At 32.6% G+C, this 135,202-nt stretch overlaps 15 protein-coding genes, 1 long non-coding RNA gene and 1 pseudogene across 26 annotated transcripts; 12 read left to right on the forward strand and 5 right to left on the reverse strand.

Moving 5' to 3' along the window:
* Positions 1-10,676: 10,676 nt before the first annotated feature.
* On the forward strand, positions 10,677-13,924 carry LOC106425980 (phospho-2-dehydro-3-deoxyheptonate aldolase 1, chloroplastic-like). The gene is made up of 4 exons (XM_048766518.1): positions 10,677-11,789; positions 12,560-12,836; positions 12,945-13,190; positions 13,501-13,924. Exons 1-4 carry the CDS (start codon positions 11,017-11,019, stop codon positions 13,756-13,758), a joined length of 1,554 nt encoding a protein of 517 aa, XP_048622475.1. The 5' UTR covers positions 10,677-11,016; the 3' UTR covers positions 13,759-13,924.
* A 13,922-nt stretch (positions 13,925-27,846) lies between these two features.
* On the forward strand, positions 27,847-29,231 carry BNAC08G05940D. Of its 2 annotated transcripts, none has more exons than XM_022710976.2 (2): positions 27,847-28,355; positions 28,828-29,044. In XM_022710976.2, the coding sequence occupies exons 1-2, from the start codon at positions 27,997-27,999 to the stop codon at positions 28,928-28,930; spliced, it is 462 nt and encodes a 153-aa protein (XP_022566697.1). In that variant the 5' UTR covers positions 27,847-27,996; the 3' UTR covers positions 28,931-29,044. The 2 variants fall into 2 exon arrangements, with proteins under 2 accessions (XP_022566697.1, XP_013722091.1); XM_013866637.3 differs by having other exon boundaries at positions 27,889-28,355; positions 28,838-29,231.
* An 11,568-nt stretch (positions 29,232-40,799) lies between these two features.
* On the forward strand, positions 40,800-42,204 carry LOC106425974 (14-3-3-like protein GF14 omega). Its single transcript, XM_013866687.3, has 4 exons — positions 40,800-41,430; positions 41,559-41,678; positions 41,769-41,885; positions 41,966-42,204. The coding sequence occupies exons 1-4, from the start codon at positions 40,951-40,953 to the stop codon at positions 42,026-42,028; spliced, it is 780 nt and encodes a 259-aa protein (XP_013722141.1). The 5' UTR covers positions 40,800-40,950; the 3' UTR covers positions 42,029-42,204.
* Positions 42,205-42,421: 217 nt separating this feature from the next.
* LOC106425950 lies at positions 42,422-44,484 on the reverse strand. Its single transcript, XM_013866660.3, has 2 exons — positions 42,678-44,484; positions 42,422-42,599 (listed from the first exon to the last, which is right to left on the reverse strand). Exons 1-2 carry the CDS (start codon positions 43,375-43,377, stop codon positions 42,487-42,489), a joined length of 813 nt encoding a protein of 270 aa, XP_013722114.2. The 5' UTR covers positions 43,378-44,484; the 3' UTR covers positions 42,422-42,486.
* A 1,131-nt stretch (positions 44,485-45,615) lies between these two features.
* On the forward strand, positions 45,616-47,873 carry LOC106425882 (alcohol dehydrogenase-like 2). The gene is made up of 9 exons (XM_013866603.3): positions 45,616-45,904; positions 45,987-46,033; positions 46,141-46,469; positions 46,640-46,722; positions 46,907-46,982; positions 47,073-47,137; positions 47,222-47,317; positions 47,389-47,550; positions 47,667-47,873. Exons 1-9 carry the CDS (start codon positions 45,710-45,712, stop codon positions 47,781-47,783), a joined length of 1,170 nt encoding a protein of 389 aa, XP_013722057.1. The 5' UTR covers positions 45,616-45,709; the 3' UTR covers positions 47,784-47,873.
* A 727-nt stretch (positions 47,874-48,600) lies between these two features.
* Positions 48,601-49,955, forward strand: LOC106425889 (cytochrome c oxidase subunit 6b-3). The gene is made up of 5 exons (XM_013866611.3): positions 48,601-48,903; positions 49,089-49,172; positions 49,259-49,341; positions 49,436-49,517; positions 49,608-49,955. Exons 1-5 carry the CDS (start codon positions 48,862-48,864, stop codon positions 49,659-49,661), a joined length of 345 nt encoding a protein of 114 aa, XP_013722065.1. The 5' UTR covers positions 48,601-48,861; the 3' UTR covers positions 49,662-49,955.
* A 1,736-nt stretch (positions 49,956-51,691) lies between these two features.
* Positions 51,692-54,065, reverse strand: LOC106425890 (transcription factor bHLH94-like). Its single transcript, XM_013866612.3, has 3 exons — positions 53,304-54,065; positions 52,333-52,716; positions 51,692-51,964 (listed from the first exon to the last, which is right to left on the reverse strand). Exons 1-3 carry the CDS (start codon positions 53,739-53,741, stop codon positions 51,878-51,880), a joined length of 909 nt encoding a protein of 302 aa, XP_013722066.1. The 5' UTR covers positions 53,742-54,065; the 3' UTR covers positions 51,692-51,877.
* Positions 54,066-54,467: 402 nt separating this feature from the next.
* Positions 54,468-60,734, forward strand: LOC106425951 (putative nuclease HARBI1). 2 transcript variants are annotated; one of them, XM_048766527.1, is made up of 4 exons: positions 54,468-54,961; positions 55,047-55,184; positions 55,284-55,373; positions 56,750-60,734. In XM_048766527.1, exon 4 carries the CDS (start codon positions 58,014-58,016, stop codon positions 59,016-59,018), a length of 1,005 nt encoding a protein of 334 aa, XP_048622484.1. In that variant the 5' UTR covers positions 54,468-54,961; positions 55,047-55,184; positions 55,284-55,373; positions 56,750-58,013; the 3' UTR covers positions 59,019-60,734. Both variants share the same exon structure in this region, with proteins under 2 accessions (XP_048622484.1, XP_022566694.2).
* Positions 60,735-62,102: 1,368 nt separating this feature from the next.
* Positions 62,103-67,319, forward strand: LOC106379999 (translocase of chloroplast 132, chloroplastic-like). 8 transcript variants are annotated; one of them, XM_048766520.1, is made up of 8 exons: positions 62,103-63,256; positions 63,332-63,733; positions 63,951-64,430; positions 64,567-64,699; positions 64,785-65,004; positions 65,185-65,373; positions 65,701-65,823; positions 65,901-67,319. In XM_048766520.1, the coding sequence occupies exons 1-3, from the start codon at positions 62,997-62,999 to the stop codon at positions 64,300-64,302; spliced, it is 1,014 nt and encodes a 337-aa protein (XP_048622477.1). In that variant the 5' UTR covers positions 62,103-62,996; the 3' UTR covers positions 64,303-64,430; positions 64,567-64,699; positions 64,785-65,004; positions 65,185-65,373; positions 65,701-65,823; positions 65,901-67,319. The 8 variants fall into 8 exon arrangements, with proteins under 8 accessions (XP_048622477.1, XP_048622483.1, XP_048622478.1 ...); XM_048766526.1 differs by having other exon boundaries at positions 64,785-64,808; positions 64,940-65,004; positions 65,107-65,373; positions 65,701-67,319; XM_048766521.1 differs by having other exon boundaries at positions 64,785-64,808; positions 64,940-65,004; positions 65,701-67,319.
* A 15,233-nt stretch (positions 67,320-82,552) lies between these two features.
* On the reverse strand, positions 82,553-83,580 carry LOC106425912. The gene is made up of 3 exons (XM_013866628.3): positions 83,405-83,580; positions 83,140-83,306; positions 82,553-82,808 (listed from the first exon to the last, which is right to left on the reverse strand). The coding sequence occupies exons 1-3, from the start codon at positions 83,526-83,528 to the stop codon at positions 82,794-82,796; spliced, it is 306 nt and encodes a 101-aa protein (XP_013722082.1). The 5' UTR covers positions 83,529-83,580; the 3' UTR covers positions 82,553-82,793.
* Positions 83,581-88,083: 4,503 nt separating this feature from the next.
* On the reverse strand, positions 88,084-90,944 carry LOC106425969 (protein NRT1/ PTR FAMILY 5.15). Its single transcript, XM_013866681.3, has 4 exons — positions 90,636-90,944; positions 90,337-90,554; positions 89,704-90,251; positions 88,084-88,987 (listed from the first exon to the last, which is right to left on the reverse strand). Exons 1-4 carry the CDS (start codon positions 90,757-90,759, stop codon positions 88,180-88,182), a joined length of 1,698 nt encoding a protein of 565 aa, XP_013722135.1. The 5' UTR covers positions 90,760-90,944; the 3' UTR covers positions 88,084-88,179.
* A 4,126-nt stretch (positions 90,945-95,070) lies between these two features.
* LOC106425968 (phosphatidylinositol-3-phosphatase SAC1) lies at positions 95,071-99,964 on the reverse strand. The gene is made up of 16 exons (XM_048766528.1): positions 99,726-99,964; positions 99,421-99,625; positions 99,183-99,348; positions 98,894-99,116; positions 98,737-98,813; positions 98,347-98,534; positions 98,144-98,241; positions 97,937-98,070; positions 97,729-97,863; positions 97,229-97,613; positions 97,011-97,132; positions 96,643-96,753; positions 96,299-96,502; positions 95,876-96,061; positions 95,578-95,689; positions 95,071-95,477 (listed from the first exon to the last, which is right to left on the reverse strand). The coding sequence occupies exons 1-16, from the start codon at positions 99,837-99,839 to the stop codon at positions 95,226-95,228; spliced, it is 2,712 nt and encodes a 903-aa protein (XP_048622485.1). The 5' UTR covers positions 99,840-99,964; the 3' UTR covers positions 95,071-95,225.
* Positions 99,965-106,997: 7,033 nt separating this feature from the next.
* Positions 106,998-107,900, forward strand: LOC106425914. Of its 2 annotated transcripts, none has more exons than XM_013866630.3 (4): positions 106,998-107,260; positions 107,392-107,451; positions 107,538-107,584; positions 107,671-107,900. In XM_013866630.3, the coding sequence occupies exons 1-4, from the start codon at positions 107,093-107,095 to the stop codon at positions 107,756-107,758; spliced, it is 363 nt and encodes a 120-aa protein (XP_013722084.2). In that variant the 5' UTR covers positions 106,998-107,092; the 3' UTR covers positions 107,759-107,900. The 2 variants fall into 2 exon arrangements, with proteins under 2 accessions (XP_013722084.2, XP_022566698.2); XM_022710977.2 differs by having other exon boundaries at positions 107,000-107,260; positions 107,654-107,900.
* Positions 107,901-110,877: 2,977 nt separating this feature from the next.
* LOC106425926 lies at positions 110,878-112,592 on the forward strand (annotated as a pseudogene).
* A 7,811-nt stretch (positions 112,593-120,403) lies between these two features.
* Positions 120,404-121,115, forward strand: LOC125591967 (uncharacterized mitochondrial protein AtMg00810-like). Its single transcript, XM_048766913.1, has 2 exons — positions 120,404-120,658; positions 120,966-121,115. Exons 1-2 carry the CDS (start codon positions 120,404-120,406, stop codon positions 121,113-121,115), a joined length of 405 nt encoding a protein of 134 aa, XP_048622870.1.
* Positions 121,116-122,913: 1,798 nt separating this feature from the next.
* Positions 122,914-124,517, forward strand: LOC106425879 (ras-related protein RABG3b). Its single transcript, XM_013866601.3, has 7 exons — positions 122,914-123,166; positions 123,247-123,273; positions 123,394-123,493; positions 123,575-123,721; positions 123,807-123,887; positions 124,039-124,184; positions 124,292-124,517. Exons 1-7 carry the CDS (start codon positions 122,949-122,951, stop codon positions 124,353-124,355), a joined length of 783 nt encoding a protein of 260 aa, XP_013722055.2. The 5' UTR covers positions 122,914-122,948; the 3' UTR covers positions 124,356-124,517.
* A 5,384-nt stretch (positions 124,518-129,901) lies between these two features.
* On the forward strand, positions 129,902-133,838 carry LOC106425948. Its single transcript, XR_001285224.3, has 3 exons — positions 129,902-133,115; positions 133,201-133,540; positions 133,615-133,838. It is a non-coding gene; the product is annotated as an uncharacterized LOC106425948 (long non-coding RNA).
* The last annotated feature ends 1,364 nt before the right edge of the window (positions 133,839-135,202 follow it).

The following is a 135,202-nucleotide window of genomic DNA, read 5'->3' on the forward strand; positions in this document are numbered from 1 at the left end:
ATGGAATCTTACAAGAGATCATCGAAGTGGAGTTCCCCGGCCTGGTGAAGCTGAAATACGTTCTCTTCAAATATGACTGGTTTGAACCCACCGTCAATAGAGGTGTTCGGTATAGCAAGTTTGGAGTTGTTGATATAAATGCTACACGGAGGTACAACAAATTTGAACCATACATATTGCATACCCGAGGATCAGACAATCTGGAATATCTTGGTTAGCCGCTATAAAAGTTACACCTCGGGGCCGAGTCTTGACTGACGAACAACCGCCTTTACAAGAAGATGCCGTAAACGAAGTAGAACTACCTGAGCAAGCTACAAATGATATCTTAATTTGAACCCTACATATTGCATATCCGAGGATCAGACAATCTAGAATATCTTGGTTAGCCGCTATAAAAGTTACACCTCGGGGCCGAGTCTTGACTGATGAACAACCGCCTTTACAAGAAGATGCCGTAAACGAAGTAGAAGTACCTGAGAAAGCTACAAATGATATCTTAATTGTTGATCCACACAACCAGGGATATGAAGAACTTCCAGACGATGCAACAGACGAAGCCAACGAAGATGAATTTGAAGAAAATGATGAAGTGGATGATGTTTCTGATGACGAGTTTGATTATGTTACAGTGTTTGTGTTTTATTATATTATTAAACTCCTTGTATTGCATTACAAATAATATATAACTTATTATCATGTTTGCTCAATTATATATGAACTTGGTTTAAAAAAAAATCTTTGTAATTTGGGGTTTAGAAGTGTATAAAACTTATGATGTTTGGGGTTTGGGGTTTCGGCTTTAGGGTATAAACACAAAACGAAGCTAATTAGTCGTAAAGTACGACTCAGTTACGACTAATCTAAAATGAGAATAAACATATTCGAAGCTAATTAGTCGTTAATTTACATCTAACGTATGACTAAACTGGTAGAATAGTCCCTTATTGGTCCCGAATGGAATAAAGTAGTCGAAGCTAATTGGTCGTCTTTTTGGTCCCTACTTAGTCGTAACATACGACTCAGTTACGACTAAACTGCTTGAATGGTCCCTAATTGGTCGTAATATCTTTCGAAATTTCCTATAAATACTCACCAGTTTGCTTCTCAAATCAGAGAATTTTTTTTAGAAATATTTGAAAAAAAAGAGAAGAAAGATACTGGGATCACAAGTGGGAGGAGAATTACAACGGTAGTCCCTAATTGGTCGTAAACTACTTTGTCCCACATTGGTCGTAATTTTAATTATTCTTTACCACTATTAGTCCTTAACTGGTCGTAAATAAAAAAATTAGTCCCTAATTGGTCGTAATATTATTTGGTCTCCCATTGGTCGTAAATTTACGTCTTCTTTACGACCGCTAGTCTCTCATTGGTCGTTATATTACAACCCATTTACGACTAACACCAAAAATCTATATATACTCGGACCTCGCGAAGCCATTTGGTTGCTTATTCTAATAACGACTTCCCTTCTCTCTCTAGGTAAGTTTTTTTTTTTTTTAGTTTTAGGTGGTTAGTTAGGTGATTAGATTATGTTTTGGAATTAGTTTAGGATGGAAGTAGATTAGGATGAAGTTAGATTATGATGGAATTAGAATAGGTTTAGATTATTTTTATATAAAATTTTTGAATTGTTTATAACCATCTATTTTTTTTTCTTTTTCAGATTGACGATATTGTTATTGCTGGCGGTAGACGAAATAAACCTTAATGCTTAGTTTTTTCGGTTTTAATTAATTTTTATTTTGAATGTTTTATATTATGGATATTAATATGTTACGGATGTTAGATATTTTCTTTTAATTTTATCAAATTTTAAAAAATTAAATCAAACTAAATTTAAATATTTGATTTTAAATAATATATAAAATTCGTAAATAAATACAAAATTCGAAAATAAATAAATAAAGTTGGTCAAATTTACGACCAATGAACATCTAAAGTCGATGTAAAGTGGTCGTTACCTTACGACTAATAAACATCGACATAGAGGTAAATTGGTCGTAAGGTTACGACCAGTGTACGACTAATATATGAGACGTAAATGTATGTCACCTTTACGACTAATGTATTTACGATTAACTTACGACTAACAGTTTGAGTCGTAAAGTTACGTTTGATTTACGACTAATATGTCTAGTCGTAATATTACGACCAATGTGCCTCTAATAATTAACTACGATCACCTTCTAACGACCAATCGATTTTCGAAGTTAATTGGTCGTAATGCCCATATTACGACCAACTAGCTACTAATATTGTAGTCGTTAAGGTCATGTTTTCTTGTAGTGGGATAACATGCGAAAGCATTAACAAGACTAGGATATTTGAGATTCATAATACAGTAACTTTAGATATGAAAATAAAAATATGAGAAAGGGAAGGACGTAAGAAAAATGAACTAAACAAAAAATATATGTTTGGACCTCTACGGATCGGAAGTATTTACTTCGAGTGCTATAGTTCAGTTGCATGATTGATGATTTACAATAAACCAAAGAAAGGTATAAAAATGTGATATATTTGCAAGAATGTTATTGCAAAAGAGATTCTGCATGTGATCTATCAATACTTTGGTTGATGAATATCTCACCACTTCATTCTTTCAACGTTATTGCGAATGATCGTTTGTTTAAATAATGTTAGGAAGTTTTGTTTTGAGAAAGTTGTTCTTCTTGATTTTTTTAATTTGTTAGATGTCACTATATATCACATTACATAGACATCATTTTTACGTAGGAAACATAAACTCCACTTTTACTCGTCCCGGAGATCTTTTCGATGGTCATATTATCCACAATTTAGCTTACGTGACAGCTTCAAAATCAATTGAAAATACATTATCTTAAAGGGTATACTATCTTTAAAATTTGTAACCTTAAATTTGAAAACAATTTTTAAATGATCCAAACCGAACCAAACCCTCAAGTTTCATTAAGTGGCAACAGACTTTTATACCCTTGTATATATTATCGACAATTGTTTTTATATATTTGATCATTTTTTTATATATATATACAATGGCTTTTGTTATTATTATATAATTTCTTTCCGATGGACCGGATCAATTTTTATTAGAAATTGTAAAACTAAACTATAGTTAATATATCATGGGTTGATCGGATTGAACATTAAACAAATTATGACACAAAAACCTTAGTTTTTTTCCACCGAACACATTCTTGAAAAAAGTGAACAGTGTTGTTTCCACAGTTGAATTATTTTGACTTTTATCTTTCATATGATTTTGAAAGGCTTCAGATCAATCATCGAATTGATACATGTCATTTAATGCTTTTAGTCGTATTCTTAATCAAAACTTACATTTTTGTAATTTAAAGTCGTTTTAAAATTTTCAAAATATATCATATAAGAAAAAATCTAACATATAAGAAAAAATATAACATAAAAAAATGTAAGTTTTCCTTATGCATAGCACTAAAACCATTAAAATGACATGTATCAATTCGATGGTTGATCTGAAACCTTTCAAAACCATATGGAAGATAAAAATCAAAATAATTCAACTGTGAAAACAGTACTGTTCACTTTTTCAAGAATGTGTTTTGTGGAAAAAAAATTAAGGTTTTTGTGTCATAATTTGTTTAATGTTCAATCCGGTCAACCCATGATATATTAATTATAGTTTAATTTTACAATTTTTTTATAAAAATTGATCCGGTCCATCGGAAAAAAATTATATAATAACAACAAAATACAATTATATATATATAAATAAAATGATCAAACATATAAAAAAAATTGTCGATAATATATACAAGGGTATAAAAGTTTTTTGCCACTTATGAAACTTGAGGGCCTGGTTCGGTTTGGATCATTTAAAAATTGTTTTTAAAAAGGGTTTGGTTCTGTTTGGGTCATTGAAAGTACTAATTGCAAGGTAGCTATCAATAAATGCACATAGCTGCCTTACAATTACATTACAATTGTTTTTCTTTTAAAAAAGCTCAATAAAAAAAGGTTACGTTTCATGAAGTGTTCGAAGTTCCTCTTCTACTGTGTTTTATGTTGATTCCAGGCTACCGGTTTGGTTTTTCGAACCAGTAGGATTTTTATCATAGTTCCGTTTTTTTTGTGAAAAAAAAAGGTTACGCTGAGACGCATAAACATATACTAATATCCATAATGCAAAAGGTATATACAGTACCGTGGTCCATAGAACTTCATTTGGATTCAGCTAAACATTTAAGCGTTTCGTAGTCATCCAATAAATATGTAAACTTGTTCGAATTGTTTACTGAATATTAGATGACCTTAATTCAGTATATATAAATATAATTTATATATTTTAATTTATATGTAAACATGCAGAGTGATTATTAATTTTCAAAAATATGGTACATTCCCTTTAACCTCTTGTCTTGTTAAATAATATCCTAACTAGAGTGCACAGACGTTTGTTTTAATAGAATAGATATATGAAAATTTTCATAACAAAAAAATATAATGGTTGCACAAACATGTATTTGTATATGAAATTGTTCAATTTGCAATATATACCATTCATGATAGCTTTGATGGTTTTTAATTTTTTGTAATTTGTTGATTACTCGTATTATGGTTTGATATTAAGCCAATCAAAATGATATATTATATAACATACATCAATTAATAATTTTAACCACATGAACTATTTTGATATATACTCCACTTGTTTCATATTATAAGTAGTTTTAGACAAATTTGTTTGCTTTAAAATATAAGTAGTTTTCATATTTTTAGGTAACTTCTATTTTTATTGGATTAAGTATGGCCAATCAACCTATATAGACTTATTTATTATTGGTTCAAAAATATCTAATTATATATAAAATTATTTTTTTAATTATAATTTTATTTATGCGTTTATGTAAAACTACTTATATTATGAAATTGACAGAGTATATATATAAATTAAAACACCATTATTTTTTGTATATATTAGTAAATCTATCTTTCCAAAATAAAGTATTTTATGTCAACAACTAAGATAGTGAGTACCATATAATCCTTCAAAGAATACAAAAATAATTATGATATATATATTTTTAATGAAAATTTTAGTTTTGTACATAGTTTACAAACTTTAAACATTTGTACATAAGTTATGTTTAAATTTTAATCCATGGTTTGTTTTGGTTATTTTTCCTAATGAACAAAAATTGGATCTTAAGGAAAATATTAACCTGTATTATGCAAAATTTGTTTAATTCAAATAATTCTGAAGTAGATGAGAAACAATTTATATAAAAGAAATTGAAGACTATTTTGGAATTAGATATGTTAATCGTGTTTCCAATAAAAATAATAATTTTCAATATAAATCTAAAAAATCAATTTACAATTATTTTAGGTTTTAATCCCTATTATAAAACATTTATTTATTTTTATAATTCTTTTTGTTAAGTATAATGTAAACTTGGACACAAAAAAGTAGATTGTAAACGTCAAGATATTGAAGTTTTGTCCTTTAATAATCATAACTATTTTTATTCTTTAATAATCATTAAAAAGGAAGTTAGTGTATATTATTATTCATTTGCTAAAATTTACTACTTAAGATCTTTCAATATTTTGACACTTACAAATTATGCATATTTAGAAGATCCTAAATATATGGATTTTTAGTTTTAATACATTAATTAAATTTAAAATTTGTTGTACATTCGATTTAGGAAATATTTTATCAAATTAGAAAAATACAAAAATGCTTAAAATTAGGTTTATTAATTACTTCATTGACTTGTAAATAAATGATAGTTTTAACGGTGAATTCATATTTGTAATTCTATTTTAATAAAATAGATTCATATTTGTACTTTTCTTTTAATAAAATAAATGGTTTCTTCGATTTCGTTATATATCTCACAATCTCCGTAGACACACTAGGGACAATAAAAAAGATCAAAACAAGGGCTGGGCAAAAAATCCGGATCCGAAAAATCGAACCGAACCCGATCCGAAAAAGTAATACCGAACCCGAACCGAAATTGATTAAATATCCGAATGGGTCTAAAATTTTGGTATTTAAAGAACGTCCAAAACCGAACCCGATCCAAACCGAAATATTTCGGGTACCCGAATGTATCCGAAATAGATTTATAAACCTATACTAGACCCTGATCCGCGCGCCAGCGCGAGTATGAATTTTCGATTTTTGTTTATTTATTTAACTAAATGATGTATTTGTAATATTTGATGTATTATATTCACCAAGTAAATAATTTTTTTGGCATCTTAAACCATCTATTTATGACGAATATTCGATATCATATAAAAAAATTGAACAAATAGACGTAATTAGAGAATTGTAGACGATATATAAAAACAATGGTTATTAATGTAAAATATGAAGAAATATTATATTATGACTTAGTATGGCATAAAAGATTATAAATTAGTTATACATGTTTAAATAAAATAAAATAATTTTTAAACTTCTATGAAAAATTTAACATATAAAAAATGGCGATGAATTAGTCATCAAATTGTAAATAATTTCATAATTTTATTAATAATAAATTATTTATAGTATTTGTTTTTCGTCAAGATAATTATTATATGTCCATAACATTAATATGTTAAAAGGCCATATTATGAAAGCACATGTTGTAACCGTTTTTTCCGGGAAGTGTAACAAAAAAAATTACCTTTAACTCTTCGTTTTGTTTAAGTTCTGTGTCGGTAAAAGATTAAAAAAAATCTCTCTATGTTTTTCAATGTTCACTTTGAAGCTTATTATGCGAAAATCATACGCAAATATAGGCAATTGGTTGGAATCTCTATATCTTTATATTCTTATAAATTTTAAATTTATTGTTTCATCTTCTGCAAGCAAATCAATTACTGAAGTAATAGATCAATTGGTTGGAATCAAATTTATTCTTATAATTAGTGTAATTATGGTCATAGTTTCTATATTTAATAGGTACATTAAAGATACGACATTGAAGATATTTTGTTTTGATTAATAGAATATATTGGATTTTGAGTTTGTATTTATTGAATTGTTTTTTTATAAAGCTTAGAAAATCAATGAGATGATTGGTTTGTTGATACATCCTATAAAGAAACGAAAGCTATAGGTGGTTTGAATATTGTACATCGATCGATGCATGATGTAAGTTGACTATATAAAACTTGAGCATGATCATTTCAAACTAAAACATAGATAGGTTATATGCATTTGTTATATTGTAGTTAAAATATTTTAAATATTACATAAGTCAAGTGATTCACGTTTTCGTAAAAATAAAATTTAAGTTCATTATTGGGTCGTACTCGTCGGTAATAAGCTACGTTAAATATGATGTATTTTTAGGTTCATTTAATGACATTAAGTTTAAATTTGATTAAGAAAAACTCATTAATTTAACTGAAAAAGACAAGCATTAAAATAGGTAGGTTCATTTAATGATATTAAGTTTAAATTTGATTAAGAAAAACTCATTAATTTAACTGGAAAAGACAGACATTAAAATAGGTAGTTTAATTTAATTCTCAGTGGCATGGAAGTGTAAATAAGTTAGAAAACTTAGGGATATTTTTTAATGGGTACTTCTCTTTTAATAATATAGATATTAATTATTTTTTAGTTTAATGTATATTAAAAAATATCCAAAATATATTTGATACTTTTAACTTAGAGAAAAAGACAAAAATAGCATTAAATCAAGTTTTTGTTCTCAAACTAACACTCAAGGTCAAAAGTCACAAAAATAGCACTTAGTGTTTTATCAAAAGTCACAAGCTTAGGGTTTAGAGTTAAAGGGTAGGGTTTAGGATTTAGGGTTTAGAGTTTAGGGTTTAGATTTTAGGGTTTAGGGTTTAGGGTTTAGAGTTTAGGGTTTAGGGTTTAGAGTTTAGGGTTTAGGGTTTAGAGTTTAGGGTTTAGGGTTTAGAGTTTAGGGTTTAGGGTTTAGAGTTGAGAAATGAGGTTTTGGGGATAAGATTTCAAATTTTGAAAAATAAAAAAATTAAAATTTTCAAAGGATAAATTTAGAAAGGTGCTATTTTGGTAATTTTAGTTTTTGAGTGCTATTTTGTGATATAAACTTAGAAAGGTGCTATTTTGGAGATTTGCCCTTTAACTTATCCAAAATACTTGAAAATATATACAAATAATCAAAAATAAATGTCTTAAATAGTTAAAGTATACTCAAAATACCAAAAATACTTAAAATATTTATTTATTCTCTATCCAAATATTCAAATCAAACCAATTTATATGTTAAGTTTATGTATTTCGACATGTGTTATTCAAATTTATATGTAATATATTATTTTGTTTATAGATTTTGAGTATTTTAAAATATATAATGAATTTTAAAATTTTAAAAATAATTTAAATGGTTTATCCGAATCCGAACCGAACCCGCAAAGATCCGAACCGAACCCGAACCAAAATTTAGAAATATCTGAATGGGACTGAAATCTTTGACCCCGAAAACCCGAAACCCGAATAGATCCGAACCGAACCCGAATGGGTACCCGAACGCCCACCCCTAATCAAAACAATAGAAAGAAATAATTACAATAAGAAAATTAAAGACGTCGCTAATGACTTTATTTGTAACTAGGTTCGGCCCGCCCTACGGGCGGGATATTAGTTAATTTGATATTCACTAAATGCTCGAGTTGAAATTTTTTTTAAGATTCAAGAATTTGGTTATTTGTTATGTCTTACTTATTAGTATGCGGTGGTATAGTTGTTTTTCGATTATTCTTGCTTTGGTATTGTATCAAATTAACTAATTGTCCAACTCATAATTACAGATGTACAAATGTGGATTTGTGATAAAGTTTGATGACAATACTGTTTTTTTTTAATTCTTATTCATAGTGGAGTGTACATGTGTCAGAAAGAGGCATATAACAACTTTTATGTTTTTGTGTATGGATTTTAAATATATATTATTTTGTATAATGCATACTTGCTATACAACATTTGCTTGTAGACTAAAAAAATTGTTTTCTATATTTTTAAAAGAGAAAATATTTAGTCTAGAATATAACATGGACATATGTATTGACTATATATAGAAGTTGAGTGTTATTTTAAAATGACATATATATAGAGATTTTTCAACCATTACTTCACTGGCACAAAACATTTATAACTGTAAATACCTTCTTTTAAAAGCAAAACTAATAAAAGCGTGCACAATAAATGTATTTTGATATATATTATATGCATCAAATTATAAAGGTTGAAAACATTACAAAACTGTTTGGAGCAAAGTTTTTAACTTCACGATCTTCATCTTGACGTCAGTTCAGTGTCGGCCCTGGCCACAAGCAGAAAAATCATGGGCTTCCAGCTGACACGATAATAAGTATTTTAGCGGCCACATATTTATAAAAAGTGACTTTAGCCTAGTGGTTCTAAGAGAAATTACCAGTGCTAGAGGTGCTGGGTTCAATTACCCTTAACTGCATTCATTTATTTTGGCTCTAAAAATAAAATGGGACATGTGTCACTCCCAGAACGCACGAATTGATGACGTGGCTTCACGGGAGAGAGGCGAACATTTCTTTATATATATAGATATGCATCAAATTATAAAAGGTTGGAAACATTGCAAAACTGTTTGGAGCAAAGTTTTTAACTTCACGATCTTCATCTTGACGTCAGTTCAGTGTCGGCCCTGTCCACAAGCAGAAGAAGCATGGACTTCCAGCTGACACGATAATAAGTATTTTCGCGGCCACATATTTATAAAAAGTGACTTTAGCCTAGTGGTTCTAAGAGAAATTACCAGTGCTAGAGGTGCTGAGTTCAATTATCCTTAACTGCATTCATTTATTTTGGCTCTAAATATAAAATGGGATACGTGTCACTTTCAGAACGCACGAATTGATGACGTGGCTTCACGGGAGAAGCGCGAACATTTTTTTATATATATAGATAATAGATAATCCCAAAGTCAACACACCTAACATCCACCAATATATTTAAGAATAAGACTCCGTTTTGTCGACCTTACTTGATTATAGTCACATCCTGTCCCCACCTTTGATCTATTGTAGGAATGTAAAAGAATACGCTTGTTTTCATCCATTTTCAAGTATGCATCACACATTTTATATACGTATAAAAGACAAAGGACAGTGTCGAAAAGAAAAGAAAAAAAAACATGTACATCTTCATTTTTTGTGGTCCTTGATCTTATGAGATATGAGGAGGCGGGCGCATATGTTTTTTATAAATAGAAAGTTTTCAGTTTCCTGTCTATAAATATTGAACTAGTCGTTAATAACACATCAATGCATTAGAACACGAACTGGGTGAGATAACAGCTCTTATAAATCAATATGTATTAAATAACATTTAGGAGTCTAAACTCTAAATCGAGTAAGTTTGAAACGATAAACAATTACAAATACAAATTATTAGTCAAAGAATATTAGTAGATAAAAACAATAAATAAAAATTACATCAGAAGTGGGAGTAGGCGAAATAGAATGGTGGGGTTCCGTTCTCCACGACGGATATCAGGCGAAGCGAGAGATTAGCTTTAATCAGCCCTCGTTTGATCTCTAATCATATTTTTTTATAAATCAATCTATATTCTAAAATATTGCTTGACTTCCTGTTTCAGTTTTCAGGTCAACTTGTGTAGAAATACACACAGTTTTATTATAAAACATAAAATGAGACCACTTTAATAAAAAAGAAAATAAATCTTGACCATAATAAAAGTAATGGTTACATACATTACCATTTTCTCACCAAACACTACCGTCAAACACATGCGACGAATCCATTATTCAAAGTAAACCTGACCCGAAAATAAATTTCCGGTTAGATTGCTCGTATGTGATGAATTGACGAATCCACCCTCACCTACCGCAAAGACAAAAAAGCTTCACCAAACACAACTACCGGGTTATAAAACCCCTAACTTCTACTTCAAACACTTCTCAGGTTTCGTGTTGTTCACAAACTTGTCGGAATCTCAACACCAAATAAAAAAACATTTTCTTTATTAAAATAAAAAAAATCGAGGAAAGATGGCGCTCATGAATGGAAGCATGAACCTATCATCAATCAAAACGTCGATATACCACCACCGTCAAGCAAGCTTCTCCTCCACCGTACCAAGAACCACATCCCTCCGTATCTCCGCCGTGCAAACCGACCCAAAACCACCAACTTCATCTACGGTGACGAAGTCCGTCGAAGTTAACGTGAGCAAATCCAAATGGACACCGGAGAGCTGGAAGAAGCAGAAAGCTCTTCAGCAGCCGGAGTATCCTGACTTAGCTGAGCTAGAAGCCGTGCTCGACAAGATCGAATCTTTCCCTCCGATCGTTTTCGCCGGCGAAGCTAGACTTCTCGAAGAGCGGTTAGGTCAAGCAGCGATGGGTGAAGCGTTTTTGCTACAAGGAGGAGACTGTGCAGAGAGCTTCAAAGAGTTCAACGCTAACAACATTCGTGACACCTTTAGGATTCTTCTCCAGATGGGTGCTGTTTTGATGTTCGGCGGCCAAGTCCCCGTCGTTAAGGTTGGAAGAATGGCGGGTCAGTTTGCGAAGCCAAGATCGGATTCGTTTGAGGAGAGGAACGGAGTGAAGCTGCCGAGTTATAGAGGAGATAACATCAATGGAGATGCGTTTGATTCCAAGTCTAGAATTCCTGATCCACAGAGGATGGTCAGAGCTTATTGTCAATCCGCAGCTACTTTGAATCTTTTGAGAGCTTTTGCTACTGGTGGTTATGCTTCTATGCAGAGAGTTACTCAGTGGAATCTTGATTTCACAGAAAGTAGTGAGCAAGGAGACAGGTAAACAAAAACAACAGTAAATAATACTATTTTAATTTTTCTTTTCGTAATTATTTTGTTTTTAAAAGTTGAGCCATCAGAGCAACATTATCGGGCAAATTTGAGGTTTCTCAAGGGGGGAGGGGGGACCCACAAAAAACACCCAAAACCGAAGGGAGAAGTAGCTAAATTAAGAGGCATTTTGATTTTGTGTTTGTACGGTTTGCGTGGCGATCCGCAGTTGGTTCATTTTTAATTTTTTTTTTAATCAGAAAAAAAAAAAATTAAATTTTAAGAACCCAAAAACATTTTTACCGAAAATGTTACTCTTAGTTGAGAAATACTATTTTAATTATTTTTTTACTTTATAATTATTTATTTTAAATTCAACGAAGAGATTCATTTAGAGCATGTTTATTACAGACTTTTAAGTATGGCTCTTAATGTAAATTGCAATTAAATTAAATGAAAAATAGGGATTTACTTAAGAGGCGAGTCTTAATTAAGAGTTGGAAGATCGACTCTTGTGAGACGCGTGTTGTGTTAGGATATGTGTTTAATAAATTTTAGCTTCAATAAAACAATGTTTAATATTTTTTTTAAGAACCTTTAACTTAAGAAACTACCGTTGGACTAAAACAAAGTCTTTTTTTTAACATAAACTCTTAACTTATTTTTAATACTAAAAAATTGCCTAAGAACCCACTTAGGAGTTATTGCAATAAAAGAGCATGCTGATGTGAGTTCCCTAAGGTATTGAATGTATTTGTATGTGTGTATTGGTTTGGCAGGTACCGTGAACTAGCTCACCGTGTTGATGAAGCGCTTGGTTTCATGCACGCGGCTGGACTCACGCTTGATCATCCCATCATGCAAACAACCGAGTTCTGGACTTCTCATGAGTGCTTGCTCTTGCCTTATGAACAATCTCTAACAAGGCTGGACTCAACTTCTGGTCTCTACTATGATTGTTCTGCTCATATGATTTGGGTCGGTGAGCGAACCAGACAGCTTGATGGAGCTCACGTCGAGTTTTTAAGAGGTGTTGCTAATCCTCTTGGAATCAAGGTTTGTCCTCCCCCCCCCCCCCCCCCCCCCCCCCCCCAACTCGTTTCTAATTATATTATCAGGTCTTAGTAGTTGCGATAGTGAAACTGATTGGAATCTTTGTTATAGGTGAGTGATAAGATGGATCCCAATGAGCTAGTAAAGCTGATTGAGATCTTGAATGCTGATAATAAACATGGTAGGATCACAATTATCACAAGAATGGGAGCAGAGAATATGAGAGTGAAGCTTCCTCATTTGATCAGAGCTGTGCGACGTGCTGGACAGATTGTAACTTGGGTCAGTGATCCAATGCATGGAAACACCATTAAGGCTCCTTGTGGCCTCAAGACCCGTCCGTTTGACTCCATAATGGTAAGTTTTACATAAAACTTTCTCTATTGGTTAGAAAAAGTATTAGTATATGTTTGTTGTAGTAGGTGAGATAGCGAAAGGAGACATTAATCAACTTCAGTTGGGCTAAAGTTGACGACAACTGCTTTTTTCTATAGTTTGGTGGTCTTTAAAAAATAGTGAAAACATTATCAAAAGCACGTGTCCTGAATCTATCTGCTACGTCTACTTTTAGTAGACTTTGAAGTTTTCTTTGTAGAACTATATGAATTTTTGAAAAGTTATTACAAAATAAATATAATATTTTTTTCTGTTAATTGAAAATATATAGGCTGAAGTGAAAGCATTCTTCGACGTGCATGAGCAAGAAGGGAGCCACCCGGGAGGTGTTCACTTAGAAATGACTGGTCAGAATGTGACCGAGTGCATCGGTGGTTCACGCACAGTCACGTTCGATGACTTGAGCTCGCGATACCACACCCACTGCGACCCGCGCCTCAATGCTTCACAGTCTCTTGAGCTCTCCTTCATCATCGCTGAACGCCTTAGAAAGAGACGCATCAAGTCCCAACAGGCTTTTTCCGTCTAATTTAAACAAACATGTGTTGTAATATATACGTGTGTGTGAACTCAATACGGTCGCGTTTATCTTGGATTCGAATCTTGGGTCAATAGTACGCGTAAGGTTTTTTTTTTTTTTTTAAATGACTATCATTTTCATTTTGGATTAAATAAAAAGTTGACGTTTTTCTTTATGTTCTGAACAGTTTTGTGTACGTTGAACAAAAACTTAGGTTTTGACTCAAGTCTCTAACTAATTAAACTGAAAAGGGCTGAGACATTTGTTACATTTCTAAATGACTGAACTATCCTAACTCTAGTTCATAAATTTAGAAGTTTGGTGTCTCTTTTTAGACATTTGTTACCTGTAAAGCATTCATCAATCATTATGTATATGCAACTACAGAGTACTAAAGAAAGAGTGAATAGTAAAACTTGACAACGTCGAGGAAGTAGTCCATCGTTTGGATTCCCTGATATGCTCACAACACACATGTTCCGTCTGTGCTCTCCTATTAAAATTAGAGTTTCGGTTGTTTAGTGCTTATTACGGCAAGAACTTCAAATTTTTTATTACAAAAAAACTTCAGTTATTTTTTTTTCCAGAATATCAAAATTATTAGTGGGACAATTTCTTAGTGGAGTACATCATGAGTTTAGTATTAATATTGTTTTATTGTGTAACTAAAATTAGAAGAAAAAAATCCCATTTTACATTCTCTCACTTGCTTTATTAATCCCCTATATATTATTCGAGAAGCATTACAACTTCTTTTTATAGCCACATGTCATCACTAGAATGATTTCTATAATCATTAGAGAAATATGTTGGTCCATCTAATTATATAATAAATTTTTTATTAAACTAACAATAAATTCATCATTAATGTATTTTATTATTTCCTTAAATAAAATTTACGGAATTACCTAATGTGGCTAAAATATATATGACAATTAATGATTTTGAATAATAAAGATTTGATAAAAAATAGTGTATCTTCTATCATATTTGTTTAATTTTAAGCTATTAAATAAATTAAACAACCACAATAACTATATAATAAAAATTTAGATTTTTATGTATATGTTATATTTTGAATTTTTACAAACGGCTATAAATTACTAAAACTGTTAAAAGTCTCACATTCAAATTTTATGATACATGGTTTAAAATTTTTGTTATGACAAAATACAAATGATTAGAAAAATTATATAAGTAAAAAGTATAATTTAATTAATTAATAAGATTAATATATATATCATTTTAAATTAAACTATAAACCATATAAAATACAATATTTTAGTTTCAAAATTTACTTTGAACAATTTTTTTGATAAAAGTTTTGAACGATTATTGACAACTTATTTTTTTTAAATTATAAATTACTAAAACTATTAATCCCACAATGAAAATTTTGTTATCAGTAATTTAAATTTTTTTCTATAAAAGATACAAATGATCAAAAAACTATATGAGTAGAAATCATCATTTAATAGACATTAAAATTAAAAATATACTAAAATATATTATCTATGTTAGTATCATTTAAATTTAATAACATATCCTATCAAATAAAAAAAAATTGGATTAATACAATTGATTTATATATTCGCACCAATTTAATTATATTTTTAATAGTTACTGACTTTTAATTATTTAATATATATTTATTATTTTATAATATGTAAAAATATTTAATACATTAAATAATTTATATATATATAATGTTGATCTTGCGCAAGGCGTAGATCTTAACCTAGTTTTTATTATTATAAATGTGAGAGATTTCACGAGGCAACCTTCTAACGTGGGTGTTCTTAGGTTCTGAATGTTATAATCCGCACTGCATCGTATCGCAGTTAACAGTAACAAAAATATTTATATATACTATATATCTATATGTTTTTATTACTGCTAGAACCACACCGCAGTTGTACCGTTTGTTCCGCACCGCTCAATCGTCAGTTAACATTGGGAGTCTTAGAACATCTTTAGTTCCAAATCTCTTACCTAAATATTAATTTATTAATATTTGTAAAAGCAATCTCTTACCTAAAATTAATGTTTTTTTAAATGTACCAGTATCAGTATCGACAAAAAAAATGTACCAGTAAAAACTGACACTTGTAGAAAAGTATAGCAGAGTGAGCTCGGAAGTTTCTTTATAAGGCCAGGATTATCCCGGGTTATAGAGGGGTTTTTAGGTGGGGGGGCCCACAAAAATGGGTAAAATCGATTGTAGGGAAGCCAAAATAAAGACCGACTTTTGGTGAGTTTTTCAACTGTTTGCGGGCCCCACTGACACGTGGCAGCCCGCAATTGGTTGGTATTTAAATTTTTTTTTTTTTTTTTTACTCAGACAAAAAACAAAAAAAAAATTAAAAAAAAAAAAATGAAAAACCCCACGTGAGGTTTCAGCGTTAATCGTGCTCTAAGTTGCCCAAAAAAAATTTCTCTATAAATACTCATTACCTTCTCTTTCTAACTTTTACCTTTTTATTAATATTTTTTGAGCTACGTATCTCCAAAATCAACCAATGCTCGCCTTTATTTTCCTGGAGATCATCAGACAAATCAAGATTTCATTTTATCGTATTTACTTCTACAACACCCTTATTCCTAGTGATTGTTAACCGTTATTACCAATCAAAAACCTTTGGTGTATTCACATTTTCTTTGCTATCTATCTCATCTGTTAATACAATGATTTGAGTAGTTTATCTAATGCAATTTTTATAGTTTAGAAAAAAGAAAGAAGAAAAATAAATTATGCACAGAAACTACAGTGGTTGTGTTGGATGTAAATTGCATCTGCTTAAATCTACTCAAATCATTTTATCAACACAACAGTTGCTTGCTGCTGTTGCAGCGACTCACTCACCAACACGGCTTAACTACGGGGTATCCGTTAATGGGCAATGGGACAAATGATAATGTACTATTAGTTCATGAATGAAATGCCGTGTAAAACATCGTCATAAACGTAGGCTCTAAAATTTTGCATCAACAACAAAAAAGCTATACTATACATAAAATGGGTCCTTTAAAACTTAAGTCACTAGGAACCCATATTGTGAAACTTAATTTTTATAGCTTTTGAAAAAGTCAGAGCTAAAGTATAATAAGGATTGAAAAGTTTGGAATTAGTTTCGCTGATATACTACGATAATACACAGCATAACATGTAAGTTAAAAAAAAACTATGGTGTCAACGTCTCAGAGATGTAAAGGCACCAGATTAGTTTTAAAATGGAAACGTGCTAGAAAGAACGTTCATATATCGATCGATATTCATATAGAATTATCGATCGACACTTTTTCAAGATCAACCAGCGACAACTGATATCTTAGATCTAAACATTAGATAATCTAAAAAAACGGAAGTTGATAGATTATACTTTTTTTTTGTCACGAACTTAATAGATTATACTTAAGTTTGAGTTCGAAAACATATAATTTATAATTTCTAATTAACTAAACTAAATTTGCATACTTGTCACACCTGAGAATTATCCCAAATCTAGCTCTTTCCCAAACAGTTTACAAACTAAAAACCTTTCAATCGAACAATTATCTTGTTTAACCAATTTACTGCTTTAATCATAATCATCTAGCTTTACTTCAAGACTATACAAATCTATTGTGTAATCTTAGAATCTCTATGGATTCAATCCCTAAGTATTACAACTAAACCTCTTATTTGAGAGAGTACAAATCATTCTTTAGGGTAATTTGAATGATATCAAATTTGACGCCGTTGCCGAGAACTCTTTCTTATTACCATTAGATTAAGTTTAAAATATATAGTCTAGATTTTGTTACTTTGTTTGCTTAATTTTTTCTTCTTTTCTTGCTGACACAGGTACTTTAGAAGAAAAGCATGTATTTCAGACATACATCGATCGACGACACGACGGACGTGTCGAGCAACGAGTCGATAGAAGAATCGATCGACACCTCGCTACTGGAATCGATCGACACCACTGGGCCGGAAGCAGGTAAGTGTTTACTTACCAATCTGCGTGATAAGGAAGTAGTCTTAGGAGAACCGAAAGGTTAACCATGCAACGCAATTAACCAAAGCATTTATAAGCAGGGAGCTGCAATCCCTGATAAAATTAATTTAAAAATAATTAATAAAAATTGAGAAAATTGCTTTTGCAAGACTGGAAGGACCTATTCCAATAGATCCGTTATTCGACTACCAGAAAATAATTTAGGAGGATCTAAGTTTAATCTTGAATTCCTAATTCTGGTACGTCAAAATCCCTTTCTGGAAATTTTATACTAGGGGAGATTTATCCATATTTCTGAATATGGAAGAGTTTAACCTACCTAAACACACAAGGGATAAAACAGTACTTCAGCACCCTGTAGAACCATGGCTCGAGCTGCCTCGGGAAACCATTGATCCCAACATACTTCAGTTATGACGCCACCACTTTAAAATTACATCAATATTGTAGCAATCACATACTAGCATTGTTTTAAGTTGTGTTTTTGTCTCTAATCCAAAAGGATATATGTAGGCAGTAGCGGACCCAAAGATTTATTTTATGGGTCAGATATATGTAATTAAAAAAAAATTATGGTATCAATGGAGGGTTTTTGAACCAGGGTTAATGGGGTGTCAAAGTGTACAAAGTAACCATTTCTGATACAAAATCTATTGGATATCCTGTGCAATTTTATTTATTTGACTATTTCAGGGGTGTCAAGTGACCCCTCTTGGGCCTTAGTGGGTCCGCCCCTGTTGTAGGAGCAAAGTTACAAATTTAAAATTTTAGTCGAAGGATTACCATTAACGAAACCTAGCTACCTGTTAAAAAACCAAACAGATAGATAAAACGAAGACGCTTCGTCCCTAATGTTTATATCGTTTACTTTTGATAAAACCAGAAATTTCCAGCTCCCTTCCTGAAAACACAATTCTCATTTTCTTCTTTTATAAACTCTGCGAAAATTGATGATTACTTTAAAGAGAAGGCTCCCATCCGTATGGTAAGGTTTAAGGTTGATTGTATGGGTTTGTCTTCTTTAATGGTGACCACTAATAGAAAAGTCTCCCATGTTCAGTATGGTAAGCTGTAAGGTTAATTGGACGGGTTTGTCTTGCGATTAGTCTAGTAGCGGTCTACGTAAAAGCATAAATCATTTTCTTCAATTGTTCTCTAAATTAGTAATACAGAAATAGTTAAAAATATAAGGAAAAAAAAACAAAAAGAAAAAGAAAAGTCCTGGTCGACATAAAAAACAAATGTATGAAAAGGAAAACAACAAAGTATTCGACATTTATACAAACTAGTCTTTTAACCGCGCTATACACGGTTTACACACTCTTAATTTATATGTTTTACACATGTGAAAAATATTTTATTTTGATAATAAACGTATAACTTTTCCGGTTTCCAATAATTTAGACAATAATATTTTAATAAAAAAATATTCTTAAAATTTGTAATTTATACTATTAAAACTAAAAACAAATATAACTATCTTTCTTTTCATCAAACAATTACATTAATTATCTTTTTATTTTCACTCAGTTTAATAATTTCATTAATTATAGAAAAAATTTCATGTTTACCACTTTTTTGGTATCATTATTCATGTTACCACCACTAAAGAGACATTTTCAAAAATATCTTCTTCATTAAGTGGCAAAGATTTTTATACCTTTGTTTTATATATATATATATATATATATATATATAATAAATAATTATTTAAATAAATAATAATAAAAAATAATTTTTTAATGTTTTCGAGTTAGACTTTTTCAATTCGAATTTTGTATATAAAAAAATGATATTTTTTAAAAAATTTCTTTTTGAAAATCAAAAATTATTTTTGAAACTATTTTGTAAATTTTTTTATATATTTTTAAGTATTTATTTATATATTTATTAGAATCTTAAATTTCACATTCCAAAAACTCTACCCCACCCTTCAACTTTAAAACTTAAGTCTAAATTAGTTAACCCTAGGGTTATAATCTTTTTATTAGTTTACATAATCCAAACACATGTTTATGTGAATAAAATAATAACTTAAATAAAAATAATAAAAATGTAATACATTTATGGTCACTTAATTTTTCACTCTAATTAACTATTTTACTAAATAAAAAATTCTTTATATTTCACTTAATTTAGTCAAACATATAAAAAATCTTTTTATTAGTTTACAAATCAGTAAGGCATGAACATTAGGTACCCATTCAGATACGGGTTGTTCCTTCTCGGTATGTTTATTTTTATTTGGAATTAGGCCCTGCTTGAATATTTTAAATTTATGTGTGGTATCGAGTTGGGTCCTTCTGGGTCTGGATGAGTTCGGTTCTAATGTATAGAAGAAACCTAAAAATATTTAAATAACCAATGTATCTAAAACGGGTTTAGATATTTGTACCAAAAATAACCATATTACTTAATTTAGTTCGGATCTTTTGAATACAATTAGTTGTATGCCGATACATCTAAAATATATAACACAAGTTATGAATAAAAAATATCAATGTATAAAAATGTAAGAACCAATATCAGACACGGATCAAGCTCTAGTATATTATTATTAGGTAATTAAAATGCCTAGAAAACTTGAAATATGTATCTTTTGACACAAACTTTTCTAAAAACACATATCTTTCTGAAACAAAAGAATTAACTCAAAACATATATCTTACGATTACAACTGGTTTTCAAAACAAACTTATATCGATTTAAAGTTAACACATATTAAAAATTCAAGTATATATTTTATACAAATATATTATATTTTTATGTCCTCTTAGATGAAGATCCTGTGATTGTGATGCTCTTATGCTTTTTTAACAGCTTTAGAATTGCTGATGAAGCACGTTTGTTGATGTTTCATTGCTTCCTTCCCTTTTTCAACTATCTCTATCTCTTGATTGATTTGTAACTCCATTAGCTCATCCAATAAATTTGTTTGCCAGACTCTATTACTGAAACTGTATGGGACAAAGCTCAGAAGAATAAAGAGAAATGCAGCACCTGCAAGCATTTCCCGAAGATTTTTAGATTAGACGCATTGACGATTTTGATTTTGTGATATTTTTTTTCATCACGTTAACATCAAGAATTTTTTTTTGAAAAAAAAAGAGAACAATAACCCAGACTTGCCTAGTACTAAAGCTTGGATTTGCCGTTTGAATAGAGTAGTGGCTTTTCGAAAGTAAAACACCGTGTAGCACCCTTCCATCAATGATGGTTTCTATAGTGCAACCTAAAGCGACGTTCTCACTGACCATGGCTTGAAAAATCGATTTCATTGATCAATCTAGCCTATGCTCAAAGGGAAGATCTCTCTTTCCTGCAATAAAACTATATACAACAACTGAGTGATTCCAATTCAGTCTTAAGAGTTCCGTGTTAACACACTTTGATCAAGGCTAGCTCTGGCAACACTGATGTGACCAGATCGAGGTGCTTCCCTGAAGTTTCCAATTTCTTCCATACAAACTTATCCGGAAAACATGACCAGAAACTATATGAAGACATAGACATGTACACGTTAAACAAGATGTGACTCAAGAATGCTTTTCAGACCTGTATCAAGGATGTGAACACATGAAAGGTAATAGTTATCCAATATGAACACTGCAGGAGAGATAATAGTTATCAATATGAACACCAGAGGTTTTATGTAAAGCAGTTTATTGAAACAACCTGTCAACAATAAAGACATAGACTTTTAATAATTTGAGTTCTATATTCAAGCAGATCCAATACCATAAAAGCTTAAGGAAAAAAACACCAAATAAATGCAATAAGAGGCGCCCTCGTAACCATACCTGAGTGCAAAGAAATTGGAAACCATTGGAATCTACCATCTCCCTCCCACTTACATCTCTTTCATCAAATGCTTGAACTATCTTTACTTCCACTTTAATGATCAGTTTGTTCATCTCAAAAAAGCCATTTTCATGAACCTTTTTGAGAGGCTCAGCCGTTTGCCTTCCCCATGATAAGGCATGAACGAAGACTAATTGGGCACGATTCTGTAAAACCTAGGTAAGAAAAATTAATTTAAACAATCAGATATATAAGATATTTACCATATGTTCTTAGGATTTTTTTGGCTGATTGGTTTAACCAAACGAAGACAAGAACAGCGCATCAAGACATGTTTTCTAAGATTACATACCTTTGCATACGTTTAGAAGGTTTGATATCGTGCTTTTTAGTATTGTTAGATTACAAAATAAAAAGGCTTTACAAACATGTCAAAATTAATTGCAATCTAATCATCTGAAAATATACCCATAGAAGTTACTAAACTTCGTTTTTTTTTGTTTTAAAAATTAGATTTGTAAAAAACATACAAGTATGTTTATTGAACCTTTTTTTGCGTGGGTTTAAGTTGTGTTTTTGTGTCTCTTGGGTATAATCCAAAATGATAGGAGCAACGTTACAATATCAGTGGAAGAATTATTATCAACGAAACCTTATTAACAAAACGAAGATTAATAGAAAATATTTTAGCAAAAAAAAAAAAAAAAAACAAAACGAAGATGCTTCGTGTTGCTATCGTCGACTTGACCAAACCAGAAATTTCCATCTCCCTTCCTGAAAAAAAACAATTCTCATTTTCGTCTTTTATAAATTCTGTGAAAATTATGAATATCACGAAAAGAAAAGTCTCCCATGTTCCGTATGGTAATGTTCAAGGTTGATTGTATGGTGCTTGTAGAAAGGAGATATGGTTGGAATCCTCTGACAGAAAGGGATCTTTACCTCGATAGATTCAACCAAAGTTTTAGTTAACATTTACCAAAAAAGGTTGATTGTAGAGATAACTGGCGTCCCTATACCTATACCAAAAGACAACCATAATTTGTAATCTACCATGATGGTGACCAAAATAATTTTGTTTACAATTTTATCTATCTACCCTATAACTCGATTCATGTGCACTGTCTGGTAAGTGTCAGTGTAGAGGTCAGAAAATCATGTTTTTATTCAGCAAATAAACGAATTGATTTAACTCTTCTACTTTTTCTGAAAAACGTAAACATTATGCAAATAAATCATGTTAGTAATTCCAAAATATGTTTGTTTATTAGTCTCGATTCTAGTATACATTTTTCATACGTGGTTTGTTACTTAATAAATTGGTAGATACATGATTTGCGAGTTGATACATTTTTTGATAAATTGTTTGTTATCTGATAAATTATTTTGTTACGGGGTACATAGACTTGTTGTTATCTGATAAAATATTTGTTGCATGGTATATGTTAAGATACCTGCTATATAAACTTCTTGTTATCTGATATATGTTATGTTACTTGATATATAATTTGGTATAAAAAAATTGATAGATTGTTTATTACTTGGTACATGTTATATGGTAGCTGATATATAATTTGTTATCTGATGCATGTTATGTTAGATCATATATAACAATATATCTTGGAGGTTACAGATTACATTAGTTGAAACATTTACGTGTTGTCGTTGTTATTAGACAGTTTGGAAGATCCTCCAAATATATTATTTTTTTCTTATGCTCGTAATTTTTCTAAATTGAGATTAATAAAGTGAATGTGAAATATAAGAGGAAAGTGAATGTGAAAGTATAGGAGGAAAAAGAATATAAGAAGAAAAAGAGTGTAAGAATATGTAAAAGGAAAGATAGAGTAAGAATGTTCAAATCAAAACCCGCCATTAGTGAATCTAGAATGAACTCGGGTAATGATTTGTCTGTGAGTGTGAATTGTGATGAGGAGATGTCTTTCACGACATATATATTGAGCAAAGAGTATACAAGGTTTTGATGTGAAAACAAAATTAATCTGAAGATATTACCCTGATATAAACTTCAGTTTAAAAAATAAAAAATAATATGCCTAAATTAGTGGAAGTATGTATACATACATTCCTTACAACTAAAACATATTCAAATCTCCTATATATTATTTACGAAACATTATAACTTCTTTTTGTAGCCACATGTCATCACTGTGATGATTCTTAGAATTATTAGAGAAATAAGCTGGTCCATCTAATTATATAATAAGTTTTTATTAAACTAACCATAAATTCATTATTAATGTCATTTATTATTTCCTTAAATAAATTGTCTAATGTGGGTAAAGTATATATGACAATTAATGATTTTGAATAATAAAGATCTGATAAAAAAATGTATCTTCTATCAAATTTGTTTAATTTAAAACTATTAAAATAATTTTTTTAAAAACACAATAACCATATTATAAAAATTTAGATTTTTCTGTATATTTATCTTTTGAATTTAAAAAAATGACTATTAATTACTAAAACTGTTAAAAGTTTCACATTCAAATTTTGTGATCCTTGGTTTAAAATTTTTGTTATGACTAAATACAAATGATTACAAAATCATATAAGTAAAAGTCTAATTTAATTAATCATTAAGATTTAAAATATATATGTATATATATCATTCAAAATTAAACTATAAGCCATATTGAATAAATAAATATTTTAGTTTCAAAATTTACTTTGAATAATTTTTTTTGATAAAAGTTTTGAACTAACATTGATAATTTTTTTTAAATTATCAATTACTAAAATTATTAATCCCACAATAAAAATTTTGTTATCAGTAATTTAAAGTTTTTGATATTAAAAATACACATGATAAAAAATATATGAGTAGAAAGCATCATTTTTTTAAAAAAAATAAAAAAATAAAATAGACATTAATATTAAAAATATACTATGTATGTTAATATCATTTAAATTTAATTACATATCCTAATTTTTTTAAAAAAAATGTTTGGATTAATAAAATTGATTTATACATTCGCACCAATTTAATTATATATGTAATAGTTACTGACTTTTAATTATTCAATATATATTTATTATTTTATAATATGTAAGAACATATAATACATAAAATAATTTATATATATAATGTTTATTCCGCGCAATGCGCGGATATTAATCTAGTATATACGTAAAGTTAGGAATCATTTTAATATTTACTTACCTTTTATTCAGAAATTGCTTTATTAAAAGAGAATTTGGCCAAGTAATCAGTAATTAATAATATACTAGATTTTGATCCGCGCTTTCTAAGCGCGGGTTTAATTTTGGAATTGAATTATTATTATTTTAAATGAATTTTTATAAGATAATGTGGATTCACATAAACATTGGCATAGAACCGCGATTAGGACCGGACGTTTTCAAAACGCGGTTTATTGTTTGATTCAATAGACATAAAATTATTATATATATATATATATATGGTTTAAATAAACACTATTGATTTATACGGATTCGAGGAATGTGTTCAAATTTTAAAATGAAATTTGTATATTTAGTAGTATAGAAATTATAAACTGAGGTAAATATATATAGAAACAATTCTGGTCACATTTATTTATCTGTATATTAACTATCAAAATACACAAAAATAAAACAAAGTATATAAAATATTGTTACATGTTTAAATTCTGTAAAAAGTTGATAACAATGAATTTATTAAATTACAAAAGTTGTGACATACATCACAACTTATATCTTTCTATACTATTAAAAGGAAACCATCTCACCAATCTACTTGCAAAATGTTGCACCCCTTCATTAACTATAAGTTATTCTTCAGTCATATAATAATTTAGTCTAACATAATCGTTTTAATAATTATCCTTACTATATAATGACATATTATTTTTGTGCCATCATATTTTCAGAAATTTTTTTACCTTTAACAATTTTTAATACTTCAGCCTTATACAGTAGAACCTCTATAAATTAATATTTGATAAATTAATAATCCTTATAAATTAATAAATTTTACCGGTTCCAACTTGGACCGGTTCAAAATTTGACACAAATCGATAAAATAATAAGTTAATAATTTTTTAGAAAATTATATGTAAATATATAGTCCCATGAAAATTATAAATTAATAATTTATATGTATACATTTTATATAATTAATAACCTATTATTATATAATTTGTTTTATATTCACAATGTAAGTATCTTTATATTCTCTTAACACTTCATATATTTTTGATAAAATTTAGTAATATTATATCTAAAACCACATTTAAGCTATATGCAATATATAGTATATACACCAAATAATATAATAAAATTAATATAAATTTCAAATTTCAAAAATAACAATTAATGTCTATACACTAAAATCAAATATTTTTCTTATCTTAAAATAAGAAATCTAAATAATTTTTTTTTTTGTAATTACTATCTCTATAATTTAATAAAATTTAAAAATTCCAACATTGTTAATTTATAGAGATTCTACTCTAGTTAACACACACCCACCTATATATTAACAACTCGACTACCACCTAAGCATACTAATATTTAACGGCTTATTTTATTAAATTAATACATCTACCTATTAATATATGTAACACACACGACCTAAGTAATAGTAGTTTGATTAATCACACAAAGGTAAGGTTATTTAATAATAGTGTTTTTCAAATAATATAAAAGGGATATGCCATGATACTGAAAAAGAAAAAGGGAAATGATTAAGTTTTCAAGCTTGTCGGCGGAGGAGAAGGTCGTCCTCAAATCTGTCATCGCTCCAGTTTGCCGGCGGTGGAGATAGAGCCGGGCTTGACCCCATGCTTGTGAAACATTTGTTTAACTAAATATATATTAAATGTTTAATGTAAAATAGAAAAAAATATTAAAAAAAGATTTTAAAAATTATAATTATATAAAAAAATTTATAATAGACTAAAAGGTTATTATAAATCTGTAAGTAAACAAAAAATATTTTATCTTAAAAAAATAATTTTAAATTATTTTTTTTTCAAAAAATCTTTAATAAATAATTTTTTTTTTTTGTTTTGGATAGGGCCCCCAGAATTCAAGGTCCGGCTCTGTTGGGTGGAGGGTTCAGCGGTTTGTAATTTATGGCAGTTTTGTAATTTACGGCGGCGAGTAGGTTAGCTTTAGTTTGTATTTTTTTTTTTCAATTTAACTTATTTGTAAACCTGTTTAAATTACAAACCGGTTTCAAATGTCTTGTAAACCGGTTTCAATATATATGTTTTATATATTTATTTGAATTTCTCACTTTCATATTTTCAAAATATCTTTTTGATAAGAAACTTTCTTTTTGCAAATCTCATAAACATTTGCTATGGAAATTAGTTCTCGCAATTTGCAAGGAAAATATTCCTTCACAAATCATCCCGTTTCTTGTGATGAGACTAAAATATCGAATAGTAGATAAAAGAATATTTAGATAAATCAAAATTTTGAGTAATTTATAGTACTAAATATAATAAAAATATACAACTCACTACATCGCTCTTGTTAATGATCTTTTACTCCCGTCACCAAAAAAATGATCCTTTGCTCCCACAACATGTAAGAATAACATAAGTTTATAAACTATATTATAGAAATTTATATACATATTTGTTTCTCGGTTTAATTTTGATTTTTTCCCTAAGGATATAAGATCCACTTGAATAATTCATAGTGCCCCAACCAGAATATACATTTGTTTTCAGTTTGGTTCGATTTTCAGGATACATGTGTCTAGGCTTAATCTGAATCATAGAGAGAAAGAAATTTAAAAAACTTACCAGCATATGTGATAAATTGCAGAAACATGTGAAAACAATGTAAATATCTGAAAAAATTACCCGGAGAAGTTACTAAATTAGGTTTTGAATGGTAACGATCCGAATTGCACCGCACAACAGTTAATAATAACAAATATATATATATATATATATATATTTCTTTTTGTTAATATTAGGACTGCACCGCAGTTGTTCCGCATGTTATTCGGATCCTTAGTCTTGTTGTGTGCAAGATTATATGTGTAAAATATCAAAATTGGGTTTACAGTTATGTTTAGACGCATTTTAGCATGGGTGTAAGTTGTGTTTTGTTTGTGTCTCGTGGGTGTAATCCAAAATGAATGGAGCAAAATTACAATTTCAGTGGAACTACGTAAATAAATGAAAATAAAATTTCATCTTTTAGAGAAAAAGAGTATGAGTGTAATCTCCCTGAATGCCACCTATGTCCTCCAAGGTTGGAACCTGAAAGAGAAAAGCAATAATAGATATACCCCAGCAATAGGTTTATAAACAAACAAAAATAAACAAAACGAAGAAACTTCTTCACTATCTACATCGTCGACTTGTCAAACCAGAAAATTTTCCAATCACCCTTCCTAAAAAAAACTTATATATATAACTAAGAAAGAATATCATCTTTGTTATATCCATAGTTTAAAATCATGGAGATTAACAGTGAAGCAAATCAACCCGAAGAATCGTCCATAGGATTCACAAAATATCTAAATCGTCAAGGTGATTGGTTAGAGAAAACAAGAGGCAATCTGATGGTTGCAGCGACGGTCATAGCCGGTATGAGTTTTCAAGTTATGGTTAATCCTCCAGGAGGCGTTTGGCAAAGTGACATCTGTACTTCTGCACCTCCTGACAATTTGTCTTGTAAGGACAAAGCTGGAACTTCGGTACTGGGGGACAATAGTTCAAAGCGTGTGTTGTATCTTGGAATGGTTATTAGTAGTACGATATCGTTTTCTGCCTCTATGAGCCTAATTCTTCTCTTCTTCAGCGGGTTTCTACTGAGGTAAGAGATTAGTTGTATCAACTTTGTACAATACGTTTAGATTATTAATTTGAAAATTTTATGCCAATATGAGATTTGACAAGATATTATCGAACATGAAGTGAACTATATTAAGAATATTTTGAGATCAACTTTCTCCTTTTAACCTTTAAGGTTTTCATGCTTTTTACGGACTTACAATTTTGGTCAAATCTTGCTATCCAATTCATCTTCAGTATGAATTTTATATACACATATTGTTCAATATTCATGTAATTGAGATTAAGGTGTTCACTTTGGTGTGTGTACCAACTATGTCAGCCAGTGGTTGACTTAGACTTACTCATGAAAACTCGTTTGATTGTTTTCTTAAAAAAGTCTTCATCTGATTGGACTTTCATGAATCATAGTTTTTTAATGGTTTACTCGTAGTGATAACTTTTTGGGGTTAAGACAAATTAAAACAGAAAACTTTAGTTATCTGATGTTACAGTTGTTTACAGGAACCGCGTGATAATGACAATTCTGGTAATGTTCATGGTAGCGGCAGTTCTTTGTATATCGGCAGCATTCTTCTTTGCAGTAGCTTTGGTTAAACCCGACGATCCAATCATCGATTATATGCTTGTAATTTATTTTGGATTTTGGGTTGTGCTTTTAGTTTCAATACTCTTAATCCAACTTATTCGATTATTGCGTCGGCTTATTTGTTTGATATGTTGTTGTCGTCCACGTCGACGACGATCTCCTCGACAGTCAACTCCAACTCCGGCCCATTAAACAAGAGAAGAAAAATCTCACGTGTTTAGTATGGTGTTTAAGTTTGATTGTGTGGGTTTGTATTGTTTAATTACTACATCGTTTGGTTAATAATATTAAGTGTGAATCATGACAACATTTAGTATGGCAAGGCTTAAGGTTGATTGTATGGGTTTGTATTGTTTAATAACATCGTTTGGTTAAAAATATTCAATGTGAACCATGACAAAAATATATTGTGATTGGTCTAGTAGCGCTCTAGTTAAAACTTAAAAGAATGAATCATTTTCACTAATCGTTTAAATAAACTGATAGTAGTATAGTAATAGTCAAAAAACAGGATAGAGGCGCTACAAATATGCTTCCAAGACTTCAATATCATTCACGTGGACTTCCACGAGCGCGCAATCAGATTTCAGACTTTTTAGCTAAAACTGCTAGATACTTCCATACGGAGTTACATTTTTATTGGTTGTTCTATTCCGGTTTGGTAACCTAGACCACCTCAAGTTTTATTAATAGAATGACCTTTTGACGTAAAAAAAAAAAAACAAACGCGGATGAAAAGGAAAACAACAAAGTAATCGACATTTTATCACCAATAAAAAGGTTTTACAAAAATATGATAAGCATTTCGTAATAAGAGAGATCAAAATTCCGAACAAAGAAGTATTTATTTTAACATATAATATGTATCCATGTTTATATTCATAAATCGTTGATAGTTGTATGACTGAATTGACCAAAAGTACATTATTTTCCTTCTATTCAAAATAAATATTTCGTAAGACCTAAGAGCACCATTAACCCTAAAACCTTATTTGGATTCTTATTTTTTTTATTTTTTATTATTTTTTTAAAAAAAAAAATTAAAAACGAACCAATTGCGGATCGTCACGTGTCAGTGGGGCCTGCGAACAGTACAAAAACCCTATCAAACTTGCCTCTTGCAGAAGAGAAGGAATAGGTGATTTTAAAAAAAAATGAGGGATCTACCTCTTAAGAACCAGTTAAGAATTGGGGTTAATTATGCTCTAAGGAGAAAGTTATTATATGTCAAAGTGTGTTTGATAGATTGACTATAAAGTCTATAATATAAATTATCAAATTACTCAACTGTTAACTTGGTCGCTGCCATCTGATGTGATAACGACATGGTATTGTTGTCTTCTTCTTTTTTTTAAGTCTTTTTATGTAACAATGAATCATTGATTCTACTAAAAGGAGTTCATAACCAAACTGCTCGTACATAGACTAGACATTCAATTACGGCCGAAACCCGCTTCCAGAATCCGTCCGATCCTAAATTATCGGGTTTGTACTTAATTTTATAATCTCTAAGAAAATTAAACTTTTTGAACTAAACCTATTTGGGCTTTGGATATTTTGGGATTAAACCTGTTTGGGCTAGGACCGGCTCGAAAACCCGAAACTTTATATTTTAGTTAAAATATTATCATTCTTACGATCAAAGTCATTATTAATATTGATATATTAATTTAATATTTTTGATACAAACTCTAATAAAGCAAATATGAAAGTTGTTAATGCACTTTATTGTTTGATCATTAAAAGTGTCACATTTTAAAATTTGCAAATGTACTTTGTCTTTTTATGTACAACATGTTTTCTTTAAAAAAATACAAAGTATGAAACGTTTCACGTTTGACAAGGTTTATCATAAATTTTGTTCTATTATATATTTAGTTTAAATTTATATCTGATTATTTAAATCTTACTAAATGTGGTTTGTTTATGATATGTTTTTAAAGCATACGAAAAAGTAAAACATTTTTGATAAAGAAAAAAGTTTAAATTCATTTTATGTTTTAAAACAAAAAGTTAAAACCGATTTTTTATGAAAATTCACATATATTAAACGATAGAAGTGACAATAACAAATTATTTTTCGAAAAACCTATAAAGATTGGACCGGGCTTTCAATTCTGAGCCCAATATATTTCCAGACCGGCGGACTTAAATATTTACGGGCATAACGGATTTGGACCGGGCCGATTCTAGTTGACAATCAGACGCATGAAAATACATACTGCGGAATTACACTTGAGGAAATAAACTATTAATAAATTTTAAAAAACTTCATAAATTAAAATTTTCGTACATAAGAGAACCGAACTCAACGCGTAAGATACTCGTTTAAGAGTTATTCTTGGGTTCACCCCCTAGGATGAACCTTTAGGTTCACCAACCAATAGAAAATTGTCATTTTAAATCTAGTATTTTTTAATTAAGGAAACCAAATAACTTGGCAAATTATATTATTTTTTCAAAATAAAATTTAAAAATAAATAAAAATAATATATAAAAAACGAATTCAAAAAAAAAAATGTTGTCAACAAAACACTAAACCCTAAACTCTAATACTAAACCCTAAACTCAAATCATAAACCCTAAATCCTTGGGTAAACCCTAAATATTTGGGTAAACCCCTAAACCCTTGGAAAAACACTAAACATGTTGTCAACAAAACACTAAACCCTAAACTCTAATCCTAAACCCTAAACCCTTGGGAAAACCTTAAACCCTTGGGTAAACTCTAAACCCTTGGGTAAACCCTAAACCCTTAGGTAAACCCTAAACCCTTGGAAAAACACTAAACATTTGGATAAATTCTAAATTATAAATCTTAAACACTAAACTCTAAATCTTAAAAAATAAATATTTTTTTAAATAATCTTTTTTTAGAACTATTGTTATTTTTATTTATTTAATTTTTTATTTTTTATTTTAAAAGCATAATACAATTTGGCAAGTTATTTTGTTTCATTAATTAAAAAATACTAGATGTAAAATGACAATTTTCTATTAGTTGGTGGATCTGAGGTGAACCCAAGAAAAAGTCCTCCAAGGTACACTTAAACCACTCGGCCAAAATAACCCTCCGTTCTTTTGAACGTACAAATCCAACGGTCCAGATTCGATCCCCTTTTCTTCTCGCTCTTCTTTTTTTTTCGACTAAAAAGGATTTTATTAATTAAACTGTAAAAGGGAAATACAAATACTTAACTTAACTAACGGTTCAGGAGGTACATTAAATCTAGAATAATCATGATAATCATAAGACTTCTTGGCCAAGGCATCTGCGGCTTGATTCTTCTCACGATGAATGAAATCAATAGAGCACAGTGGAAGTTTGCTCATCCAATGCCTAATTTCCGTTAGTAAATTCCCCAGTTCCACACTGTCAAGTCCCTGATTAATTATATCGACCAAACCTTTACAATCATTCTCAAACCAAACCTGTCTCCAACCACTACTCCATACAAACTGAAGGGAAAGAAGGAAAGCCGCTGCTTCTGCTTGGAAAGCAGAATGAACATTATAAACCTGCGGTGCACCTGCTGCAAAATATTTACCTTCATAGTCCCGAAGGATCCAGCCTATACCAACACAATGAGAAGATACCCGGAAACTGCTATCAAAATTGAGTTTGTACCAACTTTGAGGAGGAGGTTCCCAATGATTTGAAAAGTTCCTTATAATTCTAACTTGATTATGTTGAGCCTGACCCCCTTCGTAGCCTTGCGCTTGAATCCATTCCTGTAAACCAAGTAAGCTCTTTGAGAAAAGGTCTTACGCACTACAAGAAAACGTGAGAGTAACGACTACCATTTACGACTACAAATGTGTAGTCGTAAATTAACTTCGACATTATGTCTAACTTACGACTATGTTAAAGTCCGTCGTAACTTAGACATAATTTTGCTACTAAAAGTTTTAGTCGTAAACTAACTTCGCATTTACGACCACACTTTCAGGTAGTCGTAATGTGGTCGTAAATGTACGACTAAATTACATCGACAAGCTACCATATGATTAACGACCAATTTACAAGAAACATAGTTGCACATTCGTGGTTAAGTTATTATCAAACATAAATATGTTATTTATTATATAATTAATGAAGTTATATATTTATAAATATATGTTGATGATCCAGGTTGATTATAATGATCCATTCTATCTTCAGTGGTTTCACGAATTGATACAAGGTCCGGTCGTTAAGGTCACCACAACATCTATGTATTTCACACGAGGCTACACTTTTCACACTTACAAATATGGAAGTCGGCGAGCAACAATGAACTATGGAGTATGTGTGAAAGGTGAAACTGATATCTATGGAATCTTACAAGAGATCATCGAAGTGGAGTTTCCCGGCCTTGTGAAGCTGAAATGCGTTCTCTTCAAATGTGACTGGTTTGACCCCACCATCAATAGAGGTGTTCGATATAGCAAGTTTGGAGTTGTTGATATAAATGCTACACGGAGGTACAACATATTTGAACCCTACATATTGGCATCTCAAGCAGACCAAGTTTGTTTTATTCCATACCCGAGGATCAGACAATTTGGAATATCTTGGTTAGCCGCTATAAAAGTTACACCTCGGGCCCGAGTCTTGTGACTGATGAACAACCGCCTTTACAAGAAGATGTCGTAAATGAAGTAGAAGTACCTGAGCAAGCTACAAATGATATCTTACTTATTGATCCACACAACCAGGGATATGAAGAACTTCCATACGATGCAACAGACGAAGCCAACGAAGATGAATTTGAAGAAAATGATGAAGTGGATGATGTTTCTGATGACGAGTGATCGAATTTGATTATGTTACAGTGTTTGTGTTTTATTATATGATTAACCTCTTTGTATTGCATTACAAATAATATATAACTTATTATCATGTTTGCTCAATTATATATGAACTTAGTTTAAAAAAAAAAATCTTTGTACTTTGGGGTTGAAGTGTATAAAACTTATGATGTTTGGGTTTGGGGTTTCGGTTTTAGGGTATAAACACAAAACGAAGCTAAGTAGTCGTAAAGAACGACTAATCTTAATTCTTCCCACATTGGTCCCTAATTGGTCGTAAAGGACTTCGTCCCACATTGGTCGTAATTTTAATTCTTCTTTACGACTATTAGTCCTTAATTGGTCGTAAATAAAAAAATTATTTAGTCCCTAATTGGTCGTAATATTATTTGGTCCCCCATTGGTCGTAAATTTACGTCTCCTTTACGACCGCTAGTCTCTCATTGGTCGTAATATTACAACCCATTTACGACTAACACCAAAACTCTATATATACTCAGACCTCGCGAAGCCATTTGGTTGCTCATTCTCTTCTCCCTAACAACGAATTCCCTTCTCTCTCTAGGTAAGTTTTTTTTTTGTTTAGTTTTAGGTGGTTAGTTAGGTGATTAGATTAGGTATGGAATTAGTTTAGGATAGAAGTAGATTAGGATAGAGTTAGATTATGATGGAATTAGAATAGGTTTAGATTATTTTTATATAAAAATTTTGAATTGTTTATAACCATCTATTTTTTTGGTTTTTTTTCTTCAGATTGACGATATTGCTATGGCTGGCGGTAGAAAGAGACTTAGAAAGCTTGCGCCTAGAAACTCTTATGGGAGTACCTTTCTCGGACAGCCGGATCCATCAGCTTCTACCTCCGGCACATCATCCGACTTCTTCGACGAAATAAACCTTAATGCTTAGTTTTTTTGGTTTTAATTAATTTGTATTTTGAATGTTTTATACTATGGATATTATTATGTTTACGAATGTTAGATATTTTCTTTTAATTTTATCAAAATTTTAAAAATTAAATCAAACTAAATTTAAATATTTGATTTTAATTAATATATAAAATTCGTAAATAAATACAAAATTTGAAAATAAGTAAGTAAAGTTGGTCAAATTTACAGCCGATGAACATCTAAAGTCGATGTAAAGTAGTCATTAACATTAGAGGTAAATTGGTCGTAAGGTTACGACCAGTGTACGACTAATATGTCTAGTCGTAATATTACGACCAATGTGCCTCTAATAATTAATTACGACCAGCTTCTAACGACCAATCGATTTTCGAAGTTAATTGGTCGTAATGCCCATATTACGACCAACTAGCTACTAATACTGTAGTCGTTAAAGTATTGTTTTCTTGTAGTGGTGGTTGTACATTCCTTTTATTAAAATGAAAGTCATTTCGCGATTTCCATAATGCCCATAAGATCTGAAGCGGTCGTAATCGAATGTCATCTTGAACGTCTCTAGTGCCTGCAAGATCCAAACATATCCTTATATTTGTCTAAAGCACATTTGAGGGATTAAACAAGTCTCGAATATCACTAGCCCTCCAGACAGCCCTAGCATATTGACATTCAAAGAAGAGGGATTGATACTTTCTTCCGCAACACAACATTTTTGGCAAATAGGATTTACCTGTATACCACGCATCTGAAGTCTTGTTGCCACCGGGAGTGCTCTAAAAATTGTTCTCATATCAAATTCTGTATTTTAGGATACATCTTTATGTTCCGTAATTTCTTTTTAGAGTTATATCCCCTGGACATAGTAGATTTTCAGTATCATCTTCATCCTCTTCAGCTTCATGAGAAGCTACCCAATATCCTGATTTTACAGAATAGCGAGTCCTTAGCGTAAGGCCATACAAATTTATCTTTAGGAGCAAAACGTGAAAGCCAAATTGTTTGAGCTAGAGTGAACATCGCTTTCAATTTATTTTTGTTCCATGTCATTGTTTCCTCTGTCCAAAGCTCACAGACTTTCATTGTTTCCAGAGTGAACATCTCTTCCAATTTATTTATGTTCCATGTCATTGTTTCCTCTGTCCAGAGCTCACAGACTTTCATATCATCATTAGAGCCGAAGTAAGTCGGATTACGAGTAATTCGACGAGGAGGAACAACAGGTAACCATTTGTCTGTCCAGACATTAGTATCATGTCCATTACCAATCTGCACATGAAGACCTTTAAGAAGCAAATCCTTTCCAGCTTGAATTGATCGCCATCCATAGTGTTGGGATTTGGGACTATGTCAGAGAATCCATCAGGGACTTCGTCAGGATTTGGTGATGGAAATCAAACAAGATTGAGTAACTTAAACCAAGACAAGGACGTCATGTTAGGAAAAGAAAATGTCACTTTTATCGAGATATGGAAGTCGGCAGGATCATGAAAATATTACTTTCATGGAGTTATGGAAGTTGCAAGTATTTTGGAATATTTCCTAATAGGTTTATGGAAAGGGGTGAATGCCCTAATCCGACTAGGTTAACCTAATAGACTCCTACTATATAAGAGGAGCTCGTGTGTTCTATTATGTCTTGCCCTTTATGAGTCTTTGAGAAGGTCCTTTGTGGCCGGTCCTTTGAGACCAAGCAAGCCGGCTTGTGGCTTGTGTGTGAGAGAGAGAGGTGTTATGTCTTTGTACTTGAGATTATAGTGAATTGCCTCATAGCCAGGCCTCAGGGACGTAGCCACATCTAAGTGAACCCTGGGTAATCAATATTGGTGTATATCTTCTATGTTTATTCTGCATTCTTCTTCCTATCTCCATTATTCTACAAACTCAACTTTCTTACTGACGTCGTCGAGTTCGTCAGAGAGTGTATCAGAGTTTGTGTGTTTGATTCTGGATCTTGAGTCAAACAGTTTTCGCCGTTGTGGTTCAACAAAGTGGTATCAGAGCCTTGGTTGGTGTCGTTGTCAATGGAGAAGTCAAGAATTGAGGTGGAGCATTTTGATGGGAAGGGTGACTTCTCATTGTGGAAGAAGAGGATGCTTGCACATCTGTCTGTCCTTGGTTTAAAGGATGTGTTAGAAGAGTCTATGTCACCTTCTGTATCGGCGATTCAGAAGGAGGAAGACGAAGATGTTTACAGGGAGAGATTGGCGAAAGAGGAAGCTGAAAGGCTTGGAAGATCAGAGACGGCGATGAATCTGATCAGCCTCAGTATGGGAGATCATGTGTTAAGGAAGAACAAGTTGTGTACTTCAACGGCTTCTTCATGATCTGCACTGGAGATGTTATATCTTTCTAATACTCCACTGGATATAATTCACTTGCATCACATACTATATACCTTCAAGATGGCTGTACTCTGAGTATGAGAATATTGATGGCCTCTTGAAGATTGTGTCTTACCAGTCAAGCGTGATTGTAACTGTGTTAGAGGAGGTGCAAGGCGGTTCTGTTGTTGAATTCGCTACCTTCACAGTTTGGCTCTCTCAAGAAAACGCTTAAGTACGACAAGGATGTTTTGTCGTTGGAAGAGGTGACGGGTGCTGCAAGGTCTAAAGATCAAGATCTTAAAACCTCTAGGGTTTCACATGATGTTGGTGAATGATATTATGCTAGAGGCGAGTCTGAGAAAAAAGATCTTGTGAGGAATGTTTGGGGTCAGTTCTAGATCAAGCTCAGGGTCTAGAATTACCTGCTGGTTCTGCGAGAAGCAGTGGTACCAGGAATTACTGTTATGTACAAAGAAGAAGTATGGTAAAGAAGATGAAGCAGCGGTTGTGATGGGTCCTGATTCAAAGGGTGATGCACTATCGGTAATAGATATGAAGCGTCATGATTCAAAGGGTGATGCACTATCGGTAATAGATACAAAGCATCATAATTCCAGAGGGTGATGGACTATCGGTGACAGATAAGCAGCGTCATGATACATGGGTGATTGGTTATGGATGTTCTTACTACATGACATGTAGGAGGGATTGTTTTTCACATGTTTTCAAGAGTTGACTTCAGGGAAAGTACTTCTTGGTAATAATTGCATGGTAGGAGTGCAATGGATTGGTACAATCAACAAAGCTTATGAAGGCTTTGAGACATGGGAAGGCTATGTTTTACAAGCATGGTAAACTAGCTCTTCGGAGAACCTTGTCTGGGTCATTATACCTAGTAGATGGAGAAACTGCGTCAGGTGAAAATCACAGTGGCGGGAAGAAACCATCAATGAATGAAATAGTCTTGTGTCATAGACGTCTTGGGCACATGCATATGAGGAATCTACAAATTCTGTCCCCAGAAGGGGGTGATCGATAAAGAGGACGATTGAATTTGTGGAGTTCTGTGAGAGTTTTGGGAAACATGATACATGTAAAGCTCTCAGGTATGTACATACAGTTTTGTGTGTGGATCTCCAAATGTTACTTCAAGTCTGGTGTGGATGTTACCCTCAAGGTGACCTTGAATGTTGCCATGTGGTCTTGTTGTCGAAAGTCTTATTAACCAGGGGAGTTAAGCGGCGTGTTCCGTTGGTACAAACGGCGGTGCAAGATGGGTGTCGGGTTTCGCTGGAAGGTTAAAGAATCACTGGTTTATGTGGTCCTTGGTTTAGGAGGGTGGTTATAATAATTTAATCCACGGTTTTATATTATCGATGAGGACACTGCGTCAGACCAGAAGTTGAGACTTCAGGTGGAGCTGTTGATGAAACAGCTGATATAGTTGTTGACGTAGATGGTGAACAAGGTGATACTGCATCAGACCAGAAGTTGAGACTTCAGGTGGAGCTGTTGACGAAACAGCTGACATAGCTATTGATGCAGATGTTGAACAAGGTGAAATTCTTGAAGGATGTCGGCTAGGTGTGGACAGAGTATGGAGAATAATAGTGCCACCTGCACGGTACTCTGAATCCGAGGATATAGCAGGTTTTATGCTATATGTAGCTGATGAGGTATGTGCTAAAGAAACTCAAGACTATCATGGAGCGATGAGCAGCGGAGAAAAATGGTCAATGGGGTGAATCATGTGGTGAAGAGGTGACTTCACTGGATAAGAGCAAAACCTGGAAACTTGTGAGAGCCTGAGAAGCGTGAAGCGATTAGCTGCAAGTGGATGTGTTAAACTGGAGTCTGGTATAACTGGTGTTGTAGAAGCCTAGGATCGAGGCTTGGTTAGTAGCTAAGGGATACTCTCAAAGAGAGGGTATTGATTATCAAGGTGTGTTCTCACCCATCGTGAGACATGTATCTGTGAGGTTTTTTGCTACAGAGAACCTTGACTTTGAGCTATTGGTGTAAACCGGTGCTTCTTCAAGGATTAAGTGAAGAAGAGTTTTACATGAAGCAACTAGAAGGATTTCAGCTTAGTGGAAAAGAGAATCACGTTTGTCTACTTCAGAAAAAATTGTCTGCCTTAGACGATGCTGAAGCAGAGACAGGTATGGAGGATATTCCATATGCTAATGCTATCGGAAGCAAAATGTATGCTATAATAGGCACGAGGTGTGATCTGGGATATGCATTGGGGTTGGTTAGCAGGTTGATTAGTAAGCCTGAGATGATTCATTGGACTGAGCGGGTATGGAGATACCTCACTGGAATACAAGATCAGATTATGCTTAAGAATGAAGCGTTTATGGTTGAAATATTTTGTGATTCGAATCTTTTGCTTCTGTTTTTGGACAAAAGATTGTTGATCTCGAAGTATTTTTTACATGGCTGGTGGTGATACAATCAGCTGGAGATCAAGACTACAAACTGTAGTGACTCTGTCAACGACTGAAGCAGAGTGTATGGCGCTAGTTGGAGGTGTCATAGAAGTGGCGCTGGTTGGAGGTGTCATAGAAGGAATGTGGTTAAGGGGCTTAGTTGAAAAGCTTGGATTTAAGCAAGACACGGTGGTGGTATCATTTGACTCTCAATTTCACTGTTTTTTAGCAAAAGATGTGGATCATGAGAAGACTAAGCACGTCGGCAGAAAGGTGCACTTCATCGGGATATCGCTCAAGGTGATGCAAGTATGTAGAAGTTTTGTACTTCAAGGGATCCTGTTGATTTTGTAACCAAGGTGGTTCCTGAGTTTTAGGAAGCTGTTAATTTCCTTGGGATGGCCGAGAGCATCGGTGTCGCCTGGAAAAGCATGAGTTTGATTAACCTAAGTAGTGGATCATGTTTGATGTCATCAAGGTGGAGTTTGTTGGGATTCAGGACTACGTCAGAGAATCCATCAGGGACTTCGTCAGGATTTGGTGATGGATATCAAACAAGATTGAGTAACTTAAACCAAGACAAGGACGTCATGTTAGGAAAAGGAAATGTCACTTTTATGGAGATATGGATGTCGGCATGATCCTGGGAATATTACTTTCATGGAGTTATGGAAGTTGCAAGTATTTTGGAATATTTTCTAATAGGTTTATGGAAAGGGGTGAATGCCCTAATCCGACTAGGTTAACCTAATAGACTCCTACTATATAAGAGGAGCTCATGTGTTCTATTATCTCTTGACCTTTATGAGTCCTTGAGAAGGTCCTTTGTGGCCGGTCCTTTGAGACCAAGCAAGCCGGCTTGTGGCTTATGTGTGAGAGAGAGATGATATGTCTTTGTACTTGAGATTATAGTGAATTGTCTCATAGCCAAGCTCCCACATGTAGGTGAACCCTGGGTAATCAATATTGGTGTATATCTTCTATGTTTATTCCGCATTCTTTTTCTATCTCCATTATTCTACAAACTCAACTTTCTTACTTACGTCGTCGAGTTCGTCAGAGAGTGTATCAGAATTTATGTGTTTAATTATGGATCTTGAGTCAAACAGTTTTCGCCGTTGTGGTTCAACACATAGGATGGATTACTGGTACAAGTTGACCGTAAAAATGTCAACTTGTTATGATATCTAATTATCTACCTTTGTAGATACGAGCAAGAAGAAATGTCTTAGGCCAGTTTTGAAAAAAAACTTCTAAAAATGTCTTTACATTTGTGCTTTGATTTCGGAAATAGCATTAGATTTTCGCAAGAAGTAAAAAGAAACACCAACAAAGAATAGAATCTTCGTCCAACTTTTTTCCGTATAAAACGCACGACCTTCCCGCTTTTGAACCGTACAAATCCAACGGTCCAGATTCCATCTTTTATCTCTCTCGCTTTTCATCATCAAAACGCAGTTTGTCGCTCCCCACTCCTTTCGCCTCCTCCTTCTCTCTTTTAACCTACACAGAGAGAGAGAGAGAGAGGGAGATAAACTGAATCAAACAAACAAACTCTCCGATCTGAGATATCACAATGGCAGTTTCATCGCGCGAGGACTACGTATACATGGCGAAGCTCTCCGAGCAAGCCGAGAGGTACGAAGAGATGGTCGAATTCATGGAGAAGCTGTCCGCCGCCGCAGACGGCGCCGAGCTCACCGTCGAGGAGCGCAACCTCCTCTCCGTCGCGTACAAAAACGTGATCGGCGCCCGCCGCGCTTCGTGGCGGATCATCTCCTCGATCGAGCAGAAGGAAGAGAGCCGCGGCAACGACGACCGCGTCAAGACGATCGGCGACTACAAGGCGAAGATCGAGTCGGAGCTAGCGGGAATCTGCGAGGGGATCCTGAAGCTGCTCGAGTCTGCGCTCGTCCCTTCCGCCGCTTCCGAGGATTCCAAGGTTTTCTACCTCAAGATGAAAGGCGATTACTATAGGTACTTGGCTGAGTTCAAGATCGGTAAGGAGAGAGATGATGCCGCTGATAACACTCTCTCCGCTTACGAATCTGCTCAGGTTCGTCTTCAGATCTGGTTGACTCTTGATTAGGTTGTTGGATTAGACCTAGATTAGTTTCTGATTCTGGATTAGGTTTAGATTCTGCGTTAAAGGAAGGTTATGGCTATGGATTTTGATATTTGCAGGAGAATGCGAAGGGGCTAGCTCCAACTCACCCGATCCGTCTTGGTTTGGCATTGAACTTCTCTGTGTTCTATTACGAGATCCTCAATTCTCCGGATCGTGCTTGTAACCTCGCTAAAACGGTAAAACTAATTTTTGACCACCATTTCGTAGGATAATCAAGAAAAGTAAGTGTTGTTCTTGTTTCTCTGTTTGGGGGTGTATGGGTTTAGGCTTTTGATGCTGCCATTGCTGAGTTAGACACGCTAGGGGAAGAGTCGTACAAGGATAGCACTTTGATCATGCAGCTTCTACGTGACAACCTCACTCTCTGGACATCCGACATGCAGGTTTGCTTATCCTCTCCCTCTCTCTCTCTTTTACACATTGTAACGGTTGTAGTAATATTTATTTTGTTGGTGTGGATCAGGATGAAGCTGCAGATGAGATCAAGGAAGCAACGCCTCCAAAGCCAGCAGAGGAGCAGAAATGATATGAATCTTTTGTTAGGGATTGAATGAAACCATCTGTACACTCTCCTTTTTTGTTTTTTTACCCTGTTTTGATCAATTTCCATTATCAGAATGGAATCTTGCTCCGTTTGTTTTCAGATCATGAAAGTTTTTTTTCATGTGATTTAGGAAATAAATAACAATTTTTCAAGCAGAATTAACGATGTTTATCAAATCTTCTGTTTATAAAAAGAAAAGTAGTCTTTTGTTGAAGCAAATGAGATGACTATGTCAATTAGAAAAATGGAGATGACAAACACAAAAAGAAGCAAAAGTTACAAAAACGGGAAAAACAAGAAACGCAAAACGCTCCGATAGCTGAGAAGGCTTTATGACGGTATAGTCCCGAAACCATGATAATATGGCCAACCTACACTACCGGCTACCGCAAGGTAAAGCCGCAGGAACAAGGGGTGGAATGTTGTGAGAATTAGACCAGCTAAATAGACTCTCGGAGGGCAAATACCCCGGAACTGGTGGTATCAGATCCTTGACCATTCGGATAACTGGGCCAGTATGGATTCCAAGATGGTAATGTCGCCGGAACAGGTCCTGGAATGTTCTCAGATCAGTGGAATATTCTCAAAATCGAAAAGCATTCTGATAGTTAAAGCGAATTTAGTAAATTACCATATGCATTCGGATAAAGACTTCGCGTTGCTGGGATGTTTCCTGATCGTAAACCATGTGCAGAACCGGTCCTAATCAGACTTTCCGAAGGTGAAGTCGTCGGCTGTGGCAGTGGAGTTTGCTCCGATCGTAAACAATGCGAAAAGTTGGGCCAGTTTAGATTATCCGAAAGTAAAGTTCTCGGAAATTGTGCCGAATCGTTCAGAGCATTAGGGCAGTCTAGAATATCGTACGATGAACTCACCGGAACTTGTGGTGGAACGTTCTCCGGTTGTTGCTCCTCGTCAATAGTTATGAACGGTTCATCGAAGGGAGACCATGCCGAGAAATCTTCCATGTTCGAATCGTCTTGGGTCATACGGTTCTCAAAGGCAGCCACCGGAGCTTTCATCGACTCTTCTTCTAGCGACGGTGGCGAAGGTGGTGATGTTTCAAATGTTGAGGTGCTCAGGGCGTTGTTCCTAGTCAAAGCCGCAGGGTAACCATAAAGTAAAGGGGTAATACCATCGCCATTTCGGCTGATGGGCTGAGTTTTGCTAACCTGAGCCAGTGGCTGATGACGGAGGCTATTCAGACCCCGAGAGAATGGAGTAGTGCCACAGAGTATCAGAGCCTTGGCCTTGAATCCAGCTCCGTTGGCCCTGTCCATGTACGCGGCACGGCTCTCGTAAATCGGCTTCTTGTTTTTCCCCATTGCCATCTTTCTCTCTTTGTATTTTATTTTATTTTTCTTGCGTTTAATCTCATGAAATTACCAGACATAAATAACAAATGTTTTCATGTTTAGTCAGGGTCCAATTAATTAGATTCCTAAAACACACTTGTTTTTTTTTATGTGTTCTTTAGGTTTGGCAACCAAATTATGTTTTATGTTTATTCCTTTTACTTAAAAGGTAAAAGTGTAGTATTTTTACAAAGTGTAGTATTTTATGGTCAAAGTATTTTTAACATTAAATGTATATTACATCTTGTGAGTTTTAATTCTACATTTAATGTTCCAACTCATTAGTTAGATTTCCAAAAAAGACTCTCGGTGTGTATATGTGATATAGGAGGTTTAGCAAACAAATTATGGTTCTCTAGTTTTTATCTTTTAACTGAATTTGAATTAAGAATTTAACCGCCCACAATTTAATTTATCATTTAATAGTCATGTTACATTTTTGTGATTAAACATATATATACTAAATCTTATAAATTCGTTTTTAATTCTGATGTTCAAATTATTAATTAGATTACTAAAAGCAGATGTTAGAAAAAAAGATTACTGAAAACACTTTTGACCAAAATAAAATATTTTCAAAACATTTGGATTGTAAAAGGCAATATAGGTTTTACTAAACAAATCACTCCCACCGTTTTTAGTAATCACATTTGACAATCGAATATTATCTAACATTCATGTTGCTTTTAGGCTTAGCAACCACGTTATTTTTCCCTTCCTTTTCTTTTATTTCCTTTTTGGGTTCTAACCGGTGACTAGGGCTGGACAAAAAATCTGAATCCGAAGAACCAAACCGAACCCGATCCGAAATAATAGTACAAAACCCGAACCAAAATTGATTAAATATCCGAACGGGTTCAAAATTTTGGTATTTAAAGAACTGGAACCAAACCCGACGAAATGCTGACATGAATAGAAAAGGAACAATGTCTATAATGATAAGCGTGAAGCTCTCTTAAAGAGACCCGAACCAAAATATTTCGGGTACCCGAATATATCCGAAATAGATTTCTATACTTCCCTATATAAATATATTTTAGATTTTTTTTTGTAACACATATATTTTAGATATTTAATGTCTATTAAAAACATCCAAGATACATAAGATATTTTTAAATTTTCCAAAATACTTGAAAATATATATAAATAGTCAAAAGTAAATGTCTAAAATAGCTAAAGTATACTTAAAACACCAAAAATACTTGAAAAATCTATTGATTATCTATCCAAATATTCAAACCAAATCAAATTATATGTTAAGTTTAGGTATTTTGACATATGTTATTCAAATTTGTATGTAATATATTATTTTGTTTATAGATTTTGAGAAATGTAAAGTATATAATGAATTTTAAAATTTTAAAAATAATTTTAATGGGTTATCCGAACCCGTACCGAACCCGCAAAGATCATAACCGAATCCGAACCAAAACTTAGAAATATCCGAATGGGGCTGAAATCTTTGACTCCGAAAACCCTAAACCCGAATAAACCTGATCCGAACCCGAATGGATACCCGAACGTCCACCTCTACCGGTAACCATTAAAATAAGACGAATATCAAACCATCCAACTCATCCATAAAGATCTTGAAATCCACAAGGACTTTAGACAGAAGGCTAGAACCATGTCCATTTGATTGTTGGCATATATAGACATAGTTAGGACATCATAATAATAAGATTAGGATTTATCCTACTTGTAGTTATCTATAGTGTTATCAATAATACTCAGACTTTACATTCAGAAATTCTTTGAGCATCTCTAATAATTAAAAATTAGAAAAGATTCTAAAAATATATATTTTAATTGAATAACTAAATTTTTTATTTTTTTTTAATCTTAATATACTAGTTACATAATACGTGGAAGATAAAAGTTTAGAAATTGTTTTAGAACCTTTTTCACTCTTTCTCCTATTTTCTTTTCCTATTTCTTTATTTTTAATAGTGAGATTATGATCAAAGAAACTCTATTGGAAGTGGTCTTAGATGTCCAACGATGGATACAATACTGTTAATTGACTCTGGAAGGGAATCAATACTCATAAAATATGTGCTCCTTTTAACTCTTCTTACTCGACCCTCCACCAGCTCAATATATTTTTTCCATTGAATTAATCTGTCTATATTTTCATTTTCTTACGAATAAAGTTAGGCCGTCACGTCCTTCTCATAACACTACTCTATTAGAAATCGATAAAACTTAAGGGAATCGTTTTACATGGACAAGTGAGTCTCTCTCTCTCTCTTTCTCTCATTTCAACTCAATCATTGTTCATTATCACGATCATAATCCATCATTCACCATGGACAAGACATCTTCAGTTTCCATCCACGAAGGAAAACCGATTAGATGCAAAGCAGCACTATGTAGAAAAGCAGGAGAAGCTTTGGTCATAGAGGAGATCCAAGTTGATCCACCTCAAGCTTACGAAGTTCGAATTAAGATCTTATGCACTTCTCTTTGTCACACTGATGTTGCTTTCTGGAAACTAGAGTGGGTAAGTTTACTCTATATAACCCATATGTTTGCATAGGAAAGTAAACGCAGACTATAATTCCCCGTTGACTTTTTTTTTCCAGGGACCTCTTGCAAGGTTTCCTAGGATTCTAGGACACGAAGCAGTCGGGTGTGATTAATTCTCACATACTTAGAAAATGAATTAATATCAAGAACTAGCATTTTAGTATAGCCTAATTACTTAATTTTTTTTTTTTAATTGGGATTTTAACCTAGTGTTGTGGAGAGCATTGGAGAGCTTGTGGATGGATTCAAACAAGGAGATGTTGTTTTACCAGTGTTTCACCCTCACTGTGAGGAATGTAGAGACTGCAAATCCCCAAAGAGCAACTGGTGCTCGAGGTTTTGCGACGATTTTGTATCAAACACGAGACGATATGGAATGGCTTCCAGGTTTAAAGATTTCTCGGGAGAAGATATTTACCATTTTTTCTTCGTCTCGAGTTTTTCTGAATACACCGTCGTTGACATCGCACATCTCGTCAATATCTCCCCTGAAATCCCCGTTGATAAAGCGGCCTTGCTCAGCTGTTGCGTCTCCACAGGTAAAAACTACCATCTTCATTTCATATTCATATTCGTGTTTGGGTTTGATTGTGATATTATAATTTTATCCGAGGTTAAAACGTTAACTGAAGTAGAAATTAAGGGTTAGATAAATATAAATTAAATTAGAAGTTAGATAATGGATTGATGGTGCGTCACGTGGAAACAGGAGTTGGAGCTGCATGGAAGGTGGCTAACGTGGAGGAAGGTTCCACCGTCGCTATCTTTGGCCTTGGGGCTGTTGGACTTGCGGTACAGATTTTTTCTGTATAGAAACATAAGCTACAACATGAACGATTAGTAGTTTATTTGCGAATCATATATAGTGTTCTATGATTGCAAAGACTAAATAAAAAAGTGAACGATTAGTAGTTTATTTGCGAATAATAGTGTTCAATGATTGAAAAGACTAAATAAAAACTGATTTGGTAAAAAGGTTGCAGAAGGCGCCAGGCTACGTGGGGCTGCAAAGATCATCGGTGTAGATCTGAATCCCGACAAATTTGAAATAGGTTTGGTTGGTCTATCTATTTTTATGTGGTCATGGCTTTATATTATATTTTATCATATAAAACACATGTTCAACCATATTTGTTGAGTAGGTAAACGATTTGGTATCACGGACTTCGTCAACCCTGCTTTATCTGGAGAGAAAAAGATTAGCCAAGTTTGTTGATTTATACCTTTTCTATAAAGTTTTCAATTATTTCTTTAGAAGTTAATTTACGCATTTTGGTAATTATGGGAAAAGGTGATAAAAGAAATGACCGAAGGAGGAGTTGATTATAGTTTTGAATGCATTGGTTTAACGTCCTCGATGGAGGAGGCTTTCAATAGCACACGTACGGTACGTTTTTACCGGTTTGACGGTATCTATTGGGTTTACCATCAGTCCATGGCTAAACGGAATATTTTCAGGGATCGGGTAAAACGGTAATTTTGGGGATGGAAAAACAGATGTTACCAATAAGCTTGGGTAGTCATGATCTTCTCAGAGGCAGAACTATATGCGGAACTTTATTTGGTGGTCTGAAACCTAAACTTGATATTCCAATACTCGTGGATTCTTATCTAAAAAAGGTATCATAAAATGAATATTGAAACTTTAGTAATTTATTTATATAAAATTTAGAGTTATTTATTTTCAATGCTTGCTTACAAATGTTGCATGTGGTTTTATATTTCTTGAACTGCAGGAACTTAATCTGAACGGTTTTATTACACACGAGTTAAGCTTTGAGGAAATTAACAAGGCTTTCGATTTATTGGTGAAAGGAGAGACTATTCGTTGTGTCCTATGGATGGATAAATAATTGTTTCATATCCCAAAAACATGTCAAAAAGTTATATACAAATTTATCAAATGTAATTCCTTTTGTTGAGAATTTACTGTGTTGCATCTTCTTAAAAGGTTTATGGTACGGTATACATATATAGCGAAAAAAGGTTTATGGTATATAAACTATTTATCCAAAAAAGTAAGATGTATATGGTGTTGATAGGGGCGGATCTACTTTGTTGAACAACGTGGGGGCAGCTGCCACAATTACAAATATTTCTATCTGTACATATAAGATAGTGAAACTTAAGCAGCGAAGTTCGTATCATCCTTCACTATGCCCCCACTAAACCACTGATCAAATCCTCGTCAAAACGTTTTACCCTATTTTATTATTATTTTTAATTTTCTTTTTTGGCAACTTATTATCCATGACTTATTATATTCTCTTTTTTCCTTACCTTGTCTTTTTTTAGTTTTTTTTGTTCATCGATTCTTTTTACTGTTTTTAATTTATTTTTCTGATTTTTTGGGCCACATATCATATTCCTTTTTTTTACGTTGCATTGTTTTAGATTTTTTATTCATTGGTTCTTTTCATTTCAAAATCAATTAATTGTATTCAGTAATTTTTTTAGCAAATAGTTTTAGTAGCTTGATATATCATTTCTCTTCCTTTATTTATACAATTAATGTCTTTTTGTTTTGTATCATTTTATAAGTTTCTTTTCTTCTTTTGAAATATATAAAATATATATAACATTATCAAATATAAAATTTATATATCTATATATAATTTTTTATTAAAAATATATTAATTAATTATTTTCTACTTCGGCTCAAAATATTTTCAGCACTGTTGTTGGTGTTGAATCTTGATACTGTTGAGAAAAAAAAAAAGTATGGCAGCGTGGAAGATCCAAAAATCGAGGCCCAGTTCGTGCTAAACTAAAACACTGTCGTTTTGGTCTGTAAGTAGGAAATAACCAGACCAGATAGATCGGTCATGATGAGAGCTTAAAACCTAACGATTAGCTCTCGAGTGTTGTTGTGTGTTATCACCACCTGAAGATTCTCTGTCTCTCCCCCGATCCTCGTCGTTCTCTCGTCCAATGGCGGAAGCTGTGTCTGCTCAAACTCCGTCGCTCTCCGAGGTATTATTCTTCTCCAAGCTGTCTCTCTCTCTCTCTCTCTCTGTTAGATCTGATTCAATTCGAGAACCAGCGGAAATTTGATTCATTTATCTATTCATTACATAAAAAAAGGATTGATTTTTACCTTTAAAAAAAAAAGATTTTGATTTGGAAGAAGAATCTAACAATTGATTTTTATATGGAAGCAATATCATTTGGAGAATGAAGTGAAGCAAGTTAAAGAATCTCCTGAAGAAAGTAGTGAGGAGGAGACTACTGATGAGATCACGGTATTATTGTAGCTTTGATGCTTGAATCCTTAGTTAATTGAGTTCGCTCATGTTATGTTTTTTTTTTTTTTTTTTTTTTTATGCAGCTTGAGACAGCTCCTGCTGATTTCCGTTTCCCGACCACAAACCAAACAAGGCATTGTTTCACACGTTACATCGAGTATCACAGGTGAAAAATACCGATGTTCTTCTGTAATTGAACTTTAAATTTTGTTTTCTCTCACTATGTTCTAAGACTTATGCTTGGTTTTCAAAATCTCCAGATGTGTAGCTGCTAAGGGTGACGATGCTCCAGAATGCGATAAGTTTGCAAAGTTTTATCGATCTCTCTGCCCCAGCGAATGGGTATATATACTTATTAGCTTCCTTCACCTATCTTGAGATTTTTTTACAAGATGTCATGAAAACTATCTTCTTGCGTGTGTGTGTTTGTAGGTTGATAGGTGGAACGAGCAAAGAGAGAATGGAACTTTCCCTGGTCCTCTTTAAGACAACTCCTCCTGCCTCGAGAAGAATCATATATCTTCCTCTTTTGCTGTCTGCAGAGTTTCAATAAAATGTGAGAAGACTTCAACATTTTTTATAATCTCAATTTTTTTTTTTTTTTTTTTATATATAAGTTTTGGGGGGGGATCATCTAGTTCTGATATGTTGTTCTTCCTGATCATATACGTTTCCATGGCGAGCTTCTATTTTTAGTACCGTCTAATGGTTCATACGTACTTAGTCTTCCAATCTAAATAAACATTTGAATTGATATATAATAAGTTTCATCTCATATTATTTTGGGCAGCTGCATGTTATGAATGGTGAAAGATAGTATAACCGTTTTTGTAAGAAAATAATATATCAGGTATATGATGGAATATAAACATCTCTTTTGGTGGAAACAATGTAGTAGTCAGGTGCAGCCATTCGAGTTGAGTGGTTCGGTTCATAAAAGGCTTAAGCTCTTCTTTTCTTGCCATTTTTTTCCTTCATTATATTAAAAAGGGCTCTAGTCTTTATTTGAATAATTGAACCCATTAGTTAATAATAATCAACCAAAAGCTACAAACTTTGTAGTAGTACCTAAGGAGAACCTCTAGACTGGTTAACCGAGACTCACCACAGTAAATCTCACCAGCAGCTATATGTCTGTGTGTATGCTCCAATGCACCAGCCAGATTTTTAACATAATTTAGTTCCTAATAACTTAATAATTCGATATCCAATATATAGATAGAATAAACAAACAAAAGATAAAGAGAAAGCTGCAAGATACTGAATCTATGCTCAAAACACAAAAAGCTGCTGAAGAGAACAGTATCTTTCTGAAGTCTCACATACGAAGTTTGATTCATATCTATAGGCTTTACTTTTTACTTTTTCTAATAATACGTAGCTCTACCTTTTTGCCTTTTAACCCTAAAAGTGAATATTAGGCTTCTTGTTCTTTGATGGGTATTCATAATATGCCAATAATCATCATCTCCTTTCTTCCATGAATCCCACGTACCGCTGATTTTGTGTCCCAATATAACTATAACCCCCTCCCCCCTCCCCCCCTCCCCTCCCGTGGATTGCTATTATTATCACTCTAAATTCGTACAAAAATAATCTTTTCGTTTTGACATGCTATCTCTCGAGGCAAAAAAATTGGTCGAACTTTTTATCTTATGTTTGGTTTTGGAGAAAAGGCTTTTTTTTATCTTATGTTTGGTTTTGGAGAAAAGGCTTTTATTTACGTTAACTTAGACCATCTCCAACCCACCTCTATTTCTATCTCTATATTTTCCCCTAAAATAGAGAAATTCTATTATAGAGGTGAAAATGCTCCAATCTAAGCTTCTATAATAGAGTTACTCTATTTATAGAGGAAAATATAGAGATATTTTATTTTCACCTTTAAATATAGAGGCAAAAAGTAATTTTCCTCTATATTTTTCTCTAAAATAGAAAAACACTATTATAGAAGCATACATTGGAGCATTTTCACCTCTATTATAGAGATCTCTATTTTAGAATAAAATATAGAGAGAGACGTACATTGGAGAAGCTCTTACCTGAAATATATATTTCTCAGAATAATTACAAGAAGGTTTATTTATATAGCGGGTTCGTTTATAGAGTTGTCTATTCATATGGTTCATATCTCGAGGTGAATAGTTTATGCATGTTTGTCATGGTCGGCTACATGATTTTTTTATAAAGATGATCCTATATAAATTTAATCCATAGCTTTGCATTTATTATTTTGGGTTATTAGATAAAAAAGATATTCACATTTGTTGTTCAAAAAAAAAATATTCACATTCAAATCAAAAGTATGAATTACTATGACAGGGTGTTGTTAAAAAATTTAATAAGAATTCGGAGTTGTACTCGCACACTTTCAAAGTTCCAATAAGAGATTTAAAGATGCAAACCTTTTTGAAGAAAAGAGATAGATCCATAATCAATTATTACGTGTAATCAACGTTAACATGTCACATAAAAAACATTAGGCAACTGTATAGTATGACCATTAGCGGCCAATATCACCAACCTGTCGACTTATAAACCATTTATAAGAAACTTCAACCCTTTTTTACAAATACATATGACATAGAATACAGGCTAAAGACAACTGATTGATTACAGATTTACAGGAGACAAAAATGCAACTTCTAAATACATTTAATGAAAAAAGAAACATTGGAAACTAAATAATTTAAGCTAAATCATTACGACTCTTCTTGAATCCTTCGCATGATTTTATTCAAAGCTGTTGCAATGTCGTCCACGGTGGTCAGTTGGCTCCCTTCTTCGACCTGAACAACCCATTTTTAATAAAATAAAAGTATAAATAAAGATCCTTGGAAAAAGGTTAAGGCTGACAAAACAATGTAAATTTTATAATAAATTTTCTATTTTGTTAAGAAACGAGATATGAAAGTCTCCTGAAACAAGTGGTGGCCTCACTTGGTTGCCCGTACACATTGCATCTACAATTCTGTGACCAGTAAATGTCCACACTACAAAGACTAGTATACTCGTGCATATAGATCGACACATATTCATGTTTGTTTTCTAGGCTGGTCCCCTGATTGTTTCATATTCTTACGGACATGCACCATTATGATACTCAATTAATTTTTAAATAAATATATTAAAATAAATATGGAAAGTGTATACATACCTTGACGCTGATGGAGTAGAGAATCGAGTTGTCCAGAGTGGTGACATTGAGATGAAGAAGAGCGAGTCTTAGGCTCTGTATCGAAGCTACAAGCTTAAGAAGCTGCTTTGGCTTCTTCTTAGCCATTATCTTGATGTTCGCGTGGCCTTCTGCCACCGTCACTTCTATCTCCGCCGGTGAAGATGAGCCTTCCGTTATTGATGATGACTTTGTCGAGTATTGAGGGAAAGAGAAGAAATCCGAGAAGGGATCCACTAACGAGCTAGTGCTAGTGTTAGCTTCGTGAGGTATGGTCGTGGTCCTATTAGGCTCCATAGATTGTAAGATGTGCTCCAATTTCTTAACGTAGTTAATGGCTCCTCCTACTATCGATGCTTGATCTCCCTATACCACAAGAATTCATTCAGAAGAAATCAGATATATAGTTGCGTGGTTCATCAAAGATTGAAAAAAAAATCTTTGAATGTTTGATAATTACATTGGCGTTTTATCACGCTATAGTTGCATACAAGTTACGATTGTTGTTTTTGTTAAGAATTATAACATCATTAACCAACAAAAAAAACATCACAATATTTTCAATCATACTCTTGTCTACTTTTTGTAATATATTTTTTAATAAAAAAAGAGTAGAATAATCTACTGCAAAAGAAACTACCTTACAAGAATCACTTTTTGGTCAAAAACATACTGCAAAAAGGATATACACATATATATGTAGGTATACAAACGCATCCCCCTTGCCTAGAAAATGAGTTTTAACTTTCTTTTTTGTTAAATGTTAAAACTCATTCTCATACTTGACCATCAAAATGAGTTTTGTCTTTTTGGTCTGAAGAAACCTCAAAAGACGCAAGAACTAAGTACTATGCCAAGAAAGTAAAACAAGGACACACATTAGAAAAACCTATGAAGCATAGTGACCAAATGATATATGTCATAAGTGTGTGGGTAATTAAAGACTCAATTACCCTTTGAGCATAAGAGGAAGGCATTAGAGAACGGAGCACGGCTAGGTACTCGTTCATCTGTTTACGGCGATTTCTCTCGACAGCGATGTGAGTCATTCTCTGGTTCTCAATCTCTTCCACGTTCTTGTTGCTTCTAGTTCTCCTCCTCTTCCTCCTCTGCTGCAGAGGAGGAGGACTCTCCATATCGATGGCGGGAAGACCAAGTTCTTCTTCCAACGAAGGGAGTAAAGGGTATTGATGATAGTCTCGCCATTGACGATCTTCCTCCTTATCGTTTTCCACAAAGCTCTGTTCTTGCCCTAACTTATTCATGTTATTCTCCGTGTCTCGAGCTACTACTACCTCTTCTTGATAGTACAGATCGTGGAACATGAAATATTTGCAAGTGGAGGGGTAACCGAGTGAATCTTGCGGGTATACAACAGACTCTAAAGGCATTTTTAGCTAGAGAATGTTGAAAAGATAAAATAAGAATTATGAGAAAAACGGATTGAGAATCAAGAGAGGGAAAGAGAATGAGAGGATACACAATTTAGACGGAAAGTGTTTGTTGCTCTCTTTTTTATCTTGAGGGGGAAACAAAGGCAAAAGGGTTAAGACCCACTAAAGGAAACTAAGGTTGTAGTTAATTATATAAAGATTCCTTTTAAATTGATTTTAGAAAATATTAAACTCTCAAGAATAGTCACCGGCGCGGAGGAAGATAATAGAGTGAAAGAGAGTATGGAGATAAAACAAATTTGTATTTGTTTATTGTGGCTCTCCCGGTTCGGTCGATGAAGAGAAGCTTTGTGAAGAGTGTTTAGAGCATCTGCATTAGCGGTTTTAGACGAGTTCATGGGTTCAATATCTTAGGTCCATAGGGAATAAAAGAAAATGAAAATGAGTTAATTCTGATGAACCGGACCTTACGCGTGAACCCGTATGAAGCGGGTTCAAGCCATGCGTTGTGCTCTCACTGGTTTATCGATTCCGCGTTGAAGAGGAGGAAAGTAGGGCATCCTCGTTAATCGTTTCATTTTCCCTTCTCTCCAAAAATACTAGGGTTTCGCTCTGAGAGGCGATTTATCGTGCGACGACGACTCCCAGAGGTTTTCTGCATCTAATTGACGACGGACTCTCTTCTCCACGAGCTCAGGTCAGTATCGAGTAGAGTGACGGTTTTATTGGGTCGATTTTGGGTCGAAAGCCTTTTTTCGATTTTGAAATCAATTTGGGGGTTTCGAATAAGGGATCTAAATCGATATCTGGGTTTCGATAAAGGGTTGTAGCTCATGATGGTGGTTTGATTTAGGGTTCGTTTCTCTGAGATTTCAAATCGAGTTATGGGTTTCGAGTAATGGTTGTAAATCGATTTGTGGGTTTCGTTTTATGGTTTAATTCGTCAAGACGAAAAACTTTAAGGTTTCGTTTAATCATTATGTTTCGTTATTATGGTTTAATAATTTTGAATTATTTGACAGATGGATCCGGCAGAAGAGAGAAGACATTCAAAGAGGCAAAACAAGCACATCAACATGTTAAGGTTCGTGGCCGATTCAGAATACGGGATTCCTAGAAGGTGTCCGTGTGGTGGGAGACTCATTAATGAGGTTCGCGGGAAGGAGGACTACGACACTCTTCCTGGGAAGCGGTTCTTCACCTGCAAAAACTACGAGGTAAGTCTGCTTTTTAACCGTCTGATTATCGTTGATGTTTTCCATTATCGAAAAGACTCTGATTATTCTTTATGTTGTAACCAAGGCTGATGGGTTACATTATCGTCAGCCTTGGGTGATAGGTGTGCAGGAGGAGCTTGAAAGGCTGACAAAACGGGTGGAGGAGGCTGAGCAGGTGATGATGGGGGTGTCGAATCTCAGTAAACAGATTGAGACACTTGAGGTATGTGAACATTGTTTAGCTCTTTCATCGCTCTTACATGATAGTTATCTACTTTTATTACCGTGACTAACACATTTTCATTGATGTTTCCATGTTCAGGAAGAGGTTAAAATCCTCTCAAGGCAGGTAGACTACCTCACTGTGCAGGTCGATACCCTCGAGAAGGTCTGCTTCGACTGACAAGCAAAGGTTAGACTCAACAAAACTGTTTCTCTGCTCAGTGCTATGTCTCGGTTGAAGTAGAACTAGAACTAGAACTAAAGTACAACAAGAACTAGAACTTAGAAAAACTAACATTAATTCTCGGTTGAACTTGAACTTATAAAAACTACAACTACAACTATAGGTAAAGTAAACTAGAAGGAGAAGTAGAAGTTGAACTAGAACTTATAAAAACTATCATTAATTCTCTGTTGGTTGGTTGGTTGGTTGGTTGGTTGCTGTGATTAATGTTCGATTGTACTTAGCCGTAGTTAATTTTTTCCCCTGATTTGATGTCTATTGACTGCTCATTGATATCTAGTTGTTGTGTAATGGCTTCTGTAATGAATGTTTGGTAGGTAGAGTTAGTTTAATTGTTCTCTCATTTCAAAGGTAAAAACTAGTTAAAAAACATAGCAAATCAACCCTTAAAAATCACAGAAACATCTAAACACCAAACGAAACCAAAACACAAAATGGACCATTTTTCTCTTAACTCTCTCGGGTTTGTTAACCTTTTAGCTTCGCAGAGCAGTCCACCAATAGACGTAGACTCTGCTGAGGCAGCTGTTAGCTCTCCCGGGTTAGTTAAACCAGCGGAAAGGAGAAAGTGGTCAACCAAAGAAGACATTGTCCTGATCAGTGCTTGGTTGACCACCAGCAAGGATCTCATAGTGAGTAATGAGCAGAAGTTAGGAGCGTTTTGGAAGAGAATAGAGGAGTATTTTAATTCAAGTCCTCGGCTCATTGGCTCCCTTCCTAGAGAGTGGAGTCAATGTAAGCAGAGGTGAGGAAGGGTGAATGCGGAGGTGTGCAAGTTTGTGGGATGCCATGAAACCGCTTTGAAGGAGGAAGCGAGTGGCCAAAGTGAGAATGATGTCATGAAGGCTGCGCATGACATCTTCTTAAATGACTATCATGTCAAGTTCACCCTTGAACATTGCTGGAGGGAACTTAGGTTCGATCAGAAATGGAGATCACACTCTCAGTCCAAGGAGAAAAGGAAGGAAGCTTGTGCGGATGTGGTGCCTGACGAGGAGGAGGTTAGGCCTCCGAGTGTTAAGGCTAGCAAAGCAGCCAAACACAAGAAGCTGAACGAAGCAACTTTTGATCAAATACAGAGCATCCTAGTTCAGAAAAATACCATATCCAAACAAAAGATCCTTGATCGTCTCCTAGCCAAAAACATAGACACACTATCTGATCATGAAGTGGCTCTTAAAAATAAACTCATCACTGAAATGCTTTGATTTGGTAAGTGTATTACCTTGTTTTGCTTTATTGAATCTGTTCTCTTTTGCTTGAGTAGTTGAAGTGTATTACCTTGTTTTGCTTTATTGAATATGTTCTCTTTTCTTTTGCAGGTCACGGGTTGGAGGTCACTGTGTTGCAGGTCACGGGTTTGAAGGTCAGGGTGTTGCTGGTAGTTCTGTACGTTTGTTTGTTTGCGGTTAGTTTAAGCCACGGGTAGTAGGACTTGATGTCAGTTTTAATCACGGAAAAGTGTAGGCTTTTGTTTCTTTCTACACTTCATCACGGGTTGTACTATGTATTTTGCTTTTGTTGTAACTCTGAACTTGATTCACGGATGTACTGCCTCTCTATCTTTGAAGCAAAATGATGTGTCTCTCTTTATAAACGATGTCTCGCTCTTGCTTTATAAAATGTGTCTCTCTTTTCACTTCTCTTACTTTATAACATGTAAAACTTGATTCAAAGTGAAGCAAAATGTGTCTCTCTTTTCACTTCTCTTGCTTTTCACTTCTCTTCTCCAGTTCAATTCAACCTTCTCTCTGCTGTTCGTGACCAAACAATACACTTCAACAAGCACACAAAGTTCACAAACTTCAACAAGCACACAAAGTTTTCATAGTAGTTCTCACGGGTGAAGGGAGTTGGACCAAACAACAAACTTCAACAACTTCATTCACATCCTGGAAATAATATCAAACAGTTCACAAGGTAATTTATAGAATTGATAATAAGGATAATGAAAAATAGATAGAATTATGTTAACTTTTATAGAATGATGGTAAAAAAATAAGGATAATGAAAAAAATAATAGAATTATGGAAAAAAAAAATTAGGATTATGAAAACTTTTATAGAATGATGGTGAAAAAAATAAGGATGATGAAAAAAATAATAGAATTATGTTAAAACAAATTAGGATTATGAAAACTTTTATGGAATGATGGTGAAAAAGATAAGGATAATGAAAAAAATAATAGAATTTTGTTAAAAAAACATAATGGTGACAAAAAAATTAGGATTATGAAAGGATTAAATTTGTTTCATAGAATAATGGAAAAAAAAAATTTGAAAGATTATATATGAGTTCCAAACCCCCTTTTGTCATTTATAGGAACGAAAAGATAAAAAAAATTGTATGTCAGTTGCTTCTACAATGTCTTCCTCATCAAGTGATGAAGTAGATGAAGCTTTAGAAGAAATGGTCGACCAAGCCGTAGATAATTTCATCGACTCAATGGTTCATGCTCACACCAACAAGCCGACGAGACGAGCTTATATCGAAAGAGATCGGGAAGTAGGACACAATCAACCATGGAATGATTATTTCAAGGAAAATCCTACATACCCACCAGAAATGTTTAGACGGCGTTTTTGAATGAACAAGCCATTGTTCCTTCGCATTGTCGAACGCCTAAGTACTGAAGTTCCATACTTTCAGCAAAGAAAAAATGCTCACGGAAGGTACGGGCTATCTGCACTTCAAAAGCGTACGACAGCTATATGTATGCTGGCATATGGTCAATCGGAAGATACATATGACGAATATCTCCGACTTGGTGAAAGTACATCACGTTTATGTTTGGAAAATTTCACTAATGGGATAATACAATTGTTTGGAGATGAGTATCTAAGAAGACCTACACCAGATGATATTCAACGATTACTCGATGTTGGAGAGGTACGCGGGTTTCCAGGGATGATAGGCAGCATCGATTGTATGCATTGGCAGTGGAAAAACTACCCAACGGCTTGGAAATGCCAGTACACACGTGGTTCAGGAAAGCCAACAATTGTCTTGGAAGCTGTGGCATCACAGGATCTTTGGATATGGCATGCATTTTTCGTATTACCAGGTACCCTCAACGATATCAATGTTCTTGATCGGTCACCAGTTTTTGATGACATTTTACAAGGTCGAGCACCTAAAGTTAAGTTCAAGGTCAACAACCACACTTATCGTATGGCCTACTACCTTACTGACGGAATTTATCCAAATTGGTCAACATTTATCCAATCCATCCCACTTCCTCAAGGTCCTAAAGCAGAGCTATTTGCTGAACGTCAAGAATCCACCAGAAAAGATGTCGAACGGGCTTTTGGAGTATTGCAATCGAGGTTTACAATAGTTAAAAACCCTGCTCTATTATCGGACAAGGAAAAGATTGGCAGGATTATGAGAACTTGTGTCATATTTCACAATATGATAGAAGATAACGAACGAGGCGGATACACTCTAACTGATACATCTGAGTTCGAGTCAGGAGAGTCAAGCAGAAGTTCCAAGGTGAAAAGGAAAACAAGTTTTAATATCGGTAATATGCTAGGTATTCGCAATGAAGTTCGGGATTCAGAGAAACATGATCGTTTGAAGCTAATTTAGTTGAAAATGTTTGGCGAAAATTTGGTAACGCAGATGAATAATCTTTGTATGTTCATGAATTCTCAATGCATTGAAGAAATTTTTTTTTTTAAAATTTTGTTTATGTAATCTATTCTTTTTTTTTAATATTTTAAAAATTATTATATTTTATTCATGTATTGTCAATATATTGAAAACTTAAAATAAAATAAAAAAATATTATTTTATTCCTAAGAACCTCTTCTTCAGGTTCACCAATGCAGAAGCACAATAGATAGAGGTTCATCACTATTCATGATCCCATCAAAAAAATAATAAAAATTCTTCTGAACCCCAGGGGGAGGTTCACTAATGCGGATGCTCTTAATTTTGTCGTATTTTTTTTCTTTGTCAACAGTAATTTCGTCAATTAATTTTTTGTTTTTTCGCTTTCACGTTTTGTACCGATTTGTTGGTCGAAAATTATACAAGAAAAACTTTAATTTTGCAAAAAAAAAAAACTTTTTTGTATCCAAATTCGTGAACTAAATCAATTAATCAGCTTGAATCTATGCTTACTACTCTCTCTATTTCTAAAACATAAACATTTTCGTGTGTATACACATATTAAAATCATATTAAAATTTATAAACAAATAGTATATTATCATCTATGATAAATTATTTCCAATAGATTTTAATTAATAAATTATTTTTCTAAATTTACGTTGTGCTATTATTAACTTATAAAATGAATAGAAAACGCTAGAAACATTTTTTTGTGTGCACCCGCTAGAAAAATATTTGTTAGAAACAACCTTTTTACAAAATATTTATCTCTTAGAAAGGGAGGGATTAGTTGCTAATTAGATACATAAAATGATAAAGATACATGCATACATAAAGCATGCAACTTCGCACGTGTGATTGTAGACCACAAGACCAAATAAGAGATTCTGTTTGCAAGCTTTTGGTAGTCTAGTTATAACCATGTTCGATTTAACTTTAAATAAAAATATAATGTAGTTCATACATATAAAAATAAAATTAATGGCTTCGTATTTGTTTGAACTTACAAAAATCCAAAATTCTACTATCAGATGATATAAAAAAAACAACCAAAAGAAGATTTATTTTGGCGGGTGGATATCGCATAATGCCAGGTTTAGCAAATTTGTTTCTTAATAATATACACATTTGTTTAAAATCAAGATGTCCACTTGATATGTAAGAAATTGATAAAACAGGTTGTGTATTTAAAACCTTCGTTAACGGAAACAAAAAGTTGTCTATTTTAAATTAAGTGGCATCTTTCGATTATTCTTTCTTTCTTTTTTTTTCACTGGCATCTGATATTTATTAAAAGAATCAAGCTCAAAAAGACAAGGTCTACAAAACAGTACATAGAAAACCCTAAACAGAAGAGAATCTAAACACAAAGCCCAAAAAATAGGCAATCCAACAAAAGAAGCGACACCTAATGTCCAAAACGTGTTCAAACCCTAACAAAGAGTACCCACGTGTCGCACATGCCTCCATCGCTTTCACCGTCTCTCAGATCAACGCCGGTGAGCAGCGGACAACTCATCGGAAATCCCATCTCCCACCGGAGTCATCACGGAACCACGAAACTCTACTATCTTTTTCCACTTCAATCTTCTCCACCGAACCAAACAAAGTGTTTAAAACACCGGACTCCACCGGGAACTCAATCACAACCACCACCGAAAAAGCTACCTCCAATGACTGTATTGGAAGATAAAGGCTTCATCAGCTAAACACGTACCCTGGGCTTTGGAGAGTATCAATCGGTTAGAACCGAGATCTCATCCAAACCCATACTTTTCTTCATAAAAAACCAAACTTTAATCAAGATCAATCCTCCAATCGAACTTGGACTTTCTGTCCGAAGAGGAGATCAATCGATGGTAAAAAAAGACAGAGCGAAACTAGCGGAGCTTTAGGGAGCCGGGATAATCCCGAGAGAAAGCTATCAACACCGCCAAAAACCCAAGCTGGATGATTCCACATAGAAGATCGTGGAAACACCAGAGTCTAGGCCAGCTACACCGCGGAAGAGATCATTGTGTGTACCGGAATCAATATCACAAACCAGAAGAAAGGGAGAAGAAGGGAACCACCACGACTCGGTCTTTCTCTCTCAAGGAATCTTTAGAGAGAAGGGAAAGAGTCTACCATTCGCTTGCCATATCTTTCTTTGGATTATTCTTATCTAATCACTTTGGAAAATAATAGGTACTATAATCAAAATTAATTTTAAAATGAATAAAAAAGTTGGAGAATTAAAGAGATGTGACTAGGGCTGCGTTTTGTAGTCAAATTGGTCGGACACTTGGGATCTTAAAATCTGAACCATTTTGTCTCCAAACAAAAAATCACATGTGAACATAAAACTTGAGGACAAAACTTCATGATCATACAAAGAATCTTATTGCATGCAGTAATCTTGTCTCCTTTGAATCTGTGTACCTAATGTTATACATATATCATCAAAACAACTAATTATCAAAATGTTTTATTGGTTAACTATCATCTAAAAATATCTTTATCATCCTCTGTTTTAGAATGAATACGTATATTTTTAATCAATTTGTTCATCATTTTACCATTGTAGTAGATGAATGATGTTTGTTTTGTATTGATCATATAAAAGTATTGTTTTTGTTGTAGACGTTTAAAGTGAAGTTCAATTTAGGAAAAAAGGTAAGAAAAATAAGAGAAGAAGCCATGAACATACGTTCAGAAGAGTCCATGTGACTTCACAAGCTTCTCTTTTATTGTCTCTCAGGTACTTTCCCAAGAACACAGCTTCCAATTTTCCAATGGGCTCGTTTTCTTATGTCATCCTCCGAATCATTCCCCTTATCATTGTTACATTTTCCCCTTTTTCTTCTTAACTTATAAGCATAAGTTACTTAATATATGTTTCAGACTCCATTTTCAGTTTATTATGATGGAGATATTTATATATAGAATCACAAACAAACAAGTTTTTTTTTTTTTTGATAAAAACACAAACAAACAAACAAACAAACAAGTTAATGGAGATATTTATATATAGTCCTTCATTATCTTAAATATATGTTTCAAACTCCATTTTCAGTTTATTATGATGGATGTTTCCTAGTTTTTGTTTGCAAATCTCGTGACTAGTTACTACATATTGATTGTTTCTTTTAGTGTACATATATACTATATAGATTATTTAGGTAATTTTGTCATTGAAGATATAAACTCTCTCGCAAAATAAGTTAAACTTGTTGAAGTCTGGAAAACTAAATAAAAATATATTTATAGTTTTCTAATTACAGAAGAAAAACCCCAATAACAGTATCAAAAATAGAAAGAAACGAAGATTTTGGGAGAAACTATCTATACCTCTTCTCTTGCCATCTTGGTGAAATGATAGTTTTTTTCTGTCACATGTGAAGATAAGAAATCTCTGATATTATTTAACACAAAAAAAAAATCTAATGAGCATATATTTTGTGATATATTCGTCAATCAAAGAGATATACATTCTTGGAGGGACACTAACCCCCTCTTGAGGGAGGGAGAAATACTTCAAAACAAAGAGATATGGTCATTTCGTCTTTAAATTTACAGTGACGTTTCTAATACCATTTTTATTAGAAATAACATCTGCAGATCAGCTAATAAATTGTTTGACCACTCAGTTTTTAATCGATCTCAAATCTGACCATGTAATCTATACTATATTAAAAGGGTTATATGAGCATCAGAGAGGATGTCCACGTCAGACAATAAAATTGACCAATCAAAGATCGTTTTTCTGCCACGTCATCAAGCCCAGCTCCGTTTCTTTGGTTCTTCTTCACGCCTTTCGCGATCCGAGAGGCCATAGATTTGACGTTTCCCTTTTTCATTTTTCCAGATCCCATTTTGCTAGATCAAATCGTGAAACCCTTTGCTTTTTCTCTCTTAATCCACGTTATCCAGTGATCCTAAAAGAAGTGTTATTCTATCTCGAAGGATTCCGATGAGATCTAAACGCAGCGATGGAGGCTTGCCGCAGAAAACCTTGCCGTCGCCGGCTCAACCTCTGTCTGAGAACCAGAGAACCGCGGCGGAGGAACAAAGGAGAAATGAGAAGATCGTGAGATTCACAGAACTGAGCCGTGGTATCTGCACGGGTTCTAAGGGAATGAAGGATCGGCCGATACGATGCATGACGTCTTCAGGAACGTCAGAAGGAAGAGGAGATCAGAAGGAATCTGGTTCTCTGGTTCTCAGACGGAGGTTGTGATGAATCACTTGGAACTCTTGGTGGCGTTTGGTTCACTGAAGGATTTTCTTTTTGATGGTTGTGAACAGGTCAGATATGGAAGAGAAGAAGCTTGCAGATAGAGTCAGCGATGAGCAAGTAAAGAGAATTGAATTGATGGTTTCTGATGTTGATGCGAGGGATACCGAAGATGAGGTATTTGAGGAAGCTATCGACAGTTCGAAGCCTGAATCTTTCCAAGCCGATGATGGGTTACACGAGGATTTGCCTTCAGAGGAAGTGAAAGTGCCAGAGGTTAATGGAGAGAGCCATGGTGAGGCAAACCTGCAACATATAACTACGGGAGATGCTGTACCCGGTTTTGTGACTTCCCAAATGAATGGTGATGAAGGGGAAGCAGGTGCAGGGAATGTCAGCGAGACAGCTACACTTTCTTTTTCTGAATATGGAATCGTCTCCCCTGAGAAGAAAGCTGTTCTCCTCTCCTTCGAGTAAGCTTTTATGGTTTCATTTTCAATGAATTCTTCTTCTATGTATATCTTTGAAAATAGACGAGTACTCTATAGTTTGTTGTGATAATCCTGAGCTATTGTTTTGTTTCTACTCTATTTTATTGTTAGGGTTGTTGGAATTTATATCAAACCTTAAGTCTTTTTGTTTGATTGGTGCAATGATTGGTGATTTCGTTTTGGTTATGCTTCTGAGCAGGTCAGAGAAGGAAGAGAAGAAGCTTGGAGACGATAGAATCATCCATGACCAAGTAGAGAACAATATATTACTGGTTTCTGATGTTGTCTTTGTGGAAGCTATTGTCGGTTTCCAAGCCGATGATGGGTTGCACGAGGATTTACCTTCAAAGGCAACTCCTGAACATTCCATGGATGATCTGGAAGAAGAGAATAGCAATGACAAGGAAGTGAAAGATTCCAAGGTTAGTGGAGAGACCCATGGGGAGGCAAACCTGCAACATATAACTGAGGGAGAGGCTGCACCAGGTTTTGTGACTTCCAAAATGAATGGTGACGAGGGGGAATCAGGTGCAGAGCAGGATGCTTTATAAAAAAGCACAAGAATAGATTGAATCATCAAAAGCTTGAGAATTTTGAACCAGAAAGGAAAGCAGCCGACTTTAGGTAGGGTACTCGGCCTTTCCTCAGTCTTGTGGAGAAGAAATGGTTGGCGTTTCAGGTCTTCTTCTCTGTCTTGCATCACTTTATTTGAGGCTTTTTTATAAAGCATCCTGTTTACTGAACTTTGTTTTTTTTTCTGTAACAGAGAAGAACAAAAGTTAATAAAATTTACTCAAACTTTTGTTTTCTTTCAGAGTGGATCAGCACAAGAACAGATTGAATCATCAAAAGCTTGAGAATTGTGAACCAGAAAGGAAAGCAGCCGACTTTAGGTAGAGTACTCGGCCTTTCCTCAGTCTTGTGGAGAAGAAATGGTTGGCGTTTCAGGTCTGATCTCTGTCTTGCATCACTCTATTTGAGGCTTTTTTATAAAGCATCCTGTTTACTGAACTTTGGTTTTTTTCCGTAACAGGGTAGATGAGACATACAAATTTCCGTAAAATTTTCCTTTCGCAGTGTTGTACTTTGCATTTAGCTTGACATTTGTACATTAACAAATTAGATTTAAATTTACATAAGGTTCTTTGCATGATATTTCTCTCTTATCTGTCTTTATTTTCATTGCAGGCTTCACTTGAATCTGAGATGATAAAGCCACAACTGATCTGAAACTCTTTGGTGTCAATCTAAAGGTACATTCCCCTCTTTTTGCAGCTTGGATCGATCAATGTTCTAACTGCTTACGTTGCCATTTTGTCTGAGGTCATTCATTTTTCGTTTTCATTTTCCAAAAGCTATTGGAAGACAATCTCCCGCTTAATAGAGTATACAAATTAAAAGATGTGTCTGCTGCTCCAATTCGTTTCTTTCAGTGACATGAAGGGGTCGTTGGTCGGATTTCACTGAGTATCAAAACGAAGCTCCAAAAGCAGAAGTTACACGATGAAGAATCTGGAGCGAAAGACGAGGAGATAGAGAGGAAGATGGAGATTGGGCAAAGGGTTTAAGCTCAGCTTGGTTGTCTCGAGGAAGAGACTAAGCGCATTGCCTTGATCCGTGAGGTATATATGAAAACTAATCATCCCCATTTTAAAATCTTATTTAGTTTTTTTTTTTTAATGTGTACTTGAATTTTTATTTCACGACTTGGCAATTGTGTTGAAAAGAAAGAAATATACTTTTCTTTTGGGTTTTGTGTGATTTGTTCCGTAACTTTTGTGTTAGGTGAAGTGATCAATATCACGAAAAGCTGGATTTAGTCTGGTTCCTAGGGCTTAGATGAGTTTTGTGGATCAAATCTCTTTCTTTTTTACGAGAGGAACCATTTGATTCTTCTCAGTATTGTAATGTTTGATCTCTAAGAAGCTCTATGGTTGAATTGCATACAGAAGCTTAGCATGATAACGAGTAGAAAGAAGTTGCATTGGTCAGGAAGAAGATTGATTTTGTCAACAAAGAATTCTCAACAAGCCAATCTGTAAAGCTACCACCACCAGCAAAGAATCCTCAAGGTGATCTAGAAAAGGTGAAACGAGGCTTGAGAAAAATACATAATCCTGTTATTGAGAATTCTGTTCAACCTTGACAGGTTCCAAAAAGAGGAGATTGAGTAGCCAAATCCAGGTTGAAGAGAAAAATGATGAAATCAGACTGTGGTGGAACATCCTGAGGAATTAAAACAAATTGATAGTAATCAGAATAGTAGTTCGGGAGTAAGCTACAAGCAAGCTACTAAATCTGCGACAGCAAGCTGAGGCTACATGGCACTTCTTCCCCTCGGCAACAAGGGTCCGAGAAAACCACTAGACGTTACTCGCTACCATATTCAGGTAATAATGCAAGAGTTACTTCCGGTTTTCCTGAAACAACAGGAGTCTCAGACTCGGGCGGCAACACCATCTTTTATCCTATGCAAATATGTTTCTCCGGTTACCTGATCATATAAATTTGTTTCTGTGTTGTGCGAGCAGACAAATCTTTAAACATGAACATGTTTTTTTTAGAATTGAATATGAACATGTTACCAACGCCTTATTCCTTTTTTTTTAGTTCTTACAGCACGTGATGGTGGACAGAAATTATTTTGCAGTGTGGAATGATCAACAGATTTTAGTGATACATCAATTGGTGTTGCACATAAAGAAAGCATTTGTGATGCGGCAAGTATATTTGTGTTTATTTTTTAAGAAGACGTTTTAAAGTGGACTCTAATAAAATATGCCAAGAGAAAATAGAAAGTGATCTTCCAAGAGATTTAAGGTTGTAAGGTTCAGTTTTGTGAAGTGATTTATGAAATTGATTCCAGGGATCCTGTGGAAGCTTTACAAGAAGAGGAACCACGGCCTTCTCTCAACGCCCATATCCAAAATATTCAACTCATGCTCTTGAAGATAGGAGATCACAAGGTAGCCTTTCAAGCTAGAGAGGAGAATAGAGTGGCAGACAAAATTGCAAAGGAAGATCTCTTTTGAGAATAATGCCCCTATATTGTATTCTGTTGCCAAGTTGGTTAAATGTCTTAGTGAAGAGTGATAGTGTGTAAAACTATTTGGTTAATGAAAAGTATGAAGGTTGAGCCAAATAAAAGAAAGTGATTAATATATTAACATGTAAATATGGAATAGTGTTTTGATGATAGTTATGCCAAGTTGAAACAATATTTTTGTTTTGGCGTACTCTTCACATCTTTTTTTCAAGTAAGCAAGTCGCGCATATGACAAACTACCATCAGTTTAACAGTTTAGTAAGAAAATAATTTTGCAAATTAAATAATTTAATTATCTATCTCTCTAAGAGTTACAGTATTGTGATGTTACATCATTTTAAAAAGTGGTGATATATGAAAGAAATGAAACCAGTAGAAAATAAATATTTGTTACAGCATATTGTAAATCATTGCATTTCAAAATTTAAATTAACTTTAAAAGTGACTTAAATTACTGATTGTAGAGAAGACTTTACATACAAGAAAAGAGCAAAAATACAAAAGTTAGTTTTTCATGTTGATCAAAAAGAAAAATAATTTTATATAAGCTGACCAAGTCATCTAAAATTATATTAATTTCATCATAATTAAATATGAACAACATATATATTCCACACCAACAGCTATACTTTATAGCAAAAGGCAAAACCATGTCATGAAATTATCTCCAAACTTCTTCCCTCCCCTAAGACTTTTTCCTAAGCTAAGAAAACGAAAAACATTGACAACAGGTCAGGAACGAAAAGTATATGCAAGACAAAAAACATAAATTTTCTCCTTGGACGGGAAAATATGATTTCATGGATATGACGTAAAAAATAAAATTGTGGTTTTGGTGAGAAAATCTGATTTTGCAGTTTTAGCAGAACAATCCAATTTTTCGGTTTTAACGGAACAATCAGATTTTGCGGTTTTAGCAGAAAATCCATTTTTGTGGTTTTATCGGAAAAATCCAAGATATTACGGTTTTTGCACGACAACGTGATTCCATTTTTAGCGAGAAAATTTAATTTTACTATTTTAGCGAAAAATCCTGTTTTACGGTTTTGGCGAAAAAAATTTGTTTCAAGGTTTTCGGAGGAAAATTTGATTTCCGGTTTTGGCTGGAAGTTTGCTTTTTGTGGTGGAAAAATTGATTTCGTGGTTTTGACTGAAAATTTTGATTTTCTCGGCTTTGGCAAAAATATTCGATTTTGTGGTTCTGGCGGAAAAAAGAATTTGTTGTTTTAGCGGGCTAGAAATTTTATGTTAACGATTTTGGCGGGAAGATTCAAGTTCACAGCTTTGGCGAAAATTTTAATTTTGTAATTTTGGCGGAAAATTTTTCTCTTGCGGTTTTGACGGGAAAAACAATTTTTTTTTATTTTGGCAGTAAATTTCATTTTTTTTATTTTATCGAGAAATACAATTTGCGGTTTTAGAGGGAAAATCTAATTTGCTGTTTTAGATGAAAATCCGATTTGCGGTTTAGAGAAAAAAAAATAATTTTATGGGTTTGCCGAAAAAATCGAATCTGCGTTTTTTGAAAAAAAAATAATTAAAACCTCATTTTCCATAATCAATCTTTAAATATTTTTATAATATTTTTAAAAAGTGTTTTTTCTTTCAAATAGTCTTACAATAAAAATAAATATTAAAAACAGAAGATCATATATCATTTTAAATTGGTCAAAACAAGTTTAAATGAGTCAATGTAATATTTGAGGGTCTAAATGAAAAATTCTAATAGATCTATTTTAAAATTAATCTAACGGCATAGCTTTTGAATGGAGTGTGTCTTAATTTTTTTTTTTTTTTACAACATGGGATGTGTCTTAAATGGGGTGGGTTTCCCCATTTTAACATCCATATACTCCAATGTAAAGAACATTACCATTAGATTATTTTGGTTTGACATTAGAATTTCTGTAGCTCATATAAATCTAACACCATGTTATGTTATTAAAGGTTTCGGAAATTAGTAAATTAATAAAAATGTAGCAATCATTAATGTGAATTTAGTATAGTATATATTGTAATCAGTCTAAGTATAAAAATATATTTATATTCAGATACAAATTATAAAGTAATTTAAATTTAATTAAAATATATGGAAAATAACCCGGGCGTAGCCTAGAAAATCCTCTAGTAACTAATAATCATCAAAATTTGGGAAATTAAAGCCAAATAATTTTACCAACTGGATTATGGTAACTTAAATCTAAATATATCTTTAGCACCAATCTATACATGTGGATTTTGCAGCAACGGTTCTCGGAATAACGGTTCTCGGCATAAGAGTTTTTGCTTTTCGTCATCGGATTCTTATTACTTAAGTTTCCCAGTCAAGTTATTTTTGAATTTTAACGTTTAAGTTTCTAGAGAAATTGTCTAAAGGTAAAATAAATGTTAAATTTAACGTTTAAGTTTCGTCATCGGATTCTTATCTAAAATCACGTTTAAGTTCTATTCAATATATATTACATACACCAAATAATATAATAAAATTAATATAAATATTATATTTAAAAAAAAAAATTTAATGTCTATGCGCTAAAATCAAATATTTGTCTTATCTTAAAATAAATATATCTTAAAATAAAAAAATCTAAATAAAGAAAATTTTGTAAATTAATATCTCTATAAATTAATAAAATTTCAAAGTCCCATATTATTAATTTATAGAGGTTCTACTGTATCTATGTTATTTCTAGTGTGGAAAAAAATCATTAAGTTTTTCTTTGTAATTTAATATTTTGTAATAATTTCAAACCAATATAAAAGTGTTAAAGAAAATAAAATCAAGTAATTCAGATAAACTAATTATAAAATATTGTATTTTTTCAAAGATATGCATATCGAATAGCCATTGTATGTTTTGTTCTATACCATCTATGTTAATTGTTTTCTTACTGTATTGATCCTTTTTTTTGTCAAATTTGTTTATATTTTACAGGTTCCAATTTAGATAGGTTTAAAATTTAATACAAATAGATAAAATCATAAGATAATATTTTTTATAAAATTTTCTGTAAATATATGGTTCAATTAAAATTATAAATTAATAATTTATACATATACATATTTTATATAAGTAAAAACCTATTGTTATATTATTATTTTATATTCACAAAAGAATTTTCTTTATATTTTCTTAACATTTAATATATTTTTGATGAGATTTTAGTAATATTATATCTAAAACTACATTTAAGTTCTATGCAATATATATTACATACACCAAATAATATAATATAATTAATATAAATGTTAAATTTCAAAAAAATAAAAATTAATATCTATGCACTAAAATCAAATATTTGTCTTATCTTAAAATAAATATATCTTAAAATAAAAATCTAAATAATTTTTTTTTTGTAAATTAATATCTCTATAAATTAATAAAATTTTAAAGTTCCACATTATTAATTTATAGAAGTTCTAATGTATCTATATTATTTCTAGTGTGAAAAAATCATTACGTTTTTCTTTATAGTTTAATATTTTGTACAAATTTCAAACCAATATTAAAGTGTTAAAGAAAATAAAATCAAGTAATTCAGATAAACTAATTATAAAATATTGCATTTTTCCACAGATATGCATGTCAACTTTCTATTATTGAAGCCCAACAGGCCAAATATACAAGCATACAAACTTAAAATTATTACATTCGGTCCAATACAAAGCCCTAGTGTAAAAGATTAGGGTTACTGCATGTTCGACACGTTATGCTTGCGTGGCTTCGTCTCTTCAGAAGCAAGAAGAAAGATTGCGCCGCTCGAGCTCATCAACGGACGATAAGCCATCAAGCTCCCTTCTCACTTCGTTTGTATTGCTTGTACGCTGCTCTTTCTTCTAATCGCCATCGATTCACCATGAAACTCCTCATCACATACTAGAGGTTAATCCAAGAAAAGCTTCAGAGAGAAACGAATACATCTCAGATCGTCCGAGCTTAAACACATCTCAGATCTTGATCTTCTCGGAGATTCCGCCTGAGCTATAGCGAAGATTGATTCCTATCCAGAATCAAGAACCAAGCTTTCTACCAAAGTGAGAAAATTTCTTGGAAAATCTATGAGTCGTCTACGATTAAGACAATCGCCAAACGATAACAAAATCGCCTAAAACGAAAAAAGAAATCCGTAAACCGAAAAACATAATTGATCCAGAGATTGAAATTTATTTTACAAACAAAAGTAGAGGGATTCGAATCATCCTTCTGAAGGATAGAGATGAGCTAAGAAGGATAATTGGAGAGAAAATATTTCTCTGTACTGTATCTATCGCAAGAGCATCTCCAAAAAAAACCTTTATTTCGAAGTTTCCAAAACTAGGTTTTTTTCCGAAGTTTCCAAAACTTTATATTAGTCTGAAGGTGTTTTTCGGTAAAATCAAAACTTCAAACTCAACTTTAAAACTATTTACATTTTATAATATGATCTTTATATTTGTCATAACTAATTTGAATTCATATAACTTTTATAAAGAACTAGCACATATATAAACGTATTACAACAATATTAATTAATAAAATATTATATTAAAATATAAATTTTAAATAAAATACCTTAATTAATATTAAACTTCAAACAAAATATCATATTATTCCATAAAATAATTTTCGTAATGCATATATGATCTACTAGTCCATTTTGAAGTAAAAATAGTTTTTTTCATTTTTACTTTGTAGATTAAGAGTTAAAATTTATTGAAACCAAGTGGTATTAATACTTGTAAATACATTAGATAGAACAAGAAAGTAAAAGAGAAATATAAAATATTGCTAAAAGACTAATTTTATCGATGATATTAATACTCGTGAATATATTCGATATGAACAAGAAAGAATTGTATAAAAAATATCAAAAACAACAACAGCCATCTTTAGTTACAAAAAAAAATTGGACAATATTTAAAAATTTTGAAAGTTCCGGATCAAACTTACCTGACTATTAGTGTTATTGTAATATTTATATTTGTGCAATAGTTATGGCTTCATGTAATTTTTAAAAACTTTTTTGTTAAGTTTCTTTTGTATATTATTGTTGTCTAACTAAATCTAATTTAAAATATTTAAATCATATTTTAAAGTTTTATTTGACTTTATGTGTAAAACTTAAATTCTGTAAACAAAATTTAAAATATTTAAATATTTATGAGATATAATTTTTTTAAGGACTAAAACAATAAACGAGAAAATATTTATGAATCATAAATGTGATGTGTAGTATAGGGACCGAAATACAAATAAAATATGAAACTTCAAATTTGAAATTTTGAGTTGTGAAACTTCAAATATAAAGTTTCACTTTTCAAAATTTCAAATTTGAAGTTTTGAAGTTCCTTTTTGGAGAGCAAAAAAATTCATATTTGAAGTTATAGAGTATCTTTTGGAGATGCTCTAACGTGCTCAAATTTATATCTAATCTCACGCATTATTTTTCTTTTATCATTTGACTAGCTATCTTTTTTTTTTTTCTTTTGCTAACCATTTAGACTAGATTATCGTTGTTGATATCTACTCTATTAATTTAGAGTCCTATTTTTTATCTACCATAGAATGTTGTTTTTAAATTTTGGACTTTCTCATTTTTAGTACCACGCTTAATATATTACGAGATGCACAAGTTTGTTACACATTATATATTTACACGCTACTTACATAATGAGACCGGATCACTTAAAATAAACCAAAACCTTATTTACCATAACCATCGGAAATTAATCTAACAAAACCGATACGTTATTAACTATTAGAATAATAATACACTAACTCTGATTTGACTCCATGTCAGCACAAATGATCGATCGTCTTTGCTTATATTCCAATCTACATATACAAGACGATGTTATTACAGAAGAGTAATACAATAACACTGATTTACGATTAGAAAAAAAAACATGGTCTTTTCTGCTTATTCTCAGATCAATACCTGCACACATAAAAAAATCAAAGTGTTTCATATTTGGTTCAGCTTGACCCATACAAACACTAGCACCAATTTATAGTTCTTAATATGAAAATAAGTCGCATATAAGCTTCAGTCATATATATTTATAATTCAAAACATAATTGACACTACATATGTTTTCTTTTTCTTTTTATATCTATTTAATCCATGTATTATAAGGGGATACTGCAGTTTATATCGATATTGTAATACCAATTATTTTAATTTCTATTAATTATCAAAATCTAATCAAATATAATAGAATATTCTAACCTCGTTAACAATATATAAATCTAATCTTAACTAACGTACCGTGCAAACAAGATAAACTCTAACAACTTAATTCCTTTTTATCTTCAAGATTTTCTTTTTGATCAAAGTAGATTCTTTGTTTTAACTAATGGGCTAATTCCATAGACAATAAGTATAATTATTTTGCAAATATATGCTTCCCTATCTATTATTCTTATATGGGCCAAAAGTTTTCAAAGTTTGAATATATCAAAATTTAGATAAATGTCTATCTCTTCCAAATTGTGTTTCAAAAAACAAATTTTTTTTTGTCAACAAATAACAAACTAAAATACAAACGCTATATACACGTCCAAAACAAAAGTAAATTATTAAAAATAAAGAAGTTATATAAAAATAAAAAATAAAATTTCATCTCAATAATTATTACGAAAATTAGTACAAATATTATCATCGGCGCACAGCGCGGATGTGGATCTAGTGTGTTTTTAATTTATGATAGATGTCAACTTATTACCAGAGCCGTGCCTCCATTGTTAAAAATGAAGCTTTCGCTTAGGGCATCAGTTTTTTTTTAAAATTAATTGGGCATCTTTTCTTAGTTCATCAGGACAACTTTCATTAGTTATTATTTTGATTAAATCATCTTTTATTAATTTTATTGTTTTAATCCTACATAATAGAGAATATATATATGTCAGTAATTTGGGTAAGCTTAATACAGACTACAAGAAGGTTGCTAAAAAACAAAACTAAATGAAGAAAACCATAGATGTTGATTGTTATGGTTATAATGGTCCAATGACTACCTAATGATATTTTGGTAGTTTTAATAGTAAAATAACCAAAATAAATAAATAAAAAATTGTTAGTCTTATAAAACTTAAGATAAAGAAAAAGATTAAGTAATTTTGGTTAAGTAAAAATAAACAAAAAGATAAAAAAAAATTGTTAATCTTATAAAACTTAAGATTAAGAAAAATATTAAAATAACCAAAAACATTTGAATTTTTTTTATTAATTTTACAGCAAAGAAAATTTTATATTTAGAACTTTAAAATGAACATTTTAATTGTTGATGTATTAAAAAAATGGTTATGTAACAATAGTATTTTGTAACTGTAATTTAAAATCTTGGACATTTTGTTCTAACCACGCTTCTGTTAGTTCAATGTACGCACGGTTCTGCTTATTACGTACATAATACTGGCTTTTCTTGTTGTTCAATGTATTTCCGCGATCTTTGGTTTAACAATATTTTCTTGTCTACGTAATATTTTAAATAGAATAGGTTTCGTCAATGATGTCACGAATTATTACTGTAGCTATTAAACTAGTAATATTACTTAATTCAATCATTTTTGGTTTCTATGTGACACTATCTTATGTTAATAAATTAATATCGATGCAAGACTTGATATGAAAATATTTGATTCAAGCATTTAAAAAAAAAGAATGTAAAGTGGATCAAGGTTTATAAAGTGTATAATCAGACATTTTAACTCGCGTGATAAATCTTTATTACAACATTTATGTTGAATGAAAGTAGCGTGTCATTCATTATCGTTAAATTGTTTGGTGATTTTTGTTTTGGGTGATAAGTACTCCATCCGTTTCATATAAAGTGTCGTTGTAGAGAAAAAATTTTCTTGCAAAATAAGTATCATTTTAACATTTCAGTGCAAAATTTATTAACTTTATTTTTCAGTTTATTTTTCTGTTGGTTGAAATATAGTTAGATGTACGGATAATGATGTTTTTATATTGAAAATATGTAAAATTAAATATTTTCTTAATATGTGTGTATAAATCTAAAATGATACTTAATATAAAACAGAAATGATATATAGTAAGAATTAACTTGACAGTTGACAAAAACAAATATTTTTTGCCGAAGGACAGCTATGCCGTCTTCCATAGAGCTTTGACAAAATACATAAATTATAATTATGATAAACAAACTAAAACATTTTAGTTTATAATTCCAACTATGATTCTTATAAATTGGTTGTATTTTTAAAAAACATGTCAGAATATCAGATTTCCCAACAACCTGATTCTAATTACAGTTAGTATAAAACAATCCCTCAATGCATAATTTTTTTTTATTTATACATGAAAAAACATAAACAGCTGAAACTAAGAATTAAGTAATTTTGCTACTGTGTAACACGTTGCAGGTTTTTTTGTCGTATATTTAAGACGCTCATTTTCTCTAGTTCTCATCCCGGCTCAATTTATTTTAAACTCTAATCCCTTTGTTTCATAAAATTATATATACTATAGAAAATCTTTATTTTAAAAAAAAATTATTTTTAGTATTTTCAATGCATATTTTATTAACTAACTGCAAACTTTAAAAAAAATTAATTGTATTTATTAAATTTTTATTGAATTAAAATTATGGAAAAAAGATAATCACAAAAAATATGTAAATTTAATGTGTTTTATTAAAATGTGAAAATTTTAAAATATAAAACATTTTCAAACGGAGTGAGTAATATATTAGAACATAAAATCTGTAGTTGTGATTATATTTGTTTCAGTAATGATGCAATTGTTTAATACATGTTTGGTAAATAAAATGATTTATGAGTCATGATGCTCTGGCCACAATTTTGTCGGATTGTGGCAACTTTTTTTGGTAAAATGTTAAGATTTTTTTTTGTTAAATATTGCGGCAACTCTTTTCGTCTTAAACTTAAAGATTTGATTTTTATGACTGTTGTTGTCAGTAAACTCATATTTCTTCTCCATTAGTTATTGGTCCACACTTTGTTTAAAAATTCTTAAAGATTTGATCACTGGTTCTGGGTCACATACAATAGAATATATTTTAAACTCAAAGAAGCTTCAGTTAATAAGTTCAAGAAAACTCTTCAAAATGAAAACAAATCTACAGAAAACATTTTTTTTTTTTGTCGTCTATCCATCTACGATAGATCAAGTGAAGAACAGACGAGCCGATCCTCCGAAAAACATTTCCATCTGTCCGGGTATGATCTATATGGGAGAAAATATAACCTCTAGTCTTTGCATTTTTTGTTAACCCGTCTGCCCGGCCATTCTGACTCTGAGCAATATGACACAGTTTCAAATCCTCAAAATCATCTTATAACCTCTGGAACACCTTGATCTCTGTCGCAAATGCTGGCCAGCCCATCGGGTTTGTAGTAATATCCACTAAGACAGAAAACATATCTATTCGGGACCAAATCAATTATTTTCCCAAGATATTATATAATTTCGATTAAATATAAAAAATATTAACACGTTTTCAACGTCTAGTTCAAAATTGTTGTGTTGGTGTGGCGTTCTAAAAGAGGTCAAGGAAGAGTCGAATCCTGAACTACTTTTTTTTTTAACATAAAAACCGAAATGTTACATTCCAACTGCAGCTATTGCTCTCAGTAACTCTAAGCAATTAAAGTTGGAACTATTGCACAATTACTAATACAAAACTTGAAATGTTACATCAATAACAATAAAATTAATATTTGTGTAAAATAAAATTCCTTGTGGTAGATGGACATTGGTTTAAAAATAGAAAAAAAGTCGACTCGTATATGGTACAACCATAAATTCCGCTGCCTAAATTCATACTATTAAGAGCAAAAAATAACAAATTCAATAATTAGGATAAAAATGACATTCGTGCCGGTCCTACGTAAAAGACGCAAAGATACTGATTGCTTGTGTAAACGCAATTTATATAATTTCTGATTAATTATATCTTGAAATGAGAGTATACGACATCTAACCTATTTTTTCAAAAAAAAAACATCCAACCTATTTTCCGATACGATGGAGAATATAATCATTTTTTAATTTACATGTAATTAAGCTCCCGAGAAAACCGGCGATGTTGGTACCTAAAATTCTGGGAAATGTTGTAAGTATCCTGTTGGAGTGACTCGGTGTCTTCAAAATTCGCACCCCACCATTTAGGTTTCGAACTGTAAAACCAGTTCAACCACCACAGATGATGCGGATGAAGTGCAGATCACATGGAAGAAATACAGATCAAACTGTATAATAAGTATAGTTATAAAATTATTTCAATGCAATTTTATCATTGTTAGAATCTAAAACGATATCAAAATAAAATAAAATTTCAAAATGATACTATAAAATATGACAAAAAAACAATTTATTTAGACAGATATTAGAAAACATAAAATTTTTATGACTTTTAAGAAATTATAAATTTTTAATTGTAATTAAAAACCAGATTTTAATATCAACCCAGATCACGATTTTAGCGAGTTTGACTGATTTTTTTATTGGATTTACCGGTTTAACTCAAATCCGGTTTTAACACAACCAAGAACCGGCCAAAAATGAGTCACAATCCAACCTGTTTAATCCACCGTTCCACTGGTCTGGTCCGGTCTGGTTTTTAAAACATTAATTACGGTTTATAATGATAAAAGCAATTTAAAAATATATTATATATTTAAATAATAAAAATAAAAATAAAATACATAATATATAAATACAATACATAAATAAAAATAAATATTGCACTAAATTTATGTTACTATATATTTAAAATTACAATATGAAAATATTAGTAATGAACCAAATATGTCTACTTCCATTAACAAAAAAAAATTCTCATTTTCTACTTATCTCTCTTTTTTATTTTCGTTATATAAATTTTACATTTATCTAAATTATTTATATGATATGTGTATTTTTAATTATGTAAATGTATACTACAGTAGTTTAAATATAGAAGTTTATTAAATATATTAATAATCTGTTATAAAATCATTTATTGGTGATAAAAGAAAAAAATGGGAGAATATTACCAAATATCTAGGAGATCTGCTTTTTTTCAGAAAAGAAAAAAAAAATGGATTGCATGCAGTTCTCCTGCAAAATAAATTAAAAAAAAAAACAGAAAATGGTGCATGGGGATTAAAATGCAGTTCTCCGGCACAACAGATGATCTGTCTTTTTCCCGCCCCTCCGTTAGTGTGTGAATGGGAGCTGCGTTATTTTAAAAGCGGGACGGTATTTATAAACTTTATCTATATGTCACCAATCAACAACAAAACGTAAAGTGTTGTGCGTTTTTTTTTCTTAATAAAAAATGACAAAAACAAGTGCGGTTCACCTTTTGTGAAGGAAAAAGTGAATTCCGCACTGAACAGTAAATCCACTGTCATTTTGGTACGAGTGTTTATGTGCGGTTTTATGACATCTTATATTATGACATCTTATATTCTTAAAACATCAAAATTTGATAAAGAAATGAAATTAATGCTGGAAATTATCAAACTATTCTAAAATTAAATAAAAGAGAAATAATATTTGGAAAAAAATATAAAATTAATTATAACAAATAAAATTCTCTCAAATAGTTTTTTTAAAGTTTTTGTCTTAAAAATAACCTTCAAAAAATAAAATGATCAAAATAACTTTTTTATTTAGAATTTTTTTAAAAAAATTTTGACCAAATCTTTTTTTTGAAACTATATCTTCAAAACCCCACCCAACCCTTTAACGCTAAACCCTAAGTCCAAATTAGTTAAACCCCTAGGATATAAATATATTTTTACTTTTTGATAAAACTTTTTTTTGGTCATTTTCCTCATTAAATACTATTTTTGTGAAAATAAACTAAAAAGGATTATCCTAGGAAATTTCTCTTATAACAATAATTAAATATTTATTATTTACCAATCCAAATATAATCACTGTTTAAACCAATTTTTTGTATATAATAACTATTCAATTTTGTATTGTATGTTGATTGATCAAATATTTATATTGTTTTAAATAGTGACCTTAAATCGATAAAACTGAAATAAATATATATTTTTACCAAATTCTTATTTTGTAAATTAAATAATTAATTAATACCGCATATATATATATTTACCAATCACATATACATATATATATATATATATATATATTAGAATAATTATTTTGAATTATTTTTATTTAAAATAAAAAAAAATAAAAAATATTATGACACTATCATCAAGCAAACAACTTTAATTTTTAATTGTATGAATATATTTACTTTGCATTATTTTTCAATTAAAACCGCACTACTTTTCTATCAAAACCGCACTGTTTTGTTTTTCAAATCCGCACTTATCTCGCAAACCGCACAAACCGCAGTTGTACCGTACCGCACTTTAATTCTGCACCGCTTTTACCATTCGGACCGTTACTCTCTCCGTTTCATACATGTTTTTTTATTTTTATTTTTTAAAAATATTCATATTATACTTTTTCAATATATGTAATATGACAAATTTTAAATTTTAAACATATCTATACTATTATTTGAGAAGTGAATTTGCTAATTTGTCACATTCTCCATGATTTTAGGCTGAGTTATTATTTTTAGTAAATAATTTTAACTATCATTAAAATACAATCCATTATTTATATGATTAAAAATTAATATTATAAAAGTTATCTCAAAAAAAATGAAACAAGTTTTTGAAAAAAGAAAAGCTAATATCAGGTATTTATTTTGTGTTATCTACATCTTTCTTTTTTATTCACTAATTTTTATAATTAGTAGTATATATATAAATATAATAATTAGATTTATCCTTATACTAAAATATTAAAAATATGTAAATAAAAAAAATATTTATATTTTTTTAGACGTAATATGTCATGGAATATTTTTTGAATTATTAAATTTATTTTAATATTAAAATAATAATAGAAGGTATATAAGCAATAACAATAAAGTTGATTTAAATTTTTTTGTTATTTCTGATTTTTATAAATATTTTTTTATTGGGAATGGAATTATTTTAAAATATTTTTAAAACATCTGGCTCCAAAAGAGAATATTTTCAAAATATTAATTTTTAATTAACTCAATTTACTTTTATGTTCTTCAAGAATTTCATTGAATTATAACTTTTTTTAAATTACAATTTCTTTCAAAGACTATTATGTAAAGACAAATGTGATTTGTTTTTTAATAAAAAATGGATTTTCCAAAATTATTTGTTTCAGTTATAATTATTAAAGTTTGAAAGTTAAAAGACCATTTCGAAAATAAAAAATTATAATTTTATAATAAGAAAATACTATTTAATCTCTATATTTAGAAGCACATAGAGTCGCTATTATAAATGAAAAATAGAAATTGACTATAACATATTTTCCTCTATTATAGCATTTAGAAATGAGTATAACAATAGATATCGAATTTTCTGTACATTATATATTAATGTTTTATTTGTCAACATAGCTGGTTTATTTTAGTGTTTATTCAGTTATCTTTGTTTAAAAAAAAATATCATTTTATCTTTTTTTATTTTGATTCAAAAGAGTGTCATTCTACATTTACAATGTAAATTTTTACATTAAATCTCTTTCTTATCCTTTTAAATAACCAATAGATGTGTAGTTAAATCATTTTTATTTAAATAATTGTTTAATAAATAAGAATAGATTAGTATATTTTTTATTTTCTTAATATGTGTGAAATGTATCTAAGTGACACTTATTATGAAACGGATGGAGTATTATGGAAGATATTTCACAATATAATTATACAATATCAATCGTTTATTTACTTTAATTAATATAATATGTAAAGTTGGGTTAGGTCAAACATTGTTTTGCTTTTGATTTATTTTGAGATTTTTGGGTTTCAGTAATTTCAAAAATTTGATTGAATAACATTGCTTTATATTAGCTGTTGTATATTTGTTATTTAATTAGATAATTATTATAAATTAATATAATTAAAATTGTTTAAAGATAATAACATATTTTAAAATAATAAAATATTGACAATGTTGTCCAAAATAATGTTTTTAAATTAATAAAAATTAAGAAATTGAAAGATTCATAAAAATATTACAAATTTAATGTTTGACTTAAGAACTATTTCTTTAACTTTAATAGTACATTTATTAAGAAATATCTATAAAAGAATTATGCCCGCATGTGCGGGCAAAAAAGCTAGTTAATTATATTTACTGAACTTTAATTGATTAAAAATCATATGAAATAGCTAAATATGGAAAACAATGCATTTATTGTCAAAATTTTACGTATGTTTCTTAATAAATGTGAAAACTCTAGAATATACATTATTTTGAACGGATGGAGTATGTTACTTACTATTATTCACCTTTTTAACTTGGCATTCTGCACTCCCTAACTATTGTTTTTTCTTTGTAGTTATACAATCAGTATCAGTAATCCACAATGACACTACTCGCTGATTACCGAAAATTGTATTTGCCAAAGAGTTATTCTTGGGTTCACCAACCAATAAATTATTTTAAATTAGATATCTTTTAAAAAGGGAAACAAAATATTATCAAGTTATATTATGTTTAAAAAAAAATTAATAGTTACAGAAAAAAGAATTTGAAAAATATATATTTTTAACGTCGCCAGCAAAACACTAAACCCTAAATCCTAATCCCTAAACCTTTGGGTAAACCCTAAACCCTTGAATAAATCCTAAACTTTAAATAAAAAAAACACTAAACCCTAAACTCTAAACCGTAAACTCTAAACCCTTGAGTGTTTTAGTGTTTAGCGATTTTGATTTAGAGTTTAGGATTTATCCAAGAGTTTAGGGTTTATCCAAGGATTTCGGGTTTAGGGATTAGGTTTTAAGCTTTAGTGTTTTGCTGGCGACGTTAAAAATATATATTTTTTAATTACTATTATTATTTTTTTTTCTTACCTTTTAATGTTAAAAACATAATATAATTTGACAATATTTTGTTTTTGTTTTTGAAAGATATCGAATTTGAAATAATAAAATCCTATTGGTTGGTAGGTCCTAAAAATAAGTCTTTGCGAATACAGAGCTTTTTCTCCCTTGCAACGGAACATATGATTCGAGTGGTAGACATAAACGTCAGTAATAGACTTCTCTCTATCCAACAAATGGGAGATGATAAATTGGAAGTTGGGTTATGTACATGGTTTGGAGTAAGAACATGAGTCATGTTTGATGCTCGAAATGGGTGTTTTCTGATTTCTTATGAGTTTCAAACAATATTAGAATTAGAAGCACTTGAAAGTATTTGACTGAATAAATTTTACATTCATTCCAAAAAAGAAAAGATAAGAACGTGTAGTATTATCCCGACCTCTCGATGTTTCCTCAGAAGGAACCATCAAACTAAATGGACAACGGCACCACGAGGGACGTTTGCATGGCAGTTAAGTTAGAACTGGAGAGACCCAATCTGAGCCGTTAAAACTCTTCTAATTGACCGTCATCAAGATGTGTGAACAGGTGGAGATGATTGTATCTGTGGACGATGATTGGGTTATAGATTATAGGGAACTCTGAAGAAGTACATTGTTCCTTAAGTATATGCTACACTTGTGAATTATGACCACACATACTGAATATGAGTGAAAACAAAGTGTTGCCCACGATGAACACCGAAGACGAGATGGACTTTACGAGTGAGAGTATACACAACTTGTTAGTTAGCTAAAACATGGATCAAATTGTTAGAGCTAAAGATGGCTATTAAGCTATTAACATATCAATAACTCTTATTATGTGGACAAGGAGCCTGGTAGAGTCGAGCAAACCAATCAGGAAGTATTATTGATTGGAATTTCTAAAAAAACGTATGATTTTTTTTTTCTTTCCCAAAAATAAGTCGGAATGAGTTGGTCGTTAAACATCTTTTGGCATCAGCCAATGTGTACAAAACCACTGAAAAGCAAAAGGTTAACAATTGCATATTATCTCAAAAACCAGTATATAACAACAACTCTTGTAGTAAATACCCATCATCAATGTTTGGGTTCATCCTCAAGATTCCTCGTTCTCTTACTCTTCCTCTGCCTGGAATCAATCAACAAGATAACACAAAATAAAACACACTCAACTACTTGATAAAAAGAAGATTCAAACTTTTCACACCTAACCAAAACCTGGAAACTATGACAAAGGTGAAGTAAGGATCTCTTGAAACTCTTAAGACTATTTGTTTCGATTATGGATTCTTATCAGCTACCTGAATCATTAATTCTTTTAAACTACTATGATAACATCATCACCATTTTTAACTTCCAATGTTTATCCTAAATGCAAAGAAATACATGATCCAATAAACTATATGTTACTGAGATTCCAACAAATCAAGGCAAAAGGCGAATAGAAACTTTCGATTCACCTGAGATACAGAATAAGACGAAGTCTCTGTACTGATGGGAGCTACCAAAGCGGCGGAAGTTGAAGACGACGATGATGCATCAAAGGCACGAGAACAATCGGTGTACGCAGATCCAATACCGAGTCCAGCACCAAACGCAATCGACGCCCATCTTGTCACGGGACTCCCTATGCCAACACAAGAGAATTGATTTTATCATGATGATGATGATGAATCATAGATAGATCTGAACTGAATCGGAAAGTGGGGAAAACAAAAACCGAACTGAAGAACAGAAGACCGGCGAACGCGCCGCCGAGGGAGGAGTAGACTACGCGACGAGCGGTGAGATCGAGACACGCGTCCCATTTAGAGTTGACATCATCACTCTTCTTCTTCTCCTCCTCCATTTTCGTGACTCGATTCTAAGTTTTGATTTCTCGGAAAGTTCTCCTTCTTCACTTTATCGATGTCAAGGTTTTGTTGTGGGCCAGGCGAACAATCATGGGCCAGCCTATGGGCCGATTCTTTTATTCCGTATTGGGCCGCATAGATTTAACATTTTATTTTGGTGAATCGATTTTTATATTTTTGACTTTTGATACAAGTGAATTTCAAATAACAAAAGTGGAATTTGTTGAACAACAACGAATACAAGCTGGAACTAAATTTATATTGAATAATAATAATAATTTCAATTATCCAATAATTATATGTTTAGTATATTGATATGAATTGAATTAGGCACAATTCGTTTTTGTTTCTAGACGTTACATTTGGATGATAATATTCAGATATTGTTTGTTTGGACACTATTACGTCAACATCTGGATACAACATCTATATGCGAAATCTATGATATATGAATATCTAGATATTTGAAATGCAAAAAATGTAGAGTATGGATGCTACATTTGCATATCAAAATTTAAAAACATAAATATTCTTAATAAAATAAAACAAATATTTTAACTAATTATTATAATTATTAGGGCAAATCTCCAAAATAGCACTTTTCTAAGTTTATGACAAAAATAGCATTTTATGTTTTGAATTTTTTTTTTTTTTTTCAAAATTTGAAATCTTATCCCAAAACCCCACTCCCCAACACTAAACCCTAAAACCTAAACTCTAAACCCTAAACCCTAAACTCTAAACCCTAAACCCTAAATCCTAAACCTCACCCCTTAACTCTAAACCCTAATGTCTAAATTAATTTACCATTGGAGTATAAGGGTATATTTATCTCTTTTGATAAAACATTAAGTGCTATTTTGGTCATTTTTATTCTTACAAGCTTTATTTATGACAAAAAAAAATTTAGTGCTATCCTAGTCATTTTTCTAATTATTATGTAATAAGAACTCGCTAAAAGTCGTGTTTTATCGCTAAAACTGTGAAATTACAATTTTCTGTTAAAACCAAAAATTTTGTTTTCTTACCTAAAGCGTAAAATCGCGTTTTCGGCCAAAACGGTAAAATTGATTTTTTCACTTATAATAGGTCTGGGCACGGATCAGATATCCGGGTTTTTAAAGGTATTTGTGATTTGCTTCGTATGTCACGGATATCTAATTTTTCGATTTGCTTTGCTTCAGAAAAATACGGATATTCGGAAAAACGGATATCCGAAAAATAAATAGATTTTTGCGGATATTTACGAATACTTATGGATATCTCATCTGTTTTTATTAATACAAATAATCTTAAAATTTGTATATAAATTTGTTTTGTAAAATATTTTTTTGCATGATATATAAGATAAAAATTAAAAGAAGTAATGAAGCTACATATTTTGTAAAAATTTTGAACTTAGTTAACAATTATAATAAGAAAAAACTTAAGAAAAAAGTTATAGTTGTCGTAAAAAATTTCACTTTCTTTTATGTAATACTTTTATATAAGTAATAATGTGAATAGAATTCTCAAATCATATGTTAGAATAATAATTATATAATTTATACATTTATAACTTTAAATATAATCAACATATACATGTATTTATATATTGTCGGATCGGATCGGATATCCGCTTCCCAAAATTTTAATATTTGTGATTCGCTTCGATTTTAACGGATATTGATTTTTAGTATTTGCTTTGCTTCGAAGGTTTACGGATATCCGGAATTTTTGGAGCGAATCGAGTGATTGTTTCGCTTTGTATGATTGTTTCGAAACGCTGTCAACCGCTACCAACCGCAAACGCTGCGTTTGCGGGTGGTAGCGGAAAAATCAGTCAGGCCCTTTGTGGTCCATGTAGTACCTTAATTTAAAAAAAGGACACAATCCGAATAATTGTAAGATAGATTATAAAGAACATTGAATAAATACATGAATACCATAAATCAAACGAAATGGACAACGAGTTTTTGCAGAGCCGAGATTTAGGAATCTCTTTCCTTAACTCAAAAAATGCTCTGTAGTGTGACGGTTATATGACGATTAGAGTCCCATTATAAAACTGCATTTTTCTTCTATTCACATCACTTGAATAAGAAGCCTATCAAAATTTTATTCTTTGTGTACTCTTATTGACAAAAATAAATAAGAAGATAAGTGGAAGAGATTATTGTTGTTCACTCTCTTGTCAGTGGAATGAGAGAGAGCATTATATAGATTGGAAAAAGACCAAATATGTTTTTGGTCTTAGTGGAGATAAATAATGCATTAATTTTTGGCATTAACCACAAAATTAATCAAAAATTAAAGAGGCCTTTTAGCTTACTGACCAAGTCTCATTCTTAACGAGAATTAATGACTTTTGACCAAATTTATTCTCTAGAAGATTTGTTTATTTTTATAATCAAGATTTTTTTATGTAGTGATCAATTACATAAACTAAAACTTTGATATATAAATATCGGTTGTTGGATAATGATCCATATACCCAAACCGTTATCTAAACCGAACTCAAATCCGAATTTATATTGACTTAACTTGCTGTGTGCGCTTGGTTTAATATATATTCACATTTTTCTATAATTGTAGAGGGGGGTTATTGGTTTAAGAATTTTTAAAGAATTATAAAATTTTAAGAATTCATGGTTATTGGTTTATGGATTTTAAAAGTCTTTACAAAATCCATTGTTATCGGTTTAAAGACTTTTAAATTCTATTCAAATCCTTTGTTATTCAAAAAGTTTAGTTTTTATTGATTTTGCTATTATATTAAATTCTATGGTTATTGGGAACTAAATTCTTTATATTTTTACTCATAAGCTAGACTTTGAAAATAGCATACATACTCATAAGATTTCTAAAATCTGTGTACTAATAAATACATTCCCACACTTTATGATATTTTTCTTGTTTGACATGTGATTTTCAGAAGATCTCTTTGTCGATAAGTTTCGTATTTGGTGTTTTCTAACATAATTTTTCGTTTGTATGAGTGGTGTCTCAAAAAAAATGTCAATGAAAACAAAACTGTTAAAAATATGTCATCTAGTATGAAAATAAAAAATAATTATTCTCACAATATAACTAAGAACAAACCATGCATAACACAAATAACCAATACCATAAAACGCATTTGTCTATGTAAACACACCAAACGATAATATAATAGTGTCTCATCGAAATTCATTGTTGAAAATTTCAACAACTTTTTTTGTACCTTAGAAGAATTTTTTTTTTTGAAAACTATATTGTGCAAATTCTTAATAATCAATAATAATCTATAGAAATTAATACAAAATATTTGATAGAAATTAGGAAACATTTGTGAAATTTACTAAACTTTTAAAAATATGTCAACTTCTAAAATCACTCAACTCTTTCAAAATTCTGGTTTCAATAACCCCTAAAGTTAGCAAACCTGTTAGATTTCTCCACACTATCCATTTTGCGCTATTAAAATAACAATTTTAGAAAAAAACGTTTCTCGTTCAAACAAACTCTAATTTTAACACATTTATTAAGATTGAATTCCAACATGCACAGCTCAATCGTTCACAAGAGGAATCGGATTCGAAGCTTTAACGAGTTCACCGCCTTCGCCTTGGACCCATATCTTCAACCCTTGTGCTAGCTTACCACACGCGGGTTTGGCAGATACGTGTCCCTTTCGAGAAGAACCAAAGTTGGACAGAACTTTCTCCAAGTGGAGTAATGATTTTTTTTTGTAGCACCCAAGTGGAGTAATAATTAAATTTTCAAATCAGTTCATCATTTTGATTGGTTATCTGCAGTCGCGAAATCAAATATTCCTTTTGGCTCTACCAGCTGTAGTGCTGGGTTAGCAGGTCAACCCGCCCCGATCCGCCCCGCCCCGCCCCGCCGCGGATCGAATCATTTTTTCGATTCAAAAACTCGACCCGCATAACCCGCAAACAAAAACTTTTATATCCGCACCCACCCCGCCAAAACCCGCGGGTAACCCGCCACCCGCCAAACCCGCAGATAATATTAATTATATTAAAAATAGTTATTTTAATTAAAAATGATTATTTTCTAATTATATAATAATTATTTTAATTAAAAATAATTATTTTTTATTTATATAATAGTTATTTTAAAAAAATACTATTAAAAAATATATTTATAATTAAAATTATAAAAATATTTATTGTTTTTTATATATTTTACGAAAACATGTTTTTTTTTCAAAAATGTTTTTTGTTTTTTTTTTAATTTGCGGGTTGGCGGGTATCCGCGATTCAAATTCGGCTGACCCGCACCCGCCCCGCTCAAAATAATCTCGATCCGCACCCACACCCGCGATTTAAAAATTTCAAATGGTTCGACCCGCACCCGCTCCGCGGCGGGTCAAACGGGGCAGGGCCCGCGGGCAATGATTAAAATTTCCAACTCTAACCAGCTGTTCTTTCAAGGAGGAAAAGACTTGTTGGCACTATACACAATGTCTTTAAAGGGTGAGACTTTCCTTTTCACTTTTTGTTGAGAAATATATATAACCATTAACAAAAAAAACCACAAACCAAATGTGTAAATAACACAAACAAAAACACAAAAGACAAATCAAAGTATAAGCAAATTATAACTTACAAGTTAGAACCACAACTATGATATGAATGTCAACAAAACTTGTTTTGTGAATTCTTAGACTTGGTCTACCCGACGATACACATACAACTTGGAGATGAACAAGAACGCAATGAAAGCAATGGCGGTGAAAGCAGCCAGCAACAAGTAAAAGTAATCAACATGGGCTCGGTTCAGGTTAGTGTTGAACCAGTTTTCTCCACCGTTTCTTCCGGTAGCCCAATCAATCACAGTGATGAGCAAACCACTTAAGAAGCTCGAAAGTCCCAATGCACTCAAAGAAAGCGAGAGACCAATGCTCCTTAGCTCGGTTGGGACTTGGTCATAGAAGAACTCTTGTGTTCCCACCAAAGAAAACACATCGATCATCCCGAGCAACAAATACTGAGGAGCAAACCACCATATGGACATTGGAACCGTCACGTCCGGCTTGTCCACGAGCCCATGTTCTCTGGCGATATTCAGCCGTTTAGTTTCCACCAATGCAGCGAGCACCATGTTGAAGCTCGAAAGCACCATTCCAACTCCTATTCTCTGGAGCATTGTGATCCCAAAAGGCTTTTTGGTAATCATTCTAGCTAACGGTAGAAATACATGCTCGTAGAACGGGACAGAGATGAGAATCGATACACCGATGAATGATAACAAAGAAGCCGCAGGGATTTCCAAACCCGGTAAGATTCTTCTGTCCACCGTTACACCTTGCTTAGTGAAGAAAGTCATGAATTGAGCATATGGAATCGTGCTCACCACCGATGTGATCCATATCGGAATAAGCCTCACCAAAGCCTTCGCGTCTTCTACATCCCTACCACTACATGGCTCTGCACCGTCTTCCCTTGCAATCATCGCTTTAGCTAGGAACCTTTTCACACAAGATAAAGAAACACTCAAATTACACCAAACAGTACAAAACCAAAAACTCAAATGATTACCAATTTTAGATATGTATGTTTTTGTGTGTGTTTACACATTAAATTTTCATAATAAATACTTCCTCCGTTTAAGTGTCTCAAAACACTCTTCACACAATAAAAATATGATTGAAATACATTTATATTTTTATTAATTACATCTACTTAATCAATAGTATTTAAAATAAATAAATTTATTTATTAGATCACTGCATTTTATTATTAATATTCAGTTGAAAGTATGCATTGAAATTCTAAAAAGACAATTTTTGTGTAACTATAAAGACATATTTTATGAAACAGAAAAATATATTTTCTCTGTTCCTAAAAGATCCATATTCTAGAGAAAACATATTTTATATTTTAAATGTAATTTTTATCAACTAGTGAGAAATTGTAAAGTTCAAGAACATTAATTGCATTTTTTAAAATTTTATTGGTTTAAAAATATACGAAATACTGTATAAAATTACAAAAAACTATGCATTTATTAAAAAATGTGAAAATTTTAAAACTTGGATCTTTTAGGAACGGAGTATTATTATCTGTGATTATCAGTTTTGTCTAGATAAATATAATTGATTGTTGGGAGTTTCTTTTTGAAACAATTTTTGTTTTTAGAAGAAAAAAATTTAATTATACGAAACAGAAACAATATGCAACTTACTGGAGCCGACCGCTATGTTTCTCAGACGGACCATCCTCCAACAGACCTTGTCCCAAACCGGACCCTGCTAAACTCAGCTTCCGGTTCTTGAACGCCACAAAGAAAACTCTACCGATTCTTGCAAAAGCGTTACTGCTCTCCTCGCGGTTTCCCTTAGGGTATCTGTAAGATTTTCTCCCGAGCAAGAACATAACAAGAGCCATAACCATGAACAAGCAAGGGATCCCAAACCCGTACGCCCAGCTAACATTATCTTGCACGTACGCAACGACTATGATCGATAAACTTATCCCAGCAGATAAACTCAAGAACCACCAGTTGAAAAACGATCCTCTCGAGATCACTTCCTTTGGATCTCCCGAGTCAAACTGGTCCGCACCAAACGCTTGAACACACGGCTTGTGTCCTCCCTGTCCTATCGCGACAAGGTAAAGAGAGCAGAAGAAAAGTATGTTCACCGAGACAGAGGGCTTGGCAGAAACATTGACGCGCTGCTCTGATTCTCCCGTAAGGAACAAGGAAGCTGATAATGTCAATAGTCCTAGTCCCTGTGATAAAATTTCAATTTCGGTTTAATTCGTACCGAAACCAAACCGGTTTACTATTTTTTTATAATTTTTTTTTTGTACTAACCAGTATGTAGATGAGGGAAGCTGCAAGAATTGTACGGTAACGACCAAGATAAGCGTCTGCTACAAAAGCTCCTAAAATAGGAAGCATGGATGCGGTTCCCGACCACGTGTTCACGTTCACGGCGGCGGCCGCCGTCGATTGGCCGAGAGGTCCGGTTAGGTAATTTATCAAGTTGCAAGCTATTCCAAAGTAAGCGAACCTCTCTGCAACTTCAACACCTGAAAAGCAAGATTCAATTAGTATTTATAATGAGCTAAGTTGTGAAGACAACAGAGGCAAGCCGGAGTTAGATTCTTCACCTATGATGAACCAGGCGGATCTCCATCCGCCGGTGGATGATTTTGCGGCGGGACTTCCACGGTGGTCGACGGAATCGCTGACGTAATCTTCAAGAAGTGAAGCTTCGTCTTCAGGTTTCTTCATTGTTCTTGGCGATTGTGAGATTTAGGAGATCTGAAACTTTGAGAAAACGTGGAGGGTTACTTGACCTTTAAAGATAAATCTTGCTCATCACTAATGAACACGATGTAATTAATTTTATGATATTTTCTTCGTCAATTTATTAGATAAGAATGTGATAAAGGAACGTGTACGTTCAAACTATTCTACACTGACACCTAATTACTATTTAATTTATTTTGCATGTATATTTTTTATCGAAGAGTGTTACACGAGCCATGTACTTTTAGCTGTATTTTATTTTTTTGTTTTTAATCGGCAGATATTTTCTTGTCGCATTTTATTCAATCGAAAGTCAACTCAACTATGATGGTGGTTTACTGGCGCACGACTTATTATTAAGAATCTAAAATCAAGAACCATAACATCTATGTTTTTTTTTTTTGTAAATTTAGTATAACTACTGTTACTAATTATTGTTGACATGTTGTTCTAATTCATTACTAATATATTACAAATAATGTTTTAAATTTTCATAGTATTTCTTAATTAAGGATTTGATTTAATTTATCATCGGGAATTTATTTTGACTGTAATGTGAGAATTTTATTTGATAAATGTAATGTGAGAATTCTTGTTCATTTACTTATTTGTTTCCCTGAAACTCTTTCCAAGTTGCTTAATCTTTGAACGATGGTTGCATGTTCCTAATTTCCTATCCTCTGTTTAGCTGTCACTTTATTTGTTCTTTTTGGTTACAAGGTTAGATATTTTCGACGTGCATATCACAATCCACGTCCAGACAAAAAAAATATCTATGTCGAATTGGTTAGATTTTGGGCTTTATCTGTGTGCTTCTACTAGTTTTCCTTTTGGATTTTTTTTTTTTTTGTGTGTATCAGATCAGCCAAGTCGTCTCGATGGCAGATTAATTTTCATATTTGAATCTTCTTGTTTAAAATGCTCATTTGATAAATGTTGAGGTTGCAAAAGTTGTTAGAAAAAAAATGCTCATTTGATTGTTATTTCGTTTTCAAAGATGCAACCTTATCGGCTGTGTTATTGCGCCAAACACGGAGTTGGATTTTGACTGTTACTTTGTCTTTCATGTGTTGTGTAAAGTTTTATTCCTTTTTGGCTGAAATATGTCATATGTTGTGTGAAGTTGTAACTTGTAAGATATAATATAACAGACAATATTCCACACTTATCAATGTATCTTGCCACGATTTTCGATTTAATGTGATAGTCATGAAGACAACAAATAAAAAGAAAGATATGAATACTAGCTAGCTGATTCGTATTCCGTGATCACGTTTATTTGTTTTTGTTGTAAATTTGTTTCTTGATGACTTTTCTAATGATTCTGGTTTTGATTTTTTGTTAGCTTGATGTAGTAAAATGTTATTGATGAAGTACATGTTTACGTTAACATCTCACGTACTCTCAACCACAGTCTCAAGTCTCAAGACTTTTGTGAGATTTTAAACATTAAGACTTGTGGGACGAAGTGTTGAAACAGTAGTGATTGATAAAAAAATCATGGAACATGGTGGAAATTTATGATATCCAGTCATGTACATCTCTTTTCACATTAACGGATTTTTGAAGGTGGGTCTTTCAAAAAATAGTCTGTTACAGATAATATATTTTTTTACAGATAATAACAATATTTTAATGTTCAGAAAAATATTTTAATAATAAAATCCCATTTGAAAATTTGAAAAATTCATATGAGATTCTTTCATTCGAAAAACTTTTGCATAGGTCCCACATGTTTTTTGAGAGACTTTGCTACTAAAATTTTCTTCTTTTTTTTAGATTTTACTTGCAAACTCCGGATACGAATGCTTAAGAGCATGATTATCGCGGAATCCAAAATGGATTTATGCATGAAATCAGTATGTGGATCTCATGTTTTCTTTAAAAAACGGTCACTAACGTCACCAATTACGAATCACTATTGGCCAGTTTCTTACACTATTTTGCGGATTCCACGACACGTGGCAGCCCGCGATTGGTTCCGTTTTAATTTTTTTTCTTTAATCAGATAAAAAAAAATTAGTTTTTGGGTTTCACCCGATAATCATTCTCTAATAATTTTATCTGTCCATTCACAAAAGTTTCGTGAGCAGTAAATTGAGAATACAGTGAATATGTGTTTTGCTAGTCAAAATTTATAACGTTTTTTTTTACAGAATTCATTTTTGTTAAATATTTTGTACATAATTTATGTATCCACACATCTTTTTAAATAAAATATTTAATTTTATTCAAAATAAAATATACATTGTTACTACAGATGCTATTTTGAAATTAAATTTTAACTGATGCAATATGAAATTTGATCCAAACGAAAATACTTGAAAATAACTGAATCTACTTTTACTGTAACTATATATACAGATGTGTGTTTACTGATGGGAAATTAAGATTTTATAGCTAATTTTCCTTAAACATTTATATGTATTTTTTTTTTCTTTTAAAACCTTTCTAAAATTTGTTGAAACCTCTCTTTGTTAACCAAGCAAAAAAAAGAAGTTAGAAACTCTATATAACATTTTAGCCAAGTCCCTGAAAACACACAAATTCGTATCTCCTTGTTTTTTTCACCATGGGTAGAAGAAAAGTAACACACCAATTGATTTCTGACAATTTCTCTCGTCGAGTTACGTTCAGAGATTGCTTCGTCTAGTGTACTCAAAGATGCTGATTATTCTGACGATCTGATCAAAGTAGCCGAAGTGGTTGAGAAGAGGATCCATGTGCTCAGAGAGAGAATCCGGCCTTTAGAATGATATTAAGAGAGTGTAGCCCTTTAAAAAGAGTAATGTGTTGAATGTTTTGTTTTTGACGACGTTTTGATACGATTTTGTTTTGAAAGATTAAGAGATGGTATTAATCTCTTTGTCCTTCTTGGTCAGGATTAATGTATTCCGTTTATGGGGAAAATAGGCATTTAATTCCCGAAGTATTTGAAATCGGCAGTTTTAATACTCAAGTATTGCTTACGCATATTTATTCCTCAGCTAATAGTTGACTGCGCAAAATTGGGAACAAAATAGTCAACGGTTAACTGATGAACGGAAAATAACGGTTTCCGTCAACTTTTTAACGGTAGAATATTCTAATCATGATTTTATGCAGTCAATGATTAATTGGGGAATAAATATGCGCATATAATACTTGAATATTTAATTTTCCGACTGAAAATACTTGAGGAATTAAAAACTCATTTTTTCTTTATATTTCGTATAAGATTGAAAGTCACTAACATCAATCCCTTTAAAAAAAAACATAAGTAAAAATTTTTTCAAGTTAAATAAAATCATTATACGAGATATTTGCCTTTAGAAATAGATTGTTGATTTTTTACAATGACATATAAAATAATACAAAATAATTACAATTACATCGTATTGTTGATGTACTTCATGTTTAAATCACTTTAGATGATTTTTAAAATAATTCATAGTTAGAAAGGTTCATAATTTGAAATAACATACAAGATATTTAATCCCAGAAAAAGATTTATTTAGTTTATAAAAGCATTTAAAATAACATAAGATAATTACATTTGCATTGTATTGCTGATATACAATATATGAATGTGTAAAGTACATATAATTATATATGATCGTCTAAAGTAGAGATCCAATGTACAACATATAATTGTCTAATAGATAAAACTCTCGTATATTGGTTATATCTAACTTGAGAATATTTCAAATTATGATTTTCTATAAAAAAAAAAGAGTGTTGTTTTTAATTCCTTAAGTATTTTCAATCGGAAAATTAAATACTCAAGTATTATATGCGCATATTTGTTCTCCAACTAATCAACTGCGCAAAATCATGATTAAAATATTCCACCGTTAAAAAGTTGACGGAAACCGTTATTTTTTCGTTCATCAGAACAGTTGACTATTTTGTTCTTAATTTTGCGCAGTCAACTATTAGTTGGGGAATAAGTATGCGCAAGCAATACTTGAGTATTAAAACTGCCGATTTCAAATACTTCGGGAATTAAATGCCCATTTTCCCTCCGTTTATGACATATTTTATATTTGTGAAGATCTTCTTCCTTATCCAGTCTCCTTAAAATATATATTTTAGATGGATCATTGTGTAATATAAAAATTCGTGTATTATAACTTGATTTCTATTGTTGGTCTTACATATTATGTTTTTATTTTAGTGAATCTTGTAGCACCACATGCATGTTAGCATGATCACTATAACTTTGCCATTTGAGTTAAAATTAACTCGGTGGAAATATTGGATACAAACAACCCGATTTTCCGATAACTCGCTAGGCCTCGTCCACCGCACGGATTATTTTAGAACAGGGGTTATCATTAATCATGAACCAACAATCTTTGTGTTCATTCTACCTAAACAAAATGTACAATCAAACACATTCACAAGCAAAAGAGAGATGTGTCTGGTTTGAGATATGTTCTTGGAAGAAACATTATTGGTTTTTGTGATTAAATGACCTTTGGGACCTTATCATCTCCAACGAGCCATCTGGCTAGCCAACAAGGATCTCCGGCGAAGTACTTGCATTGCGTTGGAATGATCCCGAGGTCGCTGCCGATCTGAGCGTATTCATTTAAAGCGTTTTCCATCTCCGAATCTTCTTCTCCTATGTCCATTACGTCGACTGTGTTCATGCGAAGAACTTCCGCAGAGTTCAGTTCTAACTCATGGTCGTTTTCAAACGGCTCCATAGCTGGACACTGTTTCAATTCGGATCATAACGAAGTGGAACATTTTGAATTGAACTAAAAGATATCTATTAATCTGTGGTTGTATATCAGCAAGATAAAGAATCTGAACCTGGCAGAAATGGGCATAATGTCTGTAAATTTCGCTGTTTTCATCTTGGTCACCGAGGAGAGTACCACCATACCAACCATTGGCTTCATTGGTTGATGTGATCGATAGGTACCTATACAATGAAACAATTGCAGCAAGTGATATGATGCAACCAGAGCGACTAAAGCGATATCCGGATTTTGAAATGCCAAGCTGTGGTTAGACCATCGTTTGGTCAATATGATTCAGCGAAGAGTTTACCAAAAAATATTACAAAATCATTATGAAGGAAGCTTAGGGAAGGAAAAAAAACCAGTACCTTTGAAAGATATCTTCCTGATGATCGTTGGACTCAGAAAGCCAGTCCAAGTTGCAGAAATCGTTGACTCTCTCACTCGAGGTCACTCCTTTCTCACTATCATCTGCATCAGGTTTTGTGGCAGAGTCACTCTCTTCGGGCTTTCTTGAACCAAACAGCCAATTGGGTGTCTTGAGCTGAATCTCACTGTAGTAGATAAGAAAGCCAAGAAATATAAGCTAACATTCGGCAAAGTTATGGTTTTGGTTTGAACTAAAATCTCTGTTTTTTTTTCTAAACTAGAAACCATCTTTCTACTTTCTAATACGGATAAAAGTCCTACTAAACGTAAAGAAACACGATTCAAGGGATTACTAGCCACTCCAAGAAAATTTAGTCAAAGGCGTAGTAAGATGATTGAAAATTTCAGACGAGGGTCATTACGCTGCATCAGGAGCAACACCAGTGCTGCCACCTGGCCTCTGGTCTGTCTCGCTACAAAGCCTCACATTCTTTATTGAACTACATGTCTGCTCGATCAGTTTGTCAAATGACGTCAGCTTCTTCCGTGAGAAGTCTTCTCTGAAAGCCGGCACTGGTGCAAGATTGACTCCAATACCACTCATAGGTTTCGCAATGGACTGGAGCCTGCAATGCAACAGATTTAGAAATCATACGAAACCAGAGGTCATCTATCATCTTATCTTGGGAAATGTAATTTAACTTCTTTGATATTTTCATAAACACATAATCTGACACGCAGTAGGTTCACTAAAAGTAGACCTTACCCCCTTTCTGGGAAAATATCATCTCCAATCCCTGACACATGGAGATAATAATCAGAATCCAGCTCCCAGAGCGCAGGTTTCCCTTCCTGAGGTTGAAAGTAGCCTAAGAATCTGCTTGCAACAAAAGTTAATAGTTACTAGGAGTTGAGACTCAATAGAAACGGATATGAAGAGTTCTTAGCCAACGATTCGTCAGAGGAACTTATTCTAAGGTAATAGCGGCAATGCCAAGGATGCAAGGGGTCTATTACCTCTATCTATATCATCAATGAGGCAAGGACACATAAACTTATTCTAAAGCCTTCATCTATAAATATATCAAGAACTTAGCAAGAAACTGAAGTGAATTTTGCAGAGAAGTATATTACAAGTTTATGGCGTCTTGCTTTTCGCCATCAGTGTAGGTATTGCTGTAGTATCGTTTGATAGACTTGAGAAATTCCCTAGACTGTGTCGTGGCCTTCCATTTCCCCTGCCTTTCTGGGAAAACCTATAAGTCCATTCAACGATGTTAATAAATAAGCATTGCAAACTGCTTCGTCAAAACGACAAATAACTGGTCAGAGGTGATAAGTGGTGTAATTACAGTATTATGCGCAGCTGAGCCGCCATATTGTTGTGCAAGGGCATCGCCCATGCCCTGGTACATATCCATAAGTGCAGCAGCTATGCTACTGTCGGGGTCAATCTTAGATGTATCACTCAAACCTATTGCGTGCAGCTGCCGGCCTAAAGCAGCCAAACCATATGCGTACTGTGCTACGTTTGTTCTATCCAAGCAGTCAATACAGTTGGTACGAAGAACCCCACATTGGTAACGAGGAGCTGCAGAATCAGTTCCATCGTCTCTTTTTTGTTGGCTTAGCTTCATCTCTTTCTCTCGGTTAGCAAGAGCACTAAGTATATCATTTGAACTCTCACCCCTTGAAAGTTCCAAAGAGTAAGCTCTTAGATCACGCAGAGATTGTTCCCTGCAAAAAAATCTCCATTAAATTCAGAAACGTAATATATACATCAGCTTACAAAATAAGCCAAATTTCTGACTACATATAAGTAATGGTGGATCACATCATCCCAAAAAATTACCTTCCAGTGCTAGCATGACTAAGTTGGCTAGCTTTCTTCTTAACAATTTTAGGCTTGCCACTGAAGTAAAATCCAGTCAAGTCAAGGGCTTCGCTTGCTACAGCACCCAAAACAGCCAATACATTCGCCGACTTGCTTTAGCATCAAAAATAGAAAGCAATGTGAGTTCAAGTTAAAAATGCACGAAAACAAATCCACAACATTTTACCTCTTTGCAAATTTGTGGAAATCCCAATGGATAAACTTGAAACGATTTTCTTCAGGAAAAATTGAGTTTAGGTAACCCACTGCTTTCGCAAACTCACGCCTTAGCACCATTTCCCGAGGTCTTTTCTCAACTGACTGAATAACTCCATGGAAATTATTGAGTAAGTACAAAGGGAATAATAAAAAGAGTATTAAGTAAAAAACTAACCTTGATTAAGTTGAGCACAATGATAGGATTCCCATATCGGTTCACCAGGTCTTCAAAATGCATTTTGGTTGACTCGTAAGTAGGATCATACCTCTGTACTGAGGCAATAAAAAACAACAGGAAAATGCAAGTAGATCAATAACCACACAGACGTTAAAATGGTCTAATAGAGATAACAGGCGCATGTTGCGTTAGTTCCTCACAGAAAATATCAGGCTTAGGACTAAATCTCGAGGCCTCTTGCGACCAAAAGAGTGGAATTGATCCTCGCATCTGCACCACTGAGGTCATTTTTCCTTTGCAAGATCCAGCTTCTTCATCAAAAACAAGTTGTTCTGTTTCAACATCATTCGCAACCCTTCCACGATCATTCACTCCCCTTTTCAAGTAACTGAGATAAAAAAAAATTACAGAATGAAAAGGCACTACATTAATAACAGAAAACAAGAGAAACAAGTATCCAAACTAGTCTAGAAAAGTTCACACTAAAAAAAATCTCCAAAGATACTAGATATAACTAAGAAAGGGCAATAGAAAACCAATACGGATTATGATTTCCTCATCCATGAGAGGCCTGGTTAGAAAATGTTTACCGTGTGCCTGCAAAATGTCGAGAACGTCTGGAGACTAGAGTAACACTGAAGTCTCTTCCATATATCGACAGCCTTATCTGAATGATGGGGTAGAACAATAAGTAGTAAGAATGGAGACGAATATAGATGAAGAGACAAGAAGCCTACACACACATACCTGCTTAAAATGCCCATGAACTAATGCTAGAGTCCAAATAGTGTTGTTACACCTTGATCGAATAGGCTGCGTCAGATATGCATTCCACACAAATATGTTATCATAGGGCACCCCTTCCTCACCAGATGATAAAACGTTCTTTTGCAGACTTCGCATTATAGGATACGTGTAACTGTAGAAGAAATCTTTGGTCAAATCTACACTTGACAGAAGCTTCTTGTACCTGAAAACAAAGCTAATTAATAGTCCAGCTTCAAAAGGGCAAAGAGCAAAACTCTAGGAAACAGACCTTAGTTCAGTTTTCGAATTCGCAGCATCAGACTGGATAGTTGCATGAGGGACAGTGATCATCTGACTTTCATCGATAGCGTATATCGCATGCCCACAGATGCAACCAATCTGTCGCCGTTTTGTCACCAAAACTAAGTAGTATGACTCCATAAACTTAGCACAACCTACAAGGCACGAAAAAACACGTTTACAAAAGCCAATCCAAAGATACAAAAACGCTGCTTCCGGAAACTAACCAGCGATTCCATAGACTTTGGCCACGAAGGCCAATCCTCCGGTGGCACGATTGCCTTCGGAGATACGCTGAAGCAGACTCTTGATCTCCTGAGGCGAGTACACTACCGGATCTTCGCTAATGTTGAGCTCCGACGGCTCCGAGCGATCGATCTTCAGCACTCTGAAGAATCGTTTGTTCCGATCGCTGCCAACTAGATAAAACCTCTGCTCAACAACATAGAACACACATGGAGCAATTCAATTCAATCTAGTGGTTTCCGTAAGGATTCTAGGGGTTCGAGATGCTCAATGGCTAAAAGCTTACCGCTCTGGTCTCGTAGAGCTTGAACTTTTCGAGAGCGTACGAGTCGGGATCGGCTTCGGAATCGTTGGCGGAAGACGAATAAGTGGAAGTCGTTGAGTTTTCCGATTTCGCCATGGCGGGTTAGTTTCGCAGGGAACCGATCGGGTTTCTCTGACGCCGGCGATGATTTGCGTTCGTAGACTTTTAACTCAATATGCCCCCGTGTCTCTTAAAAAATTCTAAATTCTCCCCACAATAAAATATAATTTACTTTTTATTTATTTTTAAATATAAAACCGTTTTAAAGACATCTATAACCGTATTCCATTTGGAAAACACTTCACTCAAAATCAAAAGCTAGGGTTCCATCGAAAAGTTGTCGGATTCGATTTCGCCGGTGATTAAATAGCATCGATTTCGCCTGTGAGAAGGGCTTTGATTTCCGCTACCAAACTCTTTGGTGATGAGAACCACCCATCTCTATCGACTTTTCTGCAGCAAGTCAAAACTATGGAGGTCCCAAAACTATTTAACACCGGTTAAATGATTTATCGCTTATGATTCATAACCTTTATATGTTTGTTGGTTGATGTTGTTTGCTTCTGCTGTTTATTTCATTGTTTGCTTTTCTTCTCGGCCTGTTTTTGTTGGATGCTCTATTTACTTGTTTCCTTGCTTCTCTCTTTTCTCTTTGGTTCTTATGTTTAGTGATTGTTTGCTTCTCTTTTCTGCCTGCTAATTGATGTATTTCATTGATTCTTTGATTTCTCTGTTTAGCTCTTGATTCTGTATATGTCAAGAGATCAATGCCTCCAAGTGTTTTGTTATACCGTTGATTGAGAACTGCCAGAATCAAGATGACATTGATAGGTTTTTTTTTATGTTCTTCAAAACCTCTGTAGATTTGTAAGTACTTTAAATATGCTCGATCCCTTTTTAGCATTTTTATTTTTTCTTGGCCATTTGGTCTATTTCTGGCATGAATGATGATTAAACGTTACGGCTTTGACTTTTTCTCAGGTGGATAACAGTGGTGGTGGATCGGTGGTGGTGGAAGACTGGAATGAGCGGTGGTAGAGGAGAGAGTGGTGGCAGAGGAAGAGATGGTGGTGCCGTCGTTAAGGAGCGGTGGCAGAGGAAGAGACGGTTGTGGCCGTGGATTCAGACTTAGTTTCACTACCTAAGGTACGTTAGGTTGTTAGTATGTAGAGAAATTGTTCGTAATTAATACTTGTAAGACAAAATAATATGCTTGTCCTGCTCTAAGTATTTAGCCACTAAGGAAGATGGTAAATAATTGGACTTTATTGTATAACAGGATCAATGAGCAGGTGCAGTTTGAATTATATTACATGTATGTTTACACGATGGATGATAGTGTTTGGACGAGAATGAAGACGACGGTGGATTGGCCAGTGTTCTGAAAGTAGTCAAGGAAGCTCGCTGTGGATTTTTAAAAGGTCTATATGTGTGAGAAGAGGACAACTGGAACCATATGCTTCAAGACGATGGAAGATATATGATGCAACACGAATACAAGAGCTTATGAAGAAAATAAAACTATTCAAACTCCAACCGCTTGAGAAGATTGAAGAGGCTTCTATATTTTGTTTAATGTTGTGTGTATGTCTTTTTGCATCAATAATCCAGTTCAGTGTTAACTATGTTTATGGAGTTTAATATCTGAGAGTGTTAAGCTCTTAACTGAAAAAATGTATAGAGATAGTTCCTTCGTCTCTACCTTCTCTTGAATCTGCAGTTTATCATATGTTTTTACTCTTAGTCTCTATGCACTTGTACTTATTTAAACTTTCTCAGTTTATCATAATACATTTCGTATTCCTTCGTAGCTTCTTTAGATTTCGAGTAATATGTAAGTCATGTGTTTCTGAATAATAATTTAAAAAGTAGCCGTGCAACTATTTAATATTCTAATTGCACTTAATAATTCTTAGTCAAGACAGTAATATTCTAATTGCACTTAGTAATTCTTAGTAATTTTTAGTAATCTTCAAGACAATAGTAATACTGCTTTACACATAGTAATATTTTGGCAAATTTTAAGTTTTATTAGTAAAACTATGTCCATACGAGATATTTTGTAGTAAAACAAATGACTTTATACACTGAATATCATTAAGTAAGAGTATTACATAAACAGTTTGCGAAAAATAATTATTTTTATAGATTCTTCTTACTATAACCTTATAATTCACACAACAACCATGAAAGTTAAGGAATCATTTTGGGAAAATAATAAGTACTCCTAAAACTATAGAAAATAATCATCTAAATAGTTTGAATAGTGTTATTTACTATATACATAGTCTACTAATAGATAATATATGGGTTCTATATGTTAATTAAACGTACTAATTGCAATATATAGAGGTTTCAAATTACACATATAAAACCAAGTAATTCTACTAGTCCGAATTACACATAATAAACTCAATAATTCTAGTAGTTCGAATCAACACAATAATTAGGCTTGGTTCTCTCCAGAGCATGACACATCAGACTTTAAAATGCATGAGGAACTGACATGTCATTAACTGAAAAAACTTGGAGAACCAATTAACTTATTTCGTTTCTACACGTCATTTTTTCTTCTCCATTGAAATCAAAATCATATCCTCAAAGATGGTGGAGTGAACAGATTCGTGGGTCTCTTGATTCATCTTTAGTTCACTTTCTCTGTCACCGGATTTCATAGTTCGACTCATCTCTTCCAGCCTTGTGGCCAGCTTCATCTCCTCATAATTCACCTCTGTCTCGAGCTTCCTCTTCTCCGTCGCAGTTCGTCGTCTGTCTCGGGCCTGAATCGTGACCTCCATCTTCTTCTTCTTCTCAGGCTTGGCTCGTGGTGGTGGTTCGGTTCGTGGTCCAGCCAGCAGCACCGTACTCGTCTTCTGCAACTCCGGTTATCACTCTGTCGTGGCTGAGCTTCCGATTGAGAAGCTCGACAACTCCTCCAATGGGTCTCTCTTCCAAATCGCCTACTCCGTCGTACTCTCAGCCATCGCAATCGTCGGAAACAGCCGTGGTAATCGCCGGAATTGTCGGGATCGAAGTGAAGAAGAACGACAATGGTGATCTTTAGCTGTTTTGCACATATAGTCCTTAACGTTTTCGACTATTCACGATTTGACCCCAAAACTCTTGATATTGCAGATACACCCTCTCAAATCAACCTCTGTACTTTCGATTGTGAAATTTAACCCAACCAAGAATTGTGAATTTGCAGCGCTGGTCCCTGAACTTTTGTTAAAATCACATTGGGCCCAAGACTTCCATAATGTGCAATTTAACCCATGATTTTCGCCATAAACTTCCAAATGTTCATTCCAAACCCTATCAAATGCAATTATGTATGAAAATGCAATATAAAGACCTAAATACAACCTAGAATGATTAGAATGAGCTAAATGATATCCTAAATACCATTAAAATCATGTTATATCATAGATGAGAGAACACGATCATCCTCCATCTTCTTTCTCGGAGAGTGAAGAGATCCGTGAATAAGTGTAGAGAGTTTTGGGTGGGAGTTCTAGGGTTTATGGTAACGGTGCAGATCTCTGGTGGATTGTGAAGATTCCAGCATCCAGTGATGGTGAAGAGCGGCAGCTCCGACGTCGCTCTCCTCCACGTCTCGGTTCCGCTACATAATACCAACAAGAGTAAAGATGAGATGACTCTATCACTCTAAGGACAACAGTGGTGGTGACGATCAGAGATGAACACAACGTTTTTTCGCATACATGAACGGAGAGGAGGATTTGAGGGATGAACCAAGAACCATACGAAGTCTGAAGGAGGGGAAGAAGAGAAGATAAGAAAAAGAGGTGCTGGTGAAAAGCATCAGTGTTTACAATATAAAGAAGATGATAACTTGGCTTTAGGTAGAAGGAAATATATATGCTTACAGAAATATACGGGTTAGAAAGTGAATAAAATAATTGAGTTTTGGTTTGATAAAAATAAATATAATAAGACAAACCAAACAAATTATAAAAAAACCAAGTTATTACAATTTATTACTAAATTAGTGAAATCGAAGACCATATAACAATCGAAGACCATATAACATAAGTAACATTCAAACATGAAGAAGACCACAAATTCACAATCCGTAATTCCATCGGGTGAAGAAGCCACAAACAATCAAACCGATGATGGATTATTTGATGAGTTGTTAAGCTTAAACTAAGCTGAGATTTCCTCAAGAATAATTTTTTTGAAACTCAAGAAGAGTCGAAAAAGCTAGCTTTGGTTCTAACTGCTAAGAAGAGTCGATCATACTAGCTCTGGTCTAATTCTGATGCAGATGGTCGGTCTCATTCTCAAAGTTGGTTGCCAAGTTCATCAAAATGAAGGAGCAACTACATTAACAAATAAATAATGCACAAACATTTATGTGACAAATTTTATCAAAAATATCACATAATATATTCTATGTAAAATATTTTTCAAAAGCCAATACTAATATTGGTGATAGAGAATATTTACTGAATCATTTTACAAAATATATTATTTTAACAAAGGCTAATTATTTTACTACAATATTTAATTTTAAATTTGAAGTGAAGTGAAGGACATTTACTACAATGTTGAATTTTCAATTTCGTGAACCAGAAAAGCGTAGGAAAAGAAATGAATTAGACTTCTATCTTTAACCTTAAACTCAATTGAAAAATAAATGAATAATAAAGTATAAATATAAAACTGATGTAAACAAAAATTTAGCATATATAATTTAGTAAGAAAGATAGAATACGAAATCAAAATAAGGATCAAACACATAAGTGTGGTTATAAGATGGCTGTCAAAAAAAATATATTAAGAAAATGCTTAAGTTCTTTATATTATTTTTAATTAGAAGTCCACATTATTTTTTTATTTGATCGATACAAAAGGTAAAAACAAGGATTAAACCGATTTTTTAATATATAAAAATGTAAAACTGATATTTATATTGAAATAAATTTTAAAATACAAAATACTTTTATGGAATGGAAAGAAGATATTATTAGAGTCTTTTAGACTACAAACTGGAACCTAAAACCCAAAAAAACAGTGAGATCTTACACCACCAACTTGAGAGTAAAGGTGCGAAAAAATTAATTTGGAAGCTAATCTGTTAAAGATTAATATCAAATAAATAATTATTATACAATAACCAAAATATAAAAAATACAATATATGTCTAGATTATAAATATTTAGATACAAAAATTATATTAATATAATTATTCATTTATAAAATGAAAATATTTTATATGAAATAAAATTTAAAATAAAAAAAATCCCGCAGCGTAGCGCGGGTAATTACCTAGTTACACACAATAAACCTAGTATTCCTATAGTAGTCCGGTTACACACATAAATCCAATAATCCTAATAGTCTAATCATTTTTTAGGACGATGTTGTTCGGATTAAACCACTACTAGCATATTCTATGACCATATTAAAGTCCTACTATACTCCAAAATGAAGTAAAATAAACCAAACCCCATAAACACAATTTTAAAAATCATTTTCAATGTCTCCAAATTTTCATTAAATCTTACATTATTTATATTTCCCAATATATACACTTCATTTTAATTATATTCAGATAAAATTTCTGCAAAAAAGAACATAATAAACCTAAAACCCAGTAAACACAATTTTACACTCGTTTTAAATCTTCTGAAATTCTAAGTAAATCTTATATTATTTACATCATCCAAGATATATAGTTCATTTAATGATATTCTAGATAATTTTATTTAAAAATGGATATAATAAATCTAAAATCCATAAAAAACAGTTTTAAAATTCGTTTTCAATCTTCTGAAATTCTCAGTAAATTTTACATGATTTACATTAACAAAATGTACAGTTTATTTTAATGATATGATCTAGATAATCTTTTTTTTTCTAAAACAGATATAATAAATCTAAAACCTAAAAAAAAAAACAGTTTTAAAAATTATTTTCAATCTCCCGAAATTCTCAGAATTTTTTTTATTTACAAATCTTTAATATACGTAGAATTTTAAAGCTATTTTACAAAAATTTCATAAGAAATGGACATATTACATATTTTATGAAGTTTCAGTTACATTAATGGAGGAAAACAAAAGGGAAGAGGTCAAATTCAAAAAAAAAGGGTCACGTTCAAACTAGTTTTGTAAAGTGCAACATTGGTACCTCCTGGATCAGTGAAACCGATAATAGTGGTACCTCTTGGATCTTGCGAAACAACTCAGGCCAGACTCTACTACACAGTCGTAGCTCCTACTCTTCCATCCCTACGCGCCTAGAGGCGGAGCTGATGGGGTTCTCTTGGGTGATTGACTGTGTTGGTTTTCGAATCTTCATCCTACCTTGCAGGAGAAGCTATCCTGAATCTGGAAAAGTTCCCACAATACCGGACACTGCTCACAACTATATGTACCAGGGACCATCTTGGCTGCGTTCCTTGCTTATGGAGGAGGCCATGGAAGATACGTGAGCTGTGAACTCTGCATACGTGTGATCCCCTCAACGTATCGAGTACCTGCTAACCCCATCTATCTGGTAGTCTAATACACTTTATTGCCTTTATTTTGTCTGTGGACCTATTGGTACCCATGGTTTTTTGCTCTGTTTTTCTGCTCCAAATGCTCTGTTTGCGTGAGCTTCTGCTCGTACACTATTTTTATAGAATGTCACTAAGCATTAAAAAAGAAAAGAAAAAGAAATGGGAGAAAGTTTTTATTGGTTAAAGTTTATTGTGGGATCCGGTTAATTTTTGATATATTGATATAAATTTAATTCATAATTAACGAGGTGACATATTTATTATAAAAAAAATAGAAAGCTAATTTGGGGATCACAGATAGAGAAGAGTAGTGAGAAAAGAAGAATGATAATAAGAATAGTTTTTTTCTAATAGGGGCATATTGAGTTACTCTCCGACACGCACGCACGGACGGGCATAGGGGGGTATTTCGATCTTTTACTACTTTTAGAGAGAGTTGTTTATCGGTCATGCTTTATATTATTTTGAATAATTAGGCATTGATATTTTATTTTATTTTTGAACAAAAGATTGATATTTCATTTTATTTTTGAATAATTAGGCATTGATATTTTACCCCAAGAAAAAAAACGAACAAATGCATTTAGGAGATGCAATGTGAAACAGTTAATTTGTCTATTGGCAAATGAAATTTTAACGTTTTGGGACCTCAATCAAACATATTCCCCCACATTATCCGTTTCGATATTTAACAAACCACAGCCAAGCAAATCTTTTGTTTTCTCCCACTTATCCGCATTCACTAATCACATGACGTGCATATAGATATAAAAATGTTGACATTGTTTATCTTCTTCTTACAGCTTGAGTTACAAAAATGTTGACATTCCCACTTTGTGGTTGTGAGTTATCTTCAGAATCCAAGACTCTAGCTTTTGCTGCTCCACTGATTTCTATCTCGCATACCAAAAGACAGATTGTGCTGGGACGACGCGATTCCGTCAAAGTTCCTGCAGCAAAATCCGGAAATTTCTCCCTTGGTTCGGTAGGACTTCACAATTCAATAATATGCAAAAGCATATCTATGCGTGCATATAGGATGTATTGTTAGTATTGTCAATGAATGGTTTTTATTAGTTCTTCAAAGTTGTGAGAGTTTGTGATGAAAACAAACAGATATTCAAAAGCTGTGACACTTGTGGAGCCAAAGGAGCAATTGAGTGCCCCGGTTGCAAGGTTTCTTAGTCTTTATTTATGCATACACTTCTTCTTTTGTAGCATTTATCATTAATATAAAAAAAAATCTTATGTTACCTCTCCAGGGAACAGGTAGAAATAAGAAGAATGGAAATATTTTCGAGAGGTGGAAGTAAGTAAAAACTGAAACAAAATTTTCAATTCAATCATAGTTTTCTAGTTCAAAGAGTTAATGGCTTAGAAAGTGCAAATGTGTAGATGTTTTGATTGCCAAGGATTCGGTATGAAGAGCTGTCCTAAATGTGGCAAGGGAGGTTTGACGCCAGAACAGAGAGGGGAAAGATAGAAGAACTATACTACTTGTTTCTAATAAACATGTATCTATTCCCATTACTTTTTTGTTGTTGTTGTTTTTTTTTTTTTTTTTTGTAACTTATCTTTTTTGTTGTTTCTAATAATCATATATAAACATGTATCTATTTCCATTACTTTTTAGTTGTATAACTTGCAAGATATACTAAAAATTATTGATAATTTATCTTTTGGACAGAATCTGAGTTGCATTAAGGTTTTATTTCTTTGACAGTTTTAGGAAAGAAAAAGTGCTAGAACAATTATTCTATTAAAAGAGAAATAAGATTCACATGTTCAGTATTATACAAACACTAATGAAATTCTAAAACATATTTTTTAATTGTAAATGTGGTGGAAGTGTGAAACTCGAAAATGGCTTAACGGACAGGACACAACAAGAGAAGACCAAGAAGAGACAGAAACACCAAGCCCTAACTGGCCAACCCTATCAATTCAGTTATCCAACTAATCTCAATACTAAAGGGAGACAGGGAGAGAGAGTGGTGTGTGCAGAAAAATCAAAAATCATACGATCGGAGATGACACGTGGGAGTACATGAAAGAAGTAGCATGTGAAGGGAGTATTGAGATAAAAAAAGACAGCTACCTACTCATTTTCCTAATCTATCTACCCACTTTCTTCCACATCTAATCTCTTTTTTTTTCTTGTATTCTTTTACACACGAATAAAAAACATTACTGGTCTACTTCATGCTAGGGTTGTAACTCTTAAACTGATGCAGTCAGAGCCGACCCTTGAAGGAAGCTGAGGAAACTGTTGCTTCCGGCCGCCACAGATTATCATAAATTTTGGCCTTATTTGTGCAGAAAGTTCTTATTAGTATTAGTGGTTTGGGTGTTGGTTAGAAGGGTTACCCCTTCCAAGTTCGATTGCCGCTTAAGACAATAGGCCACATTTTTAATTTTTGCTTCTAGCTACATATTTTCTATGATCGGCTCTTGGATGCAGTGACAATTGCAAATCTAGTCTCTTTTTCTAACATCCCCTATATATTAATTGAAAAGCATTTGAAAAATTAAAACCTTAATTTTGTATTAATTAAAAAAAAACCCAAATCCTAGGTGGCACTCTAAATGACTTCTAAATTCCACTTCAAAGAATTCTAGAGCATCTAATATAAAGTATAGTTTAATCTAATGGTGTCACATTATTCTATAATTATATAACACTAGAGAACATTATATTAACCTAAAATATAAAAAGTATGTATTCTTTCCTTAAATAAAACCTACGGAATTACCTAATATGATTTACATATATATGGCAATTAATGATTATGAATAATAAAGATTTGATAACAATTTTTGCATCATTCTTTATTTTTGTTTAAATTTATATTATTAAAAAGAATTAAACAATCATATTAGCCATATAATAAAAAAATTAGATTTTTTCTTATATGTTATATTTTGAATTTTTTAAAATGACTTTAAATTACAAAAATGAGGAAACCTTATATGTTATATATATTTTTTAAAACGACTTTAAAATACACAAATGAGGACACCTTATATGTTATATTTTTCTTATATGTTAGAATTTTCTTATATGTTATATTTTGAATTATTTTAAAACGACTTTAAATTACAAAAATGTAAGTTTTCCTTAAGTATACGACTAAAAACATTAAAATGAGATGCATCAATTCGATGGTTGATTTGAAAGCTTTCAAAACCATATGGAAGATAAAAGTCAAAATAATTTAACTGTGGAAATAATACTGTTTACTTTTTTCAAGAATGTGTTTGATGGAAAAAATACGATTTTTATGTCATAATTTGTTTAATGTCCACTAGAGAACATTATATTAACCTAAAATATAAGAAGTTTGTATTATTTCCTTAAATAAAAGCTACAGAATTACCTAATATGATTTACATATATATGACAATTAATGATTATGAATAATAAATATTTGATAACAATTTTTGCATCCTTTTTCATTTTTGTTTAAATTTATATTATTAAAAAAATAAACAATCACATCAACCATATAATAAAAAAATTAGATTTTTTCTTATATATTATATTTTGAATTTTTTAAAATGACTTTAAATTATAAAAATGATCAAACCTTATATGTTATATTTTTTAAACGACTTTAAAATACAAAAATGAGGACACCTTATATGTTATATTTTTCTTATATGTTATATTTTGAATTTTTTAAAACGATTTTAAATTACAAAAATGTAAGTTTTCCTTAAGTATACGACTAAAAACATTAAAATGACATGTATCAGTTCGATGGTTGATTTGAAAGCTTTCAAAACCATATGTAAGATAAAAGTCAAAATAATTCAACTGTGAAAACAATACTGTTCACGTTTTTAAGCATGTGTTCGAGGGAAAAAATAAGGTTCTTATGTCATAATTTGTTTAATGTCCACTAGAGAACAATATATTAACCTAAAATATAAGAAGTGTGTATTCTTTCCATAAATAAAAGCTACGAAATTACCTAATATGATTTACATATATAAGACAATTAATGATTATGAATAATAAAGATTTGATAACAATTTTTGCATTCTTCTTCATTTTGTTTAATTTTATAGTATTAAAAAAATAAAAAATCACATTAACCATATAATAAAAAAATAGATTTTTTCTTATATGTTATATTTTGAATTTTTTAAAATGACTTTAAATTACAAAAATGAGGAAATCTTATATGTTATATATATATTTTTAAACGACTTTAAAATACAAAAATGAGGACACCTTATATGTTATATTTTTCTTATATGTTGGTTTTTTTCTTATATGTTTTATTTTGAATTTTTTAAAACGACTTTAAATTACAAAATGTAAGTTTTCCTTAAGTATACGACTAAAAACATTAAAATGACATGTATCAATTCGATGGTTGATTTGAAAGCTTTCAAAACCATATGGAATATAAAAGTCAAAATAATTCAACTGTGAAAACATTACTGTTTATTTTTTCAAGAATGTGTTCGATGGAAAAAATAAGGTTTTTATGTCATAATTTGTTTAATGTCCAATCTGATCAACCCATAATGTATTAATTATAGTTTGTTCCATTATTTTTAATAAAAATTGATCTGATCCATCGGAAAGAAATTATATAATAACAACAAAAAATATTTTATATATATAAATAAAATGATCAAATATGTAAAAGAAACTATCGATAATATATACAAATAAACTTACCCTGCGCAAGACGCAGGTGTTACCTTAGTAAAGAAGTAAAGCAAAAGATAATCATTATTATGCGCTTAGGTGAGAAAAATGATGCTATAGTATGGTTTTTAAAAATATCAATTACAATATAGTTAGAAATTATTAATCCAATCATATGATTGATAAGAAAATGTGGAATTGTAAAACTATTATGATGTTTTCTCCCAAAATAAAAAGTTAATAATCAAACCATATGATCTGTATCTGACAACAAAAAGAGAGATAAACAAGTTAGGAAACGCTCACGTTTCTCCTGTGAGTTTTTTAATAAAAAAAAAATTCCTGGTTGTGACAATATTCTTATGAACTTTATTTTTCATTTCCTTTGTTAATCAAAATTTTGTTTCTATAAAATTTTGTATTAAAATATAGTTAGGTAGTTATTATAAATAACATTCAAAACGAAACATTCAACAGGAACTCCCTTCCTTCCTACCTTCAAAATAAAACACACCAATTCCTATAGAGATCCAAGAAAAAATAGGCCATTGAAGAGTTATAGTCAAAGAAGGAGATGGGAAGGTCACCTTGCTGCGAGAAATCACACATGAACAAAGGAGCTTGGATTAAAGAAGAAGATCAGCTTCTCGTTGATTACATCCGCAAACACGGCGAAGGTTGCTGGCGATCTCTCCCTCGAGCCGCCGGTACACACACATGCATCCTCTGCATATATGTTATATATACATATTGAGAGAGAAGGTTAGAGGCTGATCTAACTGAAATTTAATGCAATTTTGTAGGATTGCAAAGATGTGGTAAGAGTTGTAGGTTGAGATGGATGAATTATCTACGACCAGATCTTAAGAGAGGTAATTTCACAGAGGAAGAAGACGAACTCATCATCAAACTCCATAGCTTACTTGGTAACAAGTTAGTCTCCCTCTCTTCTCTATCTCTTTCAAGAATCATAACAGAGGATCTTGAAATAAAAAACCAGAACCATGTGTGAATTTATTTATTTATTTAAAATCTGATCAAATATTATCATTTGCAGATGGTCGTTGATTGCTGGGAGATTACCAGGGAGAACAGACAATGAGATCAAAAACTACTGGAACACTCACATCAAGAGGAAGCTTCTCAGCCGTGGGATCGACCCTAACACCCACCGTACGATCAACGAATCCACAATCCCTCTTCCGAAAACGGCAGCGTTTCTTCTAAATGACGAGCATGTAAAATTCGGTTTCGCTGGACCGGATGAACAACGGACGATTAAACCGGAACCGATGGTGGTAGACCGGGAAGAGTATAATAATAAGAACAATAATAACTGCACAAGCAGCGGAACGACGTCGGAGAAGGATATTGAGACAGACGACGATTATGTACTCAATCTGGAACTCTCTGTTGGACTAGCGACAACGACAAAGAGTAATCGGTACGAGTCGAATCGAATCGGAAAGTGAATATGACTCAGCCGAGTCGACTCGATGGTGGGGATCCGAGTTGTTAGGGTCTCAGGATGAGGTGTGTTTGTGTTGTCGGATAGGGTTTCGTAATGAGTCGTGTCGGAATTGTCGGACCGTCCGATGTTAGAACCATTTGTGCATAGAAAATTATATAGAAATCTTTTATATAATTTAACTGATGGGAAAGAGAATAATTATTAATAGTGTAGTATTATTATTTGTTATCTGATCAAACAAGTAGATATATATCCATGTCAACTTTCAGGTAAAAGCTATGCATACCTAATTCAACCAAATAACACTGATTAGATTTTTCATTTTTCTTAAACCTACACGGTTACACCTACTGACCTACGTGACTGAGTCACAAAAGTAGATGATGGTGCAGAGCAATCACGCAGTCTTTGATGCAGTGGCAAAAACCATACCTAAATGTTTGGTTTGGTGTCATCGGCTGGCGTATGTATATATATATATATATTTTGACACATATATAATATATTTCCATACATGTATATGTGTTATTTTATAATGCATAATGTTTCATATGTAGTAAGTTAGTAGTTTGATTTGATGATTAATTGTGATATTAATTTTCCTAATTAAGGAATTAATAGTAGATAAAAATTATATTACTTTCCTTTACATTACATAAAATAATTTGTTTTAGATAATTTAAATATTTAATAATTTTAACCAATATAAATTTGTTTTATCTAATGTATTTAATTTTTAGATTTTTTTATAATTGTTTTAGATTTTTTTTGAATTTTTTTCAATTATTTTGAAATTTTGATGTATTTTTATTATTTATTTAATGTTTAAAAAAGGAAAAAACCTGACACATCATCATTTTAACCTACGAAATGAATAGTACCAGTCATCTGTTTGACTTGAAAAATAAGTAAACCTCATTGGAGGTTTGTTATGATAAAAATGTCACTTTAAAGTGATAGTAAAAAAAATTCAGTGTTTAAATTGTCAGTATGTGACACTTTGAGAGTTTTTAATGCGATTTTCCTATTAAAAACTATATATGATTAATTGTGCTCTAGATATCCCATACTAAGCAATATTATGAAATAAGAATTAAAAACATTCCAAATTTAACTTTTAGGGTCACTAAATCATATTCCAAAATTAGTTTCAAGAAAATTAAGATATAAAATATAAATAATATAGATGATAAGTTGGTACGTAGGAAAGGAACTCGAAAATATAAGGGAAAATATCTTCAAAATAACCAATTTACTTTTCAAATCTAACATGGTATAGGTATGAAAGATATATTAGTGTAGATTTGATCAAATAGATAACAACTGTCGTTAGAATATTCAGCCTAAATTATTGTACGTAGATCTTTTTAGATATACAGATTTTCAAAAAAATTAAAACACACTATTATAACACAACACTATTATATATATGTACCGTTTTTTACTAAACTCAACTTATTTTTATTTAAATGAATGACTATAATTTATATTAGATACGTGTATGAATACGTATGTAATATAAAGAATTGTACTGTGTTATGTAGAAAATATGAGAAAACGTTTGTAATGTAATGTGTCAATAGGATCTAAACTTACATGATTTGAATATGACATTCAAGCTTATTTGTTTACTATGTTGTGTTTATAATAGCAGGTTAGATAATGTGATAATGTAAGCTTAAGAGATGAATAAGTGATTTTGGATTATATGCCATTTGATACACTTATAATAAAAGTCATATTCAAACCTCACGTAAGTATAGAGATTGTTAGAATGTTTAGTATTGTGAAAGATGGAGAAATATGAATTGATCAGGTTTTTGGTGTGTTGTAGGTAAAGGTTGTGTACATAAGAGAAACAAATATAATTGAAGCACTAACTTCTCTATAGTTACATAACTGGTGAACGTGTGAGACAATAAAATGTACCGGCTAAACATTTTATGATAAGCAATAACTTCTCTTTGCACTTATATTACATGTGATGTATATTAAGTAATGTCAGTTTTAGTTAGTACGGGGGGGGGGGGGGTGTCCGCGCCAAATTGTTTTATTATTGCTAAGAGCAAGATTTTTTTTTGGATAAAGTAATTATGTTATCGTTTTTATTTGTTAAGATCATTATTTCATGTTTTTAGTTTGTTATGTAGTAGGTGATAAGTTAATATATTTTGCGTTTGTTTTTTTTGAATAATGTGTTGTTGTGTGTATAGTACTTGTTAGTAGTCAAATGAGCCTCTAACGTAAACTAATATTGAATTTCAATAACTTTGCATCTACACATTTGTTGATTCTAAGATTAACGGTTTCATCGTCAAAATTGTATTATATTTTTTTCATATTTTTGAAAATTATAATTTTTAAGATGTTTTTTGCCCACTCCCCTTATTTTAAACTTGAGCCCTCACCGTCTATGTATTTTGTTACATTTCTGGTGTGCGGTGCTTCTCACCATCACCGGAAAAAGACTCACATTTTTCTCTTGTTCTTCTTGCTTTTTTCACCTATGAGATTATATGGTATTTGTTGTAGATCGGGTTTATGAGTTTTCAGTTGTTCGGTTGCTTCCCACGGCATTGTAGGCTGTTCCAGTCAATATTGATTGCTCATCTTCTTCCTTAGATTTCAGCTGATGTTAGGAACTGCATCTCCTTGGTTGGGTCAGAGTTTATTCGTCTTTGATTTTGTATTCCTCGTCGTTGGCTTACCGTCAATAGTCTCTGCTCGTTTTGGTTTTCAAGATCTAGTTTTTGGTGTTCTGACTTCTATGCTTTCTTTCATAGCTCGAGGACGGCTTCATAGTTTTCTGATTTCGCTTCGTCTCCCTTTCCCTCTCTATTCTTGCATCTCTTTGCAGCTTTCATTGCATCTCTGGTGGCTCTCCCTTTCACCATGTTTGCCACTCGAGATTTGGATAATGTTTTCGTTCGTGTATTCTGGGCTTGGAATGTTATTTCTGGTCTCAAGTTTAGTCTCTGATTTTTTGGTGGTTGTCTTCCATTCTCCCTCTCTCAATTTGTTTCTTTTCTTTCCATGTTTTTCTTGGTATAGGTGTGCGGAGTTAGTCTCTTGGAGCTTTGGTCCCTTCTATCCATAGCTTTGTGGTTTTTCAGTTGCATGCCATCTTGTATGTTCATGTTTAGTCTGTGAGGTGTTTCTTACTTTTTAGCTACTGGTTGTGATTCCGGTGTTTTAAGTATATATTTTCCTGCTTTTTGGTGGCTTTGGCCTTTCGATTATTATTCTCCCTTTGGTCCGCTTTCTTAGTTTATGCCTTGGTTGTCTAGTTTCTTATTCTTAATTTGATTATCTTATGATACTAATAGTGAAATAAATATAATTTGTAAATGAAATAATAAAAATTATTAAAAATAATAAAATGATGAAAAATCTTGCTATTTTTAGGTGTGAATAAATTAAATATTTAAAATATATTTATATTCTATTATTTATTTCTTGAGTTTTAGAGACCAATAAGTGTGAGAAGGATTAGATAATACACAATTAGAAATTGATGGAGAAAATTGCAATAATTTAAAAGAAGAAGAATTTAAATACAAAAAAAAAATGAAGACACATGTCAACAAACTCCCATTCCACATGTCATAAGAAGGAAAAAAACCAACTTTATATATATAGATAGATTGAAGCAAAATCAAACAGAGGAATAGTATGAGAGTTTGATATTTGTATTATTCTATTCAATAAATAACCAAAATATGGTATGGTTTAATGTGAGACTGGTTTAGATTAAATAATACGGTTGATATTAAGTAAGTTTAATAAGGAGCGTGTCATATAAGTGTTACGTTCTGGAATGAGTTTAAAATTTAAATGACAATTTTTAATAGTAGATAAAAAAATAGGACCCTAAATTAATAGATTAGATAAGGATGTGCGGGTTGTTTTACATATGTAAGACACCGAATTAGCATGTGCATGTAGAGACAAAATCTCATTTCATTTGACAGTTTTATCTTTATACTTCGATAACATGTAATATTTTTCTACATTCGTATGTCTTTAATTAAACCTTTACACACACAATTATATGAAAATAGAAAATAAAAAGTAACATCTTTGAAGAAAAAAACAAACAATCAAACAATTATATGTAGTTGCAGTTTGTGACCAAATACGTGTGATCATATACACTGTTGTATAAATACCATTTAAACCTCGTTTTTATATTTCTCATTTCTGTAAAAATGTATATAAGTATATTTTAGCATTTTAACCAAATTGTACGTTACTGATGCTGGTTAAATATTATGGAATTCTCATTTCGATAACTAACACGAAGTATTTATATTTTCTTAGCTTTCTTTTAAAACTCTATAAATTGTTGCACCAAAAGAAACTTTATAAATCCAAGAGAAGCCAAAGTTTAGAATATAAGCAGGTGAGAGATCGGGTAAGTTGGATAAAAAGAACATGTGAGATGTTGGGTGGTAGGTAGCCGAATCTATGATCGAGATGCTGGGTGGTAGGTAGCCGAATATTATGGAACTACCAGATATGTGATATAACAAACTAAGTCCCACATTGGAGAATTAGAGAAAGATAGTCTAATATATAAAGAGCTGTCCAACTCTAATAGTACGAGGCCTTTTGGGAAGGAAACCAAAAGTAAATCCATGCGAACTTGACAATTAGGCCCAAAGTGGACAATATCGTACTAATCGGATAATAGAGAGTTGGACATGGCTTAATAAATCTCAACAATTGGCATCAGAGCTAGGTTTGACGAGAAATCTGCAAGAAGACCAAAATACCCTTCGAGTAGGAATGATACCCTTCAAGGTGGAAAGGGAGGTTTGGCAAAGATTAGTCAATAAGATCCTGGAATTGTGGGAAGAACATTCTCAAAGCAACTCAGAGTAACCTTGCGACTAAGGGTGTCGAATGTCGAAGATGCGACAATGCACCGAGATGATTCGCTAGAGGAAATGACACAAGGTGTGTGGTCCTTGGTTTGAGGGGGAGAATGAGAGATGTCAATCCAAGTTCCACATTGGAGAATTAGACAAATAGTGTCTAATATATAAATAGATGTCCAACTCTATTAGTACGAGGCCTTTTGGGAAGGAAACCAAAAGTAAATCCATGCGGGCTTGACAATTAAACCCAAAGTGGACAATATCATAATCCAGGGAGCGATGATGCAAAGAAGAACAATATGGCGATTGCTCTAATCTTTCAATCAGTCCCGGAAGCGCTAATACTTTAGATCGGAGAACATGATACATCGAAGAAGATTTGGGAAGGTATCAAATCTCGTAACCTAGGTGCTGATCGCGTGAGAGAAGCAAGGTTACAAACTTTGATGTCTTGAGTTCGACAAAATGAGGATGACAGACACAAACACGGTGGATGACTACGCAGGAAAACTTTCAGGCTTAGCATCGAGAGCAGCCGCGTTAGGAGAGATAATGGAAGCATCAAAGCTGGTAAAGAAGTTTCTGAAGGGACTTCCAAGAACGAAGTTCATTCACATCATAGCTTTGTTAGAACAAGTGTTGGATCTAAATTTAACGGGATTCGAAGACATTGTTGGGAGATTGAAGGCTTTCGAAGAATGCATCAAAGAAGAAACCTAAGATGAAGATCAATCGAAGCTAATGTTTGTAAAGAATGATGCACAAGGTCATGGAAGCCATAACAACTCGCGAGGAAGAGGCAGAGGTAGAGGTAGAGGTTATGGTGGAAGAGGAAGAGGACGAGGAAGGTCTAATGGTTCTGATGGTCATAACAAAGGAGGAGAAGCTTCGGACAAGACCAAGAAGGACTACTCCAAGGTTAAATGCTGGAGATGCGACAAGATGGGACACTTCGTGTCACATTGTCCTACACGACCAAGAGAAGAAGCTAACCTAACGGAAACACAAGAAGCAGATGCATGAAGTAGTATTCCTCAACGAAGAGAGAGTGTTTCCTAAGAGGTTTGATGGATGCAATGAAAATACGAGTATATGGTACCTTGACAATGGTGCAAGTAACCATATGACAGGCAATAGAGAGTTCTTCTCAAACCTAGATGAGAGCATCAAAGGCAAAGTCAAATTCGGTGATGGATCAAACGTCGAGATTGTTGGGAAAGGTTCGATCACGTTCATCGGAAAAACTTGGGAGAGAAGAGCACTCTAAGATATCTACTACATCCCAAGTCTTAAACACAATATCATAAGTCTTGGACAAGCAACCGAGATGGGTTGTGAGGTTAATATGAAAGAAGACTTACTGATGCTGAAAGATCCCCGTGGAAGGCTATTAGTACAAGTCGCAAGGCAACCAAACCGATTGTACAAGACGCCAATGGAGGTTGAATTGCCGAAGTGTCTTCAAATACAAGAAACTGATGTTACATGGACGTGGCATGCACAGCTAGGACATGTGAACTTTGGAGTCATGAAGAATATGGTAGACAAAGAGATGGTAGTAGGGATGCCTCAGGTGATACACGAGAAAGATGTGTGCAACGCCTGCTTAGTTGGAAAGCAAACTCGGAAGTCTTTCCCGCCTAAAGCAAAGTATCGAGCATCACACGCATTGGAGTTGGTACATGGTGACTTGTGCGGTCTGATATCACCATCAACACCAGCAAATAATAGATATGTATTTGTCTTAATTGATGATTACTCTAGATATATGTGGACGATGCTGCTAAGAGAGAAGAGTGAAGCGTTCGATCGGTTCAAAAAGTTCAAGGAGTACGTGGAGAATCAAACGAAGCTACAACTCAAGACTTTTCGCACCGATAGAGGAGGAGAGTTCACATCTTCTGAGTTTAACTAGACATCTCACCGCACCGTATACACCGAAACAAAACGGTGTGGTTGTGAGAAGAAATAGAACACTAATGGAGATGACTAGAAGTTTGATGAAAGCTATGAAGATACCTAATCAGCTATGGGGAGAAGCAGTACGTCATTCAACGTATCTCATAAACCGCATTGCTACAAAGGCTTTGGAAAACAAGACTCCATACGAAAGCTTGTATGTTAAGAAATCGAACATTGAGCATCTAAAGGTCTTTGGATGTGTAGCTTTTGCAAAAATCAACAGTCCTCATCTCAAGTAGCTGGATGATCGATCAAGGATGGTGATCAACCTAGGCACAAAGCCTGGCTCAAAAGCTTACAGGCTATATGATCCGGTTGCGGAGAAGAAAAGTTGGGATTGGTCCACACTATCAACAAACGTAGATGAAGAACCAGGATCATTCAAGCTTCCTCATATTGATGTTACAGAAGAAGGAGATGGTGATGAGCATCAAGATCACCAACACCATGAAGAGCAAAACAATAATGAAGAAGAAGAAGCTGTAGACGCAGGTGAACAAGAACAAGTAGCAGAGAACAACGATGCAAACCAAGACCAGCATGTAACATCAAGATATGGTCGTAACATCAGAAAACCAAAGCGGTTCGATGATTACATCCTACTTGATGAATTTGAAGGTGGCAGACTCTTGCTCACCATCGATGGTGAACTAGAAAGTTACATCGAAGCTGCAGTGATACAAGCTTGGATCGATGCAATGAAGGCAAAGATCGAATCTATCATCAAAAATAAGACCTGGAAGCTCGTCAAGAAGCTGGCAGGTGTGAAACCGATAGGTTTGAAGTGGATCTATAAGATCAAGAGGAATGCAGATGGAACGGTGATCAAATACAAAGCAAGGCTAGTTGCAAAAGGTTACGTGCAACAACAAGACATAGACTTCGACGAAGTATTTGCACCAGTTGCTCGGATAGAAACCATACGACTACTCTTGGCGTTAGCAGCAACTAATGGATGGGAGATCCATCACTTAGATGTAAAAACTGCGTTCCTGAATGGGGACTTAAATGAGGATGTATACGTTACTCAACCAGAAGGCTTTGTGGAGAAAAGGAAAGGAGGATCATGTGTACAAACTTAGCAAAGCACTATACGGTTTGCGTCAAGCTCCGAGAGCTTAGAACATCAAACTCGACCGTGTTCTCAAGGAGATGGAGTTCACGAAGTGCACCAAGGAACCTGCGGTCTATCAAAAGAAACAGAAGGGGGAGCTTCTGATCATAGCTATATACGTTGATGACTTGTTTGTAACAGGGACTTCACTCAACGTTATCAAGCAATTCAAAGATGATATGTCAAGAAGATTTGAGATGTCAGACCTCGGGAAGCTTACATACTATCTTGGTATAGAAGTAAGGCAAGGAGCTGATGGCATTCACATCAAACAAGAAGGAAAAAGGCACAAGGTGTGTGATCCTTAGCTTGAGGGGGAGAATGAGAGATGTCAATCCAAGTCCCACATTGGAAGTTTAGACAATGAGTGTCTAATATACAAAGAGCTGTCCAACTCTAATAGTACGAGGCCTTTTGGGAAGAAAACCAAAAGTAAATCCATGCGGGCCTGCCTCTTAGGCCCAAAGTGGACAATATCGTACTAATCAGAGAATAAAGAGTTGGACACGGGATTTCACAATCTCATAATCTCTGTCGAACCTCCTTTTCCACCTTGAAGGGTCTCATTCCTACTCGAATGGTATTTTGGTCTTTTTGCAGATTTTCGTCAGACCTGGAATTGTGGGAAGAACATCCTCAAAGCAACTCAAAGTAACCTTGCGACTAAGGGTGTCGAATGTCGAAGATGCGACAAGGCACCAAGATGATTCGCTAGAGGAAAGGGCACAAGGTGTGTGGTCCTTAGCTTGAGGAGGAGAATGTGATATAACAAACTAAGTCTCACATTGGAGAATTAGACAAAGAGAGTCTAATATATAAAGAGTTGTCCAACTCTAATAGTACGAGATATTTTGGGAATGAGCCCAAAAGTAAATCCATGCGGGCCAACCAATTAGGTCCAAAGTGGACAATATCGTACTAATCGGATAATATAGGGTTGGACACGGGATTTCACAATCCCAACAGGAGAAAGCATTATTATAATAAAATGTTCTATATCATAGACTCAGCTCGTGGACCTGTTCATTACGGATAGATGTATCCATATGAGCGCTCTATAAAATATTTGAAAAGAAAAGTAAGAAATCTTGAAAATGTGGAGAGGTCAATAGTTGCCATGAATTTGACGGCATAAATTTTTCACTTCACAACATACTATTTCACATCGACATTTCGTACCAGAAAAAAGTTCTTAGAAAATATGATGATAGTATAATTATGCTAAAATAGAGGAACTTTTATTATAGATATATATATTAGAGCGTTTTTTTACTTTTATAATAGAGATTTTTATTTTAGAGAAAAATATAAATGTATATATTGAAGATGTTTTCGGAGGAACGCAAAAATTGGATAAAATTGGATGAGAGAAATAAAACCGAAACTACATAGTGATCGTCATTGCTGCAAACGGTCTTGTCCCATGTTATAAAAAGTAAAAACTAGCAAATTATAAAATTCAATACTTCATCTTTGATCATTTTAAAAAATGTCAGGGTTGTCAGTGCACCCCGTAAACATTATTCCGGAATTAATCTTTTTCTATAATTGTTTTAAAGGGCCCAACGTAGTAGAAAACCAGATTACATGTTAAATGGACTTAACCAACAAAACCTCGTTGCTTGAATAAAGCTATACTAATCTCCATGTTTTAGCGTGGGAGACATTGGAGATGAATCATGAATGTAAGGTTTACAACATGTATTTGGTGTTTAGATTTGGTACTAGTGAGATGTGTTTTCTTGCCGTTGCAGAATAGGATAGTGATATGCAGGAGGAAGCTGTGGCAGAGAGAAAAGAAACGAAGAGAAAGAAGCATTAGATGTGAAGAAGGATTGAGTTTATGGTTATACTGAGATTTCTATAATGCATATGGTGAAATTTTTTAATAGATTATTGTAATGGTTTGAATGGATATGCTTTAAAAGGCATGAAGGGCATTATTTCACTGATGCTCTCTCTTACATTTGAAATTTTCACAGAACCTACCTTTGGCAAGTTTGGAATATTCCAAAGAGAATCATCATCAATTTACTTGAATATTTTAATAATATGATATATCCATAGTTTTTTCTTGGTTGACGTATGTTTATCAAAAACTCAATCAAAAGTAAAATAGAGAGAAGGAGAGTGAATGACTCGTATGAGGCGTAACAAATGATTATACATGAAAAATGGTTCATTGTAAGTCTAAATGACTCGTATGAGGCGTAACAAATGACTACTTGTTGCTCAACATCATACAAATTTACTATATATGAAAAATGGTTCATTGTAAAAGTGATGTATGTGTGTTACCGATTCCTTTACATCATCCCTTCACCCCAAAATAACCTTTTCTTTATAAACATATACGGTACTTTGATGATGATGATTGTCTCATGATCTTAGTGACGTTCTGTTACTACTTTAAAAAAAAAAAACTTTTATTTTAAATTTTGACCTGTATGTTTTGTTTCTTTGTGAGTCATCATCGTCTTCACAGAATATATCATTTTGTTTTTTGAAATATTTCATATTAAAAAATGGTGTCGGCCAAGAATAATCATTATCCTCTGGACACCTCTCTCTTAAAAGCTGGACATGTCCCACGAGTCTCCCCCACATAAAATTTCCTTTAAAGAAAACAATTTATTTCTATTTAAAAAAAAAAGAAAACTTTTTATTTGTAAGATTGTAGATCGAACTTGGCGCTTCTTTGCTTTCTTGAATCCGAAGAACAGAGTTAAGTACAAGAAGCTGTGGAACATGTCGATGCGAAGAAGAAGTTTGCTTAAAGTTATTGTCCTTGGAGACAGCGGGTTAGCCTTTTTTCACTTTTGTACCTTACCTGATCAATTCTTTAACCTTCTTTTTGCTAATCTTGATCTTTCTGTTTTAGGGTTGGCAAAACATCGTTGATGAATCAGTATCCTCACATAGTTTTGATTCTTTCTTTCTGTCATCTTACTTAATCTATTTTTTAGGATTCTTGGTTTTCAATTTTCTGTTCAAGAATCTGTGGAAGCCTTAACGGGTCTCTGTGTAGATATGTGAGTAATAAGTTTAGTCAACAGTACAAAGCCACGATTGGAGCTGATTTTGTCACCAAGGAGCTTCAAATCGATGACAGGCTCGTCACACTCCAAGTATGTTTCTTCTCTTGTCTTCTTATCTGCTTTTTATTTTAGTTTCTAGTCTATATGTTTGTGTCTGTGTGTGTGCTTTAGATTTGGGACACTGCTGGGCAAGAGAGGTTCCAGAGTCTTGGTGTTGCTTTCTATAGAGGTGCAGATTGTTGTGTGCTTGTTTATGATGTTAACTACCTCAAGTCATTTGATTCTCTGGACAATTGGCACGAGGAGTTTCTTAAGCAGGTTCTTTTGCCCTTTCTACCTTTTTCTCCAATTTTTTTTTCTGGAAGATTTTTCTTCTGTGAATGAATCTTGAATGTTTTCTTAGGCTAGCCCACGGGATCCAACGGCCTTCCCGTTCATATTGCTTGGTAACAAGGTTGATATTGATGGAGGAAACAGTCGAGTGGTAAGTCAGCCTTGGCTTCTTAATATAGACAAAACTGAAAAGATGAGGAAGTAATATTGTTATTCTTATGAATGATATAATATGATTACTATAACAATTGTAAATGTTTTGTAATAACAAGTGTTATGTTCCTTGCATACATTAACTTCAGGTATCAGAGAAGAAAGCTAGAGAATGGTGTGCTCAAAAGGAAAACATATGCTATTACGAGACATCGGCTAAAGAAGATTACAATGTAGATGAATCGTTCTTGTGCATCACAAAACTTGCCCTTGCCAATGAGCGCGACCAAGATATGTAAGCAAGCCTCTTATTATCGTAAGGCTTAAAAAAAGGATTCTAAATGGGGTCGTGATCGTGGATGATGAACTGTTCCATTCAAAACATTTTTCTTTGGTTGGCAGATATTTTCAGGGGATTCCAGAGTCTGGTTCAGAGCCTGAGCAAAGAGGAGGATGTGCTTGCTGAAGAAAACATCTGTCTGAGCCATGTTTGATTTGTGCCGTTAGTTTTCTTTGTTTGCACCAGTTGTTGAAGTAGTAGGAAAAACTCTGTAAAGTCGGACTAATTCTATTACCTTATCTTGTCCGGTTACACCAATATTGATCAATTTCGGTTCGGTCTGCTACATAACTCTGTGCGGCTATCTTTGCAACACTGGATTTGCAGCTTGGGATGTTGATTCAATAAGTTAAATAATTAACCTAGCATCATATTTCTTGTCATGAGATCATAGTAATGCTCTACCTTTCCTTTACCAGATTTTTATATGCATTTGGCTCTTACATGAGAGTCGTTTACTCTTTTATATTTCAGGTATGGATTGTCTTTAAAGTATCTAGCTGGATATTGGAATAATATTGGTTGCTCTGTCACCATCTCTCGACAAGTACAATATATCTCAAAGTTTAAAGTATTGACGGATCCATTCACCACCCATCAATATAAGGAGAATTTTTTTTAACATTCATTTTTGTTCTTTCTAATTCTCAGCTTTGGCACAAGTGACGAGCCTAGTCCTTTACGTGCAGCTATTCGGTCTATCTTCCCTAAAACTTAATAAAACGTTAGTCTAAGACGATAGACTAATATAGATACTAAAATGTAGCTTATCAAATATCACCATACTTCTTGTAATTCTTGTTAATTTTTTTAAAAACCTTTTGGGTGGAGGAGGAAACAAAGAACAAAACAACGCTAAGTTTTTGTTTTGTTTTATTTTTACCAAGGCTAAGTGAGTGAACTCTCATGGGTCATGGCAGGGCTGGAGATATGTATGAGCACATTCATTCTTCGGTTTTGCGTATGTGAAGCTTTGTGATTTCATTTTTACACACAAAAAACATTTATTTATCCATTACAAGTTTGTATATTGCATGTAATATTTGGATATTTCTTCCGTATATAATTTCTTTTTATATGACAAACTATATACCGTTAACCTGTTAAATGAAAAAAACTGCCCTTTTGAGCATGATGATGATTCATGTTGATTGATGTAGTAATCGAATTGTTGGGGTCATGACTTGGAAAACCAGATATGGATTGAGCTCTTTTCTCAGGATCTTTTGGGCTTTGGGCTAGCCTTTCAATTTTGGTAAAACCAAAAGGTTGGTATTTTGAGGTAATGAAAACATTAAAATGAGAAGTATAAGATAACAATTAGGAATGAACTGTTCATACTATAAGTGTTCAAAAAAAAAAAGAAAAAGAACTGTTCATACTATAAGTGTTCAAAACTAGGTGATAACCTGCGCCCTGAGTGAAACTTAAATTTATACAGTTACAATAGTTACTCTTTTCAAATTAAGTACGAGAATTGTTTGTGTAAATCTTTTTTCTTATCTAAAACATTTATAAATCTCGAATGACAGATTATGTATATTCTGTTTGTTTTTCTGTTTTTCGTTTTTTAGTTACATAAAAACATTCAGACTAATAATAATGTGATATTTTTTTTATTGTGATATAGAAGGGGGAGATGTGTTCACTGATCTTTCCAAAGAAAAAAAAATTATTTACCATTTATCTGTTCAAAATGGTTTTGGTTTATCTTATTTACATCACTTATATCTTAATATGTACAATCTATTTAAACAGAATCACAAAAGTTGGATCCAACTTGATTCTAGGTAGAATATTTTTTTAAAAAACTATATTTTATATATTTCTCTTAACATATACTATTACTAACTACTCACATTTAAATATAGCCTAACTATAGCTTCAAATATCTGCAATTATTTTTGAAATAATACGAACTTCCATATTTTACTAACTAAAAATTCTCAAATAACCAATTAGATTTACTTAATCTCTAATATTATATTTTCTAAATTCTTCTAAAACCATTTCCAAAATCCGGTCAAAAATATTAACCACCATATATTTAGTATATTTTAATATGAATATTTAATTAAAGTTTCCTAGTTTCTACTCAAATGATTTTATTAACATTTGTATATTTGTTGTAAGAAAAAAATATTTAAACCAGTAATCACAAAATTTTCAATGTGATAGTAATTTATAATCGTTTTCAAAAATTCAATGCAAATTTTAAAATTAAAATATTTAGGACTCAATATTTTTTCAATGCAAATTTTGAAATTAACACATTTATGTAAGACTATTATGATCATTTGTATTTTTTATAACAAAAAAGTAAAACCATTGTTCACAAAATTTTCATTGTAAATTTTTGAAAAGTTTTAATAATTTATAGTTGTTTTTTTAAAAAATTAAAATATAACATATAAGAATTTTTTTTAGATTTTTATTAAGTGGTTAATGTGATTGCTTAATTTTTTTAATAATATAAATTAAACAATAATGAGTGGAGGATACAAAAATTATTATCAAATATTTATTATTCAAAATTATTTATTGTCGTATATAAGTTAATCATATTAGATAATTCCGTTACTTTTATTTAAGGAAATAAAGAAAAATGTTCTTTTATGCACCTTTAATAAATTTGATAGTTAATTTAATAAAAAAATATAATATATATTTAGGTGCACAACTTTTTTTTTCTAAAAATTCTGAGAATCATCTTAATGATGACACGTGATTACATTCAAAAGTTGTAATGATCACCAATTAATATACACGGGATACCAACTGTATGCATAAATATCTTTTTTTTTTTAATTATACAGAGGTATCCTAGCCCCACAGAAGTGATCGAGACTAGTCACGTGTTGCCACATATCGGCCTTCTGTCTCTGGCGATGCGGAAATGTTAATTCCCGAGTGGTCGGGATTCGAACCCAGGTGGCGGTACTCACAGCTAGTACGCATAAATATCAAACTGTTGCTTAAGGTTTATGAACTTCACCTTGTTATGTCACATGGATTTGTAAGATTTCAAATTAGGGATTGTTTTAAACTTTTAATAGTGGCCATGTTTTGACTTTTGATAGGTTGCTGCAGACATCTTTTATTTAGGTCGGGAAAGATGGTATTTCCTTAGGATGAAGCTTAATATATATAGTAGGGATATAAAATTAATGAGGGAATATATATAAAATTAATGTGACACACACACGAAATTGAAATCTTCTGTGTCACGTTATTCAACTCACCAATTACATGCTTTAATTTGGTAAGTCTATAATAACTGTAGTCCACCATAAAAACATAATATAATACAAATTAAATGGTTTATTTAAACACTAAAATTTGATTTCCTTATATGTAGCCTTGTTGATTGTATATATTTTAAAATTTCAATTATTTACACCAAAATATACAAATAGAACATGTATTATAATTATATAATGAATATAATCTGGGTGATTTGAAAGATACAATTGATACAATAAAATACAGTAAAATTTGTTTGTCTATCATCGGGATAGTAGGTTCAAACCATTAACGTTTATGTTAGAAAAGTTTTTAAAAGTTGGTGCTTACCAATATATGCTGTAAGTTTCAGTCTATAGTATATTATTTTCATATGCATGCATAAATATTATATGTTGATGCTATAGCCTATAGGTACCTTTGACCTGAATTTTTTAATGATAATAGTGGTTCATTTCTAAGAATTCTCTACAGACAATGATAGTTGGTACGATAACTTTTGTGTTCAAAAAAAAAAAGTACATCGCGATTCATCTGGTTAACTGATATTTATTTTGTTGTGCAGGATATATAATCGAAAACAGGTGTATAATCAAGTGTGAAAGATATATATAAAACTGGTTAACATGTATATCATTTTAAATTAAACTATATGTCGTATAAAAATACATAAATATTTTAATTTTGAATTTTTTTTGATAAAAAAATGTATATCATTTTAATTTTTTTTTAAAAAAATATTATAAATTACTTAAACTAGTAATTTAAATTTTTTTCTATAACAGATACAAATGATAAAAAAAAATATGAGTAGAAAGCATCATTTAATAGATATTAATATTAAAATATTATATATATATATATGTTACTATCATTTAACTTTAATTATATACCATATCAAATAGAAAAAATATTTTTTTGGATTATAAAATTTATTTATATGTTCGCACCAATTTAAATATATATAAAATAATATATATACACATATATATATATATATAATGTTAAAACATATAATATATAAAATAATTTATATATACAATGTTCATTCCTATGCGAGGCGCAGATCTTAATCTATTCTATATTATAACAGGAGAGATTTTAATTTTTTGTAAAGCTATCCACCTCAACAATAGGTGGATCCCACTTATAATTAAAAAATAATAAGATAATTTTTAACTGTATTTATCATTAATAAATAACAAACGTTTAAAACAAATAATAAAACCTTTCGTATGGTGGGGGCGCTTAATCGTCATAGGTATAACCAAATAAATCTTCCACATAATATAAATCTCACCTTTGATAAAAAACCATTCGTATGTTTAATTCATTATTCTGATTTTGGAGATTCATTAGAGCATAAATATCTCATGTTTCTAAAAGAGGTTTTTTGACAAAATGTGGACCTTACTGACGTGTGGATCCCATAAAAATTTTAAAAACCAGTCTCCAATATCACCAAATAAGGATCGGTCTTTGGGGAGTTTTTGCACTGTTTGCGGGCCCTACCGACACGTGGCGGCCCGCGATTGGTTTATTTTTAAATTAAAAAAAAAAAATTCTTAAAGACCCCATTTGGAGTTTTACCGATAATCATGGTCTTAGTTTCTTATGTGCTGGAGATTGTTGACCAATGCGAACTCATCCTTTAGTGCATCCATTGTATAAGGTACGGAAACTTCATATCTCTCTGAGTATTTTTCCAGTTTCTGGATTTAGTTTTCTCTTTTCTTTTTGTTTGGATCCCCAGATTTACGTATCACCAGTTATAATCTATTACATAGATAACTAAAAGTTCATTAGCAGGGTACATATGTAGAAACATGCATATGTAATCAATCACATTCAGGCCCATTGCCTAAACTTAAGATTCAGAACAAATCAGATTGGGATCATGCATGAATGTGTTACCTTTTTCTAATCTCTAACTCAAGGACCTATGAATGGTATATGTCAGTGTATGAATGTTGATTGCAGTTGGTCGACATGTTACTCCTCCGGTTCAGGGTTTCGATTCAGTCCCAGCAATGTAGTATTAGTTCGCTTGCTCTTCCTCCTCTTCAGGTACGTATCCCATGCACTCCAATTTTCCACTGCGGTCATTTCTCCATCTTGACTAATGCGATAACATTGAATAGGAAAGGGATCCTACCGACATTTGTTCTTCTGGGAAACTGATGTATTTTATTTGCAGTTAAATTTTTTTTACGTTATGTTGGAATGGTTTTAATTGGTTTAAGCTCTGTTTAATGTTGTAATTTCTGTATTATCAAAAACTTTAAAGCAGTGTTTTTTTAGCTGCTAGAGCTTCACGAACATTGAATCAAGATGCCATTGATGGTGCTATGGTTGAAATACTTGCTGACCCCAAAGAGGCAAGAGCTGGTAATAGATATATTCACTTCTTCCGATTCTATCTAGTAAACTTATATCGATGGTAATGGAGACCGGCACCGAGTAAGCAAGGGGAGCTCTAGAGCAGGTACCTACAAAATGATTTTGTTTTACCTCACTTCAATTTTTAGGACTGTTTCTTATCTTCAATGATTTAACCTTTAAAATCTTTTCTTTTGATGATATTCAGAGTCTTGATTTCTTCAACACAAGAGCTGATCTATGGAAGAGAGACCACTTAGCAATCGATAAGTACCATGTGCGTGGACTGAGGTCATTAGTTGTTGCAGGACGGACTGTACCTGAAAAAAATAAACCTCTGGTGGTCCATGTGAAATCTTTGGTGGGTTGCCTTTGTTTGATCCCCCAAGACATTATAGTGCATACACATTAGAAGAGCTTTTAAGACCTCGGTGTCAACATTAATGATCACTGGTTAATATCTATCTATATACTTTTATCTTTGACTTTAATCTTCCTTATGTTGTATTGCTTTTATTATAGTTGGTTAACTTGCTATTGCCAAAGAGACTCGACCTAAGCTCGGTACGGGATCAAACATGATCCATAGCATCAGCTTCTACCGGGATAAGAGAGCCATCCGAGGGAGTTTAGGCAGCCAAGTGACCTTTTCTAATCTCTATTCTCCACATGTTTCTATTTTTACCGACTATGATCTAATCCTAACTATGTTTTTTCTTTTTATTGGTTAGGTTATATTCTTTGCCAAGACTGATGACTGTCAGACTGATGATTTTACGAGAAGGTATATATCGATGGTATTTTCAGATGATGAATATTGTATGTTAAGTTTAGTTCTTTAGCTTTTCTCTTAACATGTACTATATTTTATCTTGCAGTTTATAATGTCGCTGTAAAAAAAAGAAACTTCTGATGACATTCTTGACTTTATTCGGAATAGAGGATGCAATATATTGTAAGTTTCTGATCCTGGTACCGGTCTCTTTGACTAACACTTTGTGATCTATTGATGATAAAGCTACAAGCCATTGCTAATTAGTCTAATGTTTACTTAGCAGATTGTTGATTTTGGTAACAACCTGAACTCCAAGAAACCGTTCCAGTCAGGTCCATCGCCAAGCATAAAAGTACAATATTTTCCTTATATTCTTTCCTTCCAATTATTCAACATAGTAACTGAATCATGTGATTTATATTGGATTTTGTAAATCAGGGTTTTTGTTGAGAACTTGCGTATGGAACCTTTTCTCATTACTATATGTCAGAGCTGGTTCTAGAAAATGTGAGAATGAAATTTTTATTTCTTTTTGGGATAAATTTAGACCATATATATATATATGAGTTAAGATCAAGTAACACATGAAATTTGCAGGAAAATGCAAGCATATGGGTCTGGTAGGAAAGACTTCTGATCATTTGGTATAAGCGTCCAGACTCCAAAAAATATTTTATCTAGCGGTCAGTAAACCTATGGAAGCACAAATACTGTGGAACATACAAAATACAAATTTAACGTGTGCATATAACATACGGAGGTGGAATCACAACATGTAAGGACAATCACAACATACAGAAGTGGAATCAGAAAAAAAAAGAACACTTGGAGGAGGGTGTTCAACGACAAGAACAATAAACTACATCTACGTATTGTAGACATTGATCGTTGTAACCAAGTGACCGATACGTTTGTACAACTAACAATGACAACACATTCCATTTTTGACAGAACATCAACTATTAAAGTCTCTGACATTGAATTAGGTAAGATCGGAGAAATCAACTAAGTCGATGATGATATAATAAGTCTGATCATTTTATAAGTGAAAAGCAATGACAGACCAAATCGGCAAACAAATAGAAACTAAGATATAGATCATACTAACCTCGCGCTTGCGCGGAGTGAAGACACCTAGTCTATATTATAATAGGAGAGTTTTTGCTCTTTCCTAAGCATGTCCACGTCAGCAGGTAATTTTTTGTGGATCCCACTAAAACAATAAATATTGCATAAGCAATTTTTTTTCGCCCACGTAATTTTTTGTCTTTTTGGTTTCTATATATCATTTGTCTTTTGGTTTGGTTATCTTAATATATACTCCCTTTGTTTCAAAATACATGATATTTTGACTCATTACACAAAGATTAAAAAATCTATTTTTGTCTAAAAAGTAACTTTACAAATATAATTTAAAATTCATTCAACCAATTAAAGTTAAAATAATATAAATATATCAAAACTTCATCTGTTTTGAAACAATAAACCTCTTCTAGAACATCAACTATTATGAAACGGAGGGAGGAGTATATACCATACGCTACAAAACCATAAACGAACCCAATAAATTTTGAAGTCCATGTCATGTCTGCTTAGTAATGATGTCGTTTGAAGTTTGAACCCCAAAAAAAATCTAAACTCTGCGTTTAATGTGTTACTCAATTAGGTTGGAAATCGTCTCCATCTTCCACGATACAACATCACCGTCTCTGTCGATGTTAAAAAAAATCTTCTCTATCAACTTTTGACTTCCCATATCTCTTGCAACTTTGTCTCTTGCTTACCCTCCATTCAACGTCTCTCCTAATATATACAATGAATCTTCAGTTCACATTGAAATCATTAAATCCCACCAACTCTCCGTCTCCATACATTTACAATAGAAGCCTTTATGCGTGTTAAAACCGATAAACACCTCAAACCTTATAAATAGGAGAGGCTAGGGTCTGGAATCACGCCCCCACAAACTCCCTTTCTCATTTTATCTTCGCTCGAAAACCTAGAAGCTTCTTTCAAAAATGTCTTCATATGATGGTGTTGTCGCCCAATCAGCCGCCCGACTTGGCCGCACTTCCCAATCCATTGTTGGTCTCCTCTTCTGCTTTTGCGATTTCCGTAATATCAAGAAATGGGAATCACTCTTCTTTTCCTGGATGAAAAGGCATTTTTATTTTCACTCTATCAAGCATTATATATCATATATTCCATTCCATCTCTACTCTATCTAATTGATTTTTTTTTTAAATGTTTCGGTTTACTCTTCTTCCTGCTTACGCAGAGATCTGTGATACGGACGGATGGATCACTACCGTCCCGGTTCCATCATCAAAGTTGATAGGTTTTGAAGTTGAAAGATTTTTATCGGTTTATAGCCTCCTACAAAGGCTGGCCGTTGTCTTATACACCGGATGCAACAGGAAGTTGGACAAATTTGGCACTTCTCTCTGTTGTAACAAATATGTTGCTCCCGACGTTACAGGTGTGATCAGGTACAAAGTTAACATCGTCACCCATAAAATAGGGGAACACGTTATTTTTGGTTATACATTAACATTTTTCAAACTTTTTTTACAGGTACCATGTCGAACTATACTTGCAACTAGGTACGGCAACGATAGTGACATACGTGGTCTTCAACAGGGAGATAACCAAGATCACTAAGCAAGATGCTGCTACTCTGGTTCTGCTCTGGCTCTTGAGGGAGTTCATCTTTTGGTTTTACACTTCATTTGACCCATGTTTAGAACTGTAACAAGCACTAATTGTTTCACAATCGTACTATAGAATGGCGGTGGAGGGCAAGAACTACCAAGATGTCTTGAAAAGCTTGCTGGCAAGGAATACGTTTTTCAGATACGTGCCACTCGATACAATTTTGTCCCAAACCACCGTGTCTGCAGTCAGTGACACCGAGGTTGAATACTTTATGTTTTCCAAAATATTTTCTTCCGACAAAGTTAAATTGACACATGTACAACTCTGTTTCAGAGTAGCAGCAGCTTCAAAGCTCCAGTTATTGGAGCGGAAGGTCGAGAAGCTACAGCTTCTGCAAGTAACACGATTCCAGCGGCGAAGATAGAAATCGGAGGCGATGAAGCAAATCCGGCAGGTTTTGAAGGCTAAGATAATAGCTGCAAACGCCCCTAAGTGATAGTTTCAGTTCCAGGAGTGTTCGTACATTTAAGTTTTCTAAATTCTTATGTTTTTACCTATTTTGAACTTTGGTTTTTCCCTTTTATTTTCGGCAAAATACCTCCCACCATAAGGATAGTGACTAAGATTTTATATAATACTAGTGATATTCCGGCGCTACGCGCCGGATTCATATATTTTATTTTCTAATTAGTTCAAAATTGTTTTTATTCTTATCCATTTAATAATGGTTAGTGACAATAGTGTATTACCTTTTTTTTGAAATTGTTTAGGTCAAAGAAGAATATTAAAAATAATTTTCACAGATTATTGAATAAAAAAGAATAAATAACTGATAGTTGCATCAAAGTAAATATAGTTTAAATATAGTTGAACTTAAAACATGTAAATGCATTATCATGTTTGAATGAAGATAATATATTTGTTCATTTCATTAAAGTAGTAACAATCCGACAATCTGCACATGCTTTCTCAATGTCTTGGATGTGTCAATCTATTAGGGGCTTCATTGTACATATTGGTTAAATACTTTGTTTTGGTTATGTTTTTTGCATGGGATGTTTTCAGATTAGGTACCCCTTAACAGTAGCAGGTGATACATTTGTTCGTAAATCATATATTAATTTTAGTATTAAAAATATTCATAATAAAATAGAAATGATTTTACGTTCTTTCATTGTTTGTTCTACTTTAATATTTTCTACTTTGATATTTTGTTCCAGCGTTGGGTCGTTTTCAATTTTTTTTTTGAAACTTGACGTTTTCAATTTTTAATAGTCATGAATAATCTAAAAATCTGAGTGTGGTCATTGGCCAAGTCATTGTATCAGTCCTTTACTTTACTGTATCAAAGACATTTTTATTGCCAAAATGCTCAAGCTTACTTTTCTGAAATATGGCCATCTTCCCTCTTCTGTTTCTTTTGTGTATTTTGACTCTTTTTTTCCTTTATTTTATATGAAAGCTATTTATAGAAATACATAAAACCTAAATTGTTAGATTCTCAGAGTTATACAACTTGTGTCACATATTGCTTCCTTTAAACAAAATTTTTCTTATATACTATAGCTTCTTTAATTTTGTAAATAATTATAATTCATATTACTGATTTTAAGATGTCCAAATTTCAGACTCCAAAAAGTCTAAATTAACAAAAAAATTCTCTTTTTTTAACAAAGATAAAATATTCATATTCACGCTTTTATAGTGCTCTTGCCTGATAATCACGGTGAACATGATAATCACGGTGAACAAAGATTGACGGATCTCATTTGTTCTTTCCTTCACCCTAATTCGCCAACCTCAAGAGTGAAGACCCAGCTCGCTGATTTCTTTGATTTTGCTGGCTTTTCTTCTAAAGGGAAACAACCATCATTCAATCTAGAATGCTCACTATATGGAACTCCTACAATGATAAATAAGT

Source organism: Brassica napus, chromosome C8 (genome assembly GCF_020379485.1).
Source record: "Brassica napus cultivar Da-Ae chromosome C8, Da-Ae, whole genome shotgun sequence".
Taxonomy (NCBI): domain Eukaryota; kingdom Viridiplantae; phylum Streptophyta; class Magnoliopsida; order Brassicales; family Brassicaceae; genus Brassica; species Brassica napus.

Excerpts from the sequence above, each read along its gene's own strand:
- LOC106425914 (XM_013866630.3), top strand. The coding sequence starts at position 107,093 with ATGTTGACATTCCCACTTTGTGGTTGTGAGTTATCTTCAGAATCCAAG. Across the intron at positions 107,261-107,391 it reads GAAATTTCTCCCTTGGTTCG|ATATTCAAAAGCTGTGACAC; the intron begins GTAGGACTTCAC and ends GAAAACAAACAG. Across the intron at positions 107,585-107,670 it reads AATATTTTCGAGAGGTGGAA|ATGTTTTGATTGCCAAGGAT; the intron begins GTAAGTAAAAAC and ends GCAAATGTGTAG.
- BNAC08G05940D (XM_013866637.3), top strand. The coding sequence starts at position 27,997 with ATGGAGATTAACAGTGAAGCAAATCAACCCGAAGAATCGTCCATAGGA. Across the intron at positions 28,356-28,837 it reads TTCAGCGGGTTTCTACTGAG|GAACCGCGTGATAATGACAA; the intron begins GTAAGAGATTAG and ends AGTTGTTTACAG.
- LOC106425950 (XM_013866660.3), bottom strand. The coding sequence starts at position 43,377 with ATGGCAATGGGGAAAAACAAGAAGCCGATTTACGAGAGCCGTGCCGCG. Across the intron at positions 42,600-42,677 it reads TCTTTATCCGAATGCATATG|GACCTGTTCCGGCGACATTA; the intron begins GTAATTTACTAA and ends AGAACATTCCAG.
- LOC125591967 (XM_048766913.1), top strand. The coding sequence starts at position 120,404 with ATGGAGTTCACGAAGTGCACCAAGGAACCTGCGGTCTATCAAAAGAAA. Across the intron at positions 120,659-120,965 it reads AAGAAGGAAAAAGGCACAAG|ATTTTCGTCAGACCTGGAAT; the intron begins GTGTGTGATCCT and ends GTCTTTTTGCAG.
- LOC106425890 (XM_013866612.3), bottom strand. The coding sequence starts at position 53,741 with ATGCCTTTAGAGTCTGTTGTATACCCGCAAGATTCACTCGGTTACCCC. Across the intron at positions 52,717-53,303 it reads CTTCCTCTTATGCTCAAAGG|GGAGATCAAGCATCGATAGT; the intron begins GTAATTGAGTCT and ends CTTGTGGTATAG. Across the intron at positions 51,965-52,332 it reads TCTACTCCATCAGCGTCAAG|GTCGAAGAAGGGAGCCAACT; the intron begins GTATGTATACAC and ends TGGGTTGTTCAG.
- LOC106425969 (XM_013866681.3), bottom strand. The coding sequence starts at position 90,759 with ATGAAGAAACCTGAAGACGAAGCTTCACTTCTTGAAGATTACGTCAGC. Across the intron at positions 90,252-90,336 it reads CTTCCCTCATCTACATACTG|GGACTAGGACTATTGACATT; the intron begins GTTAGTACAAAA and ends ATTTTATCACAG. Across the intron at positions 88,988-89,703 it reads AAACATAGCGGTCGGCTCCA|GTTCCTAGCTAAAGCGATGA; the intron begins GTAAGTTGCATA and ends TTGTGTGAAAAG.
- LOC106425882 (XM_013866603.3), top strand. The coding sequence starts at position 45,710 with ATGGACAAGACATCTTCAGTTTCCATCCACGAAGGAAAACCGATTAGA. Across the intron at positions 45,905-45,986 it reads CTTTCTGGAAACTAGAGTGG|GGACCTCTTGCAAGGTTTCC; the intron begins GTAAGTTTACTC and ends TTTTTTTTCCAG. Across the intron at positions 46,034-46,140 it reads CTAGGACACGAAGCAGTCGG|TGTTGTGGAGAGCATTGGAG; the intron begins GTGTGATTAATT and ends ATTTTAACCTAG.
- LOC106425968 (XM_048766528.1), bottom strand. The coding sequence starts at position 99,839 with ATGGCGAAATCGGAAAACTCAACGACTTCCACTTATTCGTCTTCCGCC. Across the intron at positions 98,071-98,143 it reads TTGTGCTCAACTTAATCAAG|TCAGTTGAGAAAAGACCTCG; the intron begins GTTAGTTTTTTA and ends GGAGTTATTCAG. Across the intron at positions 96,503-96,642 it reads GATATTTTCCCAGAAAGGGG|GCTCCAGTCCATTGCGAAAC; the intron begins GTAAGGTCTACT and ends GTTGCATTGCAG.
- LOC106425951 (XM_048766527.1), top strand. The coding sequence starts at position 58,014 with ATGAACAAGCCATTGTTCCTTCGCATTGTCGAACGCCTAAGTACTGAA.
- LOC106425912 (XM_013866628.3), bottom strand. The coding sequence starts at position 83,528 with ATGGAGGAGGAGAAGAAGAAGAGTGATGATGTCAACTCTAAATGGGAC. Across the intron at positions 83,307-83,404 it reads CGCCGGTCTTCTGTTCTTCA|GGAGTCCCGTGACAAGATGG; the intron begins GTTCGGTTTTTG and ends GTGTTGGCATAG.
- LOC106425974 (XM_013866687.3), top strand. The coding sequence starts at position 40,951 with ATGGCAGTTTCATCGCGCGAGGACTACGTATACATGGCGAAGCTCTCC. Across the intron at positions 41,431-41,558 it reads CCGCTTACGAATCTGCTCAG|GAGAATGCGAAGGGGCTAGC; the intron begins GTTCGTCTTCAG and ends TGATATTTGCAG. Across the intron at positions 41,679-41,768 it reads CTTGTAACCTCGCTAAAACG|GCTTTTGATGCTGCCATTGC; the intron begins GTAAAACTAATT and ends GTATGGGTTTAG.
- LOC106425980 (XM_048766518.1), top strand. The coding sequence starts at position 11,017 with ATGGCGCTCATGAATGGAAGCATGAACCTATCATCAATCAAAACGTCG. Across the intron at positions 11,790-12,559 it reads AGTAGTGAGCAAGGAGACAG|GTACCGTGAACTAGCTCACC; the intron begins GTAAACAAAAAC and ends TTGGTTTGGCAG. Across the intron at positions 12,837-12,944 it reads CTAATCCTCTTGGAATCAAG|GTGAGTGATAAGATGGATCC; the intron begins GTTTGTCCTCCC and ends TCTTTGTTATAG.
- LOC106379999 (XM_048766523.1), top strand. The coding sequence starts at position 62,997 with ATGAGATCTAAACGCAGCGATGGAGGCTTGCCGCAGAAAACCTTGCCG. Across the intron at positions 63,257-63,331 it reads TCTCTGGTTCTCAGACGGAG|GTCAGATATGGAAGAGAAGA; the intron begins GTTGTGATGAAT and ends GGTTGTGAACAG. Across the intron at positions 63,734-63,950 it reads GCTGTTCTCCTCTCCTTCGA|GTCAGAGAAGGAAGAGAAGA; the intron begins GTAAGCTTTTAT and ends GCTTCTGAGCAG.
- LOC106425889 (XM_013866611.3), top strand. The coding sequence starts at position 48,862 with ATGGCGGAAGCTGTGTCTGCTCAAACTCCGTCGCTCTCCGAG. Across the intron at positions 49,173-49,258 it reads AGACTACTGATGAGATCACG|CTTGAGACAGCTCCTGCTGA; the intron begins GTATTATTGTAG and ends TTTTTTATGCAG. Across the intron at positions 49,342-49,435 it reads CGTTACATCGAGTATCACAG|ATGTGTAGCTGCTAAGGGTG; the intron begins GTGAAAAATACC and ends CAAAATCTCCAG.
- LOC106425879 (XM_013866601.3), top strand. The coding sequence starts at position 122,949 with ATGTCCCACGAGTCTCCCCCACATAAAATTTCCTTTAAAGAAAACAAT. Across the intron at positions 123,494-123,574 it reads ACAGGCTCGTCACACTCCAA|ATTTGGGACACTGCTGGGCA; the intron begins GTATGTTTCTTC and ends TGTGTGCTTTAG. Across the intron at positions 123,888-124,038 it reads ATGGAGGAAACAGTCGAGTG|GTATCAGAGAAGAAAGCTAG; the intron begins GTAAGTCAGCCT and ends CATTAACTTCAG.